We start from the raw sequence: 144,179 nt of genomic DNA on the forward strand, positions 1-144,179 counted from the left end.
ACAGAGCCATTATTACTCTGTGCTTTTATCTCTCTCAAGAACAGCTGAGTCGGAGTGTAGTGAGCCATTAGTAACACACACAGTGACAACAGTACATGCGTTTGTTATTGTCCACGGTGGTGACATGTTGAAAGGCTGAATATATGTGTGTGAGTGTATTCACCCACACTAACCGCAAAGGCCAAACGGTATCAATTACAGACACTGTGTGCATAACATCTATCTATCTATCCATCCATCCATCCATCTATCATAAATACTTTCAAATAAACTTTATTAGATTTCGTGAAAATGACGCCACAAATGTGCAACAGCTGTTTTACTTTAGAAACTGAAATTCACACAATAAATATAATTTTTTTATCTAAATGTAATCATTTATATTTTTTATGGATTTTTAAGATTAAAAGTATAGAAACATCTATACAAATAGGACATTTGAATGGTAAAAAAAAATATGAAGGCATTGTAAAAATGTTCAAGATAGTTTTAATGTGACGTTTATATAACAAACAGTTGTCAGTACAGTATTTACACAGTTTAAGGGGTCAGTAAGATTTATTTAATTAATTATTGAAAAATGAATAGCTTTTTTTCAGCAAGAATTCATTAAATTAATCAAAAGTGACATTAAAGACTAATTATTCATTTAATTGTCATGTACTTTTTAGAAATATGTATATTTAAAATGACACTATGCTTGTGCTCCAGCTTTTGACCGAGCTTGATGATAAATAAGCTCGATCGAATGATATATGCTTAATATTAAACTTTTACACTAAAATGAGCCAATTTAGTCACAAGTAGTATTGAAATGTACAGTACTAGTATACTTAAAAATATGCTTGAACTTTACTTAAGTACACTTAATAAAATTAACTTTAAGCATACTTATTTTTTGTAAGGGATTTCATATACACTGACACATTGTAATCCTTTCCTAAGTCAAATTAAACCAAATTCTGTTTTTAAATTATAGTTATTGTTTCTGTGCCTGTTTTCCATTTGTATTGCAAATGTTCTGTTAAACATTTTGGGAGAATCCCTTTGTTAAGCTGGCAGAGAAAGGCTGTAATTCAGAGAGACTTCAAAGTGCTGCACACACCCTTCAACACTAAAGACTCATTTAAAAGTTCTTAACTGACAGGTACACTGCCCCGTTTCTCTTTCTTTCTCTCTCTCTCTCTCTAATCTCTTTCTGACATTCCAAGGTATTTCTTTAACTGACATCCCCTCAGAATTATATTAATACATGAAATGTTTTTGAAGACAATACATGCACCTCGATGTGTGTGTGTGTGTGTTTGTATTTGTGCTGACAGCTTCAGAATAGAGGCTTCTCTTTGACTGAAGGCTGCGTATATTTGTGGACTGTCACTGTTACAGTTTTGACTGATACAGGCCTTCAAATTGATACAGTGAATAAGTGTCTTGTTGACTCAGAGGCTTTAGGGATTGGAGGATTTAACGCAAGTGACACTCTTTAAGATACATACTTCAGCATGCCGTGCAGAAGAAGATCTGCGTGTGTGCATAAGTGCTCCGCTGACCCATGTTAAAACCCACTCCCTAAGCACCTTTCACAGCTTTACTTTATTACGGTATATAACACCACTCACACGCCACTACAAAGACCCGATGACGGGTTTTGACACCCACAGCAGAATTACAGAGACACTTCATGGTTCACATGTGGGACAAAAGGCTTCAAAATGTTGCTCTATCAGCCACACGCAGACTAAAGTTACAGGCCTTCAGTCAAACCTGAATCCTCTAATTACTGGAGCTCATGAGGTGATAACATATGTGCTTGTGTGCGTGTTCGTGACGGCTTAAAGAAGGACAAATTGGGAAGTACTTGTCTTATTCTGTCAAGTGATGAAAGACAGCATTGGCACTCCCTGAGGAAGAGGGAATGGAGAAATGAAGGGATTAGAAAGAAATGAAAGAGTCCGCGAGCACTAAACACTTGATTGTGCGTGATGGCTGCGGGCCTCTGCCCATCATCAAAGCTCAGTAATGTGTGTATGTAATTACTGTGTGTTTAGTAAACAGGGATGCGGCTTTCCTTTGTAGCTGAAGGGGGCTTTGTGTGCCGATGTGTGTCAGTGTGTGATTTACTGATACCCACGCAGGTTACCAAAAGTTACATGCCAAAAATAAAATGATATGATGTACTGTATATCTATTTCTCCAAACCCTTTCTGAAAACACATCAGAAAAGGACACCCACAAAGTATAACTCATTTGTTTTTTTTGTTTTTTTTTCCCGTGACAACAATTGAACAATATCACACACGCAATATTGTTTGAATATCTAGCTGCATAATGGTATTCACAGCCGTATTGATATTACTTATATTGGTTACTCATATAAGTTCATATTGAGCAATTTACATTAATTTAGACGCATTAATATTGAAAATTTATCGTGACGAATTCAAGCTGGAAACATAACATGTAAGTAGCCTTAAAAAAAAAATATATATATATATATATATATAGAGTGAACAATAAACCCAAACAACTATACATCTAAATTTAAAATGATAAAAATATTATTTTATATCATTTATAAATGGTATCAAAGATAAAAGTTTATAACAAAGCAAATCGTGAAAATTGACTGATTCATTTTACAGAATTCTCTACGGACTTTCTGCTCACCGATCTATAGCCCATATATACATTATAGATATTATTTTTATCATGGGTCAGTGTTTTCACCATTTTTTTAATTGATCCGCCTCTTCCAATGTCACAATTTGGCAACTTTTATATACGATTTCGCTAGTTCGCTAGGGCACATAATAAACAGACAAGCAGAATGATACACACAGTGAAAAGTTGCATTGCTCTTAGCTGTTGGAACACCACAATCAAATTAAAGGGGCATTCAAAAATGCAAGAAGCAGAGCAGTGAAATAAAAAACTCAAAAAACAAAGGTTCTTGAGGTGCGTTTTAAGCTCTAAGGCGTTACAACGCAGCACTCATGAGAAAGACACTGTAAAAGATGAGAAAAATGGTCAAAACTGTCTTTCTAGCACGTTTACAAAGAAAAAAAAGTGAAACAGTAAAATGCAAAAATACGTTCTGTGTGTCTTGTAGCAGATATAACTTTTTGGTTCCATATCGAGGCCTTCAAAATCAAAGACAAAACTTGGACCGCCTGGTAGCCATTTTTTATATTCATTTATGTTTGTGTCCTCTCGTGTCTCTAGATTAACACACCCGTCAGAGTAATATGTAGAGTAGTATGCACAGGAAAGGGGCCATAGGTGGGATGCTAGTTAATGGCCGTTATTTATTTGCTGGGATGACAGGTTTACAGTGGAACTGCTCCTAAAGTCATTACGGTGCCATGGGGAGGCGTTTTGTACGGTTGGCTACTGTCCCCACCCACAGACGCATTACTCAGCAGCACTATATATATTGACTTTGTTAGTGAGTGCAAATAACATTTAGAGGTCCCTAAATAATAGGGGGAGGGCGATAAACAGAACAAAAAGAGGTTTTGTTATAGTCACCATAAAACATAAGAGATTATGAAAATATATGACATTATGATTTATCAATTTTAACCACAGTAATTGAATGTAGCCGTATCTGCAGCGAGGCATTTTCCTTATATTGGTCAGACCTACAGTACTTTGAAAATCTAGTTCTAACCTAAAGGCAAACTTTTGGACTCATAAAACCCAACACATTTGCATGAAAATTTCTGCCAAGCAGCATGTGTTTTGTCTTGTACTGATAAATATTTCACAGTCTACTGAAAAACCGAAAAAACTGTACTGTGGATTATTAATCAGTTGGTTCTAGAGTTATGGTTTGGGGTCGCTCATTTTATTCACGTTACTTGTTCAGCTAAATGCATTTGCTGCAGTAATGAAAAGAGGAATTAACAAATAATTTTGACATTTGCAATTACAGTCGATTTGAATCAATTACGAAGATGATTTAAAACAAGAAATAACACACAAGCTGATGTATGAACATTTACTACACCCGTCTACATACAACAATTATACAAAACATGCTCTATATACATAAAATTATTCCTTAAAAATATCAACAATAAATAGGGTCTATGCATTAGAAGAAACAAAACACAAAGGATAGCAAGTGTTCTCATGCGCAGCAAAGCACCTGCTTTTAAATCAGTGATAAGCCTTTGAACAAAGCAAATACACACTGAATTCTTGTCAGTTTAACTCAAGTACATATCAACCCCTAGTACTGGTCTGTAGTCTTTTTTTTATAATAATCATGGCTCGAATTTGAATAGGGATTTTTTTTTGTGTGTGTGATTGAAATTACAGCAGGCCTGAATTTATACTATTTGTAAAAAATATAGCCTATGTATGAACAAAAAGTGATGAAAATGTTGATCCGCATAAAACAAACAATGAATAATGTAACTGACAACATGCAAAATGCATGAACAAAGCCTTCAGGCTGATATGACAATATACTGTCCTAAAGTATCAAGAGATAAAGGTGAATGCCAGTGTGTAATCTGAATGCTGATGAGACTTTTCAGATATTCACTGCATATGCGACATTATAGGCAATGTTTCGTGAGCATCAAATAACTGAAATGTTTCAGAAGAGGACACATTTTACACATTCCCCTCCATCCATACATGTGAAACCAATTTCCTAATGTGAGAGATTGAATTTGAAAGAGGTGATGATGTGATTCCTAACGCAAACACACACACACACGCATACATAAGCCTGACTCATATAATAGGCTGAGAATGCTTTTATAAACCAAGTCATCGTTCATCTACTGAACGAAAGGGTCAGTATTTTTGTGTCCTGATGTAAGCTGACATGGACAGTTGGAGAAAACTACACTGTGCAGCAATGTGGGAGGGGACTTTAGTATGTGTGACTAAACGCGTGCAGAAACTGCCTAACCTGATTCAGTCATTGCAGGCTCCAGGCTATAAAGCAAAACACAGCCACTCGACAAGCCCCATCTCACACACGGACCAAAGTAAGTGCTATGAAGTCTGGAGAATGTCACAGAAGGCCAAAAGTGTGCTACGATGAATGAAAGAATAAAAAAAAACCTACACAAATAAAGAGTGGGATCATATCCTGATCCAAATATCAAATTGCAAATCCAAGTCCAAATGTTTTGTTTCAAAACCAACTAAAGCTTGTTTGTTCATTTCAGAGATACACAATGTTCTCCTCTCCATCAGTATCTCTGTTCTCTGTCTCCATGGTAACAAAGGGCTGGTTGACAAGCAGGACGTCGGCTTGAGGAAGCCCCATCCCTGTTCCTTCGGCTGACCAAGATTCTTGGAGATGGCTGAGCTGACCCACATCTGTGAAGACAAATCGGATGTTATTAGTCATTACGTCATCAATAGTCACCTGAAGCACACTAAATCATACCTGTCAAGCAATTGTCAGTGACCTCATAAAATAGCGTTTTTGTTCAGTGTAAACTCTATAAATAGACCAATCCAAAATGAATGTTTAAGAGCAAACAGGTTGAAGATAAGACGATGGGTTGATGATTTATTAAATGAGCAAAAGCAAAAGATGACCCTTTGATGAGGGTTGTCCCTATTCTTTTAATGAGTAATGGGTGTGTTTTGGGCGTAACGTGCAATTAACCAATCAGAGTCTCATCTCCCATTCCCTTTAAAAGCCAGTTGCGCTCGCGCCATGGCGGATTACCTATTTACGTGGCGGAATTTGCAAGCGGAAAAACTGAACGCTTCTCTAGAGAGGAAACGGATCTGTTTGTGGGCAAAGTTAAAGCGCGCGAGCAGACCATCTACGGGACAAAGTGTATGCGCGTTGTGGTCCCACCTTTAGGCGCACATTACTAACGCGCCCTTTAAATAAAAAAAAATACTGCGCCATTGACACCAAATTTCAGTTGGTCAATGGCGCAGTCTGTTTCAGCTGCCTCAAAATAGCAACGCGCCAACAATGCGCCTGAACACACCTCTTTTTCAGACCAGCATGCCCAAGGTTGGACAAATGGGCGCAAATGCATTTGCTATTTAAACAACGTGGTGCAGGACGTGAAAATGATAACTGCGTCAGGCTGAAACTAGCAAAAAACACTTGCGCCGGGTGTATGATAAAGCCCTAAGACTTTTTCACAGTACTGTATTTCCTCACAAAAGCGGAATATGAAGCGTAGTGAAGCCTAGCCTCTATTGACATCTATTAAAAAAACGGCCTCTTGTTTCCTTCTCTGCGTACCGCTGTGTTACGCTTTTTTCTGGCTAAGGTTGCAGGCTTGCCTTCAAGTGGCTTTACTTGGTTGAATCAGTTGAATCAGGTGCGTTTGATAAAGGGGACATGCAAAATGTGAAGTTTTGGTACTCCAGAAACATGGTTGGGAACCACTGCTATATAGCAAGTCTTATACTAGCTTCGTGTGAGGAACAGATTGAAATTTAAGACTGCATTCATTGATGGTCTTCCTATGTGTAAGGTACAGACCAAATTTTGAGGCCATCTATTTTCATTGTACTGTATGGAGCACAGAAGCTTCTTTTGTGTTTCACCAAAGAAAATAATAAGGTGTTGGAACATTTTTGAGCAAACTATTACCTTCATATTCATGTTGCTGCATTAAAAAAATCTAACCCACACAAGGGGTACCTCAAGTGCTATCACATGTCATTCACATTCATGTGATGTTGTGAATGAAACTGATGAATCCTTCTAACATTTAATTACCAGCTTCTCAACAGGGACTATGACCCAGTTTCATTACCTTCATTCAGACTGTAGGATGTGTGTGTATGTGAGGTAATGTTGTTAGCTGAGCACTGTTTGAACAGTGAAGGTCAAACAGTGACTATTGTAAGGCTGTGGTCTTGACCTCTGAATAAACAGTTAAACAAAGCAGTGTTATAGTCATGTTGATTTAACAAGCACTTCAATCAAGGCTTTCATATATAGAGAGATAATGGATAATGTGAAGGACAGGTAACAAATGTTCAATTTTGAAGGTAGACTATAAGGAGATCTTGTTTTTCAGTTTAAGCCTGTGCATGCGTCATCAACATAATCTTTTGTGACCCTAGATGTTTATGATGTAATTCACTTGAGGTGTCATATCAACAGGGGCAAACTGCATTTTCAATTGCTTCAGAGCTTTAGTGGATTCTTTTTTGTTGTTGTCTGTCTTTGTTTGGTTGCCCCAACAAAACCTCCAGATAAAGTGGTCCAGTACAGGTATTTTTAATGTTTGAAAGTCTCTTATGTGAAATATTATTACAATTCAAAATAAAAAAATATATATATTTTAAGATGTGATTTTTGCTTGTTACAGCAAAGCTGAATTTTTAGCATCATTACTCCAGTCTTCAGTCACATGATCCTTCAGAAATCATTCTGATTTGCTGATTTGACGCTGAAGAAACATTTCTTATTATTATCAATGTTGAAAACAGTTGTGCTGCTTAATACGTTGATATGTTTTTTTCAGGATTAAACATTTCTTTCAAAAATAAAATAAAAAATTATATATATATATATATACACACACACACACACTCACCTAAAGGATTATTAGGAACACCATACTAATACAGTGTTTGACCCCCTTTCGCCTTCAGAACTGCCTTAATTCTATGTGGCATTGATTCAACAAGGTGCTGAAAGCATTCTTTAGAAATGTTGGCCCATATTGATAGGATAGCATCTTGCAGTTGATGGAGATTTGTGGGATGCACATCCAGGGCACGAAACTCCCGTTCCACTACATCCCAAAGATGCTCTATTGGGTTGAGATCTGTGACTGTGGGGGCCATTTTAGTACAGTGAACTCATTGTCATGTTCAAGAAACCAATTTGAAATGATTTGAGCTTTGTGACATGGTGCATTATCCTGCTGGAAGTAGCCATCAGAGGATGGGTACATGGTGGCCATAAAGGAATGGACATGGTCAGTAACAATGCTCAGGTAGGCCGTGGCATTTAAACGATGCCCAATTGGCACTAAGGGGCCTAAAGTTCCCTCTTTTTCCTATTTGTAGTGGAGATGAGTGGTACCCGGTGGGGTCTTCTGCTGTTGTAGCCCATCCGCCTCAAGGTTGTGCGTGTTGTGGCTTCACAAATGCTTTGCTGCATACCTCGGTTGTAACGAGTGGTTATTTCAGTCAAAGTTGCTCTTCTATCAGCTTGAATCAGTCGGCCCATTCTCCTCTGACCTCTAGCATCAACAAGGCATTTTCGCCATTCTGACATTCAGTTTGGAGTTCAGGAGATTGTCTTGACCAGGACCACACCCCTAAATGCATTGAAGCAACTGCCATGTGATTGGTTGATTAGATAATTGCATTAATGAGAAATTGAACTGGTGTTCCTAATAATCCTTTAGGTGAGTGTATATGTTGCTTGTGAAAATCTGTATTTTGCCTGAATAAATGCCCATCAATGGAGAAAAATGCTACTACCAGCACAGGCTAACTGAGCCATGTCAACCAGCCAAACTGACCTGAGTGCAACACTCATCAGATGGTGTCAAGACTGACATACGCTGCATCCGAAATCGGATACTTTCCAACGATATAGTATGCGAAAAACAGTAGGCCAATAGAATACAAAGTATTCGAAAAACAGTAGGTGAAAAGACCCTGGACGACCTACTACTTCCAACGCGATTCTGAAGTGCGCATTTGCTGGACACTTTACTATCCCATGAGGCCACGGGAGAGGATTTGTGAATAGTAGTGAAGTGGCGCGACAGTTTTTAATGAATTTCATTCATACTACCCATATTCATACTATATAGGACATTCTTTTTTAATTAGGAATGCACCGAAATGAAAATTCTTGGCCGAAACCGAAAAAGAGGAAACCAAGGCCGAAAACCGAAAACCAAAACACCGAAAGAAATTATGCCAATTATTAGTACCATTGCATTTATGGCTATGACTGTGTACTAACTTTACTTAAATCGAGGCATTACAATTGCATAAATTAATATTGAAGTTTCAAAGAATAAATCAATTACAAATTATGCAAATATTTATTTAGCACATTGCAACAATGCACAGTATAAAATAAAATTCAAACTAAAATGTTTAACTTGCCCATTCTACTTCTTGAGGTAAAGTGGCAGGTTTTTCTTGATGAAGAGTAGCTTCTCTACTTTATTAATTATATAAAAATGTTAAACTTGGGCGTCAGACGCGAATTTGCGTCAAACGCGTGAATGCACCAAATAAAATCATTCGCGCGAATGAGGCGAATTCGCGCCTATCACGCCGCGCAAAATGCTTCGTTTGCGACGCAGGACCTCTAGACGCGCGTAAACGCGTCTTTACATTGACTACGGCTGCGGATCCACTTGTCCGTGCGTCACTTGTCGTGCCGCCATCCGCTTTATTCCTATGGGTGACGCCACGCGACTTTAACGCGCCCGCAAAGCATCCCGGGAAGGCGGCACTTCATTTGGAAAAATGCTGCGTGTCAAAAAGCTGGCCGATGCCCATCTTTATACAAATTAATTCCGTTGAACGCGACGCGACTATCCAATAGAAGTAGAGCATATGGAGACGGGGGAAGTCTCTCGCAGGTCCTCTGTTCTAGACTGGCCGCTGGCTCAAAACCACGCCCATAGCGGTAAACTAAGGCACACCCATCAACATACAAATGTGGGGAGGCGTCGCGACGCCACGCGACTGTCGTGTCACAAAAGTGGATTTCTACCGTCAGGGTGCGGATCCACTTGTCCGTGCGATACTTCTGTCGCGCCGCGCTCCGCTTTATTCCTATGGGTGACGTCACGTGACTTTAACACGCCCGCAAAGCATCCCGGGAAGGCGGCACTTCATTTGGAAAAATGCTGCGTGTCAAAAAGCTGGCCGATGCCCATCTTTATGCGACGCGACTATCCAATAGAAGTAGAGCATATGGAGACGGGGGAAGTCTCTCGCAGGTCCTCTGTTCTAGACTGGCCGCTGGCTCAAAACCACACCCATAGCGGTAAACTTGAGGAACGCCCGTCAAAGTACAAATGTGGGGAGGTGTCGCGACACCATGCGACAGTCGTGTCGCAACAGTGGATCTCTACCGTAACGGGTTTACCTTAGTTTACCGCTATGGGCGTGGTTTTGAGCCAGCAGCCAGTCTAGTACAGAGGACCTGCGAGAGACTTCCTCCCGTCTCCATATGCTCTACTTCTATTGGATAGACGCGTCGCGTTCAACGGAATTCATTTGCATAAAAATGGGCATCGGCCAGCTTTTTGACGCGCAGCATTTTTCCAAATGATCGCCGCTTTGCGGGCGCGTTAAAGTCGCGTGACGTCACCCATAGGAATAAAGCGAAGCACGGCGCGACAGAAGTGGCCGCAGCAGCCTCACCATTGAAATCATTCGTGCCAGACGCTCTATTCGCGTTTGGTGTGAATGCACCATCAGATATACTGAAAATACGTCCACACCGTAGACATGTTGCTTCATTGTTTTTGTCGTCACAACATTTCGGCCCTATTGTTTCGGTGATAAAATGCACTTTTGGGCCATTTTCGGCCGAAGATTTTCGGTGGCTGAATATTCGGTGCATTCCTATTTTTAATGGTTGTGATGTAAGTTCAAATTCAAATGTAGTAGCCTACCTGCTTAGACAGTATGCAATTACACGCACATTGGGTAAACATATGTGGTAAATATACACTATGGATATTTATGTTGAAAAAGACTCTATAGATGATAAATCTAGGAAGTGGGACCCTAATCTAGCTAAACATGCACCCTTGTGCACACTCTGTCAATAATGAGAGAGGGTTAATGAGGCAATCAATACACACAGGATACAACCTTTAAAGCAAGTAAATAAGATGTGTTATTTACTGTAGTATACAAGTGTTAAAATGTTCAACAAGTACCTTTAGACATTACAGAGATGAAGTGTATGTGTTTGTGTGTGTGAGAGGGACGATTCATAATGTTAAACAGACAACTCGAACAGCTCATGAGTAAATATCAGATGAATAAGTTTGACCCTCGCCCCTCCTCGCTCTTGTAAGATGACAGGTCACTCGGTAATGAGTTTGGTAAAGATTTTTTAGATCAATGTTCCAATCAGTCTCCGTAGCTGGCGGCCCTTGATTCACACGACACTGTCATCCCGACAGTCAATAGACAGAGGTGCAATTGATCGCTGAGACAGATGTGTATCTGTGCGTGTTTGTACCTGGGTGTGATAGAGTGAGGATGAATCTTTGTTATTAAACACAGATTAACAACACAAAGAAAGCGAATCGACCTAAGCTGCTGCAACACCAGTTTTAATAATGATTCGCAAGTAGATGTGATGAAATCAGTTCTTTCTTTTGCATCTGCGTCTTAGTTAAACGACAAATATAAAATAAAAAAAAGAAATGGCAGAAAATAAAGCCAAACTTGTTTTGTTTTTATTTTATGTTGTCAACTAGCAGAATTGGGCTGGTATATAATGGTAGAAATATGTCAATCATTAGATATTCTGCAATACCATTTAAATTTCAGCATATCCATGACACGGTTTTAAATCAGAAAACTAGCACATACTCTAAAGTGAGTCGCAGATGGGTGTTTCCTGTGTGGAGAGTTTAACGTGTCACACCAAATGTATGGTGCAGGCATGATGTAATTGTAGGTTATTTACGGTTGGCCAAGTAATGTTGCAACAGGTATTTTACAGGGATGCATTATTAATAATTGGATGAATAACATTTAAAGTCTTGTTTTTAACTCAAGTGTTACATAATGTGAAGCTTTTTTTACATTGAGCCAGATTTGATCAGTTTTGGGTCATTAAGATTTTCTTTTTAAAGAACTATTACTTTTATTCAGCAAATGTATTAAATTTAATGAAACCAGTAAATACATTTATGATGTTACAAAAGATTTATATTTCAAATAAATGCTGTTCTTTCTATTCATCAAAGAATCCTGAAAAAAAAATACTACGCATCATAACTGTGTTCAATATTGATAATAAGAAATGTTTCTAATGATTTCTGAAGGATCATGTGACACTGAAGACTGGAGTAATGATGCTGAAAATCCAGCTTTGCCATCACAGGAATAAATTACATTTTAAAATATTTTACAACTGAAAACAGTTATATCAAATTGCAATAATATTTCATAATATTACTATTTTTTACTTTTTAATACCAAGAAATGCAGATATTTGTATATGGGGCTGGAGAATGTTCAGCAAAAATAACTTACAAAATACTCATACTGAGACATAAGACTTGACATATTGTCCACCCATTACTGTCAACACAACTAAGTAACAAGTGATTGCAGTAAAAACATTACCATTATTTGGGCTCTCTGTTAGACTTCTCAGAGGGGTCGAGTACATTGTTCCTCCAGTCCAACTCTCATGCCCTGCAGGAGCATCAGACACTCCAGCAGAGCTCTGTCTGTGGTTGGATCGTGCCAGGAGTGAATTGAGACTGTTCTGAGCACTGGGAGAATCCGAGAATCCTATAGATCCCGAGTGCAGGTGGACAGTCTGATGATGGTGGTGTGGATGATGTTGAAGGTGGATGTGCCGGTTGTTTAGAGAGGGAGACATAAATGCTGCCTCGTTCACAAAAATGGATCCATGCTCGTCCTGATGGTGACCAGCGTCCTGCACGACAAAGATGCACATCACTCACATATCATATCACTACATCATCTACACAATACAACTCAATTATAGTATATACTCCTGCACCTCACTTTCTGTGAAATTTTGCAGGATCGGATCACATGTTAATAACACACAACTTCACACATTTTAAAGTCATGATGACTTAGAACATATAGAAGTAAGCATACTTAAGCTGTTTAATTCTAAGAGTGAGATTGTGGAAAACAATATAAGATAAATAATTAAAGAGAAAAGAAATCTTGTCTAACATAAGTGGACTTTACAGAATATGGTGTATTTTTTTATTTTTTTATTAAATTAGTGTAATCAGGGAACATTAAAGAAGAAAACATTTAGAGGTTAGCCATGATATTAAATTTATTAGCATAAATTATATAAATTTGTATTACCTCCTCCACATTACATCATCAGTCATCCAAAGGCCTTTTCTTTTTTTCCATAGTTTTCTTTTGTGTACTTCATTTGATCACATTTATAAATGACCGTTTTAATTCAGAAAACTGACAACAGAGCCAACAGTATGATGATGTTTTTGCCATCAGACATCATATCCACCTCTTCACCACTCTTCCTGAGCTTTTCCTCATTCATTCAGTTGGTTACATATGTGTATTACATATGCATTTAAGGCCAGACTGAATCATTGACCCACAAGCTCAAAATCACTGTTTTATGCTAATCGGCCCCCACAAATAATACCACAAATAACTTGGACCTGAAGTGGATCTATTGTGTGTATAGTTCATGTGTGTAGGAGAGCCTTACAGAAATATATTCCCCAAAAGGTCAAAGCTAAGATGGTGGAAGATACACACTCACAAGCTATTTAAGTCAATATTTCATTCTGAGGAGGAATCCACGTAACAGCAAAAACAGGATGTGATTTTACCTCATATTCTGGCTGTATTCATAAGACTTCTAAAAGCTGGAGTTTTTTTTTTCTTTTCTTTTACAACTGGACTACAAAAAGCATGTTTATCTGGTAATGTGAAGTTTAATTGCAAATTAAAGCATCATTAGCCTATACAAATGGTTACATAATATTGCGACATACATAATATTCAAAAGTTTGGGGTAAGATTTTTTGGTTTCACTTTATTTTGATGATCCCTTTAACACATTCTCTTGACAATAAGTAATGTTGCCCCTTACAGGTAAATGGTAAATGGACTGCATTTATACAGACCCAATGGCCACCAAAGCGCTTTACAATTTGCCTCACATTCACCCATTCACTCACTCATTCATACACCGACGGGTGACGGCAGCCATGCAAGGCGCCATCCAGCTCGTTGGGAGCAGCTGGGGTTAGGTGTCTTGCTCATGGACACCTCGACACTTGGTCAGGTGGAACCGAGGATTGAACCACCAACCTTCCGGTTTGTAGACAACCCACATGAACCACTGAGCCACTGCCGCCAGGTCTACTAACTCTCATTAGAGTGTTAGTAGAGCATTAGTAGACTGGTGGGTTTATGGTTAGAATAAGTTGACATGTAGTTGCAAAGTTTCTTATAGTCAATAGAATGTCTGTATCCTCACAATAAAGAGTTAGCAGATATTAAGCAGACAGTTAACTAATACTCTAATGAGAGTTAGTTGACACGCAGTTGTAAAATAACTTAGTCAACTGAATGTTCAAAAGGGACCATCAAAATAAAGTGTTACCGATTGTGGCGAGCAGGATGAGGCCGAGGGCCGTGAGAGAACGGGGCTCATCATTGATGATGAGCGACACCTGCGCGACGCACCGGTCTCGTCTCTCTCACAGAGGAGCGGAAGCATAAAAGGAGGAGCGACGACCGTGAAGGACGAGAGAGGACAGGCCTGGACTATTTTTGTTTTGTTTCTGTTTGATTATATTTGGCAGCAGTTACTTTCTGCTGCCTTTACTTTAGTTTTGTATTTGTTTATTTATTTATTAAAAGTCTTTAAATGTTTGCCGGTTCCCGTCTCCTCCTTCCCACAACGAATGGTGTTACATAGATTTTTTTTTAAGCTTTTGATAGAAGTGTGTTATTTGATCAAAAATACAGTAAAATAATGTTTTAATATAAAAAAAACGGTTTTCTATTTTATGTAATTTATTCATGTGATGGCAAAGTTGAATTTCTAGCATTATTACTCCAGTCTTCAGTGTCACATTCTCCTTCGGAAATCATTCTAATATGCTGATTTGGTTCAAAATGGTTGTGCTGCTTAATATTTTTGTGGGAACCTTGTTTATTATGTGATTCTGTGAAAGTTTAAAAGTTTGAATTTGAATGCATCCTTACTGAATAAAAGTATGAATTTCTTTTCTTTTTTTTAAAAAGCTTACTGAAAAAAAAAAAAAAATTCTAACAAGATTTATTCTATGGCCGTCTTACAGTAAATACAACTAATAAAACAAAGTATAAGTAAAACTAGGAAACGGCATAATTTATAATGTATTCGGTATAAGTGAGTCAAACACTGTGTCAGTGATGAATAAACCAAATATATTGTTTTGTAGACCAGTAGAAAGGGGTCACTTGCGCTTCAGCCTAGTTAGTGCTCACGGAACAGGACACAGAAATCTAAGGAAAAGGACCCAAGGTCTAGATAGGACCCAAGGTCTAGATAGGACCAAGGAGCAGGACCGGAGCACAGAACATTTAATTATTTTTATTAGTACAGAATGACTAACGTTTCGACGCCCATGCGTCTTCTTCAGAGTCAATACCTATTATTAAAATGTTCTGTGCTCCGGTCCTGCTCCTTGGTCCTAGCTAGACCTTGGGTCCTTTTCCTTAAATTGTTTTGTAGACTTCATCAGACTTTATCAGTTGTGCAACAATATTACGGCCAAGTTGTATTTTGTAGCACGACACTGCTACTTGTTGAAAAAGTAACTTATTACTGTAAAAACTACAGTGTTTTGAAAACAGCTGAACTACTATCACATACTGAACAATGTAGTCAAGTAGTTTTATTTACTCCCCAACACTGTGTGTCTGTATTTAGTGAAAACTCTACAGAGAAGTTAGCCATCAGATGGATATCATTGTCCTACATCTCGCCCTTGCACTTTCCGATAATTTACAAACCACACCAAAATGAAACATCACTTCCCTGACCTGCAGAATGAAGTACAGAGTTATTTTAATTATTTTGCCTTGGTACGGGCTTTTCAATTATAATTAATCATTAGCTTGTTTATTAGCGCACAGTCAAGAGGTTGAAGCTTAGACCACCTCACACGGCCTAAGACTGATGAGCCATGAATTGCTCTCATTTTCGCAGGTAATGAATCAGAGGCTTAGCTGTGTGTGAGAAACAGGCGTTTGACCACAACTGAATCCTCCCTGTGTACAAGAGGTCGAGGAATGAAATGTTTTCCTCCTTAGTGGACTGCCACACCTGATTTGACTCTGCCTGAAAAGGCAACATTGGCTTTAGACCTTATAAAATTCGTAGTGTTTGGGTGTCTTATTTATTTGTCAAGGCGTGTTTGGGAGGTCTGGTCAGTTGGTTTAATCCAATCATCCAAAAATACTGTTTATCTCAAAAACAGAAAGAGAAAGAGAGAGAAAAACACCACACATAAGGGGCTTTCGCACCAGTTCTAGGAACTAGCCATCAGGGCGGTCCCCCTAGAACTAAATGTTCCCATTTGCACTGCCAGTAGGAACTCGAAGTGGCAAAAGTCATACGTCAGCGACGTCGTTTAGGCGCAGCATTCAACAACGTCAGTAACTCCGTAGCGTAAAGGTTAAGTGCCTGGATTTTGGCGTTGGTCCATCTATCACTGTTTTCCGTGTTCGTGGAGTAAGTACATGCAAACTGTGTGTTTACACGGCTTGTTTCGTATGGCATGCATTCGGCCAATCAACATACTCTTACCTCACTGGTAGTTCCTATTGTGCTGGGTTAGACCCTCCTATGAAGTAGGAGCTAATTTAGTCCTCACAAAAGGCATTCCTAAAACTAAAATTGTTCCCAGTTCCTGCGGTGCGAACATGCCAAAAAGCAGGTACTTCCACCAATAGTTACACGAACTACAAAAATGCTCCTTCAGTGTGAAAGCCAAATATTGTGCGATTTTTGCAGTCGTCCGAGCTCGCAGGCGATTTTTTTCTCTCGGAAGAAATCGTGTGGAAATTGTTGATGCTCGTATAGTCGCGGCTCACATTTTGTGCGAGAGGAATTACGAGCCGAGCCGGGCACACTATGAGCACCTCCCGACCTACCGATAATTTTTAAACACGTTTTAAAAAGGTTCAGGGAGTCTGTCCGATTTTGACCAGTGTATAGGCTGTCGCCTATTGCCAAATCATGCACAACCATGTCATATAGGCTAGATCTATGAATATTTTTATAGCCCAGTGGCTGCAACCCTACAGCATGTGCATACACTGACACACACACACACACACACACACACACTCTAGTAGTTTTTGTTGAAAAGAATGGAAAGAACGGTTACTGAATGTTGTTCTGTGCTTTTCACCAAATCATTTACACACTCGTCTTTTTTTTTTTTTCTATCCAAAGCTATAGCAGGAACATTGAAAGCTCCAGTATGTGTGTTCAGCGAGGAAGCTCGTGCTATTGCCACCAGCTCGCTGTGCAGTACAGTCATGCCGTGTACCAGCAGCTTTGACGCGATCAGGTGACTCGTAACGCATGCAATGACTCAGGACCTCCCGAGTCTCCGAACGCGCAAAGTGTACGCCCGCCTTAAATATAACACTTTATAAAACAGTAATTAGTAGGTATAGGTAATTTTATTTTTTGTAAAATTTAGGAAACATATACACATACACTACAGTTCAAAAGTTTGGGGTCAGTACAATATTTTATTCAGTAAGGATGCATTAAATTGATCAAAAGTGACAGTAAAAACATTTATAATGTTCATAACGTGTCAGAGATTCATGAAAAAAATGTGTACTGTATCATGGTTTCCACAAAAATATTAAGCAGCACAGTATTTTAAACATTGATAATAAGGAGAAATGTTTCTTGCACCAAATCACCATATAAGAATGATTTCTGAAGACTGGATTTCTGATCATGTGACACTGAAGACTGGCGTAAAAGCTGATGAAAATTCAGCTTTTCCATCAGAGGGATAAATTACATTTTAAAATACCCTGAAATAGAAAACAATGATTTTAAAGCTGCAGTCCGGCGTGTTTCCTCTTTGTCGCCATCTCTGTTCGAAATCTGCAATTGCAGTCATTCGCGGAATTATCAACTTTACGTGAGTTGTAGTTCAACACCCTCGACACGGCACAGCGCGGATTAACACAATGTTTGAGGAGAGTGTGAGGCTGTCAGTCACCGCGCCGGTGTGGATACTGTCATTCAGAATCACAGATTATTCTTTTTGGAAGTAAGAATAACACAAGAATTTTCACCGGAAAATGTCATCTGAACTAGTAAGAAACATCCACTTTTGTTCTGGTTCTGACATTGCAGTAAATCGTGCTGATTAAATATAACAATCGCTTATAAGTTATCACACAAAGCCGTGCAAATTATACTTTGTTCTCAAATTGTTAATGTTAACAATGTAAGCAAGCATTGCGTGACTACATCTTCCGATATATATCCTTGTTTTCGCATGGGTCCGGTTGCAGTCTCTTTTTTTCTGTAGCCACTCCGAAGTCGTTTGAACCTTTCTGGATCCGCCATCGAATTGATAAGTTTAATTATATCAAGTGCTGTGAGAAAAGGCTATAAATCTCCACCTCCAACATCCTCACACACAATATAGCCTACTAGCCGAGACTCCTTTATGTGTATAGGTGTGACGTAATGACGCAAAGACAAGCTCAAATCTCCCGCGGAAATCCACCAGTACCACTGGAATTAAAAACATTATTACAAACTTACCGCTTTAAATCGAGCTAAGGCAAGCAGATAGTTTTGAACAGTGGCTGGTTATGTATTTTCTCAAATATGTATTTTGGATAATTTTTAACCCAAAAAAAGCTACGGACTGCAGCTTTTATTTCACAATATTACTGTTTTTACTGTATTTTGATGAAATAAATATAGCTGTGGTCAGCATACGAGACTTCTTTCAAAAACCGTTAAAAAAAATCTTACTGACCCCAAACTTTTCAATGGTACAGAGAGAGAAAGAAGAATGCAAAAACAGCTGAAAAATGTAAGGAACAGAAAGAAAGAAAGAAAGAAAGAAAGAAAGAAAGAAAGAAAGAAAGAAAGAAAGAAAGAAAGAAAGAAAGAAAGAAAGAAAGAAAGAAAGAAAGAAAGAAAGAAAGAAAGAAAGAAAGAAAAAAAGAAAGAAAGAAAGAAAGAAAGAAAGAAAGAAAGAAAGAAAGAAAGAAAGAGAAGGAGAGAACGAGACAGAAGGGAATTACATGACCAAAAAAGAAAGCAAATGGGGTCAAGAAAAACAGAAAATATAGTTTATCTGCCTTGAATTCATAACTGACAGTTTTGTTCCATCTTCAAAGTCAGATGAGAGAGGATTTGGGAGTGCTATCCTCTGACATCACTACCTGGGTGTTTTGGCAACAGAGTAAAGGAGGAAAGAGCAGAGGAGCAAAGAAATATGCCAGCGTTTAGAAGGCAGCTGTGTCTCCAGACTCACGCTGTGCACAAAGGCTTTTATGACATTCCCACAGCTCACAACTACAGCTTTTAGGAATATTTCAAACACACACAAACAGATACGAAGAACATGCATATACAGTATAGACGCATATGAACAAACAGGCAGAAACTACAATGACCCTAAAGCGAAGCTGCCTTAGTGGCACTGTTGGCAGTTCATCACAGGAAGCAAGAGAGCTGCAGCCTCCTCACAAATTATTCTAAATTAAACTACTTTCAATTAATGTGCATAACACAAATGTATAAAGGTGTTTTAAAGTAGATTCTCCTATGTGGTATTCTAAGCAAATTCAAATCATTGGCACTTTGTCAGATTTCTCTGGCTTTTGTACAAGTCTTCTCTGATGTGCAAATTGACCAACCAGAATATGAATGACAACAAGTTTCTTTCAAAAACATGGCTAAAAGGCAAAAGATGATTTAAAATTTGCAATCATAATCAAGTGCAATAATTAGAGGCAGTTTCTCAAACCTATAGATGTCAAAAAATGATCATACATTTTTGTTAAATTTTTTACTTAGTTTTGAACACAGATTATTTTATTTTTTTGTCCTGGCTGAATAATAGTATTTTGTTTCCAAGTTCTTGTCCAACCCCGAAGTCACTGTGGCCTACAAAATTGACTGATATTCAGAGCTGTCAGGTTCAATTTAATGGGAAATCTCAAGTTTCTGTCATTCCACCTTGCATTTTTACAGGTAAACAGGGGTAAACGCAAATCATCAGATTCATTTACTGACGTAAAAATGTTCATCAGCAAGTAGCAGGTTTGAGCAATATTAAAATCAGCATGAAATGGAAATTGCAATCATCCTGTCTTCCCTACTGTGACGATTTTGTCACATGGGAATTGATTGGATCATTGTCATTTGAGCGGCCTCTAGAGGCGAAATAAAAACCATCACTGACGCCTCGTGGTGTTTGTTTTGACACGTGAGACTGCGCGCTGCACAGAGCGGGACACTTCAGATGCGGATTTAAAACAGACAATGAAACGGTATGTATAGAGTACACTACTGTGCGTGTTTTCATGTCACTATAAAGTAATTAATTTGTTGACTAGATGCAGCATTAATGGAGAACAGCAGCATGTTTGCAGTCAAGGCTGAGGATGCTAACATTAGTACCTCAAGCAGTTAAAAAAATGTGACAAAACCGCATGCAAGCCCAACCCAAATATTTAATGTCACGATTGTTACCATCTATTTGCATTAGTTTATATCCAGCTGGTTGCTTTTTTTGCATTCGATATGCAGGGAAGTTGCATATGTAAATTTAGAGACATGAGAAAGCAAACTGATATGTTCATGCAGCCAGAAACATATAAAAATCAGAAAAGCATTCGCTTTCAGTTCTTTTTTTATCGCCACTGTAACACATATTTAGCTATTTTGATTAGACAATAAAGTGTTCTAAAATAGAAGCAAATAAAGTATACGATTAAACATACAATATACATATGTGTCTAATTTCAATGCTCTGGCCTTTGTGTAGATATTTAAAGCTGGTCATCATTCAGCATGACTGGATTTATATGAAATGGTAACACTACAATAAGATTCCATTTGTAACATTAACTAAGGGTTAGTATTGTTCATTGTAAATATATATTAGTAAATGTTGAAATGAACATGTTAAAGCTGTAACTCTTAACATAAGTTAACGCACAATGAACTAACAGGTTTAATTAATATATTGTTTATATTTAAAAAGTACAGTACATTTTCGTGGTTCAGTACTGTTTTTAAATTTTTTTAATAAAGTTTAGCACTATTTTATGTTTTGTTTTCATTCAGTATCCATTTTTACAAACTATCGGTTGATTAATCGGTTACTGGCCAGGGTGGGTAACAATTTAAGAATTTTCTTAAAGGGTAAGAATTTCATGGTGACTTTAATTTACACATCACACAAACCACCACTGAGTCCGACACATTCCCATCCACTCACTGATCCTACCTGTGTCTGCTGTCCATCTAGTGGTATGACCATGGCGGGCAGGTTCTGCTGGCAGCCATGCTTCAAACTCTCCAGCAGTCTCCGCTGAGTGTCCAGCTTCTCTTTGTCCTTTTCTACACTCCTCTGACCTTCTCGCAGCCTCTCCAGGCTTTGCTGGTACTCCTGCAGCTGCTCATGGAGTTCCTGTCGTTCGCTCTGCAGCCTCCGCTCCTCTAGGTGGCACAACAGCTCCCTCTGCTCCAATGACGTCTCCAGCTCCGACTGCTGAATCTGCCGCACCTGGCACTCTCGGTCCCACTGCTGCCGCTCTCGTACCAGGGTGCCCCGTAGACGGGCCACGTCCGCCAGCTCCTCCCGACGCCGCTCCGCCTCCCGCTGGCGCTCCTGCTCCTGCAGGGCCTGGCTGCTGCGAGCGATGGGCAGTGGGCGGGAGTGTGGGTGAGAGGAGGTGTTTGATAACAGGAGGAGGAGGAGCCTCTGGACTTCATAGCAACTGTCTTGGATGGTGACTGCGGCCTATTCACAAAAAGCGAGAGTATTAATGTAAAGGAGATCAACGGTGAGATACCTTTTATCACTGCTAACAATGGCTCTTATTCTCTAGAATTAGCTAACACCAGTGTGTAGTGTCCAGGCTAAACCATCACTAGGTAGGTAACAACCCTCAATTCATCTGACCTGTATCATCAAAAGGTAAAGTGTGTCTTTTTGGCTCTTTAAGCTACAAGTGCACTACCATTCAAAAGTTTGGGTTCCGTAAGATGTTTTTAAGGAAAATAATATTATCAAATAGAATTATTAATAGAATAAAAATTATCCCTGTTTCCCAAACATATTAAGCGGAACAACTATTTTCAACATTGGTAATAATAAGAAATGTTTCTTAAATCACCACATCAGTATATCAGAATGATTTCTGAAGGATCGTGTGACATTGAAGACGTTGCCACAAGAGGAATAAATTACACTTTAAAATATATTAAAATAGAAAACAGTTATTTAAAATTGTAGTAATATGTCAATATTACTGTTTTTACTGTATTTTTGGTCAAATAAGTTCAGCCTTGGTGAGCATTAGACACTTATTTTAAAAACATAAAAAAAATTATACATTGCCCAAACTTTTGAATGGTGGTGTTGTATATAAATCAACTTACACAAGCCCCATCCACAAATTGCATTTGAGATATGTGTTTTTAAACTCTTCTCTCATGTTGTCTCTAGTGACTTGTTAAATAGAGCTGTTTTTAGTCTTTAACCTGAGGAAAATTGTCGTTTTTAGACACTGGTTCCCTCTGGTATATCTAATGGGTTTTTAGCACAGCAGTTTTCGATTTATGAGTAAAATAAAGTCTGTGGTTTACAATACTTGAAGACATTGAAGAATTACTTCCACGTTTTGTTCTACAACACAAATTACACTTTTAGCAACATGCATTTGAGTTATGATAGTAAGTCTATGCTCAGGTTCAGATTCATGATCAGAGAAAACTGACTTTGAAAACTGTTACATTTTCAATCAAGCTAAACTTTTTTCTCTCTCTCGTGGTTTTAAGTGTTGACAGTTAACCGTTTGGCCTTTATAGAGAAGAACGGTTGGCTGATTTATCAATCATGTAAACATATTGTAATATTTGGGTCAAAAGTATCTTATGCTCAGCAAGGCTGCATTTATTTAATCAAAAAGACAGTAAAAGCAGTAATATTATGAAAGATTATTAAAATTTAACTGTTTCCAATTTTAAAATGTAATCTATTCCTGTGATGGCAAAGCTGATTGCTGCTTAATATTTTTGTAGAATTATTAATACATCTTTTTCAGGATTCTTTGATAAATAGAAAGTTTAAAAGAACAGCATTTGCTGTATATATTTTTGGAACATTATAATGTCTTTACTGTCACATTTGCTGAATAAAAGTATTAATAAAAAAAAACACTGACCCCTAACATTTGAAAAGTAGTAGCTGCAGTCCTTGTGTAGCAATTTGCACATCAACTGTTTTTAAAGCACACAAATTCACATTTGAGGTCTGACTATGTGTGTACATTATGCTGTAGAACTAAAATGTCAAAGTTTTATTTCACTCATGAATCAAACACAGTTATTCTAAAAACCCATTCGGTATTCCAGAGGGAACCCATTGTGAATTAGCCTTCCAGGTTAACCTACAAAATGACATGACTGAGCAGCTCTATTAGGTCTTCCTACTCACAAACAATAAAAATGCATCCAAATCTATGCCTTCGCCATTTCCTAGCTATTTTAGATATCATTGTCAATGTTTTGTAAAAAGAAGGCCAATCTCTTTTAAGAGCCTTTCGCAGGTGGGTCACTTATGTCTACATCCAGCATCACCTGCATTACAACACATCCTATTATACATCCAAACCACAGCGAGTTATATAAGAGATAAAACCACATAGTTGGTCAAACATGTTCAGGCGATGAAACTTAAGGCTTAGACAGAGCTATTACAACTGAGTCATGTCGCGTGTTTATGTGTGTCTGACGTAAGGCCTGTCCACTATAATTATTCTTTCAGTTGGTATGTGGTTGTGTGACATGAGCTCACCTGTAGACTGTACAGCAGCTGAGTCAAGCTCTGCACACTCTGACTCACCTGCATTAAGACAACAAACAATGAGCAAGAAAAAGTGAAGAACTCTAAACCAAAACTAAGACTTTTTTTAATCTGACACATGGAGTCTACTACTCCAACTAATTTCATTTCATCCTGGAAAGATAACAGCATAGATGTGTGCAGTATAGCAATATGTTCCATTCTATTGCAAACAACAGTGCAATACATTTCATTTATATTTTTTTTGGCAGACATCTGCTTCCTGTAGCACATTTTTACGAACGTTGTGATTTACTTCAGCGGGTTTCTAAGGATGATTAAAAAAACTTCAGCATCTGTTGACTCAAACACCATTTGGTTCTTTATCTACAAAGTCAACAGACGGCACAGGAAACACACGGCGATGACCTGAGTTAAAGAAAACAGCCTCCCAGCCAAGTAGGTTTATAAATGAGCGAGGCAAAGCGTTCACTCAAGGATGTATGAGTAATGTGGGGGGAAACATTATGGCATCGGTACTGATTACCACCCAAAAAGTGAGAGGATGATTCCTTAAGAGTTAAAACGGTTGTTATGCCTAGATGTTAGTTTCCTAGATTCATTAAACATTGGGCTAAAATCTTTTCTTCTTTTTTTTTGCGAGTGAGAATTAATATTATGTGTGCACTTTGCACAATCTGCACATCTGGATGTTAGTGGACTGTAATGTGGAAATATAAATGGGAAGATAGAGTTGCAATAAGCACACTCTTTTGTGTTGAAATCAACACAAACAAGTCTGCCCTCTTAAGGCAAGATTTATGCCCTGTCTATGTCAATATCAAGTTTATAGCACCACCTGGTGGACACAAAACTATGTTTTTGTTTGCTGCTTTTCTAGGAATTGCTTATGTGCAACAGGACAGATTTGGCCAAAATCTATGATAACTGAACTGAATACAAATATAAGTAAATATGAATGCCAATCTAAATCTTAAAACCCAAATCAACCCAGTTTCACAGACAAGGCTTAAGCCTAGTCCCAGACTAAAATACATGTTTGAGTTGTTGCTTTTTTTTTTACTGAAAGCAACTTAAAATGTCACTTCCATTATTTTGTCTCAAGATGCACACCAGTAATTTTTAAAGGCACATTTATAAAAGATACTTACATGTCCTTATTGAACTAAGGCCTAATCTAAGCCCTGTCTATAAAAACCAGGCCTGAATGTCCAAAATAAATGATAAAAAAAAGATTGAAAATCCAGTGAAACAAGAATCCCTTGCTTTTTTAACAATAAAAGGTAAATACCTTTTAAATGTTTAAATATCTCCTTTCATGAGCTTGTGCCCATGTCAGCAGCACAAAAAAACCTTATCAGCATGACATACTGTGCAGCGCACCGTAAGACAGCAACGACAGCAGAAAATAGATCCAAGAAAATGAAAGCCTAATTCTTCGCTTTTATTTTTAATGAAACGGGACCCTGGAGGCAGTAAAATGGACTCCTCTTATTCCAAGCTCATTAATACTTAGTAACATAAAGATTGAGATGTGATAGTGGAAGAAGAATGTGAATTATTTATGCAGGGTGACTGTACCTCTTATGCTGCACAATTTAAATCATGAATACTGGAAAATATTAAATTCCTTAGCCATATTAGTATATTTCTATTAGTAATCAATCATGCTGTGACATAATACTACCACAATTCATTTTCTAGTAGTAATCCCTTGTGCAAATAATGGCCATTTAAATGTGTTTAAGTGCTGTTTACGAGCAGGATCCAGTTCACATTTACCTTTAGGTGTACGTTGTGATCAGCATCCGCGCTGTGATTAAAGGCCTGTATTTTTAAGCCTTCCTCTCCTCTCCACTCCTCTTCACTGTGGTGGGTGTCCTTCAGTGGGCTCTGGTTCTCAGGAGGCAGAGGCGAGGAGGGAGCGCAGGGCTCAGATTGAGTCTGTTCTTCTGGACCAGACAGGATGGCAGCAGAAGCATAGTGAGAGGAGAGAGCTGCTCTCAGGTTCTCCGCTAATAAACAGAGAGTGCGACAGCGCGATATTAATAACTGCTGGCAAGATTACTATGCATGCAGTTGTGTGTATTGTGGTTCAATAACATGAAAAAAAAACTTGTAGTATTGTTAAAAAGTATTGAAAAAGCGAAGCATATTGTGTCTATAAATCTAAGGGTGTGAGAATGTGCATGTGCACAAACACTAAATTTAACTGTTTTGACTTCACAACGTTTGAATGGTATTGTATGTATTGATGTGTGTCTCTCAGCAGACTCCCACCCTCTTTAAGAGCAGCGCCGAGCAGTACTCCAGCCTGGGGGATGTCTTCCATGCTGGGCCGTACCAGCAGCCTTGGGTCTGGACCTGGCTCGCGTTGTCCTGCCATGACTGACAGCTCGGCGTAGATGTGGAGCTTCTCCTCCAGATTGGCACAGATGAGATGATCGTGGCCGCACAGAGACTCTGTGAAAGAAAATGTTCGGTGGTCATGTTAAAAAAAAAAGTTCTTTAGCTGAGGCAAATGACACTACACCACTCATTGACTGCTATTCGAAAGAAACTGTATTCTGGTGAAATAAGTGTTTCTTTGCAAGCAGCATGCAAAAATCAGATGTATTTCATTTTATTATTAGATGTTTTACCAGTAACAGATTATTTTTGGAGAGCTCTCAAAGCATGAAATAAACTTATAATAATGCACTTTATTTAATGGCGCCTTTCAGAACACCCAAGGTCACCTCACAAGCAAAATACAGATCACTACACAAGACAAAACACACAACGAACACTCCGCATATACAGATAAAGTGCAGTTAAGAATCAATAAAACATATTATAAAAAAGCCTGTATAAAAAGATATGTCTTAAAACTCGTTTTAAAAGTCAACAAGCAATCGCTATTGCAATTGCTTAGGTCAGTAAGGGTTTAGGATTATGTGCATTCTTAAAGTGCCATAAGCATTTGTCAGAACGTAAGTTTCCTGCAATTCCATGATAATGTAAGATAAATTAAGATGAATGGCAATGCTAATGGATAGATATATCTAGGTATTATAAATTAAACATTTCAGCTATTATAAACCCTCTTTGGATTCATCAGCATAGCTGGTTGCTTGTATCACCTTGAAGCCTGTGAATCTTTTGGACCTTTGCTTCGGTAACTCTCTTTTCCTCTTCTGATTCACTCGTAGTCTCATCCTCCTCTTCAGGGCAACTTAGCAAAACAAATACAATTTAAAATGAGTAAAATCCCACACTACAAAAAAAGTTGAAGAGAGATTTTTTTTCCTCTCAGCTGTCCTTGTAGAGAAGAATCAATATACACAAGTATGACATGTTTCATCTTATGGTGTTATGGTGATGGGAACAGCACTCCTCATCACTACACACCTCTCCACAGCCTCTCTGATGAGTCTCATCCAGGCATTGCGTTCATCTTTAGAAGTAGCGTGCACTTCATACATCTCAGGCCCAGCTGAAGATGCGCTGATCAGAAACATGCCTCTCTCCTCATTGGCCACCTCCCGCACGATCAGCTTCTGCAGAGAGATCACTGGAGGCTTCTGGTCCTGAGAAACAGTGCAAAGAAAACATATCTAACTTTACACAGTTACATCAAAGATTAAAGATACATCATCAGATTTACACAAAAACAAACTGGCATTCAATGCACACTTAATAGAAGTGTGATATAGAATATGATCAAATATATTCCCTAAATACAAATAGTTACACTACTGCTCAAAAGTTTGGGGTCATTAAGATCTTTTTTTTTAAAGAAATTAATACTTTTATTCAACAAAGATGCATTAAATAGATCAAAAGTAAGAGTAAAGAAAAACATGTACAATGTTACAAAATATTTCTATTTCAAATAAATGGGTCTTTAGAACTTTCTATTTATCAAATAATCCTAAAAAAAGAAAACGTACCATGGTTTTCACAAAAAAATTGTGAAATTTTTGTGAAATCAGCACAAATGTTTGCAACAATTTAGACACCAAATCAGCATATTAGAATTATTTCTGAAGGATCATGTGACATTAAAGACTGGAGTAAAGGCAGCTGAAAATTCAGAAATAACAATTTAAAATTAATTAAAATAGAAAACAGTTATTTTAAATTTCATTAATACTTTGCAATACTACGCATTTCAAAAACATGAAAAAAATGTTTTTACCAAACCCAAACTCCTGAACAGTAGTGTTTGCTTTATAGAGATGAAAACACATAGTAATCTCAGAAACCAACCACAGCGGCAAAGATGTATTTCTGATCTTTCTCTTGAAGGAACACCAATGAATCAGACAGCAAAAACGCCAAAACATCTGTTGATGATCAAATAATGTAATCAGATATTTCATCTACTTAGCCAGAATTAAGTACAAATGGCTGTTCATATGTCTTTCATATTGACTACTGCATGATGTGTTGTGACCGTTTCATTTGACAATCACCTTTCAGTCTTCCTGTGGCCGTCTTCCAGAGCAGCGGGCCCTGGTGCCGCAGAGCCCTGCCACTGGTGATGTCCTGCTTGCGGAAGGTGTAACCACTCTTCAGTTTGGTAGTACACTTGTTCTCCATGCGGCCCAGGACCTCACTCAGCTTCTGGTTCTGCTCGAACTGACTCACGTGCTGGTCCACAGCAGAGATCAGCTCTCGGATCAGGACTAGCGCACGAGACAGGTCAGCATGCTCTTCTGTGTGCTCTGAAACAAAGAACAAAAGAAACTGAGTCTAAACAAATGTTTGGTTGTGATTTTGTTTGGTTGTGATTTTGTTTGGTTGTGATTTTGTGTGTGTGTGTGTGTGTGTGTGTGTGTGTGTGTGTGTGTGTGTGTGTGTGTGTGTGTGTGTGTGAGGAATAATACCCTCTGTGTACTGCAGTATTCTCTCCAGGAGGACAGGGTATTTCGTTATTCGCTGCGTCACTAACAAAATGCATTCTGGGATTTCTCGCCTCTTTACCAATGAGTTGCTACTCTGTTGCTGTGGAACCAAAAAGATTAAGTGTGTGTTAACTGAGTGATTAACTTAAATTCAGTGCAGCTGAAAGCATCCATAATACATCAATATGCGACTGATTTAGTCATTGTGTGATTTGAATCTCACTTTGATGAAGAGCTGAAATCTCTTGTTCTGCTGCTGAAGCTCTTTGAAGTAGCTGACCGCTTCTGTGTGATGACTGCAAAACTCACCATACACCTGCTTCATCTTCTCTGCATTCTCCTGGGAGAACTATGATGAAAACAAACACACACCTTACACCTATGATGTTTCCCATGATGTAGTACTTCTTATGTATTGAATACAATTTTATATATATATATTATATATATATATATATATATATATATATGTATATGTGCAATCCATATCTGTCATTCAATATAAATACCAAGTTCTGGCATGAAACTCTAGATGGTGTAGGGTGATAGGGTCCTTAACTCATTTGGTAGCATTCGCATCGTCATCTACATCTACGTAGCGCAGCTGATTGGTTGCTGTTGGATCAGCAGCCAATGAGCTGCAGCTCAACAGTCAACATTCAAATACTGGTAGTTTGCTGTTAGCAGTCTGTAGTGTGCTTTCAGAAAGCATCTGAAATCAACATCTAAGATAACGGCACACTCTTTTACTCCATATAATTGTGCACTTTTAAAGGGGTTACCATGTTTAGCTGCATAACTCTAATGACGCGTTCATTTATTTGTCTTTATCGTCTCTACAGCTTTTTCACTTATCAATAGAGTATAAGGATTATGTCAATGATACATCAAATGATTAATTATGATACAGGTGGTTTCGGGAAACAGTCGTGACTAGCTAGTTAGTTTCTCCAACAATGTTTTGTATTCTGGTAGTTAAGCAGCAAGTTATGTCATAGGTCACAAAACAGGTCTGGAGTGTGCTTGTAGTACAATCTCAACTGAAAATATTTGACTCAAAAGAAGGATGTGTTCATTGCTGCTTCTCTCATGAACGTGCCAAGGAGGCTTAACTCCGCCCATAATAGGCAAACCGCTTGGTCACGGTTCAGCCATAATATCTGATTAAATGGTATACTTTTCAATGAGGCTCAATTTGTTAACTACATTGGTTATCATTAACTATCAATAAAAAATAAAAAAAATCTAAAGCATTTATTAGTCTTAAATAATATTAATTTTAACATTTATTAATACATTATTCAATTCAAAAGTTGTATCTGTTCATTTCATTTAAAGGGACACTATGCAGCTTTTTTAGTTTAACTGAACAGCTTCAGAGTTATTGAAATGGTTATATAACTTCTTTCGGGTTGAATAGTGGGCGTCTCGACCCCCCCCTGGTGCCTGTGAGCGGAAAAATCTCACTTGCAACTTCGGTGCGGCGGGCCGCCGTGCTCAGTGTCAGGAAGTATCGCGTGATATCAGCTCTCGTGATGTAACATATTCCTTTACGGCAACTGCACACATACACACAGTAACAAGGTATAGAGGGATGCAGTTTGTCACACTATCGTCATGGCTGAGCCGGCATATAAGATGCAGAAAGCTAGGAAAGCATTGTCGGAGGAACAGAGAAAGAGGAAACGGCAGACTGACCGAGCGAGGAGTCGGACACGAGCATAGGCATAATTTGCGGGTGTGTTATGTCCCCATTGAAACCTCTCGCGGCACGGATGTACCATTACAAACAAATAAAACATCTCCAGGTAACTCTAGTAGAGCATTCATTTCGTTCGTTTGTTAAATAAGAGTCGATCTGAAATGTGTTATTTTTGAAATCAAGTGACCAAAGTGCTCGTTGCCTCTGCGATCAGTGGTGCAGATAAGTTACAGTGTTCTGTTGTGACGCGCGCCTGAATCCGTTGCGGGTTATATTTTGTTATGGTGAAATCACAAAACCTAATGCACAAAAAACATGTCCCTGCTTGAAATACAACCACTAATAAACAATCGGTTTTGATGAGGAAAATAAACTATACTACTAGTACCGATTAGAACCCAGAACCTCTGACACACTTGGAAAAAGTTCTGCCTCTGGACCATTAAAGTTCATGGGGATAATTGTCGGATCTATGTATTTAATCACGTGAAAATTCTCACCACTAACAACATACACTCACCGGCCACTTTATTAGGTACCCCATGCTAGTAACGGGTTGGACCCCCTTTTGCCTTCAGAACTGCCTCAATTCTTCGTGGCATAGATTCAACAAGGTGCTGGAAGCATTCCTCAGGGAGTTTGGTCCATATTGACATGATGGCATCACACAGTTGCCGCAGATTTGTCGGCTGCACATCCATGATGCGAATCTCCCGTTCCACCACATCCCAAAGATGCTCTATTGGGTTGAGATCTGGTGACTGTGGAGGCCATTTTAGTACAGTGAACTCATTGTCATGTTCAAGAAACCAATTTGAAATGATTAGAGCTTTGTGACATGGTGGAAGTAGCCATCAGAGGATGGTGGCCATAAAGGGATGGACATGGTCAGAAACAATGCTCAGGTAGGCCGTGGCATTTAAACGATGCCCAATTGGCACTAAGGGGCCTAAAGTGTGCCAGGAAAACATCCCCCACACCATTACACCACCACCACCACCAGCCTGCACAGTGGTAACAAGGCATGATGGTTCCATGTTCTCATTCTGTTTACGCCAAATTCTGACTCTAACATCTGAATGTCACAACAGAAATCGAGACTCATCAGACCAGGCAACATTTTTCCAGTCTTCAACTGTTCAATTTTGGTGAGCTCTTGCAAATTGTAGCCTCTTTTTCCTATTTGTAGTGGAGATGAGTGGTACCCGGTGGAGTCTTCTGCTGTTGTAGCCCATCCGCCTCAAGGTTGTGCGTGTTGTGGCTTCACAAATGCTTTGCTGCATACCTCGGTTGTAACGAGTGGTTATTTCAGTCACTGTTGCCCTTCTATCAGCTCGAACCAGTCTGGCCATTCTCCTCTGACCTCTGGCATCAACAAGGCATTTCCGCCCACAGAACTGCCGCTCACTGGATGTTTTTTCTTTTTCGGACCATTCTCTGTAAACCCTAGAGATGGTTGTGCGTGAAAATCCCAGTAGATTAGCAGTTTCTGAAATACTCAGACCAGCCCTTCTGGCACCAACAATCATGCCACGTTCAAAGTCACTCAAATCAACTTTCTTCCCCATACTGATGCTCGGTTTGAACTGCAGGAGATTGTCTTGACCATGTCTACATGCCTAAATGCACTGAGTTGCCGCCATGTGATTGGCTGCTTAGAAATTAAGTGTTAACGAGCAGTTGGACAGGTGTACCTAATAAAGTGGCCGGTGAGTGTATATTATATCTCATTAAACGACAAATTAAACACAATGTACTATTGTTTACTATGTAATAGGCCATGTCACGCTCTGAGTGAGTGGTATTTACGACAGTAACGTTAAATTCAAGTACTCCACAGTAACTCTAGGGGTCGCTGTTTGACAAAAACGGGATTCCTGCATAATGCCCCTTTAATGGAGTCCAGAGCTAACGTGAACTAACGATGAACAATTATATTTTTATTGACTAATGTTAATAAAAATGAATAAATACAGTAAAAAATGTATTGGCTCATTGTTAGTAAATGCTATTTAATGCGTTAACTAACATTACCTAATGGGACCTAATTGTAGAGTGTTACCGATAAAACTTTCAACTTGAATTGTGTACTCACACAAAAACATTGAAGACAATTTATATACCTGTTGCAGAAAAATGTCACCCACATGGTGGATGAGGTAGTTCTTGTTGCTGTTTGGCTGGACACAGCTTTGCCGTAGTTCCCTCATCGCTGACAGAAAGTCACGGTGGAGGAGAAGCAGTTCATCTAAGCAAGGGAAAATCCGACCAATGGTGTCCGTATCCAGCCCGACTTCCTCCCGCATTCCCCTCCTGAAGACCTCCGCCATTACCATGAGCGTCTGGACGTGATGGAGCTCGGTTTGCATGAACTCTGAGTAAGACCAAGAGCACAAAAACACTTACAAATGATGAGCAGCTATGAACAGAACACACCTGCACAAAATGACTGTTTCAGCTGACCGTAAATGACATCCTGTCTCTTGACGATGCGTTTTTCCTGCATCTTACAGAACTGGGGTTCCACCGCTAGGCTCCATGACTCCGCCTCTAAATCCATAGCATTCATCACCAGCTCATTCTGTAGGGGGGCATCTACAGTGTCTGAGGAATTAATTTCTTTATTGGATTTTTCAATACGGAATATCAATGGCTGCTGAAAATTCAGCTTTGCCATTACAGTAATACATTACATTTTAAAAATTATTAAAAACAGTTCTTTTAAATTGTAATAATATTTCACAATATTACTGTTTTACTGTATTTTTTTATCAAATAAATGCAGCCTTAGTGTGCAAAAGATTCTACTTTCAAAAAAATAAATAAAAAAAACGAATTATTCCAAACTTCTGATCGGTAGAGTGAATAAAAAAAGAAAAATGAAGGGGTCAATAGGAGGTTTTTGAGGGTCTCTTAACACTCTGTTGAGCTTGGAGTAGTAACATATTTCACCAGTTACTTCATCAAATGTCCAGCTGTTTTACCTTCAATGAGAGACGAATCAGTGGATGTTGAGGACTCCATTGTTTGGAGGAGCTCCTCTGATTGGATGTAGTTCCGCCACGGGGAGGAGTCACTATCTGCTTCTGGGCTCTCACTAAGCCTGATAGAAAATTTCATAAATTACTATAAGGAGCCTTAAACACTCTCACTTATTTCAACAAATACAAACTTTGGGCACTTATGATGTCTTGGCTCATACAGACATTGAATATTTAAGGAAATGGAATGATAAAAGTAAAATTAGTCGATTCACTTCAATATTATGTCTGAAATTAGAATGTTGCAGGTATATTTGGACAAAACTTTTTTAATAATATTTTAAAATTGTAATATTTAAGACTGAACACATCACAGCATATGGGTAATTTCCTTCACGATTCATTTATCTAGCTAGTTTTTGGTTGAATATTACTACACAGTAAGAGTGTGGGACCTTTCTGTGACTGCAGGCACACTTCTGGACAGAGGGCAAGGAAGAGGAGTAGAGTCTCGTGATGTCATCACAGGAAGAGAGGCAGAGGTGGGTATCTGAGAGGACGAGGAACTTTCACGCACTATAAAATCTAAATGTGACAGAAAGAAAAGGTGAGAGCAAAACCAAGACAGAAGTGTAAATGCATGAAAAACAACTTTGGCGTTAAATAAGTTGGTAGTGGGGGTGATATTATAAGCTTTCGCTTTATAAAGCTGGTAAAACTCACTTTGAGGGAGGGAGGCTGTCCTGCTTTTTACTGTCATCACAGAATATTTGTCTTGAGGCTTCTGTAAACGAGAGTTAATACACGTTTATTAATTAATAATATACTTTTTTTTAAACTTCACATTTCCTCTTATGTTACACTGATAGCCAGTATTCTGTATTGTAATAATGGGGCTCATTACAGATTCTCTGCACTTTGTGTTTGACCAACATGGTTTAAATATTAAACTTAGGCAATCTATCAGACTTGCATGTAGTTCAAGAGAAAAAAAGCACAGTCCACCTTCAGGCATGGCGTCGATGAGTCCTTACAGCCCTTATGGACACTCACTGCACAGTCTAGGATGAAAGAGCAAATTAACAAACAATATTTTTAAAAAAAACATCTACTGAATCAACTGGCAGATTTCCAAGAAATTTTCCAAAACACAAAAACAGATAGAATGATTCAATACAAACCTCCATGTTGCCAGAAACCCAATACAACATATTTTAAGATGAATAAAAATGGCAGTTTGATTATTTAAAATATTAGTTTCTACTTAAATGAACTCACATGCGCAGTGGAAGACCTCTTTCCCAGAAGCTGGCTTGCTGCAGATCTCACAAAGTGTCGACCCCAGGACAGATCCTGCTGTGAACTGGTGTCCATTGACCTGTTTGTCTTTGGTTTCTCTCTCTTTTCCTTTCCCCTTAAAAAACCAAGGGAAAGCCATCACTGCACATTAAACTCATCTCTACACTATTTCTGCTTGTGAAGTTAGTTTAAGTGTGACATGCTTGTGTGGCAAAAAAGGCCATGGGAGAGTTTGCCGCTGGTAAAACAGTTACAGCCAAACGAAAGTTTAATGATTAAAAGGGACTCCTATGGTTGTTTTTGGGCTTAACAATCAGTCTTTACCCCCTTCTCTTTTCATCCTTCCTTAATGTCTAGTAAAGGAACATTGTGTGCAAAAACCAGGCTGAAATAGTTCAGTTTACAAACAAAAACGACATTGTATGAAGTAATATTGTTGAAAAAAGTTCAAGATTTGAACATAGATGGTAATGGTTTAAAAAAAAGTATCATAATATTGATTGATGATTAATATTTATATTTCTCTGTGACCTTTAAATATTGATTGATGATTAATATGTATATTTCTCTGTGACCTTTACCATTATAGGTCAAGATATGTTTTTAGATGACTAATGCTTACACATAAATTGTTATATATTATAAATTGTACATATTGTAATATGTAAATATATACAATGAAAATATGCAAGATATTAAAAACTTACTGTTCTTGTTTTTTTTAAATACAGTAAAACAGTAATATTGTGAAATATTATTAGAATTTAAAATAACTGTTCTATTTTAATATTTTAAGAAATATTTCTTATCAATGTAGAAAACAGTTGTGTTGCTTAATATTTTTGTGGAAACTATAATGCTTGTTTTTTTTAAATATCTTTGATAAATCGAAAGTTCAAAATAAGAGCATTTATTTTATTTTTTATATCTTTCCTGTCACTTTTGATCACTTTAATGCATCCTTGCTGATTAAACGTATTAATTTCTTATTCAAATCTTACTGACAACATACTTTTGAATCGAAGGTACATGCATGTATGTTTACCTTGCTCTTGTTGCGGGTACTATACATTCGGCTCTTTATGAAGCTGAAAGTGCGGCTGACTTTGTATTTTTCTGACTCTGATTTGGAAGGGATGATATATTTGTCCCATTCCTCCTCCTCAATCCTGGAACACACATTATTCACATGGAGCGCATTAAAATCACAGACACATGCCTGTACAGTGGGGCGTTTTAATGTCAACACAGATTTTACTTTTCAGACCATGATGTAGCTGTAGTTTCATTAACGCATTTCTTTCAGGCTCATTCAGTCATTCATTATTTTCCAGGCTACAGGAAAATTAATAATTAGTCATCACCCTCTGTGCCAAAAAGAAGACATACCACCTGAGCAGTGCGGACATTCTATGCATTTCACACATTCCTGATTAGAAATCTTTTGCTCGGTGGGAGGTGAGTTGTGAGACGAGGACAACAGTTAGGTTCACAAACAAGGAGTGTTATTACATATTGCAGTGTCGACACAGTGAAGTGACAGCATCATTTGGAGTCATCTCACAAACGTTAAGAAGCATTAGACGTGATTTCATGCCAGTAGGTGATTGTGCATTCTGGTTAGGTTATTAAAAGGATCATGCCAAGAGTGCACTTGGTGTTTAGTAGCTAGAGGTCTCTGTATTGACATACTCTTTGAGGAATTCGGAGAGCGTGAGGTGTTGGAGGGAGTCGGCCAACTCTGCACTGGTCTCATCATCAGCTGACTGAGCGCGCCTACGAAACATTAACTCCCTATAGAGGTACAGTACAGCACTCTGAGTCTTTATACACAGCAGATACATGCATTTCCATTTTAATGTATGCACAGACACATCCTGCCCCTGGAGGGCACTATTGTGCTTTGCTGTAAAAAAAGAATAGTGAGAAAGACATAGGGAATTTAAAATGCCACATGGAAATAAGCTAACAGATATGGATGATCATTGTATATAAGATCCAACACCACAGACAAGGGGCTCTTAATGCAGAAAGTGTACCTCACTCACCAACTACATACATCTTTTTGTACTTATTTAAATAAAAAACAACTCTAAAAGGTTTACACCTGAAACAGGCGCAACAACCTTCAAATCAACAGGAAGCACTCTGTCTCCTGGCAACCTTGTAGTCAGGGACACTGGAGAGCTCTGCTCAACCGTTTTATTCTCTAATTAGTGATTAATACCTAATAGAGGAATCAGGGCAGATGACAGGTGGTTAGAGGTGGTCTGCGTTACCTTTTCTCTTGAGGCTGATCTGATGTGCTGCAGGCACGATGTTCTGTGGAAAAGAAAATATGGATGTAAATATACTGGTTCTATCTTTAAGAACTCTCCTCCTCTCCTCTGATTCTATAAACACATTCATCTGAACTGAAGATTGATGACATCATCCTTCCTTTCCAGCAACATCCTATCAAATAATGATGAAACCCCTTGAGGGTGAAGGCAGACAGATGCACTGCCATTAGGCTCCCACAACCAGCGAGCAAAGCCAATAAAGCCGTGGAAAGCTCACGCATACAGTGTTATTATTGTTAACTAAAACTATTAACTATAATTTTCAGTATCTGAAATAAAGCTGAAATAAAATAAAATGTAAATATTAGATAAAAAAAATTTTTTTAACTAAAATACGTTTTTGTTTGAGTATAAAATGAGGCACTAATTTTCCTAAAACAAAAAATGAAAGTTAAATAGAAATATATATTTTTAAACTAATACTAATACAAAAAAACAAATAAAATTACTAAAACTAAAATGAAAACTGAAAAAAAATTGAAAGACACATACACACTTTTTTTTCAGTTGTTCACTTTCTCCCACACAAAGACACAGAGCGCTTTCAGCAGCAGAAGTGTTGTGCTATGTTAGTAGTGGCGTGTGGCGAGCAGGCGTAACTGGAAGGCGAGCAGGCGAGGCTGTACTTACTAACAGGGTTGAGCAGAGACAGAGATTTAGACAGAGACAGGGCGTGTAGGAGAGACCTGCTGCCACTGCTACTGGGGAGGGCACCATCTAGAGGACACAGCGGACATGACACTCACTACAGCCCGCCACTACTCTACACATACATAGTGTGCTGGTTTTGAATGGAAGGGTTATGAAATGTTATGGCTGAAACGGCCAAAAACTGTTGATTTCATCCTCTGCTCATGGTAATATCAAATAGCAGCACATTTTTGCTGTGTCTCAAAGCCAATCGTTCAAACATGCCTATCCCTGCTTGAAAATCCAACTTAAAGGGATAGTTCACCCAAAAATGAAAATTTGCTGTTAATTTACTTACCCTCAGGCCATCCAAGATGTAGGTGAATTTTTTTCTTTAGTAGAACAGTAAAGAAGATTTTTAGCTGAAACCGTGGTCCTTTGTGATTCATATAATGGAAGTCGATGGGTGCCGTCACTTTGAGATTCAAAAAAACATATGCAGACAAAGCAAAATTAATACCAGTGGCTCCTGACGATACACTGAGGCATCAGCTCACGTGTGAGGTCACTCCCGTGCATATGTCATTATGCGACAGGAAGCTATAGCGCTCAGGACCGTTTGCCAAGGCTGATAGAGGTAAAAATGTTGTAAATAATGTTCAGTTTCTTGCATAGACAGATCGTATTGCTTCTTAAGACCTCAATGCGGATATTAATTTAGCTTTGCCTGCATATGTTTTTTTGAATCTCAAAGTAACGGCACCCATTGACTTCCATTATATGAATCACCGAGGACCACGGTTTCAGCTAAAAATCTTCTTTACTGTTCTACTGAAGAAAAGAGTCAACTACATCTTGGATGGCCTGAGCTTGAGTAAATTACCAGCAAAACATTTATTGGGGTGAACAATCCCTTTAAGCTGGCAGCTAAATGTTTCGGAACATGGTAAGTGGTTTCTAGCGGGTCTAAGCTGAACGTTAGCGGTTCCAAGCTCATCATTGGTTGGACGACCAACCACAATGTTCCAAAAACCAACCTGACCATCTGAAGCTGGTAGTAGATGGATTTCTGATCCAAGATGGTTTACCAGCTTATGAACCGTTTATACCAGCTACCATGTTCTACAAAAAAAATGTACAATCTTAAATCATTTTTTTCCAGCAGGGATGATGTTCAAAAAAATCTGTATGGCCAGCTAACTTGGTTTTGAGTATATTTGTTAGTAGTGTGTGTCTGTTCACTACAGTTTTGTTAGTGACTACCAAACATGCTTCTAGCTAGTGTAAATGCTATTACAGTACATTCAGCTATTATTTTGGTGTCCCTAAATCATTTTTTTACAGATTTTATAACGAGAAAGGCATATTCAGAAAGGAAAAATCAGAAATTTCCTATAAACATTAATAATCTACTAAATTGGCTTAGATTAATGGAAAACAACAGGCTCAATGATGCTATCAAATGACATTCAGAGGCATTAACTTCTACAGAAGCTGGTAATTGCTGGGAGAATCTCTGACTCAGTGGATGTTAATGAATGCAGATCATCTGTGGGTATTAGACACAAGCTGTATTTTGTAGTTACTCCCTTTTAAAGAGATAAAACAATTGATCCAAGGAGATCAAAACTAAATGCTGTATATGAAACACATTAAGAAAGTAGGCCTGTTTCACACTGCATATGGAAGCAGAGCACAATCGAAGCAGAAGCGTGACTGAAATAGCATTGTGTTTTGCTCTTTTTTTTTTAACACTGGCAGCGCTTTTGTAGCATAACAGAGCTGTGGTTCTTTAAAGAAAATAAAAGCAATACTCAATGCAGCAATCCAGAAATGACTTTAACTAAATTTTAAAATGGTTATCAGGAGTGTGTGCAATTCCGAAAAATGACCAACTTGATCATCATGAAATATAATTTACTTTGAAGGCATTTACATCCAAACGGTAATTAATCTACACATAACAGAACACAAACCCTGAAGTGTAGCTATAAACCACTTAAACCAGCTGGATTTGGATTTACTCCACAATGCACAGTGTGAATGCTTTAATCTGTGGTGCTGAGATAAATATGCACTGCTTACACTTGCAGGATCAAACAAGTCCTATATAAAGAAGTCTTCCAATCTTGCTATAAAAAATAAAAACCAAGAAAATAATATTTTAAATGAGTTACAAATCCCATCATCCCTTAAAAGCTCATCATACTTAAAACAGACTAGACAGGAAATACAAGAGATGTAATGACAGTCATTTCCAGCAAAGAGAAGAAACAAAAGATGCTTTCATGACTTCAAATTTGATATGTGATAGAAATATCTCAGTATAACCAAATCTATAAAATCTACCCATGCATCTTGATTTTTCTTTTCATATTTGACTCGACTTCCTGTCATTTGTCCCTAAGAAAGGCTAACCCTGGAAAAAAAACATGCATGTCATGTGGGAACTAATATGTGAGAGGTGGAAGGTGAGATGTTAGAGGATCTGACCCTGGTTGAGGTTGGTGGTTGGAGGGTGGGCATCCCTACTGAATCGTGGAGGCAGCAGGCTGATTTTAGGGGAGGTGTAGGAATATGAACGCAGACGGATGCCCTGCTCAATATCCTGAGAAAAGAAATAATATTATTTTCACTCAGTTTGCACACAGCTGATCTCAGTGCTCAAAAATGTAATGATCGTCATGTATTGTCTGTCTGTCTCACTGTGTGTAAGGGAAAATAGCTATGGTACCTTTGCAGGAGTGGGGTTACAGGCAGAGGAGGCAGAGTGAGAACGCGTGCAGGTAAGAACAGAGGCGGGACTAAACACAATCTGCCCATCTGCGCTGTTTTTGAGCTCAGGCTGTGGCTGGGGGAGGGGCTTCTTCATTAAAATGTCATCATCATCATCCTCCTCGCTGTCCATTTCCAAGGCCACCAGACTCGGGCTTAGAGAGAGGATTGGGCTTCTAAAAATTCTCAACAACCACTATGAGTAAGACTAGCATCACTTGCACATTGTGAGTAATTCATACATTTTGTGTTTGGCACAACACAACAACAACTCTTATATCTCACGGCAAGCCCAAAGTTTTCGAACAATGGAAACATTTTTCAAATTGATTCTGGACTTAAAAACTACATTCCTGCTTTATTGGGCAATTGCAAACAGGGCCAGGTAACTTCTCAGTTTGCCATAGAGCTGGGCGATATGGCCCCAAAACTATCACAATAAAATGTTTCATATCAGTTGATATCAATCATTTTCACAATAAATGTAAAAAATATTTAATTCAAGTTTAAAAGCAGTTTAAGTTGTGAAAATTTTAGAAACCAGGCAGTGAATTGTTGTTTTAAACTACCCAGAACATGACAAACACTTGTCAAACAGGTTCACAAATCTGAGGTAGAACATTCATTTTTAATTTTTTCCTTAAAATCTTAATAGAAATATTAGTTTCTTAGTTTCTGCATGTTCTAAAGGGTGATATTGTTGCAAATCATGACACAGGTTTGTGTTGCCTGACTTTGATGGCATGTATCTTTAGCAGAGTTTGCAGTGCAGACCGCAATATTAATAATATTACAGTTTTGTCTCTTAGAAATGCACATTTGACAGTATCAGTAGCTTGAGTTGGGATGATTTATGTTTATTAACAAAAACCGTAACATCTATTAAAATTGTAATAAACCAAATGGGGTAAAATTAAGATTTACCGGTAGATCAGAGTTAGGACTTAACCATTGGTCATCCATAGTATCATACATTTAGATCATGATAACCACAGGTAAAACCACGCATATAGCACCTCACAGTCACTACCATGGTAAACTTTTTTTTTTTAAACCTTGGTTTCTATGGTATTTGTATTAAAACCAGTAGCCTAAATACATTAAATATAAATGCTGTAGCTTAATGACAAAAATATTGTAATTATATTCCATTATTCCATTAATACATGTCTACATTAATAATATAATAAAATTTGATATCCCACATTTCTGCCACAATACCATGGTGCAGTTAGTGTTACTACAGTGAATCTATGGTAAATTATGGTGATTTGTAGATTAAAAAGCCTTCTAACTGGTTAATGGCACAATGTTTATCAATGCTGTTGAGAATGTCAGTGCTCTTTAAACTAGTTTAAATCACAGAGACATTTGTGTTTTTCACTGAATTCAAGTGCTTCTCACTGGATCTCACAGCGCTGTTTAGTGGACGCGTGATCGAGACCGATCAGCGAGTAAACACATCTGCTATAGGTTTGCACTGCTGTTTGAGCCGAACAGATACATTGTTTGTGGCGTGGTTCAAATGAGTAGTGCCGTTTCGTTCCTCTTTTGCCGCATAAACATTTTATCGAACATTTATCAAACTTTTGTTATCCTTTTATCGAGAAAAATTATATTGTGATAATTATCGTTTTATCGCCCAGCCCTAGTTTTGCCCTGGGTTTGTTTTTTGTTTGCCTGTATGGTTTCACAGACCTTCTACTGCAGAAGTTATCAGCAGGTTTTGCTCCAGAAAGCAAGTGGTGACCCAATACAGTAAAATGTATGTTATTGTACACACAAGTTAACAAAATGTCCTTAAAATGTTTTCCAAACATTGAAATCTATCAGATCTATCAGGTTCATGCTCTTAGCAGCCAAGAATTCCTTGACCAAAACACACATGGTCAGCACAAATCATGTTAATTCTTGCTGTAAGTGAACATGCATTTAAAGTAGTCTGTGTTGTTGTCTTATGTTACCCAACCTGTCCATTCTGGCATGTGTCTGATTTGGCTACTTCAAGCCACTAAGAAGTATGAAGTGAGGATGTAAACAACCCTTTATAAGTTTGGGGTTGGTACGATCGTTTTTTTTTTTTTAAAGGGATTAAATTCAAATTTAAATAAATTGTATTCAGCAAGGATGCATTGAATTCATCAAAAGTGAAAGTAAAAACATTTGTAATGTTACAAAAGACTGTTTTTACTGTATTATTGATCAAATAAATGCAGTCTTGGTAAACATTGAAGTCTTCTTTCAAAAACATAAAAAAAATCTTACCAACACCAGAATTTTAAAGGATAGTGTATAGAGTAAAGCGTCACATTTTTAAACACCTCCTGAATTAATTGATGGACACACCAAAACATCAATGTTAGTATGCTTACCTTAGGTCACATGACTCTGTCGGTGAGCTTGAACTGTTATAGGTCAGTTCAGCAGGTCGTGTGGCACGCATGAGTCTATCCAGCATTAGTCCCGCTGGAGAGGTGGGAGAGAAAGAACGCGAGCCGGGATGCCGTCCTCTCTGCCCGTCATCATCTTTAATAGCTGGAGGCATATCTATTGTCCCTGGTGATAAGACCCCTGTATCTGACATTCGCCACACGCCACTATCTGTCCCAGAACTGTCCTCTGTGACACCTGTAACATTGTACTTCATATTGAGGTCATTGTCCTACATTAGAAGAGAAAACAAATATATTTTAATGAAACAGGACAATGGCTATATAGTAATTTAGAAGGGTAGTTCAAACTAAAATAAAAAATTCTGTCATAATTTACTCACCCTCACGTTGTTAAAAAAAAACCTGTACAACTTACTTTCTTTTTTCCCATACAGTGAAAGTCAAAAAGATTCCAAACCATCACGACTTTCATTGTATTTTTTAGAAATATCTTCTTTTGTGTTGAACAGAAGAAATAAAATCATACAGGTAAGCAAATGATGACAGAATTTTCATTTTTGGGTGAACTATCCCTTTAATATAGTCTAACTAAACATAAAGTCATGGTTCTTTTATCACTGGATCTAAGAATTTAAATGCAAAGCCTGATGTCTCATAAATCAAATCAATAGACTGTTGTGGAAGTAAAAGAGTTGTGTCTACAGTTCTGGCTACAATATGCAAGATCAAATAAAGACTTTAACCAAGACTTTCACAGAGATTAATCAAAAGATAAAGGCACTAAATGAAAGGAGGAGATGGGATTTGGAGTGTCTGTAGATCTGGCGTACTGAACGATCTGATCTGTAGGAGCAGCGATATGTGTGGCGTCTGACCTTAGTGGAGCCTCTGAGCATGGCTGTGAGCCTGACGGAAGCAGCGCCTGAGGAGTGAAGGGGAAACGGAGGGCAGGAACCAGGAGACGAACACAACTTCTCTGTCAAAAAACAAAACAAAAAATACCACACTGTCAAACTGAAGCATGTGTGTCAATACAACTGGATGGAAATAGAAATGCAGTGTCAATGATATTTAAAAGTTAGCTAATAACAACAATAACAGCTGTCACTTCACATGCTTCTGCTTATGTTCTGTTCTCTGGAAAATTGTGTGTGCACATGTGTTTTGACAATATTGAAATGCCAAGATGGCAGAAGAAACCAGTAAAATAGAAAATAGCACAACAGCACGGTCTCTTTACAGCAGTTAAAATTTATGTTTCGTTTTTTTAAGGAGGCATTTACTTTCCTTTCGCACAGTTAACTCTATATTTCCCTGTGCATTTCAATTTTTTAAATTTCTCATTACAGTCCTACACTACCGTTCAGAAGTTTGGGGTCTTGATTTTTTTTAAAAGTATTTAGTACTTTTATTCAGCAAGGATGCATCGAATTGATCACAAGTGACAGTAAAGACATTTAAATATTGCAAAAGATTTCTATTTCACATACATGCTGTTCTTTTGCACTTTTAATTCAAATCAAATAATCCTGAAATAATAATAATAATGAAAATATTATGTAGCTCAATTATTTTCAACACTGACAATAATAAGAAATGTTTCTTGACCAGCAAATCAGATCATGTGACATTGGAGTAATAATGCTGAAAATTCAGCTTTGCCATAACACATTACATTACATTTTAAAATATATTAAAATAGACCATTGTAAAATGTTTATAGTATTTAACAAAACTATTGTTTTTAATGTATTTTTGATCAAATAAATGCAGCCTTGGTGAGCATTAGAGATTTCTTTCCAGAAACATAAAAAAATCTTATTGACCAGAAAGTTTTGAATGGTACTGTTGTATATCATTTATCAAACCGCCTGATCTAGATTTACATTTATTCATTTAGCTTGCACTTTTATTCAAACACACACAAAAGAGCCATTACTTAAGAAAATCTGCTATTTGCTTAAATAAATAATAACTTTCCATTAAAATATCCTAAATCTGAATAATAAATAATTTTCTGGGCACACACACAGAATTTGTAGTCCCAATGCAGACAAAGTGGTGCAGTGTGTGAAGAAAATAGAAGAAACAGACATTCAGTCTTTTTTCACGCACATTCGTAATGATCTTTACAGGTATGTGCAGAAACACAAACTTACACAAGTATATACACACAAAATCTTCCACCGACATTGTCAAACAAACACACCAAGATTACATTTCAAGGGAAAGATGTGTATATGTTGGCATGTAATCAACTGTGTGTACAATATGTTTAAGCAAAAGTGAGATTCCAATAACTTGCAGGGGCACCCTGTCATGACGGATACATGTGAAGGGACTCCAACAACAACGGAAAAACCAGATACTGACGTCAACTCAGTTTCATTCCTCTCCATACACGCGCGCGCACACACACACACCTCATCTAGATTACTTGGTGAATCACACATTTGCAGGAAACACAGTAACAGTTCTCATGTGTGCTGAATCCCCATCAACTCAAAAACAGATGTACTGCTACTGCATTTTTAAAATTAAAGTTTTCCAAAAGCTGAATGAAGCAGTTTTGCTTTCAAATGATGAATGCTGACGACTCACTTAATTTGTCATATGACTGGCAGTGAAGTTTTGCCTTTACCCTTTTCAGATAATACCTTTGACTACACAGGATGATGACCATACATATTTTTGAGGGGAGAAAGGAAAGACCAACACAACTGTAATGCCCTATCAAAAACATCTCACTGGCTCGAAGCTGTACCAGCTATTTGAGCTCTGACTCATGGCTGAATTAAGCCTGTAACGCTGCCCTGCACCATAGACCAAAAACAATTGAATCACTTAGACAAAAACACACAAACTCAAAGTCATGAGAGACAAACAAAGACTTTTAGGTTGTGTATGTGTGCTTTCTTCATGCATTGTATATGTGTGTCTTTGTTCCACACATCATTCGTACAGACCGGTTTTCTCTCTCTCTCCCCCTTACTCTCTCTAGTTACCTGCTTTTGATGTCCGTCTCCGGATTCTCATCTTTGGGAAGGATGGCCATGAGTAGTTAAATGGAGAGTCTGAGTCAGAGTCCATGTTTTTAATTTTCCTCAACTGCCCCGCTTTGCGAAACACATAACAGTAAAATCACCAACAGTTACCCAGGAGTTTGAGAACACCTTTCCAAAAAATGCAGATTCCACAGATAAGCCTTGAGGAGATGAGTCTGTGTGTGTTTGTGTGCGTGTCGGAGAAGGTGGGCTTAGTCTCGACACTCTATACTCCCACTTTTTTTGTTACAGGCAGAGTCAGGACTCAAACTGGACCTGGGAGAGCACGACAGAGGGATTTTCAAACTAAGGTGTCTGTAGGAATCTGGAAGGTCAGCCAAGGTTTAGGAATCATTAACCAAACACGCTAATAAAACCCCATGAGGTCCCGGTCCTCCCCTCAGTCTTTATAAACAAATAATATAGCAAACTGCAATTACACTGTGAAATAAAAATCACCATAATTATTTTTCATAAATTCATGATACAAAACAACCTTTTTTAATACAACTTACAGGCAGGAATGAGTCATGTATCGCCTCAAAAACAGTACAAGGATGGGCCAAACTGAGTTTTCAATAACAATCCCAGAGTAGTGGCCCACAATCTAATCCAGACCAGGTTCTTAAATGTATTAATAGCTGTACAAATAAATTGACTTAATCAATTCTGGGAGCTTGTCAGAATTTTTCATCTGAAAATTTTGCCTGGAAATCTGTGCTGTAACATCAGCTCTCTTTATCTCTGTCCCTGGAAAAATCAACACTCCTAATGCTGAGTTGATTGCTACCGAAAACTAAAGTTATTAAAACAAAAATAGACTTATAATTGTAAATAATAAAAATAATAATTTATATAATATAACATTGAAATTAAACCGATCCACAGCAAAATAAAACTTGATCCTACAAAACTAAACCCACACAGACCAAATCAACCTCAAATCCCACAAACTCAATCCTCCAAATCCCAAGTATACAAACATATCGCATCTAATTTCGCAGCACAAACTCAACCCGACAAACTCAACCCGACAGACTCAATTCAACTCACAAAATCAACCCTACTAAAATACTCAACACCACATATGAAAGCCAATATCTACTAGTTAAAATACCATGTCACCACCAGCCAGGAACTTTTAAAATGCAGTATTACAGCCAGGAGTGTGTGAGCCTGAGTCCAGACTCGAGATGTATTTCTCTCTGCATGTGGTGGACATTCAGTCTCTGCTAGAGAACCACTCAGTGTCTGTATGCGTCCGTCCCTCAGCGGGAACATGTGTTCCAGTAATCCAAACAGCAGACTCATTCAACCCACCAAACGTCTTAAAAGCCAACAAAGTTCATTTCACAAGTTCGGATTTCTACAAGATACAATGAGTGCGCAGCAACTCAATAATTATGTATGTCTGTGTGCAGCTCTTTAGAAAAGATCTCCAGACAGGTAAAGGTGAGTAAATATAAAATGTCAGACTTAATTCCCTTTTTCTTATATCCTTTCGTCCGTGTTCTTATTCCTTCATTTCTATGACAGCAGCATTGTCCATTCAGTTTAAACAGAGCCCTCCAAAACAGTTTGCTTCCAGTCGGCCTTCTATTTTCTGTGGAGAGTGACTGTTTTAGTCTCTCATGAAATCTGGGCTCCAACCCCAACTCTCTCCTCCCTCTGCCTCCAGAGTTTTTAGTGGCTAACCGTCTGTGTGAGACACTGAGTTTGTGTTTAAAACAAGAAATGGAGGAATAATAGTTCAGTAAAAAGATTATGAAAATAGGTTGCATATGTGCGTGTGACTTCATGTTATGATTGAATAAATTAATAAATATTCCTAGATCCATTATCATGAGTAAGACCCTATACTACTTAAAAAAAAAAAAGGTTTATACAAAATTATACTACAATTACAACTTGATGTTGATCAACCAAAAGTCATTTAGCATAGACATCTGCATATTTTGTGTGGTGCAATTTAATGATTGTAATTTTGTAATTAATTTTAAATAACTTTATCACCTAATCTCAGCAATTATGAAATATCATCCACAGGTCATACTGTGAACTTTCTTCCTCAAAAACTGACAAGGCGCACACACACAGTTTTCTTTCCTTAAAAAGAAAAAAAGTCTTTTTTTTCTCTAGGCTTAACCAAACAAAATCCAAATCTGTCCAAAGACTCCTATAACCTACTAAAGTAACCCCTGAGGTACACACAGGCCTGTTTGGGAATCATTTTGCTACATGAAGGTAACCGGGAGAAATCAGTGAGAGCATCTGTATCAGGATGAGGAACGCGTTCTGTGGGATGGGCTGAATTTTAAAGGATCATTTTAAATGTCAGCTTTTGTGCAAGTTTAAAAATCGAAGCTTGTTAACATTCCTTCCTCCACTTTACAGTTGAAACTGTGAATGTGCATGTGTGTGTGAGAGGGTGGTTTGGATGAAGGGGCCAATGCTGTTTCAAAAGAAAAGAGCCCCATCCTCTGTCCTCCTTGCTGAGCTATAAATCTCCCTTTGTTCCTCTAAAAGACAAAAAAAAATAGATTGCAATTTTAAACCAAGGACAGCAGATCCATAAGAGCAAAAGCAGCGCCTGAAATCCAGAAGGCACTTTTTCCCCATGAGCAACAACGACAAACTAATCAATGAACACTGAACAGAAGGCCTGCCCTATTTCATTTAGATGGAAAATGAGTATGTTCAGTTGCCAGTGCCTGCTACTTTGTAATTGTACTTGTAATACAATGAGAGTATGATTAAAAACACAAGACGTCTGTTTTGAATGAACATGATATTGCTCTAACCTCAAAGAATCCTCTTAAATTAAAAACTTTCTACTTCTTTAGCCAAACAGATGGTGCCAAATAAACTTTAGCCAAACAAAACACTGATGTGAATTAGGTTCAAATCAATTCAATAAGAAAATTCATGACTTCTACGTATTTAATAATCCTCCTCGTCCTCATGCATGCACGTACACAAAATAAAGCAAAGACAGTCGACAACATCACAGTTCCTTGTTGATATTGACACATGCATCCACCTTTCCCCATATTAGAACACTTAAATTTCTTAAATACTCTGTTCAAAACCTAGTGAGCTCCTTACAGATCCGAGATACAGCAGAAGGCTGTTCCAAACATTCAGCAACTTAATTATGTTGCCAGCTATACTGTAGTAACTTCTTTTGGCCAACGTCTAAGGCAGCATTCTAATGCATCATAACACATTGCAACAAGCTCAGTGAGAAATTAAACCCAAGATGGCACTATGAGATGAGGAAAATGTTGATTATAAATAGACATTAAAATCAGCTATTGTACCCAATATTTGTGTTTGCTATATGTTTTTATGTTTATTAGAGTATAACACTGTTAGCTTAATTGTAACACCAATTGTAACTAACCTTCGGAGTGAAACACTATTTGAGTTGCAGCTACTGTGGAGTGTTCTCTTATGAGATTCCATGCCCACAAATGGTTATGAAATACTAAATAATACTGTTTTCAGTGCAACAAAACACTGACTTTACAAGTTTCAAGTGGCAAGTTTGGGGTTGGTACAATTTTTAATGTTTTTGAAAAAGTCTCTTATGCTCACCAATGCTGCATTTATGTAATCAAACATGCATTAAAGGGGTCATATAATGGTACATGCACTTTTACAAGTTGATTGTACTGAAATGTGTGTTGGCAGTGCCTGTACACAACCACTATAAAATGATAAAAATCCATCCAGTGTTTTTGTTTTAATCTCCTTATATGTTTTCCCCTGCCTCAAATTGAGCCGTTCGATTTTGTGACGTCACACAGTCAGAAGCCCCTCCCACGATTGTTGATTGACAGCATCGTTTGAACACAGACCCGCCCTCGCTTGTGAGCGAGCTGTCAATCATAGTCTGCGCGGACCGGCGCGGTCATTGTTGATATGCTGGAGCACTGTCTATGAGCAGAATGGCGTCTAAGCGATTGTGGTGTTCTGTAATAACGCAGTCATTTTAATGTTCCTGAATCCGAACCGCTGAAGACGCAGTGGCTGAGTTTTGTTTTCGAAGGGAATATTCCCCACGAGCAACGTCAATGCTTTCATGTTTGCGCGAATCATTTCTCACCAGACTGCTTTATAAACGAGGGTCAGTATAAAGCTGGTTTTGCTAAGAAGCTGCTCCTGAATAAAGGATCGGTACCAACTATTCGTGTTCCTGCTGAACCTCCAGAAGAACTGAAGTGAGTGTAACGTTTTATTAACCTTTATATTAATATTTATATTAATCTTTGCAAATCGCTAGCTGCACGCTTCACAATGAATGCGTCTAAGGTTTACACTCAGGGTACATTACGGCATGTTTTCTATGTATGATGTTCTCAATATAATTCATAATCCCACGTTTATACTGAACAACGCATTATGGTTATTGTGTTACAAACAATGTACGCACAGAACAGAGAGGCGGGGTGAGCGAAGCTCATTATCATTTAAAGTCATATGCACTGAAACGGCGTGCTGAAAACAGAGCTGTTTTTGACCAGGTAAAATAAGTGTTTTCTTACAATACTAATGAGAATTTTTAATTAAAGTATATTACAAACTTTTAATTTAGACCCTAAAGAATCATACTAGCTTGTACAAAAATGGCATTATATGACCCCTTTAAAACATAGACAACTATTATTAGTTATATATTTTTCAGAAATCAATCTAATATGCTGATTTGCTGCTCAAAAAAACATTTCTTATTATCACTGTTGAAAAATATACTGTTTAATATTTGTGTAGAAACCATGATGCATGATTTTTCTGAATTCTTTGCTGAATAGAAAGATCAAAATAACAGCATTTATTTGTAATAAAACACATGAAATGAATGGATGCATATGTGTACCCGAGTTTAGATCTTCGTCCTCTTCATCTAGGCAGAGAACAAGCTGTTCTTCAAAGACCTGAAAAACACGATAACAAAAACAAACTCGCACACCACAATTCAACTGTTTTTAAGAACGAAAACAGAAAACAGAAAACCCCCACAAGAGCACATATGGCAGGTCTAAAGAAGACTAAGTGATCCATTATTGTGGTTCTGATTCCAGGAATTGAACTCCACTCACACTATCCACCAGGCTTTGGTCCTCAATTCTCAGCTGACTGTTCAGATCTGAGGAGCAGAAACAACAAATACAACATAAAAATGTATTTTCATCATGGTGACACCCATCACCATGCTGAGCAGTGACAGGAAATGTCTTCACATTAAGGTCAAAGGGTCACAGAGACTAAACCTGATGAGGCTCCTGCTGTCAACACAAGCTGGCAATCTCTATATGCATCTCTTTATAGCATTGCCATTTACATCATGCAATTTCTTCTTAATTAGTCCAACTGTAGGCAGATTATTTCTCTCGTTTTGTCCTGTCTTACCCCTCCCAAACATATAGTGTCTCTGTCTCTCAGCCCACCCAGGAGGAATGTGTCTCCTCATACTGGACATGTTTGGGAAACCAGCCGGAGGTCCCTCACAAAGACTGCTCTGTGTGTGTGTGTGTGTGTGTGTGTGTGTGTGTGTGTGTGTGTGTGTGTGTGTGTGTGTGTGTGTGTGTGTGTGTGTGTGTGTGTGTGTGTGTGTATTAGTGTATGTGTGCTCCTCATCCCACATTCTACCACAATGTCCTCCTGACTGAGCCAAATTCACCCAATGTACTCCAACAACCCTGCCAGACCTAACTCACAGTGACAGACAGTAAGCGAGAGAGAGAGAGAGCGAGAGCGAGAGAGAGAGAGAGAGAGAGAGAGAGAGAGACGGGTGTGGAGAGAACTGGGGTCAAGAAGAGGGAAAGGAACAAGAGACAAACAGAAAAAGAAAAAGTGGAATAACAGAAGGAGGATTGAGGGTGGGTGAGAGCCAGAAGAGAGGAAAATTTATCACATCAGCAGGATGAAACGTGATAAGACCTTGGCGAGAGCAAAATATAGAAACTAGTCATAAAATAAACCCAAGACAGGAGGAGTAAAATAAAGTGAAAAATAATAATATGAACATTATGGCCAGCTGTGATCCTGTGGAGTTTGAATTCTCACCACACGGCTTATATCTCATTTCCAGAAACCCACAAATATCAGTTGAAATCTTAAACTGTAACATTTTAGCTTAATAGTTGGATTGAGTTCATTTTTGCTAACAAGGGCAAAAATGTTGACAGACAGACAGTCTGTGAATTGGGGTAAAAATACATTGAAATGAGCTCTGGCTTACCTGCATCACATACATCAGAGGTGTGCACACTCCCCTCAGACGAGTCGCTCAGTCGCACCACCTGGAACACGCGTGTCAGGGTTGATACAGTATCACATTTGTGTTTGACATCAGTAGAATGAAGGTTTGGATCAAGAAGAAACTGTAGATTTCTGATTAAAATGCACTGTTAATAATTCACATAATGGAAAAGAAATCGCTGTAACACTTCAGGTCTGACCATAAATTCACATTTTGTTATGGGTTGATACACGTATGAAATTACGATCTGAACTTGTTTTAGATGGAAATCCAAAAAAAGCAAAAAAGCAATTTAAACATCTCGTTCTGACTGGATGTACACTATCATTTAAAAGTTTGGGGTCAGTAAGATATTTTTTTAAAGAAATTAATACTTTTATTCAGAAGGATGCATTAAATTGATCAAAAGTGACAGTAAAGACATTTATAATGTTACAATAGCATAGTGTTTCTAATTTAAATCAATTAAAACGTATCACAGTTTCCACAGAGAATATTAAGCAGCACAACTATTTTCAACATTGATAATAAGAAGGAATGTTTCTTGAGCATTAAATCAGTATATTAGAATGATTTTCTGAAGGATCATGTGACACTGAAGACTGGAGTAATGATGCTGAAAATTCTGCTTTGCATCAAAGGAATAAATTACCTTTTTAAATGTATTATAATAGAAAAAAGTTATTTTATTTAAAAAATGTTACTCTATTTTTAATCAAATAAATGCAGCCTCTTCTTTCAAAAACAAAAAACCTTTTAAACGGTACTGTACATTTACTTTTTAAACAATGTACAATTACACATAGTTGAGAGAAACATCACAGGCACGTGATTTACAGCACTTGTAATCTCTCTGGTGATCTTGCTCTGCCTGCCTGCAGTTGTTATATGAGAAATACCAGTCTGCTGCTCAAAGCACCTGTAAATGATACTGTAAACTGTAATAAAAGTTTCCAAAGTTATGACTTGAGTCCTTTATATGCTCATAAAACTCTTTCACACATCATTCTCCTGTAACCTGCCCTTAGCAGTTTATTTCTCGACGGCCGATGAAAAATGGAGGGTAGAGAGAGGGGTGACAGCTGAGAGGTGTATTTCTAACAGGGGATTATTTTACCTGCAGTGCAATTAAAATAAGGGCCTTTTGCACCAAAGTGTATGTTTTCATATTTCCTATAACTATTGGACGATGTACCAGTTTTTTGGCATGTTCGCACCACAGGAACATGCTACAGGAACTGGGAACAATTTTAGTTTTAGGATCGCCTTTTGTGAGGACTACTTCAAAGGAGGGTCTAACCCAGCACAATAGGAACTACCAGTGAGGTAAGAGTACGTTGATTGGCCAAATGCACACCGGCACCCGCCATTTTTAAAAAGACATGTTAGCTGGCACATACAGAAAACTGTTCTTATACTATAAAACATTTATTTATTCAGAATAGACAGCTAATTTGGAATTCTTTGGAATAACGGGCAATACACTGATTTCACGCAGCCGCCATTTTGAAATCGAAAGCGAGGCTCCGGTGGGAAGAACCCCGGAAGTAAAGATAAACAACAATGCCTTGGACTACCAACCTGAAGCTGCTGCTGCAATTTACACTATTGGATGTTAATATCCAATATAGGATATGTATATAGTTTGTTCCTGCTTCTTTTTTTACTTTCTGAATTAAATATAAAAAAATTATTTTATTTATAAATGAATTTCACTGTATATAGTCTAGTATGAAAGAAACTCATTTCTACATTAAACACAACAATACGCCATCGCATTCACGACTCTCCTGTGATTAAAGGCGGCACTTCCAGTTTTCTTCCCACCGGAGCCTCGCTTTCGATTTCAAAATAATGGCTGCGTGAAATCAGCGTATAGAGAAAGATGATTTTCGGGTCCAGATGGTGTAGTTACAACATCTACCAGCAGGGGCTAATAAGTCAGCTGACCCTTGGCCCCTTGATCAGAATGACTGGCAGATTGGGGGAGTGCTTGTGAAACCTGTTCAAAAACAGTCATCATTGTTGCACTTTTTTTTTAATAATCAGAAATGCTTACTGTTAAACTTAGTGAAAACCAGTTTTCTGTCTCTTTACACTCTCCTTTATTGGGAAGATATAAAACATGACCAAGGATTTTAGAGATCACAATTAACAGTGAAAATCAAACTGAAACCAGACTGTTTAGGTTTATCCTAGCATTTTTCATAACCTGAAAATAATCCCCAAATATAAGTTAAAATAGTCATCTGTTCCTGTCTGTTGTTTGTGCGTTTATCTAAATCCTTCCTTTTACAAACATTAACCATGAGCTTTCCACATTCTTTAGATAGCTCCACAAGAAAAGACAGGAAGCAATAAAAGAGATTTTCCTTGAAATAGGTGTACAAATGGAAATGCAGACTCACCCGTGCGAGTGTATCCGGCTCTCTGCTCTTCTCTCTGAACAGCTGGATGCTGCTTTGTGCATCTATCGGTGTGCCGTGTTTGACAGTCAGGCTGATAGATTTGGTGACGGGACAGATACGGAGCTGGTGAGAGCCGTCAGTCCATATCTGACACATCCACACTGGCCTCCATGCACTGCTACTCGAGGGACTGATCATAACACAGTCACAGGACACATGAAACTCAGCCCACACTGTACACTTGATCAATGACTGAGGTGACACATCAGTGATTAATGGATCTTTTTAAGATGTAATCTAATTATAGTATATTGTGTCAGGCTGGAAGGGGTGACTCACTCTGTTAGAGCACTGATGAGCACTGGGTCTCCATGCTTCTGAGCCAGTGTGAGGGGACTCTGCCCTTCGTCGTCGGCTATGGAAACCATCCTCTGACCTTCAGACTCCTGGAGGAGGAAGTGACTGAGGTGCGGGAACCCCAAACGTATGGCCACATGTAGAGGTGTTTCCCTGGGAAGGAGATCTGAAAGAGACCGAGAACGATAAGTGATCAGACTTGGAAATCATGTAGGTGTACAAGCATTAAAGGAGTTGTAGTATGTGTGTGCATGATACTGCAATTTGTAAGAGCGCATTTCATGCTTTTCAGTGATGCCGACCAAATTCTCTTTCATTCTACACTCAGATTTAGTCCATTGTATAGTATCATTTCTTTTTCACTACACTAGTTTGACTGCATCCCAAAACCCTGTACAGTTGAGGTTCTTAACCTTTTTGACTTGATGTCCCCCACAACTGAAATTACCCCCCCCCCCCCTCCTCCCCTCAATAAATATTGTTTTTAATTGAAGAATACACAGTATATTAAATCACAGACAAATTTCAATTATTTGTATGCATGACACTAATTTTTAGTTACTACATGCTAAACCTAGACCTAAAATAAATCCTTTTGCATTTCTAGAATAAAAAAATAAAAACATTACTTTACCTATGAATTCCTGGCATCTCTAGATACTCCCATGTGGAGGTTTTGTCAAATGTAGCCTAATTTTGGGGACAATTTTGTACCAATTATTATAAATTAGCAACCCAGTTGGCAGATTAGTGTTAAAGTTCTGAAATACTGTATTTGAATTAGCACTCAGATACACACAAGATGTTGTTTTGCTATTTGTGAGCATATCTGTGCTTGGTGCTCGGTGTAAATAAGCAGTAGTCTGATAACAGGTTTAATCCCGTCTTAGTGCTTCTTAAACTATTTGACAATATTCGAAGGTCCCCCCTCCACATTCACTATGATAGATCTGCCAGTTCTGCAGTGATTATGACAAAGCAGCTTGTTTCAAAGCATCTTTTTTATTGAACAAATATAATTGTATTAAAAATGTTAATTTAACATAAAATTATTAACCACAATTAATTGTGTGATTTCATAAATTATGTTCTGTATTGCAGAATGATATGTTCTTCAATAAAAATAATTTGAGGAAAAATAAAAATGTATATGATTTTCAGTTTGAAGTTCTTAATTTTGTTTATTTTTAGCATTTTAATTTAGATTAAAGTTAGAATATGTTAATAAATGAATAATAATTTATTAATTGAAATACTTTAATGTCATCCTGAGGTCCCCTAGTGGGCTCCGAACCCCTGGTCTAAGAAATAATAGACCATAATACCCTGGTGGACTCTCACATCGCTTGAAGTTCAAACGGACAGCTAATCTCTGTGCGGTCCACATCTGGTCATAAACATGTGGTATGGCAAGTACTTTGCACATGGTTTCTGCAATATATAAGGAAGACGACATGGCCCAAGGGCTAAACACGATACATGGAGGAGTCCAATCAGCCTGTTGGATGATTTGAAGAGTAAAATACACAAATTCACTTATTTAATGCAAACTGGCCCTGAAACTACAGCATGTGTGTGTGCGACAAATATTTAAGTGTAAGATGTGAAGATCTGAGTCAAAACCTGCTCATCAGGTTATCACAACAAACACAAACTCAGAATGATTTCCACCATGGACTCACAATAAGCAATCTTCATTTAAATGAAAATCAGGAGGTTCACGATACAAAGAATCAAGTGCATAAAGGTGTGGGATTATTTTCTTTGTTCTTGTTCAGTGGAACGGAGGACAAGTTACTGGGTGTTGACATACAAACTAAAGAGGAGACTGTAAACCGGACTGGTGTGTTTGTAAAACATAGCACACGCACACACACAGTAATTGATTCAACAGATGTCTATGATTCTTTGCTCATATTGACGGGAGTAGTTGAACCACTGTTCAAAGAGAAGTGTGATGAAGCAACATGTCCATAGCAAAAATCACACTGCTCTTGGTTTACAATTTCAGCAAGTACATCACTTATATATTTTGCAAGAAGTTGCAGAAACCGGACCAGTTATTTGTTAGAGATAAAGGACTGCTGTTGTTTGATTTGCTTTGTTGGTGAAATGTACAAAGTGAATCTTTCTAAAACTGTTTATCTCAGCAAACTTCCAACAACAATCCCAGGGGAATGCGATCCAATCAATTTAAAGGATTAGATAAACATTCATATCCAATATGAAAATGTCCAGGTTGTTTCAATACATTCAAAATGGAATAATGCTTGTGAGATATATTGCTGTTACTTTACTTTCCCTGAGAGGAGCAAGAATGTTGCTAAAGAGTGCTGTCTTTAATTGAAGCTGACACGCCATAGCAATGAAATGAACGCTAATTCAGCTGTGCAGTTTACCGCAAACAATCACTAGTGTTATGTAAGGGGCCCCATGTGCACTACAGACATTCTTTAAATCTTTATCCCTTCTCACTGTTCAAGAAATGAGTTAATGTTCCATGATGGAATGGGCATATTATCCATTCTCACTCCAACAGAGCTCCAAAACTTGATGTATTTATTTATATACAAACAGTGGTGGCCAAAATTATTAGAACAGTAAGATTTTTTAATGTTTTAAAAAAGAAGTCTCTTCTGCTCACCAAGGCTTTATTTATTTGATCCAAAATACAGCAAAAACAGTAATATTGTGAAATATTTTTACAATTTAAAATAATTGTTTTCTATTTGAATATATTTTAAAATGCAATTTATTTATGTGTTGGTAAAGCTTTCTATTTCAGATAAATGCTGTTCTTTCGAACTTTCCATTCATCAAAGAATCCTGAAAAGAAATTGTACACAACTGATTTCAACATTGATAACAATTTCTTGAGCAGCAAATCAGCATATTACAATGATTTCTGAAGGATCATGTGACACTGAAGACTGGAGTAATGGTGCTGAAAATTCTGCTTTAAAAAATTACATTTTAAAATATATTCAAATAGAAAACAGTTCTTTTAAATTGTAAAAATATTTCACAATATTTCTGTTTTTGCTGTATTTTGGATCAAATAAATGAAGCCTTGGTGAGCAGAAGAGTCTTCTTTTAAAATATTTTAAAAATCTTACCGTTCTAATAATTTTGGCCACCACTGTATATATATAAATGGGTTTTTTTGTTTGTTTGTCAATAAGAATTATTTCATCTTATTTACAGGGAGTTTTAAGTTTCTAACACAGATGAATTATCCTACTGTTATTAAAGCAAAGTACAAATTAAAGCTCAACAGAAAGTAAATACACGAAGAAAGTGAATACACAAAAAGATTAATGAAAAATGTAACACCTACTAATTTTATGTTTAATGAAATGTATATGAAATAAATCATTCCAACAAAAATGGCTTTCCTGTAACTGCTCTGAAATGTGGCCAGTAAGATTAGTCAGATTATTGTTCACTATTTAAGTTTATATCACTTTTATATTTTGTTTGTTTATCTTGGCTGTCTGTCACATGAGAAGCATGCTCCTAACACTCATCCTCCTGATAAACTCCTCTGACGCAATAGAGTTTCCTCAAACTGGAAATCCCCAATGCACAAAAAAATATATGAGTTTAATCATTAAACATGCTGATGATAAGATCATTGATATTATATTGTATTTGTATTGTATTATATTATATTACATTACATAATGCAGAGATTCGTGGTAGTGAACATTGGCTCAGGAACTTAAACACACTCATCTTGATGAGTCTAGCTTCTAAGTGAATACAAAACACTATTAGTTAGAGTTACTCAGTTGTAACTAAAGGGCTGTTGAATTTAACCCTATGTTCCACTAACGAACCATAACAAACACTGTGCAGAGCTATATATATATATATAAACCTGTTAGTTACAAATGGATAATGCAACCCATTCAAGCATTATCTTAAATGGCAATATGGCACATCTGTAAAGATCACAAGAGGCTCTAAACATTTCAGAAAGGTGATTATGTTTCCAAAACACAAATCACATGAATATAATCACAGTCTGGATTATGGTGCTTTAAGGGTGCTCTTTTGTTCTGAAAGCTAATTTGTTTGAAGACTTTGCTAAATCTATTTGTACAAACTGTAATGGTCAGAATCGAATGTAGTCAGAAATAAAACAAAGGTTAGCAGTTCTTAAAGTGATAAGAATGACACAGTGACTGACCTTGCTTCTCCTGTCCAGCTTGGCTGTCCCATGCCAGAAAGTGCAAGTTAGCCAAGGCCTGTGTGATTTTTTCATCAGCAGAACTGTGTACTGTGTGTCTGTGCTCTGGATCACACTCTGGTGTTCCTGAAGCTTTGCTCTGGCTGAAAATCTGCTGCTCACAAACATTGTGCCCTTGTTCTGTCTCTGCTAGGCTTTCCAATGGAAATAATTCCTGTAGATCACAAATCCAATTTGTCCCAAGCTGGTCAATCTGTTCTAAATGATTCATCTCAGATGAAATCCTTTTCTCTGGGCAGAATTTCCTTAGGATATCCTGATGGGTGCTGGATGTCAAGGGTTCAAAGTTTATCAGCTGCTTCGCCACCTCTTGTGCCTCATCCTGTATGTATTCCAGAGAGAGCTCTCCTGAATGGCTGATGGGACTTCCGCTGTTCCTCGTGAAGCAGTAGACCTCCACAGATACTTTCTCTGGAACATTGTGACCTTGATGGAGAAAAGGTGAGACAGGTTAGGTGAGACAACTCATACACTACACTACACGTTTATCTGGAGATGCATTATAGTAAATAGTAAAGGCTACTGGAAAAAGGAAAGTCCTTTCTGGGGACTTTTAAAGCCTTTAAAAACTAAAAGGCTAAACATTTACACATCACAGTATTGTCTTGTGTTACTGTCTTGATTCAGGTCACATCGCAAAACACAAAAAGAAGATGCTATCAACACTGGAACTATATATTATAGGGAGAAATCAGCCACTGGCTTTTTACTTTCACTGACACTTAAAACCATCAGGTAACTTAAGTTTTGTTTCCATAGAAACAAATGTATTCCATAGAAAACAAATTCTTAACACCTCGGCATATACAAACAAGCACGCCAGTGATATCCTGGTTTCCATGTCAACAGGAAATCCCCTTACAGGCTTTCACCCCAAGGACATCAACTATAACAATAACTATAAAGTTTTAATAATCATTCTAACTATGTGAAAATAGGCAAGTCCACACAGCAACGTTAACGACAGAGAGGAATGAGATCACTTTCAGAATATTTTGTCCCAGCTGATGAAGAATAAAATCAGAATCCACCAGACTTTAAAGAATGTGAGCATTAGAAATCGGCAGGTGACAAAACTGCAGCACAAGCGTAGATTAAACAGAATGTTATTGTGTGTTGGTGTTGACTAATATAGTTACCGTTATAGTTATCGCTGTTGGTGTGAATAGGTCTTTACACATTCAACGAAAAAGTTTATGTATGACACCCTGTGATTTATTTCGTGTCTCACCAGGCACAGTGAATCTAAGTAAGCCGTGATCCTCGGCCCTGTGAGCTGTAGTTACATGGTGAAGGGACGAGCCCACAACGACCACATAGTAGTCCGCTTCCTCCTGAACACACGGAGACACCTGCAGCTTCACAAAGACCTCCACCTGACCCTGAGAGAGAGAGGCACAATTACATCCACACATTATATTTTCTGTTACACACAGCATGTCATAATGGATTTGTTAAAAAATTTGTTTAAAAGGCCAAATCTCTGGAAATGGAGTGTATTTTTCATGCCAGTAAAATTCAATGAAATGTCATGTTAGCCAAAATGAAGATGAAACTAAAAGATTGAGAGAGAAGATCACTCGGTGAGCAAGAGAGAGATTCTTGTTGGGTTTTTTATTAGCTTGTTAATGTAATGTCTGCTGCTGCAGTGGTGGAGCACACTGTAGATTGATACCATATGAGGGCAATCTGCACTTCCAATATATTTGATTTTGCAGCATTAGGGGAAAAAGGAGGATATGAAATGTTCTCCATTATCTCCAGCCTTTTTCGTTTGCTCACTGAACATTAAGCTCCTCCTGAAAGTTGTTTGCATAGAAATTTGGTTATACCACAGCAAAGGACATAGCTAAATCATGATGTAAATTTAAAGCAAAAAAAAAAAAAAACATGTCTTAAAACCAGTTCCCAAGTGCTCAATCCTAAGCAAAAAAAAAAAAAAAAAAAAAAAACACACTCCTTTTTGGCCATTTTACAGAAGCGTTATGTCCTAAACCCTCAAACGTGTGTAGATAGTGAACTGTGAAAGCAAAAAAATTTAATTGAACATGTTTGTAAAACAACAACAACAAAACAACACTATACTACTGTAACCAAAATTATTCAACCCCCATTGCAAATCAGGCTTATTGACTAAATCAGTTTCAGCTGTTTGCAATTTTAAAAAAATCAAACAAAAGTAATTTAAATAGTGAAAAAAGTGGTTTTCCCATATTCAACTGAAAATGCTAATTGTAATGGGTTCTGCAGTCTCAAAACAAAATGTATAACCAGACACCAGCTTCTGGCAGAGTTTCTGAGGAATCTTAGCCCATTCATCATGAGAAATGGCCTCCAGTTCAGTAATATTCTTAGGATTGCATGCTTTTTTCAAAAACCCACCAGAGATTTTCTATGGGGTTCAAGTCAGGAGACTGATGGTCACTGTAGAATCTTCCAGGACTTCTTCTGCAACCAAGCCTTGGTGGAATTTGAGGTATGCTTGTGATTATTGTCCTGTTTGGAAAGATCCGATGACACCCAAGCTTCAGCTTCCTCACTAAGGCCCCATCCACACTACTGCGTTTTAGTTTAGAAACGGATAATTAAAACGAATACGATCTCCGTCCACACCAGCGTTAGAATTGATCTCCGTCCACATTAAAACGACTGAAAACGCGGATCACGTGACCATTCACCAACACTGGGCATGCGCGTGCCGGTGTAAACACAACTTCATTGATAAAATGATCCCACCATGCTCTGGGTTAACCCCAAACCGACGCTCCATGTACGGTCAACGCCGCCGCTGCACACGGGAATTGTCACAGATCGCTCGAATAATAGCTTGACTCCGGCGCATGTAGGCAGTTATAGTGTTGTAAAATGCAGAATTTACTTGTACAACAGCTGCTAGCAAAGATATACGCCATGACTGATGACACCCAATCATAGAGCCGAGCGTGAGCCTCTACGACATCGTTTCTAAAGTTCTCCGTTTTGACCCGTCTACACTAAAACGCCCTCCGGAGATTCAAAACGAAAAACGGATCGGCAGCGTTTCTAAACTTCTCCGTTTTGGGTCTCCGTTTTTGCCGTTTTAGTGTGGACGGGAGGTGCAAACGTAGCAAAAGGTCTCCATTTTTAAACGAAAACGCAGTAGTGTGGATGGGGCCTAAGAGCATAACATTTTCTCCTAGGATTTCCTGATAAAAATGAATCCATCTTGCCTTCCACACGCTGCAGGTTTCCAGTGCCAGTGGATGCAAAGCAGTCCGAGCATCACTGAGCCCCACCATGCTTAACTATAAACAGAGTGTTCTTTTCAGTATATGCTTCACTCCTCTTCCTCCAGACATACCGCTGATCCATAGGGCCGAAAAGAATCCTAAAACTTCTGTGGCTTATTTATATGATTTTGAGCAAATTGAATCCGACTTTTCTTGTGCTTTTGGGTCAGTCAGTGGTGTACGTCTTGGAGTTCTAGTATGCGTTTAGTACGCACCTTACTGTGCAAGCTGAAACCTCAGTGCCTGTTGCCACCAAGTCTTGCTACAGGTCTTTTGCAGTCACTCAAGGGGTTTTCTGAACCTGCCTTCTCAAAAATCTGGTTGCAGCCGTTGATAGCCTCCCTTTTCTGCCCGTCCAGGAAGTGCAACCACTATTCTATTAACTTTGAACTTGCGAATTATGCTTCAACAGTGTCTCTAGGAACATTTAGTGCCTTCACTATCTTTTTGTATCATGTTCCTTGTTTGTGAAGGGATATGATATCTTCTCTTAACTTTTTGGACCATTCTTTTTACTTTGCCACATTTCTAACGTAGTCAAACATTACACTCAACAAACCTAGCCAGTTCAGATATTTCATGTGTTGTGGCTCAAGCACACCTGGTGCAACTAATGAAGCCCTTGATTAGTTGCATCAGGTGTGCTTGAGACAACACCTGTTTTGCAAATGTGTGCTGTTGTGAGGAATTCTATTCAGGGGGTTGAATAATTTTGAGACAGCAGAAGTCATTAAAACTTTAAAAGTTAAATTTTCAGTTGAATTTGGGGAAACCACTTGAAACATTTGTTATGTTGAGCTATTTCAATTACTTTTGTTTGATTTGTTCACTGCAAACAGCTGAAAGTCTGTAGATTTTGCCTATAAACCTGATTTGCTACAACTATAAATATATTCCTGGTTCCTGGTAAGACCCTATGTTATGGGGACAAAATGTCCCAACAAAGATGGCAATATCTGAAATCCTTTTTGGTTCCCATGAGGAAAACAGCTTATAAATCATACTAAGTGATCTTCTTTGAAAATATAAAAATATGTTAATATAATGTAAAGTAATATTTAACCAGGAAAATGTGACAACATTAAGCATAATGCATAAGCATGGTGGTGGTTGAGGAGAGTTCCCCTGATATGATTGTTAAGTGCTTTGGGTGTGCAGTAGTACATATGAAAGTGCTATATAAATACCTCATTCATTCATTCATAACTGGGACAACAGATTTAAAAAAAAAAAAAAAAACTGTGACACCACTGCACACCATTGGTTTGTGCAGTATAAAAATCATTGTCTATTGAAAGTCTCAGTAAAACATGAAAACGCACGTGTGTGTGTGTGTGTGTAGTAATTATTCATTTAAAGTGTATCTGAAATCTACACAGAGGCTGAATGTTTATGTAAATTCTTCTTTTTTGTCTCCAATGCAGCTGTTGCAGATCAACAGTACCGTCAGACTGGGTCTATGAGAGACAAATGACAAACTGTCTGTGCTGGTATTGAGCCTGGTTATGAAACACATTTGCTTTTTCACTTTTGCATTTCCTAAAATTCTTTAGGAAGTGTGTACAAAGTCTAATTGGTGGAATAAACTGGTATTGGTTTTTAGAATAAAGTTCAAATATGGGAATCATGAGGCTTTGAATAAAAAGATTTTTGTTAATTTCATATTGTGGGTCATAACTGATGACAAGGTAATTATGGTGATTAATCAGAAGCCGGTCTCATTATCAAAAGCATGAGGTCATACATCTTGATTAGTACAGAGCTCGGCTCTGTTGTTTCAGTGAATATCAACTATGAATAGTTTAATTTTCCTCCTCCAATCAAAATATACAACCCCATATTTTGACTGATCTCATGGAGGAGAAATTGTATTAAAATGTATTCAAGTTAACAAATATTAAATAGGCTTAATGTTTAACAGCTCAATGGTTCATGTGTGACTAAATATGTTTGAAAATACTGTATATGAATACAACATTCATGATCTATTCGAATGTACATGACATAATGCATAATATTTGTAATTGCTATTAAATGGACACTTTATGTTCATATGCAATACTGTCTACTTACATGTATACAGAATGGTATCAACATTACAATAAACAAAGAACAAGTGTGCTAAATACATGAGAAATGAAGAGTCACAACCAGAAGCATGGAAAGTTATCCTGAAAGAAAACAGAGCAATGGTGTATATCAACACAAGCACACGAAAAATAACATCCAAAAGCACAATCATCCATCATCAATGCAGGCATTCACATGCACTTACCAACACACACAAGGCCCACAGACATTTACCCATAATTCCACGCTTCAATTTCATTGAACAGACCCTGGATCAAAGAAACACCCAGTAAAAGAGGGAGGTTAGGTCGCTGTGGGCATGTGTGTGACAAGGCACTTTTCTCTTTCTCCCTCCATTCAACATAAAGCCCCCGTTTGATTGTTTGCCCTCCTTCGCCAGACGTCTCTCTCACTTCCTGTCATTTAAGGGGCCCTGCAGAAATAGTGATGGAGGGAGAGAGGAAGGATACACAGCAGGTTTGGTGTGGGAATGAGGGAAAGTTAAGGTCTTTCCTCTTTTCTCAGGCACTGCACTTCATATGGGGATGAATGATGAGTATGGGATTCTCTCCCTCCATCTTTTCTTTCCTCACTCGGTCTCGCAACCGCACAGATTCAAAGCGTTCCTCTCTCCCCCCACACAATCCTGCTGTCTTTTTATAGCAGTAAAACTCTTAAATACTTAATCTAACAGACCCATGTTTTACTTGGAAATATTATGGCTAAAATCTTATAAATTCAAATGATTTCTATTTTAATAATTCCCATTTTTGGAAAATCCAGTAAATTAAATACTAAAAACAGAAAGGCACTTGATTATTTTATCGTTTTATTTGGAAACTAAAGAAGTCAAATAAAGAGATAAGATTATTGATAAGAAATGAATAAGTACCGGTAGTCTGGCATCAGTGCAAAAACAGCTGCTTCGCATTGCAACACTTGAGTTAAAAAATGCTAAAATAAATCACTCACACATCTCACAAATTTTGCTTCAAGAAAATGCTCGTTTTAAGGATGTTTAGATATTTTTACTGGCAAGACAAAAGACTGATTTAGAAATTGATGCTCGATTTAGAAAATCATGGACATCAACAATATTTACTCAACCTCATGACTATATTTCAAATATTGTATACAACAGATGGAACAGAGCAGTTTGCCAGTGCGCACATTTTGTCCTATGTTTAGTCTTGTTGTCATGCTGGCTTATTAATGAGGAAAAGAGTAGAAGCTGAATTACTGCAGTCACTCCTTGGATCGATGAGAGGATGTTATTGTCTCTAGCACCTGTTTACAGACTAGCTCCTGGAAGAAAAACACCTCACTAATACACTGCTGGTCTCTATGGACGGCAGGTGTTTGTTCCCTTACCAATGACATAACCACTGCCATCTGAGAAGGGTGTGTATGGGTTCTCATGTTCAAACAGGATTCATGTTCAAATGCATGTTTAGGTGAGCATTGCTATTCAGTGTTGATTCTTTTCAGATGTCATTGCATTTCATATATTACAATATCTAATCTGATAAACCACATTTATAACTATAACAAATTAAATTCATTTTTTTATGTGTCAAAGCTTTGAAACTAACATGGTCACTTATTTACTGAAGGTTCGGTCAATTGGTTTCTTTTAATATGAAATAACTCCTTATAATTCCTTCCCTGTTTTGTTCGGACAGGAACACCATGAATCATGATCAAAGAAAATCCCATAGGGGATCATCTCTAATAAAGAGGACATTTCTAGAAATACTATTTGAGCTCCCTAAGAAGATTATGCTTTCCACAGAATGCATATTTCACAGCTAGTCAGTAAAGCTGACATTAAATAATGACAAATATAAAAGTGACATTTAATGAGTAAACCATATTATAATTGTATTTATTATAATTGTACATACAATAAATGTATATATTATAATTGTATTGATCCAGAATGCTGCAGCTAGAGTGGTCTTTAATGAGCAGAAGAGAGCACACTTCACTCCTCTCCTCACAAAATTGCACGGGCTGCCAGTTGCCGCTCGCATTAAATTCAAGTCACTGACGTTTGGCTACAGAACAACCACTTGCTTTACATGCTTTAATCAAACTCATTAATGTCACATTTATACTTGTCATTATTTAAAGTGAAATAACCATCATGCTTTGACCTCTGAACTCTTGTATGTGGGGTGCAGTGTTGGGGAGTAGTTAAAGGGATACTCCACTTTTTTTGGAAATAGGCTCATTTTACAACTCCCCCAGAGTTAAACTGTTGAGTTTTACCGTTTTTGAATCCATTCAAAAATGAATCATCCAGGTGTAATGATATGACGCAGCGCCTGAAAATAGTTCCGTTGTGTTGACGGAAGGTGGCCTATTTTCAGGCGCTGCGTCATATCATTACGCCTGCTACACTCATGGTACGGCAGTAAAGTTTCTTGATTACTACGCAGGAATGAGAGTATAGTTCCTAGCCATATCAGCCTAGAAAATCGCAACTTTACATTTTCCGTCGGTCTTAGTGCACGATGTAACTACAGAAGAGTCAAGTTTTAAATAGGAAAAATATCGAAACTCTTTGGTGATTTTTGTTTGAGAACTGCTAATGGTCTCGTCCACTTCAATGATGTATGCTAAGCTATGCTAAAAGTGGTACCGTCAGAACCGGAGATCGGCTGAATGGATTCAAAAACGGTAAAACTCAACAGTTTAACTCTGAGGGAGTTGTAAAATGAGCCTATTTCCAAAAAAAGTGGAGTATCCCTTTAACTACAAGTAGCGACGCTACTAACTTAACTACTTTTTTCAGTAGCTTGGCAGTAGCTCAGTTGCTTTTTAAACAGTGTAGCTTTTCCAGTAGCTAACTACTTTTTGCACCAAGTAGCGGTGTAGCGCGAGCAAAAGCTACATTGCGTTTTGTCGAGCCTGCGCGAATCAGCGCGATGCAAGGATATTCTTCTTCTTGTTAGATTACAAACTAATTTTTTGCCATTACCGCCACCTGTTGTTTAATCACGCATCTTGCGGCTAACGGTTCACGTACAGAAGTGGGTTGACACAGCCCATGATGGAGCAAGACGTGGCGGTAGATTTGGAGGATGGAGAAACAACTAACGTTAATTACCCATGGCCTTATTTGTCCAAGTTCATGTCTCTCAAAGAAACGACAAGTAAAGGTTACACTTTTGTATGCAATCTTTGCAAACCAAAGTTTAAAACGCTGTCTACGTCGAAGACCTCAAGCACAAATTTAAGGACGCACATACAGTAATGGCCATTTTAAATGTATTAATTATCCTGCTTTATTGCTCTCTATGTTACATCAAATTTCTATTTCTGATTTAATTACCATGACCCGCCATGATCTGTCTGCCAGTTTCGTAATGAACATAAAAGACCACTAACTTTTGCGCCATCGTATTTATCAGTTGAACAAAAAATGTAATCTTAGTTTGTTTATCGGACGACAAAGGCTTTGATCTAATTAAATTGCTGTATAGATTTGTTGTGACTGGTTTCAGAGCGAATTGTTTTGAAAACTACATATTTTACTTAAAACATTCCTCAGACACTTATTCAGTTATTTATAATATACGTTGTTCAAAAAAGCAAAAGTAGTTTCAATGTAGCTAGCTACTTTTTGATAGTAACTTGTAGTGTAGCGAACTACTTTTCCAAAAGTGTAGCTTGACTGTAGTTTAACTACTTTAACTTGCGAGTAGCTTGTAGCTTGTCAAACTACAGTTTCAGAGTAGCTTCCCCAACACTGGTGGGGTGTCTACTGGGTGAATGCTGTTTGTGACTGACCGCTTGTGTGTCTCAGCATTTTTCTGTGTGTTAAGATTTGCAGATAGGGAAATAGTTCCTCTCCTACTCTACTATTTGCTAACACAGTTTGTTTGATAGATTGTGATATGGATACATTTTATGTTTAACCCTATTTTTTACAGTCTATGTGTTTAACACTCAGGATCGATGTTCTGTAGGGATTGTTCCTCTCAATCAATCAACATACTAGGGGTGGGCGATCTGATGATTTTATAATTTTATATCGTAATCAATCTTGAAATGTCCACAATCTACTTTAAGCAAATCATAGATATTGCGATCTTTTATGTTCTCGTAATAATGTCAAAATACAGCAACGACTGCCAACTAGATGGCTGTGCTGACTGACCAAATTATATCATGTGTCTTTCATGCGTGGTGACACACCTGAATAAGGGTGTCACGATTTCGATTTTCTCGAACTTCGAATTAAAAAAATGGAATCGTCGATGCTGCCACGTCCGGTCGGCGTGCCAAGCGGAAAAAAACACGCGTGTTGAAGTGCTGCGAGTCTATGGTCAACATCCTCTAACTTAGCTACAGCCAGTCAAAAGATAGCATGGCAACTGCAGATGCAGGAGACCCATCGACAGAACTTGAACCCCCTCCTCTTTCATTGAAGTCGCAGGTGTGGAAGTTTTTTGGATTTCCAGTGAGTTATGTTGACAACGTTCGCGCTTCAAAAAAGCCACAGTTTGCAGACATCCCAAGTCTCGCGGAAGTTCCGGGAGTCTCCCGCATATTGATAGCGGCTCCCTGATGCACGCAAATTAGTTAAAATCTCCCGCAATTTAGAGTGGGCGAGCAAGAGCGCACATGCGAGACAGAAAAAACTGTGCTCCAAAGTTCAAACCGTATTGCGCGCACGGCAGAGAGGGAGAGAGCGAGAGACCTTGCGTGTGTGCCTCATGAAGCGCATGTAAGACAGAGAGCATCCTGATTGGCCGGTTTCAGCTTTAAAAAAAATAAATGTAAAAATCGAGAATCGAATCGAACCATGACCTTAGAATCAAAAATGTAATCGAATCGAGGATTTGGAGAATCGTGACACCACTACACCTGAAGAACAATTCAACAGCAGTAGGGCTGTGCGATGAAGCAAATGTTAGTTTCGGTTTCGATTTTGGCTTCCAACGATTATGTAAACATGATAATCCAAATAAAATGGTCATTGTGCCGCATGCCATTCTTTTCCTTTAAAGCGGTGTCCTTTTGCCCCTCCAAAACATCTAAATCAGTCAAAACATGTCACATGACATGACTGTTGTAAAATGCAGTCTACTGCGGGAGTAAGAGTTATTAAAAGCACATTAAACTGAGAAAGAGACTGATCCCCTCGCACTTTTTGTATGCGCGCTGCGAAACCGAGTGGAACACGGACGAGCAAAGTATACTCTGCGTTCAGGCGCACACCCAAACGGTCAAATATATGTGTCAAAATGTCCATCTTGGTGAGTATTTACATAAAGACTGTCAGTTTTGTCTTAAGTGAATAAACAGTTGGGAAAGAAATTGGATGCGTGTCATATTAGATTCATGCATTCGGTCTTAAACAAAAGAAAAGACAAAATCACAACTTTAGTAGTTTTAATAAGAATCAATCTATATTTAATTCATACAGTGAAGACTAACCACTGTTTTAAAGTTTAACTCAGGGTTTGCTGACTATTTTGACAACTGATTGTTTAATGCAATACTGTGTTTTTTTAACTTGTGCAAACATAAATCCATAGGCTTGTTCCAGTCTGGATATTCTCGATAATACATCTCAAATTTGGGAAGACCGCGATTCAGATCGTGGATTGTGATTGTTTGTTATAAGATCGTGATATGAAATTTTGGGAAGATCACACACCCCTAATCAGTACTGACAGAAACAATATTTTAACATCACATTTTTTGTTGTAATTTGACGCTAGAATACATCCTGCATTAAAGGGGTGGTATAATGCCCTTTTCACAAGATGTAAAATAAATCTCTGATGTCCCCAGAGTGTGTATGTGAAGTTTTAGCTCAAAATACCCCACAGATATTTTTATATAGCATGTTAAAGTTGTCACTTTTTGAGGTTTAGCAAAAACGCACCGTTTTGTGTCTGGCCCTTTAAATGCAAATGAGCTGCAGCTCCCGACACAGTGGGCGGAGCTTCAAGAGTGTGTGTGTTAGCAGCTCCGATTACCTCACGCAGACACAAGCTAAAATGTCAGAAACTGTTCTGCCTTTTATGTTTAAACCGGAGTCAGACAAATATGGAGAGACTAAGAAGAAGTGACAACATGTAGAATGCAACAGGACATCTCTGAATGGTTAGTTGATGAATTTATGTTGCTGATGTGGAGTTAACTATCTTCAATTAGCATATTCTGTCAGGATAATCTATAAATCGCTCGTATAAGAACTGTTGTGAGATGCATACAGAGTGACTACAACAGCTCTTCCTCTTCTCAACATGGACTGCGTGTTCCCAGGGGCGGGGTTTATGTAAATTTTAGGGTTAGTGATGTCACTAACCCGGGAGGAAGCTCGTGTAGTTCCTACCAGCCGTTTGTTGTAGTCCTTAAAAAACTATTTCTTTAAAAGCAAATATCTCCCTTTGCTTTGAACTTTGAGCGTTGTAACTTTGCAGATGTTGTTTATGCTCAAATAGCAACATTACACACTAACCCCTTTAAGTTAAACTGACAAATCAACACTATTTTGCCTTTACATGTTAACCATAAATATTTAGTCAAATACAGATGCCATTGACATCATCAACCATCCAATACGGAGTGTCTATTTACACTAAGTGCAAATAGCCCGCCTTGCTGGCAGAGGCTATTTACACCAAGTCCTCCCACTGACGTCTGGTTGGGCCAGACAAAATTACTGAAGGATTACGCTGGATTGCCAACAGTAGCAATAGTGTAGGGGTAAGGCGCATGGCAGAAAATGTTGATGCAATTCAAACAGATTTCGAATCCTTTTACCAAACTCACTCTACTCCTTTTTCCCCATCACATATCAGATTGGAAAGACACTTTCAATGAAAATCAAGAAAATGTTTGAAAAGTGGAAATAAAGTGTCTAACGTGTGTTTAATAATAAAGTGTTTATCACTTAGGGTTAGGTGGGAGGGCTTTATTGTCCCAATAAGGCGGCATCCATTTAATAAATATAATCATTTACACTATCTAATTGCATACCGTTTAATGTACAACAACACTGAGGTGCAAATAGTATTTGCCATTAAGTATAAATAGCATCCAACTACTATTTACACTTGTTGCAAAGAAAATACGGCTATTTTTACAGCATATCGCTAAGAAAATATGCTATTTTCACTTATAGTGCAAATAGCCGCTGCCATATATATAAATATATATATACTATATATATATATATATATATATATATATATGTGATGTAGCTGACTTTCAAAAACACAAGCCACCTGACAAAATAGCTCAAGCTTTACTGACTAGCTATGAAATATGCAGTCTGTGCAAAGCATAATCTTCTTAGGGAGCTGAAAAAGTATTTCTAGAAATGTCCTCTTTATTAGAGTTAATCACCTGTTGGATTTTCTTTGATCATGTTGTTCCTGTCTGAACACAACAGGGAAGGAATCTCAAAGAATGTGATATCTTAGAATATCTTTGTGGGATCCAAAGGAGGATAAAAATAGGATGAAGGATTTCACAAATTTAATATGAAATTACATCATCTGATAAGGCTAACCAAATGCCAGAATAATATTTTTGATATTATAAAGAGATAAATAGGATAAAATCTCAGGTGTTCAATTGAACATTTCTGGATAAACAAGTTAGTGGACTTAGTGGCCATCACATTGGAAAAATATTGTCAAATACAAGTCAATTAAAGCCTGCCACTAGGCTAGCGCAGTCAGCGGTGATCGATAAATATCATTTGGTCAGCTAGCAACTGTTTGATATTGATGACATTAGGATTAAGATTAACATCTCAGCACCCAGTCGTGGGGAGTATAAATTCCTATTATGTCTGCTTACATATGGTTTATACAAAAGTGGGCAGGGTTATTTAGGTCGACATCAGCAAAAAATCATTATGCTTTTATCTGAGCTGTTCTGCTCAATGCATCTCCATGATGTTGGCTATTTCATTATTTAACCAGAACAGAGTATCGTGTGTTCATTGAGGAAATGCCTTCCATGCGATTCCAACTGATATCCAAAGCAGTACACCGGAATAGGAAGAACACAGTGCACAGGAATCTTTCCAAGCTCATAGTGCCATGAGAGGATTGTCCAAATAGTCCCCCAAGGCCTCCAAATGACTCTCAAGATTGCAGTTTTCCAAAGACTTCCAAGAATGAAGCGTTGCAGTTCTATATGCTTTATGACAAAACTGAGGGAGTCATACCAGCAGCCAAATGACCCACATGACTTAACACTTCACCTGATGTAAAAGGCTGAACATCTACCATCTGCTGGCATCTGCTATCAGTATTGTCCAGTGCACATAATGTAGTACTTGTTTTCACACCATGCAAAAATTGGGGGTTTATATAGTATGATTTTTTTAAATGTTTTTTGAAAAAGTCTCATGCTCACCAGGTCACATTTATTTGATTATAAACACAGTAAAAACAGTAATATTGTGAAATATGTATAATGTATTTTAAAATTGAATTTATTGTTCTGTTGGTAAAGCTTTATTTTTTCAGCATCCTTACTCTAGTCTTCAGTGTCAGATGATCCTTCAGAATCATTCTAACAGCTGGGTTTCAGTCACGTGATTATGATGACGCGCGAAATTCAGATGGAGGACAGGGAGTGAAGAGCGCAATGGAGGAAAGTCCGTATTGTACTGCTTTACACGCTATTACAAGAGAAAGATATAAACAAAAAAAATCAAACATATGTTGAACGTGATCCTTACGTTATGAAGAGGAGCGATTTTCAACTGAATTGAAAGATTTTCCTGCCATCGAGGCGGTAGATATCAGCGACTACCTCGTCTTACAGACATACTTTGACTTTACAAAGTTCGGAAACGTTACACGTTACACAAACATAGCCACTTAAGTTGTATTAACTCACCTTTGACGAAGTGATCACTGCACACATGGGCATTTTCCCATTCGGCTCCTCCCGACCGCAGACGTAGGTTTGCAAGCCGTTTTTTGGTCAATTTCTTGCATTTCCCTCCCTTATGAACAACAACCATTTTTTCTACACGATAAAAACTCCTCGTGGTTTGATCGATTTAAGTAACCATAAATGACGCAAAACATAGGCATTTTGAGTTTGTTATAGTGCTTTCTAAATACAGCAAATCACTTCCTGCCCTCCATTTGCATTTGAATACGTCATATGAAAACAAGCTATAGGGCTGTCACTTGATTAAATTCACTCGATTAAATGTCACTTGATTAAATTCAAGTACTTGATTTAAAAAATCCTAGATTGCAAATTCCCTGCGTCTAGTAACCGGCAAAATACCATAAGTGGCGCATTCCACTGAAAAGAATCCATGAACCGCATCATTAGACAGTTTTCTAAAGTTGCAAGATGTATAACATACTATAGTGCTATTGTGAATTCACACAGGCTGCTATTCAATCAAATAAATATATTCTCTGCGGGTTTAATATATATGCACTTTAATTATTTAAATGAGTGTAGGTATACGTGTGTCTCAGAGTGGCTTCAGAGTCTTCACAGTAAATTGCTGCTCCACACGAACTGTTATCGTGGAGCGTGTCTCAAACTGTTGGCTTATAACGTTCATCTGTGAACGTAATGTGCGCCATTCCATCAGATTTGTAAGGTAGATCATTTACAAACCTACGCTAACACAGGAGAATACATCAATATGTTCATGCAAACTGATCATCGCGATCTCAATATAAAAGTTTGCATGTTTTGATGTCCACATATTCTTGTTCAAGAAATTACAGTGGCTGTAACAATCTATTGTAAAGAAGTGGACAAATATTAAAGATTAAGTGAACATTTGAATTAAATGTTGGTTGGCCAATATTAAACAAGGATTTGATTAAACAAGTTTGAAATGCCCAGCAATAAATATGGTTAACCTAAACTCCCTCTATGTGATCATATACTATCAGCACTCTGTGGTTCCCTAGCTGCAGTTTATTCAGTGTTATCAGGCAAAATACTGACAGATAAACAGAGGCATTTTCCTCAATTCTGTTTGTTCCAGTCAAACATCAACAGAGCTCTCCTCACTTCACAGAAGAAACTGCACACAGAGCCAGACTTTACTATCTCTGTAATGATGTTTGGGAAACAAAACATGTCCCCATATCTCTGCTGTGCGCAGCATGAGTACTTCTTATCATTCATAACTAGTCAAGAAGGCACGTTTATATAACCCCTGCATTCTAACAGTTTAGACAACCCAACAAAGTTTTCTAGTAGGATGGGATATGATATTCATAGTTTAGACAAGAAAAGATTAAATGCTTTTCTTTTAAATGAAACTTATGTAATTTAGCTGTAAGCACTTTTTAGAAGTTATATTTTATATAAAATATTTTAATCAAAATCAAAAATGAAAACATGCTAACTTAAGTGTCAAAGTAGGTCTAAAAATAAACCATGGACATTATAGATCTACTGTAGTGATGTAATTTAAACAAAGTATCGATGAAAAGTTACTATGGCTCTAATACAGTAGGGAAAAACATTCTGGGTTTACCATATTTGATGTGCTCGATGTATGTGTGCTTATCAGCGTTAGGTGAATAAAAGTCTCAATTAAATATGTTCATCATAAAGCAATTATATCTCTCCAAAAGACCTGGATTAAACCGCTTGATTAATTTGGATTTAATTTACAATGTCTTTATGAACTTTTTGAAGCTACAAATTTTTGGATGAATGGACTTTGGAGGAACAGAAATCTCTTAGGTTTTATTACAAATATCATTTGAGGGTGAGTAAATCATGAATTCTAAAAAATAAATAGAAAAGTGGATGTCACAGATCTAGTAACGTCATTTAAACTCAATGAAAGTTTAAATGAAAAGTTGCTGGAAAAACACTCTGGGTTGTTTTCTTTACCAGGTGATTTGAAACGTGCTCTCCTCGTTAAACATTCCTCTCATGTCTCCAGCTCTCCACACACCAGGTGAGACTCGGGTCGGGCCGACAATATCCAGACACACAGGGCCATGCTAGCGCGCACTCACACACACACGTTAATGATGACTGTATTTAATAGTCCACACCCACTCGCTTCATGGCAACAGAGAAGTTAAACCATATAGACTACAATGTTTGTCAGTTTCCTCAAGAGTAAACTCACACCCTTGACGTAATGTTAACCAACTTATTCTAAAAACCAGTTGCTCATGCCATGAATCCATGGCTTGAAAATCCTAATTTTCTTCCAGGTTTTAGGATGACAGACTTTGACTACAAAGTCAAAAATTGACACGAAAAACAATTATTGTATGCAATATGCAATGTATATAGTCAGAAAGTGGATGCCCCTTTTCACTCCTAAAAGGTTTATTTACTTTTAAAAAATTGAACGGTGAAAAATGTTTTTTTAAGTAAAGTATATACACAAGCGTTTCCGTGGAGAGATGTGAAAAAATTGAGTTGGTAAGATTTTTATTATCAAAAGTGACCGTAAAAACATTTAATGTTACAAAAGATTGCCCTTTCAATAAATGTTGTTCTTCATCAAAGAATCCTGAAAAATTAGCCTGGGAAAACCCAGACAACTTCCGGCAAATTTAGAGTTACAACTGAGAATGGTCTGGTTTTAACCAGGCTACTGAAAAATATGACTGTTTCCACAAAAATATAAAGCAGCAGAACATTTTTCAACTGTGATAATAAGAAATGTTTCTTGAGCAGCAAATCATCATATTAAAATAATTTCTGAAGGATCATGTGACACTGAAGAATGGAGTAATGGCTGCTGATAATTCAGCTTTCCATTACAAGAATAAATTACATTTAAAAATATATTTAAAATATATATATTTTAATATAATAACATTTTACAATATTACTGTTTTTACTGACTTTATGATCAATTAAGGGGAACCTTAGTGAGTGGGAAACACATTTTCAAAATCTTACTGACCCCAAACTTTTGAACAGTAGTGCACTTGATTCAAAATTCAACATTAGACAAATTTTGCTGTTAAAAATACGTTTGTGTTGTTTAGTTGCATGCATCTTTATGTGAACAAGAATTTATACTGTCTATGGCCAGTCCTACATGACATGAGTGACTTTGTAACTGATCTGTTAATAAAAACTCAACAGCAGCAATTCAACTACTAAAGTTTTGCTTTCAGTTCAAACATCAAATAAAACTGGGTGTTGAAAATATCACATCACTCCATATCTGTTTGGTTGACCTCTGACTGAAGCAATCTGCGAATACATTGAGCAACTACAGGACACTGCTCCTCACAGTCAAATCAGTTCTTCTGATACGTATATAACCCCATTGCTCGGTATGACCATCTTATCAAGGAGCACATTTTTTAAAGTAAAAAAAACACACTCTCTCAAACACACTAGGTACCACTTAGCTACAGGGGGCCAGAAACACCTGAAAGCATTTAACACACACACACACATTCACTAATTGCTTTTAGCTCCGAGTGAATGAGACTGTTTGTGTGCAGTGTCGTACTGGGATTTGAGAGTTGACACTATGCAAGTCTGCTATAACTCTCAAAATATCCCCTTACAATAACACATTATCCCCATTGCAGTCACACACACACCTTAAAAAGCTTACACAACTAACGCATAGTGCCCCTCTTTCATAATGAGGTCACAGAGAATGATTGTGAAACACTCTCTTGCACCCCACACACTGTGATTATACAGCTGAGCCAGCAAATGATGAAGCTTCAGAATTCACAACAGCTTTCCTGTAGTCTAAGGTAATGATTTGGGCTGGTAATAAAAAGGTTAGAGGTTTAAACCTTGCAAGAAGTGATCCAGGTTTTTACTTTTTACAGCAGCATTGCTCCTGTCAGTTTGGATAAATGTGTCAGCTAAAACAATTCGGTTAAGTAGTATAGAAAAAAGACATGTAGATAAGAAAGATTATGGTTTCATGGGCCAAAGTCATGGGTTTGATTCCCAAACATGCACATACCGATAAAATGCATAGCTTGTTTGCACTATAAGTGGCTTTGAATAGTTGCCAAATGCATAAATGTAAATGTCATTGAAACACCTTTACTGGAAATTCAGGCTGAGGGAGCTGTAAATAATTAGTGGAAAAAGACTGTTACAGTAGTGTAATGTTTTCTTAGGAATAATCTAAGAAAGTTAATGAAGGGAATAAACCTTAAAGGCCCACTGAAGTGCCTTGAATCGTGCAGCATTGTTCAATGCGTTGAAGTAATTTCCACTGAAACAGGAAGACAGGGCGGGACATATCAAAGAGCTCCTCCCCCTTTAAAAAAAGCCAATAGTGTTTAGTTTATCGCAGCTCGGCCAGAGCCGTTGAGCTTGATAAAGCCAGTTTCCTTCTAACCTCTAACTGTTTCTTCTCCTGAAATACAGCATTCTGTGCAGAATTCAAATGGGTCCGATTTGTTTGGAGGTCTGCGCCGACTCGCGCATTTGACCCGCTCTGTGCTATCATGTCTCTGGACTGGAGCAGACTATGTGTGCGCTTTGGCGGTTCACGTGACACTAACGTGAAACCAGACTTCATTCGCCCCAATGGAAAGCAGAATTATACTGTCTGAATTGTTCCCCATCTCCTAAATAGTATATTATGCACCATGTAGAAAATAGTAAATGTGTGAACAAGTGACCAATTTTAGCCACAGCTTCAGTATCCTTTTTTAATGTAGGGGGCGGGACGCTTTCGATTCTAGAAAGCATTTGATTTGATCTGATGAGAAGCTAAAGTGCAACATGATGTCATCAAAATCATTGATCCATATTGGCGGAAGTGAGAGACTAAGTTTTGAATTCTTATATCTTCTACAAATTTTGTCGTTGTTTTGGACACGCTGGCTTATAAATAGCAGTAAGGCTAACATATTCATACTAAAAGACAAAAAACGTCCATTTTGATATCATGGCGACTTGGGGGGGGGGGGGGGGGGTGCCTCTGTCAGAGATTAGAAATAAAGAACAGCCACGAGAGCTACTAGAGGACACCCAGAGCTTTTAGGGTGTTTAAAAGGATAGTTCACCCAAAAATGAACATTCTGGCATAATTTACTAAAGGGGTAAGGGTGAGTAAATGATGGAATATCAAAATTGTGTTTTGTTGTTTTTAATCGATATAATGAAAATCATCATTGATGACAGAATGTTAATTTTTGGGTGAACCATCCCTTTAAGACATGACAGCTGTACCTATTTTCAGACAGAAAGGCACATTCACAAGACTAAGGTAATGAACAACTGAAAACATAAACTCTACCATATCATTTGTTAAACTTTCATTCCTGTTCTCTCTGATGTTTTAAACACAATGCAAACACGGTTATGAGTGACACTGTCCATACAATGACCAGAATAGTTTCTCTCTCGTGGACATTCATACGCACAGGTAAAGTCTTTAGTAAAATGAGTCATTTGGCACCCAGACTAAGAAAGGGACAGATCCTGAAAGAACAAGGAATCAAGGAATGAAAGGGTAAAATTAATGTTTAAAGAGTTAAGTTAAAAAAGAAAGAAACAGGACATATAAACAGAAAAAAACAGAGAATAAGAGGGTGAGAGAAAGATTTATGGAATAAAATGAAAATTGTTCTGTCAGACTCACATAAAGTGGCACCTCTCCCCTGCTGAGCTCCATTATAGCAGCAGCACCTGAAAGGAGAAAGAACATGTATAATACACAGCAAAGACACACACACACACACATACACATACACACACACAAACGCCACCTTAAATCAAACACAGCTGTAGAAATAAGCACATATGAGCAGAACAGCCCCTCACATGTGAGTGCTGCACAAGAGACCAGTTCATCTATTCATCACAAAAACAAAACATGACATTTAACTGAACACTGGCACAGAGAAAGAGAATAAAGTACACAAGGAACAAAAAGGCCAAGAGAAGAGTATTTGAAATCACTTGCACTGTCCATTATGGCGAGTCATACACAATCCAGCAAATATGAAAAAGAAGGCCAATCACAATGATTTTATTTCGCTGACTCATTGAGTCACCTGACTTCTCTTTTAATTAGGCCAAATCCTCAGAGAAGGATGGGAACAAATACCTTGCCTTTTAATTGGGACATGTTCACATGGCTGTGCAGACAACAGAGGGCTTAATCTTTTGATCCTCCAAATGTCAGAACACCGCTTCAATCAAAACGCAGCCCTCTCTCTGTCTAGCTCGCTCTCAGCCCGAGCACTGCTGCCATGTTCTCGCTTGCAGTCAACAGGTTGGAGAGCTGAGCCTGATAGGCGATACGTCAACGTGCTTTAACTAAAATTGGTGAAATTGTTCTTTTATCCATTGAGTAACCTGTGAACATGTTAAAATCTTTACTTTAATTTTTTATATTTTAAAAATCTCTTTAGAGCATTTTTAGCGCTGCAGTGATGATGCAATTCATGAGCCAAGCTAAAGGCTTTAAATGGCTATAAATATAGGCTATAAATGAACTACACCATGGTCACATGACTTCAAATATTAGTTTCATTCAATCTTGATTTAAAAATCTGAGTTAGAATAATTTGCAAAGTTTGAGTTTCATGATACCGATAATATCACAATACAGTAATTCTGCGATAATCAATATATTGCTAGACAATCATTTAATGATACATCATGATATCTGTCTAACTATGAAAAAAAAATGCCCGTGAAAGGGTTAAGAAGTGCAGGTTCAAGTCTAAACTGTTAGAAAACAGCACAAAAAGTTTCAGTCTGTAAATTAAATTGAACATTTTCAATGAGATCAGGGTGATGCCGTTGCAAGTGGCTTTGCATGTTTGTGGTATAACCTGTGCGCTTTACATTTACCAGGCAGTTCTTGTGAATCGCGTACTCTTTGTCGATTTTGTTTGTCCCATCAATGGTATAAAAGCCGAAGTGGGTCCAGACTTTGGACTTCTTTCTTAGGCTAGTTAACTTATGTTCACGTTTCCCTCATTCAGGTGTTGAGTGCCACCTCGAGGAGCCACGGAAACGCTAGGAGCAGGGAAATCTATTTAGAGCACCTTGTTGTATTAATTAAAATATCAATATTTGGCACCAGCGCATCGATTCTTGTATCACACAGAGAAGTACAACGATATATTGCCCTATCGATATTTTGTCCCACCCAGAGCTAACAACAGACCTTATTTCAAGCATTTAAAAACTCGCTCAAAAATCCCAGTGACTTTGTAAAGATGGAACTGGAAGTTCAAAAATACCCTTTTCCAGGTTTTAGGACTCATGTGTTTCTATGCACAGATGTAGTTCTAAAGAACTACTAAATAAAAAACAAAACAAAAAGATTGTTAATGACAATGTTCCTCTAATAGCATCAGGCTACCAAGTTTCTACCAGTTAATGGTAGGGTTTTTGTTTGGTCAAGGTCACAATGTTGTGTTTCAGACATTAGTTCTTTCTACATCACATAATTTGGTGCGAATCACAAAGGAAAGTGTATGTGTGAGACATTTAAAAACAAGATTCCTGTTTGTTGTTGTCACACAAACACTGGCGTAGTGGGTGACTTTTCATGGGACGATGGCGTCACATGTAACTCAATACAGCCTACAGATCCAATAACGCATACACACAAACACACTGCGAGACAGAAACCATGCATACTGCATAGTTAGACAGAGACCAACATCCCTGGTGAACGTATCCCAAATGTATGTTGTATATTTGTTCAATAATGAATGAGTACTTAAGGAAATCATAAGGCCAAGAGAGAAACAGAGATGGTTGTCCAATGGTTTTGCCTGAAGCTCAGAGACTCATCGACTCTGATCAACCTTTAGATAGAGACTGAGCTTCTGTTACACAATCCCAACCAGTCAGGCCTTAAACACTGTGAATGAATATCTTTTCTGTGTCTAAACAGCAATAATCCAACAGGTGCAAGTCCACTTTATGAAATTATACTTTATGAGGTCTTTGAGGCTTACCAGTTACTCACATGTGTTTTTCTTCCTTTTATTAGGAAAAACAATGATACCGTATTATCATGATATCTCTCTCTATAGCATGCACAGGCAGATTCAGTTTACCTGGAAGGCATTAAAGGTGTTTGGAGTGTTATCAGGGCTTTTATGGTATAATAGCCACAACCTAAGTATGATTTAAAGATCGACTTCACAGTACTAGCTAAACAGACCGTTTTAAAGCAAACACAGACACACACACAATAAATAGATTTCACGAAACTATCTACCTCTAAAAAATAAGAGACAAACCGAATGAACAAGACAGAGCAAAAGACAGCAGAGACAAAACACAAACAGAGCGAGAGAGAGAGAGAGCGAGAGAAAGAGAGAGAGGTGCCCTGAGTGACCCTTGTCTGCTTCAGTTTCTCTGGGTGAAATCAAGCTGACTTCACCCAGACGTGCTACTGCTCAGATTCCACCTGCAGTTTCCTGACACATGCCAGATGTCTTCTGTATCACTCTGTGTAACATTGAATCCATCACAATTACAACCTTTATCAGGTCAAAATGGTGGCAAAGAAAAATATGAGGTTTTCGAAATTTAAAGCTGCAGTCCGTAGCTTTTTTTGGGTTAAAAATTATCCAAAATACATATTTGAGAAAATACATAACCAGCCAATGTTCAAAACTATCTGCTTGCCTTAGCTCGATTCAAAGCGGTAAGCTTGTAATAATGTTTTTAATTCCAGTGGTACTGGTGGATTTCTGCGGGAGATTCGTGCTTGTCTTTGCGTCATTACGTCACATCTGTACACATAAAGAAGGAGTCTCGGCTAGTAGGCTATATTGCGTGAGGATGTTGCGTGAGGATGCAAAAGACTTCGTTTGGACTTCGGAGTGGCTACAGAAAAAAAGAGACTGCAACCGGACCCATGCGAAAACAAGGATAAATATCGGAAAGACATTACATGTAGTCACGCAATGCTTGCTTACGTTGTTAACATTAACAGTTTGTAGTATAATTTGCACAGTTTTGCATGATATGATAACGTATAAGCGATTGATAGATTTAATCAGCGCGATTTACTGCAATGTCAGAACCAGAACAAAAGTGGATGTTTCTTACTTGTTCAGATGACATTTTCCGGTGAAAATTCTTATGTTGGTTATACTTCCAAAAAGAATAATCTGTGATTCTGAATGACAGTATCGACACCGGCGCGGTGACTGACAGCCTCACAGTCTCCTCAAACATTGTGTTCATCCGTGTTGTACCGTGCCGAGGGTGTTGAAGTACAACTCACATAAAGTTGATAATTCCGCGAATGACTGCAATTGCAGATTTCAAACAGAGATAACGACAAAGAGGAAAAACGCCAGACTGCAGCTTTAACTAAAGTGGTGACGGAGTGAAAAGTTCGCAGAAACTTTTAAAAGTTTGGTTCCCAGTGCCAATGAATGTATCAGTGAGTGCATTTTAGATCTGACTTTTCAAGTTCAGAACAGTGTTGTTATCTTTAACTAAAAATGTTTGTTTTTTCAACTAAAATAAAGCTATATAGAAATACTTTTTTTAAAACTAATAAAAATGACAAAATCACATAAAAAAATGACTAAAACTTAGACTAAAATTAAACTGAAAATATAAAAAAGCTATTTCAAAGTATCAATAAGTTTTAAGAATATTTACCTCGGTTTCACAGACGAGGCTTTAGTCAAGTCCTAGACTAAAATGCATGTTTGAGCTGTTTTAACTGAATGCATCTTGCAAAGACATATTTTAAAATACGTATGTGCCATTGTTTTGTCTCAAGATGCACACTAGTAATGTTTTTTTTCCAAGGCACGTTTATAAAAGCTACTTAACTGCCCTAATTGTACTAAGGCCAAATCCTGGCTTAATCTAAGCCCTGTCTGTGAAACCGGGCCTTAATGTAAGTGCTTTTACAAAACTGCAAATTTAACATTTATGCTTTTAAATCCTTCCCAAAATCCCAAGATGTCCAATTCACTTTCATTGTAAGTTCCGCACCATAACCTCGATTTATATGAAAATTCCAGGTGAAATTATTTATGGTAATCAACATTATGCCACACAAACACTATTTGATTGAACTTAACTTGTCTTCAACTGGAAAATTCATGTAAAATTAGATTTTCTGTTAAACAGCCTAAAATGTGACTAGACTAACATTAGTCTTGTGGGATATTCGCTAGCTACCCTGTAGGCCCGTGAAGCATTCTTTTGTTGCCCCTGTTTGCTCAGTATTCAACAGAGCAAAGAAGAGTTGACAAAGACTGATCAGCTCATCAGACAAAGACTGATGAGGAGCGCACTTCAAAGTGCCTTTCATGCCAGACCCTCCTATTTCTCTTTCTCTGGCCTGAAAGTGAGGGCTGGGACTCTCTCAGGCCATGCCATTCATGCAGGATACAACAGGGGAAGGAGGAAGTCAAAATCACTCCTCCTGATTACCAGGACACAATGCCCTTGTCCCCTTTTCTCTCTACGTCCACCAATTTGGCTCTGATACATCCACTAGCCTCAAGGAGATTTCTGTAAACATAATAATGGCTGCAACCCCAACATTGTACAATCAAGTGCTTAAAGCACTTTTGTCACAGCTCTGCTTGCTACACGGCCACAACACTCGGGGTCACAATTTATGTTAGTATATTCCACCTACTAATTCACATTTAACGCTGCCAAAGGTTAGGGCAAGAGATACAAGTAGGGTTTGGGTTAGAGCACTGCAGGGCTCCAAATAAAAACAGGATATGAATATTGCATGTAAATCTCACAAGATGTTTCGCAGAACAAGGGTTACCATCTAGTTAGTTACCCACTGCCTCCCTTGATCTCCCAATAGTTTCCACGGTTATGAGATTGCATTTTTTTTTAGTAAAATGTTACTTAAAAAACTACTGAGACTCCTTGGTTAAAAAAAGTGTTAGCTCAACCTTTCACAAACATCTTTGTGTGGACACGAACAGATAAATTTGTCTCTAATTATGGTGGATATTTGATTATTTACATGAAATTAATACATGATACAGACATATACCAGTTGTCTAATTAATATTTCTAAATCAGTATATTGGCAGTCTATCAGATAATTTACATGACGTTTCAATAATCATAATATAACACCAGAACATTTTGTGCATGTAAACAGTCATTGCTACTGCTATTGTCATTAATTGTAGTATGAATAGCAAACACACAGTGTTGCCTAAAAATGTTCATAAAAAAAAACTACACTATAAAACAAGTACAATTGAAAACTTAAAGTTACAACCTGTGGTGAAAAATTCATAGCACCTTTTCCCACCACTTTAAATAAACTAGAGTAGAAATAGCAGAAATTGTTGTGACAGGTTAAATGGATGTTTACAAGATGTTAACTTATAATGCTGAAAACATTTTACAGTGCGCTCTAGTTCCCAGTCAACTGACTACAAACAATGACAGCTTTCACTGGCGCTTCTTTTTTCGGACAAAACTTCACACCAAAACGTTTAGCCTACATCAATATTCGAAGGCAAAAAAGAAGATCCGTTTTTAAAGCCGCGGGAAAACGACTTCCATGCACTTTAATGTAAACGCGTCCGCACCTGTAACTTACTACAACACATGCGAGAAGTCTTACCTCACTCCATACGTGTGTATTCTCTTCAACTGCACAAGGTAACGCTTTCAACCTGCTTCTACAAAATATCGTGACTGACTCACGGCCGGTACATCCGTGTGCGTGACTTGCACTTGTACACTGCCGAATGTTTTGAATGGACACAGGGGTTGTGGATGCGCCACCGGTGCTCACTCTCTTCAACACCCGCCGTGTGTGATGATGGCCCTGCCCACCAAATAGCACATTAACTAATCCTACTACGACGAGGAGTTGGCTCATGAATATTAAGTAGAACACTGACTGGACCCTGCTGAAATGTAACCAAGCAACGTCAGTATAAAGAGATAACCCTTCATCATAGTAGGACTCTTACATTCAAATAGGAACGCGAGAAAATTGCAGGACACTCACATGTTTAGGGACCATACATTGTCTCAGGCTGGTTTACCTAAGCTTGTTTTATCCAATCCTTACTTGTAATTATCATATTTAGGCATGTTACAATCACATTTTGTATAATTATAGTAGGCTACAAACTAAATTTATGTATTAAGCTTTGTATGTCATTATTATTCATGAATAAACATGTATAAATGTGCTAATAGTATAAATAATAATGTTTTTAAAAGTATGCTCCTTGTCCTTATGTTTTGGCAATTACATGGCATATGATATATGTATTTGTAATGCCTTTTAAAACACAAAATATAAAAATTGGTGAAGCAAAAAGGTGTCACACATCAGATAGTAGGTAAAGAACATTTAGATTATTATTGTTTCCTTCTATTACATGCTGTTTTTAGGACCAAGCCATGTGATGGAGACCACAGCTGAAAGTAACCTCTTTGTTTTTAGCCAGATATGATCCATGTTAAATAACAAAAATCCTGTTAACACACTTGTGAAATAGGATATACAACCATATCACACGTAAATCCTAAATCATCTAACACCTACTCTGCCTGGTTGGTATAGATTTTTTTTTTTTTTAAAGACACGTCAAGAAGCATCACTCCTAAAGTCAGAGGATTGGTTTACCTAAAGTGCCCCTGGCAATTGAACAGGAAATGGAGAGTAAGTCAATCAGTGTGCCCACCCTTCCTGTCTGTTCTTCAACAGGCTGGACTGAGTCCAAGGATCACAGACAGAATTTTACCGAAAACCCCAGCGGAGGTTAAGAGTCTGTGCAACTATTTACAAGTAGACTACCACCTAGTGGTCGATCAGTGACAAGCTGGAAGAAGATGTTAAATGATCCTGCAAATAGAAGCAATATAGTGAGATACAGTAACACTTTACAATAAGGTCTCATTTGTTAACATTAGTTAATGTAGACCTATTAAAGGTACAATATGTAAGAATTGTGTATCAAAATATCCAAAAACCACTTGCACAGTGTTATATATTTATTTCAATTGTGTACTTACATTATCCTAAATGTTTCCAAGAATTTGTAAATTCAGAGAAATTCACAATTTTAAATAGTGCCCTTGTCACTTGATGACCTGTCAATTATGTAATCTCCGCGTTATACCTTGTTTCCGCTTGTACTGCCATAGTAACCATGGCGACAGACGTGGACAACTGCGTTACATCTAGCGGCACGCTGTTGTTTCGTTCAAACATTATGGACCATGGCAAGCTCCGCATTCGCGACAAACTTCGACTTGACAGAGCTCTTACATGTACTTTATTAGACAGGTTAGCACATGTACATAAAACTAATCAATGTAATATAGCTCAACGTTGATAGCTCAACGATAGCAACGTAATATAGCTCATCTAATGTTGATCTAGCTTACTGCTAGTCTCATACAGACAAACTAACACTTAGAATAACATTATAACTTTCAACTCACTCAAATGCAGTTTAGTATGATATAGACCAAGTGAAACAGCGCTGCGTTACCTCACAATTTTAATTTGTTACATAAACTGACCAGTTTCAGTATTATTTCAGCACTTGGGGGTAGTTTGGTAGAATGAAATGTCCTCATTCCTTTATATCCGCGGGACTCGAATATGTCTCATTAGGAATCGCGACCTGCTTCATACCACAGTCATGTTAAAAAACATGAATGTATTCACTCATCCATAAACATTATATCCCATTTACATTATTAGATTCATCGGCATGACAACAAGTTCCATGATTCCGCTTATTCACTGCATCATCAATCTACGCCTTTGTTATTGTAAGAGATTAGCGACCCCTATAGCGGTGAAAAAAATTACATATTGTAGCTTTAAGTAAAAATTGGTCTTTACAACTTTTACTTGTAACGGAGTAATATTTGACCATAAATAAGTAAAAAAACAGGTGGACACTGCGGTGCTCCCTAATGTTTATTAAAAAGCCTTCAAATGTGTATGCTTTAAATAAATAAGTAAAAGGAGGACAATTGTGTCTGTCCGAAGCGTTCATTTTTCTGCTTCTCTGTGAACCACTGGTTGATTTCTGTGACAATAACAATTGTTAGGCTATTTGATTCTCATTCAATGCCGTGATTTTTTCAAGGCAAACAAAAAGACAGAATAAAATAACAAAAAAGTAATTTGTCATAGAAAATGTCAGCCTATTTGTTGTAGGCCTACTGAAAATTGTTTTGATTTATTTTAAAAACAGATTGCTCCAGTTATTAAAGTCCCCCTGCGGTGAAAATCAAGCTATAATGTTGTTTATGTCTATGTGGTGTTTTTAATATGCTTTCAGACATGTCAAAACCATTGCTAAGTATTTCTCCTTAAAACTGCAGTGAACAAAAGACAGTCTCAAAAACACGGTTTGAAATCGCTGGTGTTTCTGACGTCACAAACTACATTGTAACCAATCATGTCAACATGTGATCCTCAACGAGTGGATCTCGCCGGTTTCAGACTGCACGCGTTAGCAGAGCGGAGGCAGCGCAGAAGCAGTGCGTATGGTGAGCGGGAGCAACAAACGCCCTTTTGCTTTCACACTGGCGGCGTTTGTCGCACGCAGCTGAACCGCGGCTTGTGTACAGGCTTTTGAGGTTGTGATCAGCCTACTTTGACAGATTTTGTATATTTTTTGAATAAATAAATATTGATAGGTAATTGATACCTGAATTATATTTATTATTATCTGCATATTTATTACCTAGCCTACATATTAGCACATATCTCCATGAAAAGCGTTCTGCAAAAGACTTTACGAAATCGTTTAGATTGTTGAAATATCTGATACATATAATTTACATATCTAATTTACAGTTTACAAACATTACTTATCATAAACATCTTAAAGATAATTCATCTAAATCAAGGAGCATCTCGATAGTTAAAGGAAAGGTAGTAGATAAAACATTCTTCATTAATGGTGAGGCAATACCAACAGTTTCTGAGAAGCCAGTGAAGAGTCTTGGGAGATGGTACGATGGGGATCTAAAGGACACAGTTCGGGTGGGAGAAGTTAGACGACAAGCAGTGGAAGGGTTGAAGAGCATAAACAGCTGTGCTCTACCTGGCAAACTAAAATTCTGGTGCTTTCAGTTTGGTCTACTGCCGAGGTTGCTGTGGCCACTGACCGTGTACGACGTTTCTTTGACAACAGTGGTTCATACATCAGGAAATGGTTGGGAGTTCCACGCTGCCTCAGCAGAGTGGGACTTTATAGTAAAGGAATATTGCAGCTGCCAGTCTCTGCTTTAACCGAGGAGTTTAAGTGTGCCAAGGTCAGACTGGAAATGACCTTAGTAGAGTCACGCGACAAATGTGTAAGGGAGGCAGCCCCTGTGTTAAAAACTGGTAGAAAGTGGTCAGCAAAGAAATCTGTAGTAGAGGCAAAGGCTGCCCTTCAAATTGGGGATATCGTGGGACAGGTACAGCATGGAAGAGGGGGTTTTGGGCTCAGTTTAGCTCCTCCTAAATGGCACAAGGCAGGCCCAGCTCAAAGGAGGAAGCTGGTAGTCAACGAGGTGCGAAAGCAGGAGGAGAGGATGAGGTGTATAAAGGCCATTTCCCAGGCCAAGCAGGGAGAGTGAATGAGATGGGAGAGTGTGGAACAACGTAAGATGGGCTGGCAAGACCTTTGGTCAATGGAAGAGAGTAGGATCAGTTTCCTTATTAGGTCAACATATGATGTTCTCCCATCACCGCAGAACCTAAACCTCTGGGTAGGAGAGGATCCCTCTTGTCCTTTGTGTTCATCACCTGCCACATTAAGGCACATTTTGACAGGATGTAAGGTGGCTCTTAGCCAAGGTCGGTTTACTTGGCGCCATGACCAAGTACTGCGATGTTTGGCTTTAGCATTAGAAGGCAAGTGTAACATGGCCAATAAGTTGCCACCTGTTCTAGCAAGACATTACACGCAGAAGACAATATTCCTCCGCCCAGGCGAGCAACCACCAAGAAAAGGTGTTAACACCAATTCTCGCCCAGGACAACTGGAAGCTGCTAGGGACTGGAAGATGCTGGCTGATCTTGATCAACGGCTTATTTTTCCACCTGAGATTGCCACCACTAACCTACGACCAGATATTGTTTTGTGGTCTGGATCAGCACGCATTGTTCAACTGATAGAGTTAACAGTGCCATGGGAGGATGCGGTAGATGAGGCATATGAGAGGAAGAAACTGCGGTATGCTCATCTGGCCACTGAAGCAGAAAAGCGAGGATGGAGAGTCCAGGTTTATCCAGTGGAAGTGGGTTGCCGAGGTTTTGTGGCACACTCTACAACCCGGTTCCTCAGAGACATCGGATTCAGCGGCCAAGAGTTGCGTCGCACAGTAAAGAACTTATCTGAAGCAGCAGAAAGGAGCAGCAACTGGCTGTGGTTGAGACGGAAAGATTCTAGCTGGCTGTGTGCAGGCCGCCACGCTAGGGTTTTGTAGAATTCTTGAAAACTTGAAGAGTATGTTGGTTTATTTGTATACGTTCCTGTGGATATTGCGTGAATGATGGGTGGTTGGGCAGATATTGTGTTTTGCGGTAGGTGGTAAGCCATACGGAACCGTTGTCCACTGAAACTGCATATTAACGCACCAGTGGGGCTCGACAGCCTTAGTCAAACGGGTTGGCGCGTATGGTCGGGTTGCGGAGAGATTGTGAGATTGTGGTTAGGTCTCAGCAGCAGGAGGGATGTAGAGGTCAGTAAGCTGGACTGAGTTGAGTGGGGGACGGAGGGGGGTGACTCTGGGACGCCAGAGTCACTGTCGAATCACTTGAATCACTGTCGAATCAGAGTCACTTGAAGTGTCGTGGGCTAGTCGACGAAACACTGAGGACGGAAGGTGCCCACTTGAAGACCCTAGAGATGTCCCCTACTCGGCTCAATCCAGACGGTTGTCGTGCTGGTCCTGTAGTTGCAGCCGTCGCGTGCGCTGACGCGCCAAGTACACTGCAGCCGTTAATGCCGGACAGAAGGGGAGTTACACCACCTTATGGAAAGAAGCGTAAATGGATGGAGAAGCATAGTTTACTGTAAAGCTACGTCTTAGTTTTGCTTATCTTGGCGAAATCCGAGTACAAATCAGCATGAAGTTTTAACATCTTCTCTCGTGTAATGGAAATCAAATCATAAATGTCTGTAACAACAAACAGCAAAGTTCTTGATCGAGACGTAGCCTATTGTAAATTAGCAAATTCTCGGGGAAAAAGTAAAAAAAAAATCAACAAAATCATGCACATCATAACGTTAGTCTATACTGTATGTGTGCTATATTAATCTCTCTATTATATTTACCTTTCTATATTGAGTTGAGTTGTTCGCTCGTGCGTGGGCCAGGGAAAGGTTGTCAAAAACACTTTTAAATGACCTACCATCAGCACCGAGAGCCGCTGCAACTTCATCCCATGCTTTTTCCTTTACCTGCATGTCTTTATAAAGCACATTATGTGGATCATAAATAACTTTATGCTTCTCAACTTCCACGATGAGAGTGTCGTCCATTAGGCTATTGTTGTCTTTTCAGGTGCACTCTGAAGACCACCGCCTGTGACACCAGGTGCTTTTGTTTATGATTGTCAGCATGACATCTGTTCTTATGCCAATATAGTAATGTATATATACATACATAATTAAATTAATCTGTAATTTAAGCTAAACTGGCAGTATAAATTGTTTAAATTTGTTTTTGTAGTTCGGGCAAAAAGTTTGTTTTTGGACATTTGTTTTCTTTTTAAATTGCTGCAGGTCATTTGATTGACCGTTTAAAACACAATAGATAGCCAATAATCAATGCGCTTTTTGGGTAAAACTGCTGTGTATTTTGGCCATGATCAATGCATTGTCACTTTAATTCAGCGTGAGCGGCTGGCAAAAATAGACTCGGCGCCGAAACGATCGCGACACTGCTATGGCGTTCCGAGCGGCTCTTTAATTTGACTGCTATGCCGCTCGAAATGGTTTATTCGGCGACGAGACGAGACAAGCACGACAGATAACACGCGTGTAGACAGTAAAAGAAATGGACACAGTGACCCCATAGACTTCAACGGAGAAAAGTGAAGTCAATTAGAAGCACTAACTTCCTGATTCCCAAGCGTACTGCACACCCAAACTGAGCTTGAGACGTAGTTGTGACGTGAGCAACCTGTCTGACAGTTGTTGTACGTCTTCTAGTAGCTGTGCCAAGAGGAATCTGAATCATTTCCTTCCGAATCTTGCAGAGCCGGAGATCGTGAGTATTAGCTGTCCATGAGCTAGCAGCAGGAGCAACTTTACAACTCTCTATGGGCTGTCACGTGTAGCTGTTGATCTATGCTATGGCGTGTAGGCCTACTCCGTGCCAAAATCAAACATCCATAGGTAAGGGTTCAAACTGGCGCAGAGTTTCCGCTAGAAAAAAATGGTGCCGGTCAAAGTGACCGGCAGAGGTTTCGTTTAACGGACATTTTGATGATATGCCGGTCAAATATCGCCTCTTGTCAAGTTGAGGAAAACTGGAGGCAGGCTATGTAACTTAAAAAATGACATAATCAGGCCGTATAGAATGCAACATGTTATATTAGCCTAACTTTCAAATAGACGGAAAAAAAACATGAACGTCTGATTGGCGTCAATTAACACCAATTGTTTTTTACTATGGTTTCACACACATTCACTTTTTGAAACATTGAGGCACGGATGTACCTAATACAAATAAATAACTAGCTAACTAGTTAACATCTCCAGTTAACTAGCAGATCATTCATTTAGTTCGCTATTAAATAAGAGATCTAGCGCTAAAATCAGTTGTTTTTTTAAATCAAGCTGAGCGCTCGTGTCCGCTGCTATCAGTTGCATGGACGACGCGCTGCGCGAGTTGCGCAATCTTCACTCGGACGCGCGTTTCAATCTATCGCCGTTGCGGAGACTCTGCACAGGCGAAGCACTGCTACTTGGGCGCAGAGATTTCACACAACACCTGAAATAAAGCTTGCCACGAAGAACCGGCGAAAGTAATGATTATGCATGAAACATTTAAATTGTTGAAAAATCGATAAAGTTGACGATGCAGACTCGCCATCTTCGCAGTAGTGAACGCGCCTAGAGAGAGAAATGCACACTTCATATGAATAAATTCTTATTTTTTAATACAGGCAAATTTGTTGATGAAACATTGATTAAAATGAAGATACAATTTATACAAAACGAAATAAACTTTAAAGAAAGGCTTTCTACAAAACAAAACTAAATAAGTGGTCAAAATCATGTCTGACCAATTCCAAATGTTTTCCGATATATAGGCCTATTGGTCATCTTATGATCCTATCTTACTCATATCATGCGGTTCCCTTTTCATATAGGCTAATCAACATAGATGAAATAAATAAAATAAATAACATTATATTATTTATAAAAATGAAAAGTATATTTACGTTTTTTAACTTATAATAAGCGTCACACCGCTCCGCTTTGCTCACATGCTCTGGTGTGTAGTCTAATGCATGTGTGCGTGCATGTGGTGGAGGGGTGCGATTTTCGAATAATAATCAACCCAGCGATCTTCGAATATTATTTTTGCTTGAAAATTTCGTTTTGTATAAATTGTATATTCATTTTAATCAATGTTTCATCAACAAATTTGCCTGGATTATTCAATAAGAAGCTAATATAGTGGACAATATAGGCTAATCAGGACACGGAGGCGTCGGCGCATGCACACTTCTCTCAGGCGCGTTCACTACTGCGAAGATGGCGAGTCTGCATTTTCAACTTTATCAATTTATCAACTTTATCAATAATATCAATGGACCTGGCCATATTTGAAACGTCTCACTCAATCGTTCGTTGTTTAGGTCTATATTACAGCCGTTCTAGGCGTGCGCTTTATTTGAAATGCAGCATGCGATGTTGTTTAATGACTTTCAAACGGTAGAGCCGGTTCCTTATAACATAGCCAAATGTCGGTGTATTTTTGCTTTATACATTTTAGGCTTTTTCTCAAATTCATATTGTGTTAGGGGGGCGGGATTATTACGCAATTTTAATCGGACAATTTGACCGGAGAGATTTAATTTTGTCGGACATTTCATTTTTTTCCTGGCCAATGTCCGGTAATTACCGGACAACGGAAACCCTGAACTGGCGTGAGCTGGTGTGAGTGAGTGGACGCGGGGCTAATTTGTATATTCATAGAACCGCATATACTAAGGCAAGGGTGTAGAGTAACATTAAAGCATTTTAAGACATGAAGAATTTTTTTCAAGGAAAAAAACTTTTAAATATGGAATTTTGGTGATCAAAGATGAGTTTTAAAGGGGTGGTTGATAATGATTTCACTTTTCTAACTTTAGTGTGTAATGCTGTTTTTTGCATAAACAACATCTGCAAAATTACAACCCTCAAAGTTCAAAGCAAAGGGAGATTTGCTTTTACAGAAATCGTTTTTTAAGGACTACAACAAACGGCTGGTAGGAACTACACGAGCTTCCTCCCGGGTTAGTGACATCACTAACCCTAAAATGTACATAAACCCCGCCCCTGGGAACACGCAGTCCATGTTGAGAAGAGGAAGAGCTGTTGTAGTCAAGCACATTTGTGAGTCAGCTCAAACTGTAGCATCCGTCTTTTCACATGCAATAGGAAGTCACTCTGTGTGCATCTCACAACAGTTCCTGAGCGATTTATAGATTATCCTGACAGAATATGCTAATTGAAGTTAGTTAACTCCACATCAGCAACATAAATTCATCAACTAACCATTCAGAGATGTCCTGTTGCATTCTACATGTTGTCACTTCTTCTTAGTCTCTCCATCTTTGTCTGACTCCGGTTTAAACATATAAGGCAGAACAGTTTCTGACATTTTAGCGTGTCTGCGTGAGGAAATCGGAGCTGCAAACACACACACTCTTGAAGCTCCGCCCACTGTGTCGGGAGCTGCAGCTTATTTGTATTTAAAGGGCCAGACACAAAACGGTGCGTTTTTGCTAACCCTCAAAAAGTGACAACTTTAACATGCTATATAAAAATATCTGTGGGGTATTTTGAGCTAAAACTTCACATACACACTCTGGGGACATCAGAGATTTATTTTACATCTTGTGAAAAGGGCATTATACCACCCCTTTAAGGGATACAATTATTGACTACAGGAAGGGGGGCTTTAAACCTCCTGTTAAGATTTCAGGCACTGAATAGAATGTGAGTTTACATCGCCACCTTCTGGACATCACTACACAATGCATCCGTGGCACTGAGTGGAACCATTTGAGACAAGAGAAGACATATGCTGCGTCCCAATTCGCCTACTTATAATACGCCCTAAAAGTATGTACTCTTTTTGTGAAGAAAAAGTACATACTTTTGAGTGTGTAGCAAAAGAGTAGGCAAGCTTTGGGACATACTACTTCGTCATCTTTAACGGACAGATCTATCGCGTGCATCCTATCACTGTAAACTGCCCTGTCAATCATCTCGACGTCACAGTTAAAATCCTCCATTCAATCTAATATAACTTCTTACCATTTCGGAGAGAATTGTTGTCGCACGTTCATCTGCCAGTCATGGGTCTTTCATGCGGAGACTCTCCTCATGTGTTTGAAATTTGAATATAATAATGCATTTAAAAGTTAATGGCTAAACGTATCTTTGCAAAAGTTCACAATGCTGCTGCAGATGCAATATAATGTGGACAACATTGAATAAATACATTTTCGTCAGGTTAGATACTGATAATTAATCACTCAAACTTTGATACCTCTCTACATAACCGTCGGACTCGCGCGTCCTCCATGTCTGTAGTTTTTAAACACTTTTCATTCGTGTTTGTAGTTCTAACCGAATAGGCGCTGTCGCTACTCGATCCGTACCGGAAACACGATCTGTACTGCGCATGTGCGAGAACGCGTCTCCTTCCGGTCTGATGTCGAAACCATTTACGGCAGTTGTTGTTCGACACTACACGATCGTAACTGAAGCCCCTTAACTGACTTTTATTACTTTTATTTATCCGTTGTCATTTTATTTTTTGTTTATTTATTTTGTTTTCTTCTCCCTAAAGTTGTGTTATTCTACGTGCTCCGTTTCCTGTTAACACTCATATTTTTGTCAATTCTGTATAAGCCAGTTATTGTTGTAAATTTTACATACAGATGTGTATTAAGTGTGGGCAGTATGATGGTTGTAGTGTGCGATCAGCCTCCTCTACAGAAGTAATATTTACAATATTACTAATATTTCATGTAATATTTCATTTAGTAAAGGTTTGTTCTACTTATTTCAGCATACAAATGTCTACACTCAAGAAAACACAGAAACACACCGGATAACATTATTTATTTATTTATTAATACATGAATTCATCCATACCTACCTCCATCCATCCATCTATCATCCATTCCTCCATCTATCCATCTACCTATCCATCACTCCATCTATCTATCTATCTATCTATCCATCCATCTATCCCTACATCTATATCCATCCCTCCCTCCCTCCTTCCTTCCTTCCTTCTATATCCAACCATCCATCCCTTCCTCCCCCCATCCATCCCTCCTCCACCCCCCATCCGCCTGAGAACGAGGCTTTTATGCGAACGAAGCCTGAGAACGAGGCTCCCTTTGGAAATTGTAACCAAATAACATGCCTGGAACAAGGCTAGTTTATTAATTATCTTTTGTCTCAACCTAAATATGGTTCTGTAAGTGTCATCTCCAAAACCATCAGGACGAAGAGAATCAAGGAAAAGTATCTCCCTTTTAGCTACCAACATAACCTGCAATGGGTATTTTGTTAATATCCATGAAAATAGAACGCACTTAACCCTACCTTTTGAATTTAAAATGTTAAAGGGAAAAAAAACTCAACACAGAGCAGATAATGATCTGCTTCCTCCGGCTGGCTGCTCCAAGCTGGAAATAGTATGAGATCCTTGGACCTCACGTTTTCCTAATAGTATTGGAACATAATATTATTCAATAATCATATACTTCTGTACCTGTTCCCAAAAGAGTTTCTTGGTTGATGAGTATATGATAGTAAAAAACACTTGCAGGCAAACAAAGCACTGGGTCCACATTTTTGTCTTTCCAGGTGGGCACCACATAGAGGTCCACAATGTGAACGTCTTTTCCCTTATGGAAAGAACATTATAAGTTACTGAACACGCATACATTAAAATAAATACTTTTTAAAAGAAGATATAATAGTATGAGGTACATGTCTTTGTGCAGCTTCTTCCACAATCTTGAGGCAAGCATTTCCGATCTGGAATTAATTGAAAAAAAGATTACATCCCAGTGAAAGCTGCCTTGTGGAACATTATGCATTATCTGGGAATTTCGTTTTTTTGTGCTGTAAACTAAGATTAAACATACGCACATTAGATTCCATGCACTGGCTTAAACCCAGGCTCCAGAAGTCTTCTCGGGTGAGGCAAAATTTGCCTTGCTTTACGATCAGTTCTCCTGACGGACGATTTTTGTCTAGTACATACTTTAACTAAAAACAAAGAGCATTTGACATGATTAAGTAATGGCTATTTAAATATGCAAAGTTTTACTAAATAGACAGAATGCTTACCAGTTCATCTTGAATAGGGCCCAAGTCCTTCTCCCACTTTGCTCCTGAACAAGCATATGGATGCTCTATCTGCCACTCAAATGTTGAGTAACAGTGGTCCTGGAGAATCATCCTCTCAGTTGGTCCATCTGATGATCCACAAATACGTGACAATTAGTAACAAAATACATTTTGTGGAATTTTGTACAAAGATTATCGAACACTATTACTTTTCAATCTGTAGTATGTCCTCAGTCTTGACACATTGACCCTCTGGCAAGTTGACCCTTTCGCAATAGTAGCCACCCCTTTGGAAGTGATGCTGGCCACAGTAAATGGTCCTTTGTGTTGACTCGTAAACGTGTCTCCTGTCCGTCGTTTTTTGGGGTCCCCCGAGAGCAGAACATCATCACCAGCCTGAACAGAACATACTCGCACAAACTTCCGCTTGCGATTTTGAAATGCATTTTGTTGCATTCCCTGTGCGTGCTCTATGTTGTGAAGAACCTACAAAAAAATTAATTACATTCTCCACATCTCTATAGTGTCACAGTGACATTAGTTACAAATAAAGCAGAATCATAGCAAAGAAAATACAGATCAGCCTCTGCCTAGGTCTAATTCTGAGAAATTCACCACTTCATTAACCTTTATTACTCAAAAACAAACCGTTTCATTGAGAAGTTTCATCTTATTGACTCTAGTGTCGATGTCATCTTCTAGGTCAGTAACTTCAAAATCATCTCCCATGGGACAGGCGTTCATGACCTCTGGCAGACGTGGGTGTCGATGGAAGAGTAGAAAGTATGGACTGTGTCTAGTGGAGTACTGATCACATAGGAAGCTTCCTATTCATCAATTCAGTTTTCCCGTCGACATCTAACAGTAGATATAAGAAATATAATAAGTAAACGTGTTAAGACCTGCTTTGCAGTGTTGATACCGTACACCACAGCAGGAAGGTGGAGGTCCCAGTCATTGTGGTTGTCATTAACATACTTTCTGAGAGCACGCTTGATGTTCTGATTGGTTCTTTCATCCTGTACATATCAATGCATTTATAAAGTTGATAAATAACCAGCCCAGGCTCATATGGACCATATGGAGCTGGTTAAGTGATGCAAACTTCAGAATTTATTAGTTTAAAAATCATGCACTATGGTAAAAAGGGTTTTGAGGTCATAACATAATATTGTACAAGGAGCCACGTGAAAACAAGTCATTTGATCCATAATCTGCCCTTGTATTCATAATTGTGTATAAACATGATTAAAAGTGCTTGCTATTTTACTGCCTCTAGTGTTAATTTCTTTTGGAAACTGCAGTGACATGTATAAATATTGCCACAGAAACGTTTTTCTAATGAGCCTGTGTTGTGAATAACCGTAAGACAACAATAGTTCTTCCAGGACAGATATCCTGTATAAGAGTTACCTGTCCGTTGGTCTGGGGATGGTAAGCACTGGAGACAGCATGTTTAATGTTCAGCGTACTGAAAATGCTGCTGTTGAGCTGCAGAGGGATCATCAGTTAAATTTGCAAGACTAGAGTAATTGCAGACAACAACATATATGTTGAGAGTGACTAGAGTAAGGGGAAAACAATTGAACCTTTACAAAACTTCACCTTGTTGACAAACTCCTTCCCTTGGTCGGTAATTATTTTTCTCACCGTGCCAAACAAGTACAACTTTTTGATTATTTTTGCAGACACCTCAGCTGCTGTCTTAGATTGCAAGGGCGCTGCAATGACCCACTTAGTGTACAGGTCTGTCATGGTAAGGACATACTTCTTGTTGCGTGCCGTTTCTGGCAGTGGTCCAATCAGATCCAAACCAAGCACCTCCCAAGCTTCTTTTACCTGCATGCCACAAAATTAGTATTAGTCAAATGCTGGTAAAACTGTACACAAGCTTGAGACTAGCTTGTTAGTTTCATCAGTATGCTAAAACATTGTAAGCAGTACCGTAATGGAATGCAAGACTGGCACAATAGTCTTGATTGGGTCATTCAACTGGCAGCGGTGACAAGATCTTACCTAAAAAGCAACACATTTTTTTAACAAATTGTCTAGAAAAATAGCCAGTTGATGAGAGGCGTTATTAACATTAAGTGACATGGCATCTGTAGCTTTAATATGTTAAGTCCATATGCTACTGCAGTTGATACAAGTTTGTGATAATACAGTAGTCAACATTTGAAGTGGATAAAGACCTTTCATTAAAGTTATATATGACTTTTGAACAATACCCGTTCTTGTCTTAGGACAACTTTGATTAACTTTTTTGATCCACTTAAAATATAACTTTTAAATCAAGGAGGTATCTAACAATCAAAGGTGGCAAAAGTAGACACATTCTTAAGTATAGATATAAGATATCCATTAAGTATGTAAAATTACCCATTCTTTCACATCCTTGATAATTGTAGACCAATAGTAGCCAGCAATAACCCGGTTTTGAGTGCCTCTGACACCACTATGATTGCCAGTCCCAGGGTTATTGTGGCACTCCATGAGAACAGACCTCTTCTTTTCCTCTGACAGGACAACTAGCCGCATATACTGCATACTGGGGCCGATGTAGCAGAGTCTGTCGTCTGTTTTAAAAGGAAAAAAAAAAACGTCTGAAAGAGTTGAAGTTCAAAGTAAATAGAAAAATATCATATTACTATCTGATATCTGACAGGTTTAACTACATTAAAGTCACTTATTAATACCCAGATATGAGAGCTGAACAAGTAGTTAAAATAACTTGATATTTTAAACAAATTTGTCTATTTAGCACATGAGGTTGTTGATTGAGATTCGATACATATCATGATACTGAACTCACGATACGATATTATTGTGATACTCCCAAGAAATATTATAAAAGGTTAACACAAAATGCACTGTTAATTAAAATGCTAACTTTGATATTACATTGTGGGTTTAAATGAATAGGCTTGGACTTGGTGCTTGTAACCCAAGGACAATGGTGCCACCAGAATAAAAATATTCATGATTCTGAAGCTGAAAATACTGAATTATTTTAGTCACCTTTATTTATATAGCGCTTACTACAATACAGATTGTATCAAAGCGCTTCACAGTGATTTAGACGAATATGCTTTTAGACGAATATGCTTTACATAAGACGTTTGGCATTATAAGGACCCACAAACATTCCCCCATTGCATTATTATACATTATAATCAACATTATATAGTAGTTTAATGTAGTACTTAAACAAAAACTCTGAAAACATCAATTTTTTCCCTCACACAGTAATTTTTATTTTGAGTGAACTATCCACGATACATATTGTCACTATCCACGATACGTATTGGTGCATTTGTGTAACGTTACGATATGTTGTGGCACGATATATTGTTACACAACACAATTGAACTGAGGCCTAACTTAATTCTGGATTAGTCTAAGCCTTGTCATAGTTACTTTTGATGATAAAATTCGCAGACGACCGTTTCACTTTGCGACGCTCTTCGTGATTGTCAGGCATTTCTCCTTTTAAGAGAAATTCTTGAACTTTCACATAAAAGGCAAAAGAATCCATGTTTTTTCGCACATGTAGGACAGTACAGTACAAATCGTGACAGTACAGTATGTATACAGATCGAGTAGTGACAGTGACGTTGTCGTAAAAACATTGACGATGACAGGAAGTGGCAGAAAAACTTCGTTCTCGCACATGCGCAGTACAGATCGTGTTTCCGGTACGGATCGAGTAGCGACAGGCAAATCATATACATTATATAATATTACATTATATATTAGTAAATAATTCTCACATTTTTAAATATATGAAAATGGCTTGTTTCTTTGCAAAAAGTGACTTGACATGTTTCATTCAATATATTGTAATATATTAACACCATATATTATTCTGTATGTTTTCAAATATACCGTACTGTTAAACCATTTCATATATTGATAATTCATATATAGGGAATATTTTCTTTTCATAAGGGGACCCCAGACAGTTAAATATTATTTTGTAAGATGATTTTTTTTTTAAAAACATGTAATATCAATCACTTCATTCATGTTTTTAGTCTAACTATTTTTGTAATTTCATTATTAGACAGCAACGTGAGGTCAAATTCACTGTAAAGATGTACAATTCTTAGTTTCATTCATGGTAACATGAAAAAGGAGCCATAATCTAGTGGAAGATTACTGCAATCTCCTGGACTAACACTTAATAACATGATTTTTTTTAACAAAAAGCCAATAGATTTCACTCATAGCCTACAATCAGACATCATTTCAATTTATTTATTTATTGTTTTTCGATATATTAACGTTAAACGTGAGCTTAGTCATCAAGTGTCATGCCATTTAAATGAATGGAACTTTTTTTTATGTGAGCACTAAGCAAACGTCAAGAATTTGTCCAATTTCGATCTTTTCCCAACTCCCTGAAAACTATCAACAAAACGGACAACATCTGATATTCTTACTTTTGTCAGATAACGTTATATGAATGACTGAGAGAGAAAACAAGCTGTTCAAATTCCATTTTGAAAATGAATGGTGATCGTAGCGGGCGGCAGCGCGACCAGAAGTCTTTTTGCCGTCTGTGTCTGGCGTGATTTAACCTTTCCCCAGTTGTTCCATGAAAACACGGAAAGCTGTGAAGTGATAAATAGGGTTGTTTCTTCTTTGGGTTGACATAAACACCATAAAAAGGTAAGCAACAGGACTAAACCGCTTACAGTTTCCGCATTTGTCCTCCGACTGTAACTGCTTGCGCTTTCACCGGAAAAGAGTTTACCCTACTTCCGGTCTCGGGGGCCATTTTGTGAAATAGGCCTATTGTCTTATCGATTCCTAACCGAATCCTCATCCAACGCGCGATGGGTTGTGGGCAAAATCAGCCGTTAGAGTATGGTTAGAGTGCGCATCGATCTGCACTTCGGATTCTGACCGGATATAGTAGACCATCCGAGTCTCTTTGGGACACTCATTTCAACATACTACGATTTGGGACGTACTAATTCTATTTTCGAATACTATTTAGGACGGATAGTATGCGAATTGGGACGCAGCAATAGTAACCTGTTTTAGCTCATAACAAGTATCAGCATAACGATGAATAATTCCTGTGGACTGATGAAGAAGCAACACAATTTGTGTGAAATATATACAAAGTAGTAAATATAAACGCATGCAGCAAGGGGGAAATTTTATTCTACAAATCATGTCTTGATGACACATTCTTGCATTTATTTACTCAAACAACTTTGTTTGACATAACTATAGGGCTACTACTAATACAGACAAAGATCTCACAAATCTCAGTTAATTAAGCCTATAATTAACAGTAGTCAGACATTACTTGGAATTATCTGTAGCTGCAGAGAGATGTTTGTTAAAAATCACTGTTGACATAGGCTATAATGTGACCTTTAAAGTGGCCATGGATAAAAAGCAAGTGAATTTAGTGAGAATTTTTGGGTTGACTACCTGTCAAAAATTTGGAAAAATTAAAATTTCTTAATGTTTGAAAGAAGTCACTTATTTTTGTGGAAATGGTGATACTTTTTTCAGGATTCTTTGATGAATAAAAATTTAAACAAAAAGCATTTATTCACATTTATTACATTTATTTATTAAACTTAATAAAACATTTATTAAATAGAAATCTTTTTAACATTATGTCTTAACTGTCACTTTTGATTTAATGCATCTTTAATTCACTAATTGATTAATTTCTCTCTCTTTTTTAATCTTACCACTAATGTTTGAATGGTATTGTTTCCACAAAAATACTAAGCAGCAATTGATAAAAATTGATTAAGAAAAAACGTATTGGGCATCAAATCATCATAATGATTTTTGAAGGATCATGTGACACTAAAGACTGGAGTAATGATGCTGAAAATTCTGCTTTGCATCATATAAAAAATTACATTTTAAAATGAATTAAAATAAAAAAAATTACATTTCAAATTGTAATAATCTTTCATAATATTACTGTTTTTACTGTATTTTTGATTTAATAAATGCAGCCTTGATAAGCTTAAGAGACTTCTTTCAAAAACGTACAAAAGAAATTGTTTCCAAACTTTTGACAAGAACCGAATCTAAGCCATGCTCTGATTTGCGATACGATTTTGGGCTCACATGAAAATTAATAGTCAACATTAATGTAACCGGACAGTCACTGCATGAGGTGGAACGGAGGAAATCTCCCACAGAGCTAACCACCATCCTTCCTGTGGACTGAAGCTGGGCCGTGACCCAAAAAGTGCCTTTAACCCTCTGATCTCTCTCATTAGCAAATGCACAAACAACACCAACAAACAAACAAACAAACAAACAAAAACATCAACAACCCTTGCCCCCCTCGATCACAATGTCTTTCTGTTTGACTCCCTCACTCTATGAGAGAGGTGAGATTACGTCATGGTCCACATCCTTGCTGTGAAGAACAGCAGGGGACCCGAGAAAAGATTGGCCACAAAAGCTTCAGCACGAATTCTGAATAAAGGAGAAATCCTATTGACCGGAAGAACATGCAAGGGTGTCCAGTAGGGTCTCACGTTATCAGCATTCATCAGGCAACTCTCCCACTGCTGCCCCCTTTGGCTCCGAGTTTAGTCACACCATCATGAATGACAGATCCCCTGTAAAAAAAAAAAAAAAAAAAATGTGCTGCCTTCAATTTTTAAGTACAATCAACTTGGATGTTTAAGTCATTCCAACTTAAATTGTGTTAAACTGACTTTATATGAGTTGAATCTTGTATAATTTAAAAAAGTCGAAAATTGCATAGCTTATTTTGATGAATTAAAGGAATGTAGAAACATATGTTGTCATAACTTATTGATCATATAATTTTTTACAGTGTAACACGCTCTCACATCCCAGAATACACCGAGACGAAGGGAACTGGCCAACAGTGTGTGAGTCAATCAGTTCTTAAACAGCACTATCATCTAATTATTTACAAATGACAATTTACTATGGTAAAAAACAAAACAAAATAATGATAATATTCAGGCCAATCTGGCAAGAGCACAGCCAGACCTTTTTCTTAATATTATATTGTATATGCTAAAATAAAATTTTGGGTGTTGTTTACTATATGTGTGTCTGAAAGTTTTCTGTGTTTCCAAATTTGACCCAAGTGTCCATCAAAGCAAAAACAGCATGTCTGGGAGCACAAGATCCCTCTCATTCCATGTAACCAAAACTGCACTCCCGGTGGCCCAGTCAGGTAACGATCTCTGGCTCTCTGGCCTGAGCCCTCCATTGGCACAGCAGGGAGCACATTTACAAAGCTACACTTCACCAAAAAACCTTGAAACTTTTCAACTACCCAACTCCATCTGAAGTCACTGGAGAATTGCAAAAAGAAGAAATGCCTGGATCAATGATAATAGTAGATCATTTTCTATTATTTTGACACATGAAATGTCATTTGACGAAATCACTTTTGCTTTTTGAACACTTTCACATATCAAACATTTGCCAACATTATTTTTTGTATTATTATTTGATTCATTTATACAGTCATTTTAGTATATGATGCCATTTTGTTGTACCAAATGTAAAAACAACAACTAAAACAATTTAAAGAAATAGGGCCAATATTTCTGTGTAATCCTTCTGATCATTTTATGACTTGCGTTTCCACAGAGAAACCCATTCCGTCTTTAACCGTTTCACAATTACGTCACGCTCAGCAAAATTTTATCTCATACTTTTGACTCATGTCATAATTTCAACAATTTATCTCGTAATAATTATTTTATTAATGTCATAATTTAAGCTTTTACACCATAATTATGATTGTTTTTTATGACCCAACTTGTCTTATGTGGGTAATCATTATTAAGTTAAAAACTCATATAAATAAAATATAAAACCAAATTTTAATTTTTGAGACGCATAAAAAAATAAATCAAAATTTGCTCACATGCAGTGCATGGTGTTACTGTCAAGATGTAATTTTTGTCGTAAAGCCTTTTCCATGCTGATATTTAATGATTTATACATTGAAACAAAAGATGACAAGATGAAAAAATATAGGCAAGACACCAGAAACATATGGCAAGCCGTTTTAACTTTTATTCATTTCCAGGATATGAATTGTTGATATCAACAATTACATTTTTGATATCAACAATTACATTTTTTGATATCAACAATTACATTTTTGATATCAACAATTAAATTGTTGATATCAACAATTGAATTCTTGATATCAACAATTCAATTCTTGATATCAACAATTGAATTATTGATATCAAAAATGTAATTCTTGATATCAACAATTGTATTTTCACTAGCGAAATGTCACCATAGACTGCCATTCAAAATCAATTGTTGATATCAAGAATTGATTTCTTACTAGTAGAAATATAATTTTTGATATCAATAATTACATTGTTACTAGTAAAAATGCGAATTCCTGATATCAATAATTAAATTATCACTAGACTAAATGTCTATTCTTGATATCAACAACTGAATTGCTACTAGTAAAAATTTTCATTTTTGATATCTGAAAATGTTTTTCTGATATCAATATTATTTCAGATATCTAAAATGGCTTTCTTACTAGTAACAATCACATTCATGATATCAGAAATTAACATTGTCACTAGTGAAAATTGAATTATTGATATCAAAAATGAACATTGTTACTAGTAGCAATTCAATTGTTGATATCAAGAATAGACATTTTAACTAGTGACAATTGAATTCTTGATATCAGAAATAAAGGTTTTTACTAGTAAGAACTGTATTTCTGATATGTGAAATTGGAATTTCAACTAGTAAGAAATAAATTCTTGATATCAAGAATTGATTTTGAATGGCAGCCTATGGTGACATTTCACTAGTGAAAATACAATTACAGATATCAAGAATTATAGTTTTTACTAGTTGCAATTCAATTGTTGATATCAAGAATTATCATTTTAACTAGTGAAAATGTAAATGTTGATGTCAAGAATTAGCATTGTTACTAGTGAAAATGTAATTCCTGATATCAAAATTGCCATTGTTACTAGTAGAAATATTATTCCTGATATCAATAATTATAATTTTAACTAGTGAAAATTGAATTGTTGATATCAAGTATTCATATCCTGGAAATGAATGAAAGTTAAAACGGCTTGCCATAGAAACATCAAAAGCTGACTATGTCACAGCCAGGATATTCATAATGAAGTGGCTTACATTTTTTTGAGTATGCTTTTTGTTCCTGGTCATGACACTTAATGGTCTATCCTAAGCAGCTCACCTGCAAAGTCTTTGCATATTTTCAAACCACCCTCCATTTATTTTGTCAGTGCCTATATAGCCAAACCTTTTAGCTATTAATCTCCTCAAAAGTTCAGGAAAAGTTTACAAGAAATACTGCATTATGTGTGTTTGTGTTGGAACAGATTATAAAAGGTTTTTTTTTTTTTTTTTTTTTTTTTACTTGGATTAATCCATTTCTTCAAATCACTTCTAATTCTACCTAGCACACAAAACAGAGTTTTGATTATTCTGTTAAGTACTGTAACTCAAACAATGCAACTTCACCCTTTCGTATTTGTCCAAGGTCATTAATACCAAAGAATGTGTAATCCATTGGCTCAATCAGCATTATTATTTTGTTCTTGGTAATTACAGAAACAGGTCAAATGCGTATAATTATGCTCTGGAATGCTTTTTTCCAAGAAAGTATATAATGCCTTGGCATTTTCATGGGGCAAGTGCATCTTCTCTGCACTTGCCCTCGTCTTTTTCAAGGTGGTAAAACAACAAAGTATGCAAGAGTGTGGTTCAGTAACTGAAAAGGGCCTATGATTATCATTTGTAACATTAAAATTATGATTCAGTATAAGAATTGGGATGAAACTTAGTTTTGACTGAAGCAGGCCTTCTAGTGCCAGAAAAAAAAAAAAAAAAAAGATTAGTGGAGCATAAGCTGGCTAAGTCCTAAACAAGAGCTTAAAATGCTGCCTCATCCCGAAAAGTCCCTAATCAAGGAGTTAGGAAATCTCCACTTTGGAGCTTTGGAGGCATGTGTGTGAATTAGTCTCATAGTCAACTCAAAACAAACAGAGTTAAAGCCATGAAACACGAGGGGTCAAAGTCAAGCAAGAACCGCAAGCTGCTGAATTAAGATCCCTCAGATCAGTGATTCCAGAAAAGCTCTCTGCACAGAGTTCAAGCAGATCCCGTGAAATTGTTACATAAGAAAGTTCATTACAATGTAAAAGAATTTTTTTTTTTTTTTAAAACAATCGGCCTAGCAACAACAGGAACACTTCCACAGTTTTTACAGATATGTTTAATGGTATCTGGGTGAGCATAATATAGCTACACTACCAAAGAGGGGCGCTGCTCTCTCAAATGTGACCCAAAGTTGTCTGCCATGGTTTACAATTCAGTTCTCCAGTTATGCACAGAAACATTAAACATTACATCTAGGATGATAAAAGACAGAAAAATAGAGAGCATTTTATTCAATAAAAAAAAAATCATTTACTTTCTACAACTTTGACGAAGAACATGTGATTATTAGACTTAAAAAGCATATTAAGTTGCCGTGTATAGCTAAAGATTTAGGGTTAGCCATAGAGGGGTCTATCTGTACAAACAGAGCAAGTGAGAACACAAAAGGGTAATGGGGCCTGCTGCTAAAGCAGAACTTTGACAGGTTATGTAGAAATATTGAGTATATCCCATCTAATCTGTTTAGCATTATGCAACCAGACGGAAAAACTACAGCCTTGTAAATGCACGATTGCAGAGAATAGGAAATCATGAAAAACTTCAAAAGCACTGTATAGTGAGGATAAAACAACCGAGTTCATTTGTTTTCTTGATGCAGGACTCAAATAAATAATAATCTGAATAATAATAAAAACACTGCAAAAGCATTTCTGAAAAATAAAACATGCATCTCACAAAAAAATAAACGTTTTCCAATCACAACTTCCATCAAGCAGTGACATCCCTTATACTACAGGGAGAAATACAGCTGCCTGTTCAAATTGCACTGAACATTTCAACAGTACCCAAGCAGAGAATGGAAATGTTATTATGAATATTCAGTGGTTTGCAGTGGGCCAGACTCTAGTCTACTTTGTTTCCTTTTCACTCAGTTGTTTGGACCAGATTTTACATAAATATTTAGGCATTGCTCCACTCGGTTCTGAGAATGGCTTTGATAGAGGATTACATATCCAGTGACCACTAATTCCAAAATTACACAAATAGTTTGTAATAAACAAATGACAAGAGCTCATGAGGACACATACTCAAAAACATCACCGAAGATGTCATGCAAGCTTTGCTTGACTCCAAACAAACACATTATATGTTAGCACTCATGTAATTCAAACAAACAAATAAATAAAATATCTGTATAAACAGAAAATAAGTAAATTATAGAACCTATTCTTGTCATAACAGTGAATACGCTTTATGTTTTGGAAGTAGGACAATTTTGTTACAGTAACTGCAGTAGGTGTTTCCTAAACTTTCTTATATGAAGGTCACATTGGAAACGTTGACATTTTTTCATACTACTTTTCAAATGTATTTTACCTATAGATTATATTATAACAGCTACTTAGGGTTAAGCAAGTCAAATAAACATGTAGGTTAATTTACAATACAATGATTGCTAGGTAAAACGTATCTTGATTTTTGGTTGGTAAAGTGCATGTTGTTCACGTACAGTCACATGCAACTTCTGTGAGCTCAGAAAGGTAGGAGTGTATTATATTAATGACATCACAGCTCTTTTCTGACTTGTCAAACTGACAGTGTTAGTATTAGGTATACTATTATTAGGTAGTCCTCCTAGGTCCCACTATTAGGCTAAGATGTCAACTATTAGTTATATTAGGGGGTGAAATTAAAAATAAAACAATATATTTATTTTGTGAAATCTTGTAAATCTATAGTCGAGGAAACTTAGTGACAAATATGGTTACCATGGGTAAGGATGTACAATGTAATTAAAATGTATTATTCATTCTCTGCTTTTCAACATCCACGTCGACACTGGCTGAATCCGAAATCGCCTCCTATAGGCTACCCTCAAATAGGGCGTTATTTTGCAGGGGACAGCCGATTGTAGTGGTGTCCGAAACCATAGGACTAGTGCACTCATTAAACATTGCAAACTGCAATAACAAGTGTACAACCTTCTAGTGAACATTATTAGTGGACTAGTGAATGAGGGTTTAGGGGGCGATTTTGGATTCAGCCTGACTCCACCCTCTCGTTTTTTGAAAAAAACTTTATTTACAATCAACCTCAAGAACAACCCGTCATTTCGAAACACACAATATTAATAAACTCGGTAGGTATTTATGATTACATTATCTAATATAAACTAAGGTTTAATTTTGCGATAAAATGTTCCATAAACGTGTACAGTCGTTGTATGTAGCAGTAATGCTGAAATAATACGACAGTAGCCTTAGCCTAATCCTGCATTAGAAGCTATGCTGCACAACTAACCCGGTGTGCTCTCTCGTATTCCGTCTGTATTTTAACTGATAAAATGCACACTCTGGAATTAAGAGGTATTTGTACAATAAAGGTTTCACTTCCTCTTTACTGGTTAACAGAGTATAATATGTAAAGGTAGTTAAAGTTAGCTGGTTGGCTAACCTTGTTTTGTTAACACTGACATTCAGCACGCTCATTTGTCGGGCATGTATTATGTATTTTGTCCAGGATCAAACGTGCATGGCTAAAATTCCAAATTGAAATCTGTTATTATAAAACCATCATAATAACCTTGATGATTCATCAGTTGTGGGTTTAGAGTATTGCTGTTATAGACTCGAACTGTGGCACAAATGTCCCCAACACGGTAGCCTTTGAAGTTACGTTTACAATGTAGCCATACGACTTACAGTTGATCGTTCACATATTTCCATTAATGTAAATATCTCTATCTAAATATCCCAGGTACAAAAGCTTTATTCTGTATGGGAGGCAGACATCATCCCCAACCATAAGGGTTTGATTATATTTATGGAACAAGCTCAAGATCACTTGTAGCTTCTGTGGAATATAACAGGTCCTGTGTGGACAATGGCATCGGAGGAGATGGAAGGTTTGTGCCCATTACCAGAGGTGACTGGCATCAAGGTCGAGCCATCAGTCAGCATTGGTTCAGTGGAGGATGCCAACTCACAGAACGCCATGGGGATAAAGTTTATATTACCCAATCGCTTTGACATGAACGTATGCTCACGCTTTGTGAAGTCGCTGAACGAGGAAGACAGTAAAAACATCCAGGACCAGGTGAACTCTGATCTGGAGGTGGCCTCTGTGTTATTTAAAGGTAAATCAAATGAATGGAGGTAAAACAAATTGATGGAGGAAAATGACCACCTTTTTGGTGAATATCATTGTATGGGAAGTCTTCTGTTTCTCTCTCTACAGCGGAGTGTAATATCCAAACATCTCCCTCACCTGGTATTCAGGTTAGGCATGTGTACACGCCATCGACCACCAAACACTTCTCTCCCATTAAGCAGTCCACCACACTCACCAACAAACACCGTGGGAACGAGGTCTCATCCACACCGTTGCTTGTTCACTGTAAGTCTTCTCATTTCTCATTTCATTTGCCAAAACTATCCACTGATATTTGTCAATCTACTCCGGTGTTGTCCAATCCTGGTTCGGGAATGCCACTGTGCCGCAGAGATTAGCTCCAACCCCAATAAACACCCCTAAACCGAGGCAATCAAGGTCTTCAGGGTTACTAAAACCTTCCAGGCAGGTATATTGGGACAAGATGGAGTTAAACTCTGCAGGACGTTGGCCCTCCAGGACTAGGATTGGACACCCCCGATCTACTCTTTAAAACTAAAACCATGACTATAACTTCATGTTCACCTTTTTTCCCTCTTTTCTAGCACTGTCTATACATCAGTTGGCGGCACAAGGAGAGATGGTGTTCCTTGCAAGTCGAATAGAACAAGGCAAGTTTTTAAAATCGATGTGAAGCAAAAGTGCAGTTTGGTCTTAAATACTGTTCAAAAGTTTGTAAATGCTTTTGAAAGTTTATTATGCTCACCAAGACAGTGTTTATTTGATCAAAAATAAACTAAAGCAGTAATATTGTGCAATATTATTACATTTAAAATAATTGTTTATATTTTTATATATTTTAACATGTAATGTTAATGATGATGGCAAAGCTGAATTTTCAGCATCATTACTCCAGTCTTCAGTGTCACATGATCCTTATAATAATACGAACATTGCTTATTATTAATGTTGAAAAAAGTTGTGCTGCTTAATATTTTTGTAGAAACTGTGATATTTATTTTCAGGATTCTTGTGATGAACAGCTTTTGCAACATTATAAATGTCTTTACTGTCATTACTTATTTAATTCAATGTGTCCTTGCTGAATAAAGGTATTAATTAATTCATATAAATATATACTGACCCCTAACTTGAAAAGTGGTGTAATTATTATCTCTTAGGTCAATTATGTCAAACACTTACCTTCCTTTTGCTCTTTAAATTAGAGTCTGTGATAAACCTGCAGGATGAGGAAGGATTCACCCCACTGATGTGGGCAGCAGCTCATGGACAGATTGCTGTGGTGGAGTTCCTGTTACAGAGTGTGAGTGCAAAATACGGTACACTTTCACTACATCAGTTCTTCAAAGTTATCTTTAACTGATCACTGAGATCAAATAGTCCAAATATACCTGCACAAAGCAATCAGTTAGCATTCCTATTCATGTCCGTGGCAAATGTTCGGCTGGTGCATGCTGCCATCTTTGTTTGTGGGGGTCACTTTTCCGGAAGCTTTGTTATTCTTTATACTTTCACACTTCTGTCATTCTTTTAAAATTTTAGCTCAAAGCTCTCAGCTCAAAGCTTTTCTCAGTAGGTCGGAGCCACCTGGGACACAAAGCAGAAGTCAAATTTAATGGCTGAATCTTTAGATACTCAGAATCCTTTGCTTTCAGGGTGCAGATCCTCATCTCTTGGCCAAAGGGAGAGAGAGTGCCCTGTCATTGGCCTGCAGTAAAGGGTACACAGATATTGTCAGAATGCTTATCGACTGTGGAGTTGACGTCAATGAGTACGATTGGGTAAGTGGTCACATTGTTCGTTGATTTCTGAAGACAGCTAAATAACAGAAGATCTGTAAATGAAAATCATGTGTCGGTGACTGTAGTGCAGTATATTACTTTGCTAAATATGCTGGTAGTTAAATGGATTTGACAGGTTTGTTGGGTGGGGGTTAAATAGTAAGAGATAAATAGTCAAATAGTTTTTCCTAGTATTGTTATATGGTGTGAATATACTTCTTGGTATGAGGTGTAGAAGTCAGAATCAATGTTTAAGCAAAAAAATTATTTGCACTTAAAGCAGTGCTTATGCATTTTCAGAATGGTGGTGCTCCGTTACTCTACGCAGTGCATGGTAATCATGTTCGCTGTGTGGAAATCCTCTTAGGTAAAAGGCTTACTTTGAATTCAGTTCATTTCACTCCAATGCATTCCAGTGTTTAGTTTTTTTCACTGTCGTGTAATGAATATGACTTCTGATCACTGAACAGAGAGTGGAGCTGACCCAACCATGGAGTCAGACTCTGGGTTCAACGCTATGGACATGGCTGTGGCGATGGGCCATAGAAATGGTAACACTAACAAAGCTTAGCTTTCTTAAAATATGAATATTTGATGAAGCTGAGATCATTAACCTTGTACATGCTTTGTGTTGGTCTTACTGTCTCAACATGCATGTCATTCTTTATGTTTCCCAGTCCAACAGGTCTTGGAGGCTCATCTTCTGAAGCTTCTGCAAGGTATCAAAGAATAACCATGGCATGTACATGACAAATTGGGAGTGAATATTTGAGTGTTAAATATCTGCTAACTCACTGATGAAGTGAATTGTCATTTTTGAATCCACCATTGAATGAACATACAAATGTACTGACCCATAAACACATGACAATTGCTGACATCAGAAATTGATTTTTGAATTTAATATATTATACAGTATATATGTGTGTGTGTGTGTTTGTGTTTAGTCGATGTGATGTGTGTTTTAGGTCATTGATCTTTGCCAATTTGCAATGTGTACTTGAAAAGCCATTTAAATTTGGCATTTAATGCAAAACGAAGCAGTTTCACATTAAACTTGACTGGTATTAAGAATGGTTCATAAAATAAAGAATCTAAATCAGGTACTTTAGAATCAATGGAGTGCAAAGGAACATGGTGCAAAAAAGATTTACAGCAACAGTTTTCAGTGAGAGATGTACTAATTCAACTATCACTTTTTACTGTTGCACCCAGAAAGATTGTGTTCAGGTTTACTCTTTGGATTACCCTCTTTTTATGGCAAATTTTGTTCTACAACTGTAAATAAACTTTTACTTGTACTAAAGGATGTATCTGATTGATATCTGAAAAACTATTATTTAAAAAGTACACTGCATTTCTAACATGAGTTTTTGTAATGTTTTTTTGTACTAATCCCTAAAGAATCATAATTGTTTGTTAACAATCCTCAATTAAACGCAACAACAGTGTTTAATAATCTTTTTGTCAATAGCAAATGTTTATTTCCAGATGTTGATTCAGACAAGCTCCAAATGAGTGAGCCTCAGTAACAGGGAAGGTGGAGGCAAAGATGCCTCTTGGACCGCACAAGCAAACACACATACCAGTAAAACTGTGCATGAACTTGTGTGGTTCAATCAATCTCACACTCTCAGCATGGACACATGAGGGCCACAGCAGTGCACGAAAAAGATATAATAGATTCAGGGATGCAATACATTTATAAAAGAATAGGGGAAAAAAGTCCCACAAGTCTCCGCTGAGACCTGAGATCTCAAACGCCTTTCCTTGCCATGATGTTAATTTGCCTCATTCTTTGAAGCCTCATCGAAATTCTCCACAAGATCTGCAAAGAGAGAAAATGTGGATTCAGTAAAACAATATAATGTCTACATGGGGTTACAAAGACTTAAAAGGGTAAGTTCACCCAAAAATAAATTATTTTCAACGCTCCCGTGTGTATCTGTGCAAGCGCTCGGTGAAGAGCGCCATTTTTGTATATTTACAACATGTTTTTGAAGCGCTGATCATTATAGCCAATCACAGACATATTTGATAAGCGCATGAGCAATCAGAGGTGTTTATGATTCCACTCAAAGAGTCATATTTTTTAAATTTCGGTACCTACGTCGGTACTTTTTGACAACACTACTATGGAGGGACAGAAAGCTCGCCAACAACTGGCCTGGAATGCATTATACAGCGATTTTAAACTTTTTTTTTTTCGAAAAAATGCAAAGGAAAAACGTTTCTACTTTTAGTACATCGTTGTCATGTAAACGTACCCTAAAATCTCATCTTTATGAAACGCTGTCCGAGTGTTTATAGACACGATCTGAAAGAGCGATTTCTGTGCTTTTCTTTCACTTGAGTGAGCCCACGTGTGCAAGTGATTTCCATAGAGAACATAAACGAGCACTGGGAGACTGAAAAGTCCACAGCTGTAAAAATGAAACCGCAGAGGATCAAAGCAGGTTGCCTTTTAGGAGATGAAATCTGATAAATGGAATATCAACTTTTCTGCTCCGGGGCATCAGAGAGGGAATCACTAACAGAAGGCTGGACTTTGATTGTTTTCAGAGGGGACAGAAAAGGTTGAATCTCAGTAATGGGCACAATGGCACAAGCTGTTAACCCCTTTTGTCATCGCACGGGTGAGCTAATTTTGCAGTGTCGGAGTTGTAATCATACTGTACATGTGTAAGACTTGAGTTACTAACTGGAGTTTGCTCAGGAAGGAGAACTGGGGAATTGTAATGGCAACCGTATGTGTTTGCCCCCCTCTCTTTAAAAAGAAAAGCAAACCGAGCTTTCAGTGCTCATAAACAATAGAGGAGATTTTAAACACTTGTATATGTTGACAATGTAACAGCCTAGACAACCTGCTGAAACCCTCCTTTTTTGGACATTTCAACAACACAAGCAACTATGCTGCCCTAACGTAAGCAAGCGTGCTATGCTTACATTACCACATGCATAGAAACCCATATGGTAATGATTGTGAAGCTCAAGCTAGGAGGCATTTAAAATACACAAGGAATAATAAAAAATGTACAAAAGCCCCCCCAAAAAATCTTATGGTTAATGCGCGTTGCAACTTAAGATATGGTTAAAGTGGATTAGGGAGGGGGGAAGTTTCAGAGCAACATACTGACCTGGAACTTCATCATCATCTTCCTCTCCACCAGCTACCGGTGCCTTTCCATCACCAGCTGAAAGAAATTGGGAGAAAAATTAAAAATGTTCAAACATTCACCATTTTAAACAATACACTGTTAGTTGGAGATTAGAGCATTTACAGTCATCGTTTACAATACTATCAAAAGAGATCTTTCCATAATAGCATAGCTAAACATGCATCTGATATGGGATGCTTCAGCTCAGATTAACCATAAGCCCTGACAAGATATGTTAGTTCTAATAATGAACAGAATTAAAAGCATTCAGACATACATTAGCCCAAACTTAGTAGAGAGAGAGCTTTATAAAAAATAAAAAAAAAATGTATTTTAGTCTTCCGGTTTTCCAAACTGGGGTTTGAGAGTTCATTAAAAATATTTAAATTAAAATACAAAAAAAAAAAAAATCCTGCAAGAGATTTGACCATTAAATGGATAGTTCACCCAAAAATAAATTCTGACATCACTTGCCCTCATGTCGTTCCCAACTCGTAAGACTTTTGTTCATCTTCGAAGCACAGATGAAGATATTTTTATGAAATCTGAGAGATTTCTTTCTCTCCATTGACAGCTACGCAACTACCACTTAGAGGCTTCAAATTGCTTTATGTGATGAACAGATTGAATTTAGGCTTTTATTCACATATAAATGTTCTTCAATGCACACATACGTTAAGGTAAACGGAAGCTCAAGCATGCTTAATTCTAGGTTTGTTCTCGCACGTCAAGCAAGTACTGTTGAGCTTCTGTTTATGTTCACTGATCAATGTTTAGGAGAATAAAAGGCCTAAATTCAATCTATGCACCATATAAAGCGATCGAGTCTCTTCAGAAAATTTAGACAAAACCACTCAATTCATAAGGATTAGTTTTACAATCTCTGTATGAACTTTTTGAAGCATCAAATTTGTAGTTGCATGAACTGTCAATGGAGGGGAAAAAATCTGTCAGATTGCCCTAAAATGTCTTCATTTGTTGCGAAGATGAACGAAAGTCTTACGGATTTGGAATGATATGAGGGCGAGTAAATGACGACCACTTACATTAGGTTAACTATCCCTTTAACCATCAAAGAACTGATATAATGTGTGACCTTGTTAAATTGAAATGTTAGCTCAAAATCTTTAGGGGTACTTCAAAGAAATGTTTAGGTCAAATGGGTTCAGCTGACAAAAGTTTGGGTATTCCTGCTTGAGATGTACTCACTCAGTCTATGCATAAATAACCAACTAAAAGTCTATTCTAAAGTATACTCTCTAGGAACAGACCAGCAGCAATGACACACCCCTACCCCAAAAATACGCAAACACCTGTTTGCAACACACTATTTTGTGGGTTTAGTTAGTAGTTCACTATGCTGCACTCTGCATAAAATGAAAGAAACAAAAGAAATGTGACACACTGCTTCTGTCTGACTCATGCGATCTGACCCATTTTGAGAACAGAACACACCTTGTTTGGGCAGGGCCTCTGCAAGTCTGCGCAGACTGGTCAGGCTGTCAGCGCCCAACTGGTTGAGGATAGAGGGCAGCATCTCTGTCAGCTGCTTGGTCTCGGCGTGGCCTGTGATGGTGAAAGTATTGGCTGCAAGTGAGGCCTGCACTTTGGGATTGTTGAAGTGGATCACCGTGCCCTGGTTTGTAAACATGTTCACCTGCAAAGCAACAGCATGACAATTGAAAGACCAAAGCATTTGTGTACATAGAAAAATTGCATATTTCATTCATAAATGTAGACTTCTGTTTAGCTGAGCCAATCCTTACCTCCTCAATGCCAGAAATGTTATTTACTCCCAATTTCTTCAGGGAGAACTGGAGCTTTTTGTCATCGGCAGTAGCCGTTCTGTGGACCACCTTCTTCTTTCTGCGAGCGGTGCCCTATCAAAACGAAACGGCATCAATATGTAAGGAACTACTCTTATTTGGCCTGATATATATGAAGTACATATACATTACCAAGGTTTTAATGTTTGTTTTGTTATCAGTCCTTACCTTACCACCGATGCGGACTTGTGCCTGCAACTTGGCTAATTTCTCCTGGTTCATTATCGTTTCTTTCATCTGTAAGACAGAAGGATGTCAATGATAGTGTGGAGAACGGAATTAAGTTACGACACAAATGTGTTTCGGGGTGCGGTCTGAATGACAAATTCAGCGGACAAACTTATCTTTAGCCTGCAAAACTTCAACACAGACACATGCACAGCAATTCATAAAACTACCAAATTAAGTCTATGCTCATTTTCAAACACACTTAAATCAGAAAACGACTGTTTTATATTAGGAGCAGCGGCCAGTAAAGAGCAAAAGATCGGAGCTTGCTGTCAGGCCTGTTAAGAAAGAGCGACCGCTTAACTAAAGCAGCAAAAGTCAGGTGGTTGTTACACCGCAAAATAACACTTCCAGACCGACACTGCTATGCAACTCTTCAAAGTTTTCAACTCAAAACTCTGATTAAACAGATGTTATTAGTCCACAAAGGAAAACGTTAGCCAATTTATTAAACGAAAACGATGAAGGAAAAGTCGTAAATAAAAACGCTATTAGCATTCTGTCTGTAAATATAAATGTAAAACGCATTAGATCAATCTGTCGCGTGCGCTATAGCAGCAGTGCTATTTTCACGCGCTCTCGGGCCTGGGTCTCTCCCGGCAGGGCCGAGTCTCACCCGCACCAATTCAGCCATCTTTCCGCGGGTGATTCTTATAAAACAGCAGCCGCTTTTGGTAAATAAGGTACTTATTATTTACCTTGAGCCTCGGAACCAGGAGTGATTGTGCAGGAAATAGAGTATTTTAGAGCTCCTCACTGACCTGCACGCTAGCAGCAAACACACGCGGAGAGCAAGATGGAAGCGAGAGAGGAAGACGGAAGTGACGACAGGGCTGAAATGCTACCCAGTGGGCTGGATCCAGAAACCAGCCTGCCTGCCCTGCGCACAACTCTGGACCAAAAATAGAATCGCTCTTGAGCATTGTCGGGTCTCTTTTGTGCGATATTGGTGTTATGTTATAAGATAAAAGTGAGTTTAAATTACACAATATCAACCAGAAATTATGTCGTCCCAATCTGTTCTAAACACTTGTTATTGAAGTCCCGCCCTCAAGTGGTGGGCTGCATGTTTAATAACTTTGTTGAGTTATATATGATGACTTTGTCTCAGATCCATACAATCTCAAATCAATATGCATTTTTATAACCATTAATAACATCTGTTAGTAGTAGGCTAGTATAGCCTATTTAAAATGGTAAGGCTACTGCTAGGAAACTGTATATTAAAGTGTATTTACAGCTATGAAACCATATTTAGCCTACACAATTTGTAGGCCTAGAACAATTGTGTATTCTGCTGCATTTAACAAACAATGCTAAAAATATATATAGCCTATATATGAAAAAGAGTTGAATAAAGAAATGTATCCTATGGAAATGTGAATTTATATCAGAATAAATAATCACATTGCATGAAATTATGAAGTCAGGATTTGCCCATGTCAGAAATCCTCAGAGAATAAATTACGAGTGTTAGGTTATACAAGCTAGAATCGCTGAGCTGTTAGCTTTCTGAGCTGGCAGACCAGCCAGAAACCTAACTAAATGCAAAAACAAGCTAAAAAAAATTGGAACATTTCATCCGATGTCCCCTTTAAGCTTTTTTAGCTCTCGCACCATTTTTGATATCCTGCCAATGTATAATCGACATAAATTTCCAGAAAATATTTTCTTTTTTCCCCAGAAAATAATAAACTGTAAAAGTAACTAAGCGTTCCAGTGCAGCGGAATAGCCTATTTCAAAATAAATGATTTTCCACTTTTAGGCGACTCGAAATATTAGACCACGCAACAGGAAAAAGATTGCATGTGATTGGTATAACCGGCTGTCATTTAGAACTCCTTGCAGCTGAATTTTTCAAGCACTTCTGAAACGCACACACGTTATAAAATTAAACATGTTTTATGCCGTGCATGTGAAATTAATTGTAGAGCACATGCGAATCTCTGCAGATGTTTTAGTTACAATTCTGATTACCGGTGTATTCATGGGACTTGTCACCAGAGCAGCCGTGGCAGGGAAGTACTTTCATGGCAGCCTACCCTGTGGCACGGAAAGCGTCACCCCTGCGGGACTTTAGAAACACTTTAGATGTGGTTTAACCACACACACAAGCCCTGACCCGTCTCACGGCGCCCCGGTTCTCAAAACTCGATTTCATTCACTCGCACGCGCAGAATAATTAAGCCACAGCCAATAGGAACATCACTTCCAGTTATTGTGACGGTGATCTAGATTGTGCGTAGCCTATACGCTAACTTACCGTCTTCCCAAATAAATAGGTCTATATAGCAATAGCCTACTATCCAACCATCCAACCAACCAACCAGTAAGTGTTCATTTTTAAATAACGTAGGCTAGGCTACATATTTAAAGAACTAGCCTAGATTTATTTTTCAAACCAAGTTAATTTAAACAATTTATTCTTTACCAGTGTTCATATTGGCCTATAGTTTTGGGATTAATAGGCTATATGTCCTGCTGAAAGTTTATTTTGCCGCACAGCACGCTTTCTGACCAATCTTCATAATTTAAAGTGTGCTTCTTTTAAATCGTCCCGAAAATATGCCGCAACGATGAAGCAGCTATGGTTTGTAGAATGTAGCCTGCAACTGCCAAAATTGTTCCTGATCAGTTTCTGATGTAAACAAACAGCATATCAGAGTTAAAAGTCACTTTCGTTTGGGTTTCACTAAATAGTTTAAGCAGCTTGATTGCATTTTGACTTGACGATTTTCTATAGGCTAACAGCTTAATTCCTCCTCATTTTGCAGCACGAATAACGTTTAGCTAACTGTGTGAATTAAATATATTAGCTATAGCTACAACCATGATTATGCTATACCCTACTACTTTTTTCCACAAGTCAAATAGCAAAAAATACAAAGTAAAAAATGGACCAGCGCTATTATTTAAAGACTGATTTAAAAAGACTTAATTAGCCAAAAGATTAAGTTGAATTAATTAACGACTAAATTGATTATGAAAATGTTTTTTAATATTGAATATATATTTAAATATAAATATACAAATATTACTGAGTTATGAAACGAATTAACCTTAAATTAATTTCAATTGATTCCATCAATTCATAGGTTAGCCTATACTTGCTTGCAAAATAACAGAAATTTTGAAAGTTTTTGTAAAATAATAATCCCGTGGAACCAAAACTTGGTTTAGCTAAAATTGAGATAAACCTGGAAAACGGACAGAAGGGTTAATGGCGTCTGAACTGCCGCGAGATGGCACTCTCACAGCCCTTAATTCTGCTGGCTGAAGTAAATATATGTTAATACACAAGCCTGACCACATGAGTTACCATAAAACGGCCATCAAACCGGACCAGATGTTTTTGCAATCATACAAAAATACCCCTTATACCCACTGCATCCTCCAGAACCAACATCAAACTGTAATAAAGAAGGAAAAGATAATTCATTTTGAGGAGTTTGAAAAGACCTTTTTTTTATGTCGGGGACACGAGTTTCTATGGGTCAGCGGTGTGTGTCTTTTGGACAAGTGTTTTCATCACTCCTAACCACAAGTTGTTTTAGTAGCCAACTTTATATAAAATTTTCTATGTTTTTCTTTCTTTCTTTTCCTTTTTTTTCTTTTAAAAATTTAAAGCGAGCTTCTTGACTGTGTATTTTTTTTTTTTTTTAGTTTAGGCCTACTAAATTATTAGTAAACTAATTTATTACTAAAACATTTTATGATTGTTATTAGGCCTAAAATTATTTCGTTATTACAGTAATAATAATAATAATATTAATATTAACAATAATAATAACAATGAAGTTAAGATATTATGACGTGAATATAGGCCTACGTTTATTATATTTGATAGGCTAATTGTTTATTCAAACAAACAAATAAAAATGAATGAAAACATTACGCCTTTAAATATTTTAATGCAGTGTTTGTAAATATTTTGTTAACCACAACAAACACTTATTGTTAGTCCTTATTTAATATTCAGCTGGTAGCTAACATTCGGCTTTATGCTCACTGTGTAAAAACAAGAAAACAAAAAGACAGACACTCCCCTTTAAAGGGAAAATAACACACACTGTACAGCTGAATTCTTTTTTAAAATAAAATAAAATCATTTTTTTAATAATTGAGTTTTAATCCTGGTTATGTTTAGGCTAATTATGAGCCGTGAATGATAGGCTAGCCTACTTTTGGTTTTGTATTTTCAAGCAGCATTAACATTTTCATGGACTTTTTAATGCTTTAATTATTGTCATGTAGCCAACTGAACTCTTATTTCGATTAAGGCCTGTTTTCCCGTTGGACGCATATTATTATGGAATATTATGATATAATAGCCTACTATAATATAATATTTCTTAATGGGCAAAATCGCGACAGAAGCGTCCAATATTCCAGTAGCCTTTACTCACAAATATCCTACTTCTTTAACATTTTAAAAATGACTCTTGCCAGACCAATTGCTAAAATTAATTATGAATTTGACAATGTTGGCCTCCCGGGATAGGGCGCATGTGGCCTGCTTTTTCGCGAGCTAGAATGCTCTTTCGTGATCCGCGTGACTGATGCGAGTTAACAGCTGACTTTTTTCCATTACCAGTGGCTCGCGGATGATCTAGTGCACTCCCGTGTCACGCAAACTGCGATGCGTAGTGAGGCAGACATAGTGAAGCATTTCTGAAAATCATCTATCCATTATGTCCACATTAAACGTCATGCACAGCACCCGAACAGACATAGTAGGCCTAAACACGTTTATTATTATGGTTTCATCCTATAGGCTATTATGAGAAATATAACAATAGCAGGGAGGGTCCTACCATAACGATGTGCTTAGTTCGCTGAGCTTCTTACATCTTCGAGTCATTATAGGCTATAAAAGAAGACCCAGGAATATCCCACCAAACCAGTGGATTAAGCGGCGGCGATGACCGCCAAAGATAGAACCTCGCCGTTCTTTAGTTTATTTTCAAAGACTGATTTTTTTTTTTTTTTTTATCTCTTCAATAGCAGTGGTGACGCTTTGTTGTCATGTGATCAGCGAGCTGGTATAAAGCGCAAGGGAAGGTCCGCCCTCTTTGGAATTCTGGTCTGGCCTTTAGGAGGGTCTCCCCAGACAGAATAAACGTGTGGATGTGGGGATCTGGGCAACCTCTTGATTCCGTGCCGACAGTAATCCATTAAAAGCATATGGCACTGGTGACACACTGGCACGTCCTCTCTGCATCTGCTCGGCGCGTCTTATGAGTTCCCTCGATTGGAGAGCGCAGGTAACACGCAGGCTCAGCTCGCCCAGCGCTCTTCCGCCGTAGCCCATCAGGGACCCGAGAGAGCCATGACTTTGAGCTCCGAGATGTCGGATGCGTCTGTGCTCTCGGAGGAGACCGACATCGACGTGGTTGGGGAGGGAGATGATGGTGACGGCCATACGCGCTCCTACGTGGACGAGGTAGCTCAGATGCACGACGAGATCCTGCTCAGCGGCTCGCCGTCTTGTGTGGATGGCTCCGCCGCACGGGACCCCTACAAGCCAGCAAGTAAAAACACCCTGGTGAAGCCCCCATACTCCTACATCGCACTCATCACCATGGCAATCCTCCAGAGTCCCAAGAAGCGCCTGACGCTCAGCGAGATCTGTGACTTCATCAGTAACAGATTTCCCTACTACCGGGAAAAGTTCCCAGCTTGGCAGAACTCTATCCGGCACAACCTGTCCCTAAACGACTGCTTCGTCAAGATACCACGTGAGCCCGGGAACCCCGGTAAAGGCAACTACTGGACACTGGACCCAGAGTCCGCCGACATGTTTGATAACGGGAGCTTTCTACGCCGCCGGAAACGCTTTAAGCGCCAGCAGGCACCTGAACTTCTCCGCGAACACGGAGGCTTTCTCCCAGCGGCCGCTGCCTACGGCTACGGGCCTTACGGTTGTGGATACGGTCTGCAGCTTCAGTCTTATCATGCACATTCCGCGCTCCTCGCCTTCCAGCAGCATCAGCCGCCTCCGTCCCGGCATCCTCACACCGGAACTCTCATCCCCGCGCCTTCCCTCATGCCAACCACAACGGAGCTCACCCGTTCCCGCTTCTATCCTCCTCTTAGTCCTGGGCTTTCTTCCCCCTTACAGACAGCGGCTAAGTCCCCGGTTCACCGCTCACCCTTTTCCATAGACAGCATTATCGGGAACTCTTTAAGCCCTACGCTCTCGCATTGTGCCTCACGGACTTCCACGGTGGTCCCGGTGCTGCCGCCGACCCTCGCGTCTCAGCACTCCCCAAACCAACTACCGGGAGTCTTGCACGGACCGACGTCTTTACACGAAAGCTACGCAAATCGGATTGTGAGTGGCACTAGCGGCTGTTAATTTTTTTTTAAACTAAACGTCACATTTTTAAAGCGATACACTCCTTAAGGTAGGATTATTTTTGTACTGTTTTGTTTCGCACAGCTGAATGGTGAACATTTACACGTTCGTGCCTATATTCAAGCTGTGAAATATAAAATATATATTTATGTTAACATTTTAGTTCAATCTAATTTTCGCCCCCACGAACTTTTCGTTGTCAGTGTGATTGTGGTAATCACTGCAGGGCGTCTCAGGACAACATTTTTAACAGGCTATAAAATAAATTGTCAGATGTCTACAATGATATATTTTGTGTGAAAACACAGATGTTTTCTAGTTTGACAAATTGATTTTATTATTTTTACTTTGCAATGAAAATTCACAAGGGTGAAAACCGAGCATTTTTATACAACGTGTACTTCTCAGTAGCCTAATAAACAATGTACATTATTTGGTACTGTATATTCGGAGTGTGCTATTTTTTACACGGTGTTTTTCATTAATAATAAATATTGTTTTGCAAAATAAGTTGGAGTGGAAACTCATTGATAATAGCTTTAATTGTGCTTTAATAGGATATCACTCTTACATCATGAAAGGTGTTCATATTGTCTTGATCCTTTTAAGTATGCTATCCTGAAAACAAATACAAGCATGATTAAAATAAAAAAGGAAATTCTAACAATTAATTATCAACTAACCACTGCAACTTTTACTTTCCAAATCCATTTATTTAAGAAATATAGCCAAAACAAAAAAGGTCAATGACGACTAAATTAACTGCATAATAAAAATTATATTTATGTAATATGATTGTTACTACTACTAATAATAACATTTTTATTTATAAAGAAGGGGCTGTTTTTACTATTCATGAAGGTGATTGAAGATTTTTGCTGGTGCAGCATTTGATGGCGTCATGCATTGCTTGAAAAAAAAACGACTGTGTCTATAAGCGAAACATAGGCTACACACACAAGAGAGAGAGAGAGAGAGAGAGAGAGAGAGAGAGAGAGAGAGAGAGAGAGAGAGGGCGAGATAGTGGAGGACCAGTTGAACCATAATGTAAAGGTTATATTAGGAGCAGTTTTGAAATGACAAGCAGCATCATGAGTATTTTGTATCAGTCATATGACGAGATAAACATGGTCAGTAGAAGACTTTTACTCCAGGATTACTGTTCCACGATGCATTTTGGAAAAAGATGTAGCCTGGCTGTCCAGTTCAACTGAGGCCTCTGACAGAATGTTTGTGGTCATCTTTTTCCCCCTTCAGAATACAAACTAAAAGGTTTCAGTGCTCCAACACTCGTGCATTTTTGTTGCTAATTTTCGATGAAATTGCAATGTTCATGTTGCCTATCTAAACACTGTAAATTTGACATGTGCTTTGAAGGTCGAGAGTGATGTGCCTGATTAAAAGATGATAAGTTATTTTCCTAATCTAGAGCACACAGTAATTTTGAATTCATGTTTTGAGGAGAGATAGCCTATATAGGTTAAATTATGAATCAACCAAGATAGGCTCATATATAGGCAGCTAAAATGTAGACTTAAAACACAAAATATTAGCAGTCAGAATAAATATTTCTGCCTGTTATAAAACGAAATGACATTACAGGGTTGTACGTTTTTTTCTTTCAGACTACAATTGAGGTGATGTTCTTTTGAATATTCGTATTAAACTGTACCCTATCAACCGAATTTACTCGATAAATGCGATACATTAAGAAGGCTAAGGGCCTAATTTTAAGATGATAGCCTAATATGATTTTTCTCGTATTTCCAACATTCTTGTTAGCCCTATATTCACTTCTCATAACTGATAACAGAAGCGGCGATGTCGGTTCCTCATCATGATATCGCTATACGCTGTTTCCCACATTTATCTGCGTAATTGCTACTCAGAGACAGCACAGTGTCACTGGGGTGAGAAACGTGGTGTTTCCCTGCCCTTAGGTCGATGATAATCGGCGTGATCTGATCCAGCTGGCCCTGTCCATGGGAGTACACTGCTCTAACACTTTTTCTTTTTGTCATCTGGTGTCATTTGTAAGGACCAGTATTCAAATTTACACAGTGGGTCAGAGATAATAAAAGAAATCGGTCAGTTTCACAGAGTGCGTGCGTGTGTGTGTGTGTGTGATGTCGAGGCTAGTTCGCTGAACTTCAGCAAATGCCATAGCCATCATAATGAACTGCTGTTGGGATGCTTACGGGATAATGGTCTATAATTATAGATAAACTTCTTCAAAGGGACGACAATTAAGACCACAATAGAAAATGTTTCAGACCAACCCAGCTGAAAAATATTTTAGGCAATCAAAGTGCACCACGGACGCGGTTTAAAATGAGCCACGATCATAAATAAAATAAAACCAAATGACTTATTTCTAAACTGTATTCAATGCAACACAGTGTGTGTTTGGTGATAATGGAAATCTGGATTAGCCTAGTGTACGAGGAAACAGAGACATAGTTCAGTAGGCCAATGGAGCATCAAACGCGCGCACGCTTACATGCACACAAATACTGTAGTGCCACTATGATGTAACCATGCTACTAGGCTATTGGCTGGGGATAAACGTGATAAAGTTAAATACGCTCTTTTCTCTCTTTTTTTTAACCTAAATCTTTATTTATTTGTTTCATGAATTTTACAAGCAGACAACTTGTGTCATAGATAAAATACTTGAAAAAGCACATTCTAAAACAATATAATTGTCTATTTTGGGAGAAATATTCCACAGTAAAATTATGAGATAAAGCAAATGTACACGCATTAACAGATGCAGTTTTATTAAACGAACACTTATGTAGCATCAATTATAATTACCCCATTGTATTTTTGGGCTGCCTATATATTGCGCATCAGACATCTTTTAGCTCGTGCAAAGTCAAGGACTGTTCGCGTGCTAAACTCTACAATAGTGTTCTAACCTTGCCAGGTTCATAAATTATAGATGGTTACCAGCGTCCTTGTGTTGGGTGTGTGGGCAGAATGTTAGCGGACAAGCTAAGGGATGCTATCCCGAGTAGAACTCACCCGACCAAAATACAATCCTGGCTTCAAGACACCCTTTCAAATAAGCTAATTAATTCCAAGAGTTAGTAGCTGTTGTATGATATATATATATATATATATATATATATATATATATATATATATATATATATATATATATATATATATATATATATATATATATATATATATATATTAATATATTTAAATAATAGGCTACTTCACCTTTAATGCGCGCACACACACACACATCACTATGAGCGTTGGAGGGAGAGAAATTGGGAGAGGCATATCATCTCTTAATTCTACTGTCCTCATTTTTCCTCGACGATAAAGAGATTCAGTAATTACACATGCATGCGCGTAACGCACAGACTAAGTTCACTTTTTATTTATTTTATTTAGGCTATAAAGGACGGTTTATACGTGATTGGCCACAGTAACCGAACACAGCAAAACATGTAGATAAGGCTATACCCGTAATTGTCTACATTCTACCGTGGCTGTAGGCCTACATAATATATATATAGCCATATAACTAGCTTTGAAATCAGACCTTTCAGTATGTAAATAAATAATTATGTAAAGAATTTATTTAAATCGCTGTTAACAATGATCATCACACAACAACTTTTCGTGCATAACAATGAGTGCTGTGCTCATATAGGCCCTAATAAAATTTTGATTTAGGCCTTTCACAACGATTTACAATAGGCCTATATAATGGTCCCTGTAGCTCATCTTTTGAAATGTTGTTTTCTACCAAAGACAAGTAGGCAATTGTTGTCGAAATCTAGGTAATAATTGCATTGATTTTACTTTAGGTATACGCCTCTGATAGACTGATCTTGACGAAAACCACTGCAATTATGTGCGATTTAAAAAAAAAAAATCAGTTTGGCATCAAACGCACGTGCTTTTAAAATAGGTAGCCTAATTTAAACAGGAGATCAATTCTGCAGCTTAAATAAATGGCTATAGCAAAATCAAATAACACAAATTACAGTAAAATAACAAATAGCCTCAACGACACTAGGTCTACTACTAAAGTAGTTATAATAATAATAATTCTTATTATTTTTTATTATTTCTATTATTATTATATTTAGCTGTTGTTTGCTTGCTCATGAAATTATGAAAATCAGCGTGTTTCGCCATATGTGCTCTAAACTAATTGCCTATAATAATTGCTTCAGAATGCTAACTTAAATTACGGATAACGGAAACGGCCCATACGGAGGGAAACAGCTCTTATAAACATGAAGACACAGTGTTTAAAGCGTCCAAATCTACCTCTATAAATTCATATAAGACCTTTAACACTGTTAACAAATTTTATTGTTCTTTCGACAAGCGACAAAGCATAACAAGGAAAAAGGAAGTTGAAGATTGAGTGGACTACACAGTGAGTGAATGTCTTTGTGGCCAGCATCAGACCAAAGAACAATACACAAACATTGGTGGTCATCATTTATGTTGTTACATCCACAATTCTAAACCAATTTAAATATAAAGAACAGAAAAGTGAGTGAGCAGGACCAGTAAACCACACCAAGAGACTGGAGTTTACAAAACAAACTGCAGTTCGCAAAACTGGAAACAATCAAAGTCCTGGAAATGTTCTTCTTTGTTTTCAAGTGTTTAGGGTCATGTGGCAATGCTGAGTTTGACCCAATATCCCAGTTAAGTTTATCAAGCATGGTTTAAGAGAACAGGGCTATAGAGCCGTAACAAAGGTAAAGCACCAAGAGCAATAAAACTGACACAACAGTTTATGCTAAAAATATCCAGTATAATAATATAGCCTACAGTATAAGTATATACAGTATAAATATATAGTATAAGTAAACTCCATTCAGATTTTGGTACAGTAACAGCACTTACAGACAATTTAATCATGCAATATCAAGGCCATGATGCAAATATAAACAAACCCAAAACTATAATTAATTTGGGTTTTACTGTATTTTTTTTCTTCCGTTTAGTAAAACTGTGGAGTTACCATAAGGAGATATATCTGATCTGACCCTCAACAACGACTGTTGGTGTAACAAAATTCTGTCAGTTGGACTGAGTCATATAAATTATATATTTAATTTAAATGTTACCAATGTTACCTGGCAAACATTTTTACAGTGTGATCTGTTTTAGTTATGAAGCAAACAATATAAACAATAACATGGTTAACTGTTAAAATCAAACACTGTAAAAAGTGATCAGTTGACTTAACTTAGGGGACATGTGAACTTGACAATTGCACAAAACACTCATTTTTTTATATTACGCATGAAGTTTATTTACTTAGTAAGGCAACAGGTTTCCTCACTTTTTTAAAGTTCAGCCAACTGATCACTTTTCACAGTGAAGGAAATTGATGCTTTGTTAAAATATGGCAAAATAAAATATAGAAAATAAGCTTTGCAAATAAGTTCCACAAGCTTGTTCCATTTCAAAAGCAACATCCAGCTGATAGTTGCACTCACACACACACTCCCCATGTCCCACTTTGATTACACCCTTTACTGTAACTTTTTTAGAATCCATTGTGTGTGTGTTTGTGTGTGTGTGTGTGTGTGTGTGTGTGTGTGAATAAGCAAGAGAGGTATTACGAGGAGGAGAGGTGTAATAAGGCAGTGAATGCCCTCCATGGGAGGTGTTGAATCCCTTTCTGATCCATTCACATTGTAGCCCAGCAACACTTATCCTCTGTATCTGTATAGAGACGAACAGTGTGTTTGTGTGTATGTGTGTGTGAGTTTTACGCTCCATTAGCAAGTTTGAGAACTAAAGGCAGGTCTGAATACAGCTCCAATTAGAGAGAGTGAGAGAGCCCACTAACACACTAGTCTCTCTGCCACCCAACTTCAGTCAATTACTTCTCTCTTCCTTTCATGCTTTCTCTTTTCCCCTTCTCTTTCTTTCTGTCTTTTGTCAATTCTGCTTTATCTCTTGGTCTCTTTTCTGCTTCTATTTCTGTTTCACCATTGTCTACTTTCTCTATTTTCTGTACTTACTTTATAACACTGCCCATTGCTATATTTGCACAATCCCATCTTCCTCTGCCTGTTGCATGTGTTGTCATTGCATTGAATGGATTCCTGTGGAGAGGTTATGAAAATAAATCCATTTGCTTTGCTCCAAAATTTTTTCAAATGATGATGCTTAAAAATATAATTGACAACATATCAAATCCTCACCTTAACAGACTCCACACAGTAGCCTTTCATTTGAAATAAGCATGTCTTATTTCAAGTGTTCACAAACTTCCACAGCTATTGTGACATGCACAACAGAGAAAACCTTTTGTCAGAGATGATGGGTTTAAAGCACCTGAAGAGAGTCAGCCACAGACATAATCAAGCTAACAATATTGCATAAGCACAGCTATTATTTCACCAGCTTTGATTTGGAACACCTAATTAGTCTTTATTTCCTTTAAATGAGTCAATTATTACTTATTGGCTATACTTTCTGAATGAGTATGAGTTTTTATATGTACACGCTACTGTTTTTGTTCTGTTCATATGAAACATCTCAGACACACTTCCCTACCTTTCATGTCTCCTAATGACTGACTCAATCGTATTTCCCCAAACAGCCTGATTGTGGACGCCAGTTACACGCAATAACGCCACTAGAGCATAAACATTTTAGCACGCTACGCCGGGCCATTCATCACTGTGACACCCATAGGTAATCTACACCGTGCACTGCACTGGACGTTAACCAGAGGCTCATGACTACTCTCTCTTTCTCTGTCTCTCTCTCTCTGGCTAAAGGCTTTACCCTTTAATAGCCTATGCTAAACATTGAGTCATAAAGTCCATTTCTGTGACTAAGTCACTGTAACTGAATATGGGCATCTGTTTGCTCAAGGAGCTAATTCTACGTGATCTGACTCTTAAAAGTGATTTTTGTTGATGTAATCTAATGTATTTTTTTTTACATCAAAATATACCACATATTTTTAGATTAACTGACAAAACATTTTTACAGTCTTTGTTGGCCAGGCTAAAGTTGTCCAATATCTGTTTCACATGCTATCAATCATTTTTATTATTTTAAGAAAGAAATTCAACAATCGTAGGCATTGTTGGTAAAATAAGCATTTTGAGGATGTCTGTCAAAAATGAGCATGTATGAGAGAAAGCGCACGTGCACGTGTGTGGCCAGTGAAAGCAGACATTTAGAGTTCCCGCTTGCTCTCTGAACTTCGCATTTGCATGACGCCCTTGTCAGTCATTCAACTAAACCAAAGACAACAGAGGGAACCACCCATGAAGACTTGCTCCTTCAGCCTGCCTCTCACTCTATTTCTCAATACGTTTCCTCCCTTCTCCTCTTCCCACTTCTGGAATGAGCATGATGTTGTAATTTCATCAGTCATTGACGGTTTTCTCCAGGCAGTGGTGAAAGTTTCACTGTAACACAAGGCTGAGAGGAGCACATGCAAACTCACACTATCACGATCTGACAACAGCAGCTCTTTCAGTGCCGCACTTTGTTCCATTCAGCTACTAAGAAGGGAAACCCCTCTGAACAGCACTGAAACAGCCCTACATGCCCTGAAACAGATTGGTGTTCAATAGGCCTTTGAAAGTGTGCAAGATAATGATCAAAAACTGAACAGTGAGTAAGAGCATTACGAGGTTCAAGGTAAAGGCCTGCCCCTCCGTGTCAGAGTGGCTTATGTACGATGGAGCATGAGATAGGGAAGAAGGTTATGTGGTCCACTGAAACATGTTCAGCATTAGCCAAACGCCAAAGCACACACTAAGTTACTGCTGTCCTTGACTGGAAGCTATTGTGTTCTATCATGACATGATTCTTTAAATCTGAAAATCATGAATTTTATTGAATTCTGGCTGCATTTTCTAGTGGCTAACAAATTCTCGGTTTGTGACTTTGTGGTCCCAAGTCTGCTGAAAGTATCTTTCTTCAGTTTTCAGTGTATTGTTCTGTTCATACATTGCTTTAAATGTAGTAAATGAAATGAAAAGATTAAAGATTTCTCTCACTTTTGTGCTCAATGTCAATCTCTTTCTCTCACTGTGGCTGCGGCCCTTTTGTGCTCAATGTCAATCTCTTTCTCTCACTGTGGCTGCGGCCTCTCTCTCTCTCTCTCTCCCTCAGGTAAAAAGTGAGCCTGTGCAATAACATTATGTTTCCCGATGTGGGCCAGATGAATGCAGGCTTTTGTTTTTGCTTATCCCCTCTTCGTCTGTGTAAAGCACCTCTGACCGGAGCGGAATCTCCTCCTAAAGTAGAAAAAGATGCCGTTTGATTTGATACTTCCTCCCAAGGCAGCACATGCTTCCTGTGTCCTGTCACAACATAGCTGGAACTGAGCCGGTCCTTGAGGTCTGCAAGACGACTGAAGGTTGACGCTTCGGGGTGGTCGGAGTGTGAGTGCATGTCTTTGGATGTGTTCTTGAGGAGTGTCAATTTTGAATGGATCGCAGGATGACGCTGGAGTGGAGCCTGTGTGTGTGTGTGTTATTCGGGGGGGGGGGGGGGGGGGGTGTGTATATGTGAGATGCTGAGTGGCTGAAGGCCTATAGATTTCCCTAGCTGTTGCTCTTTCTCAGTGTCCTGTAAATCTATTTTTCTTTCCAAACAAACCAGCTGCCAGATCTACAGTTCAACTCTTAAATTATATCTTGGCTATAGAAGACCCATATTCTCCCTCTCCTCCGCTCTCACTAACACATTGATTTAGTCATCAATCTACCATTTAATTTGCTTTTGTCACTCTATCAGACACTGAAACATTATTTATTTATTTTTAAACTATAAAAATACATTCGTACACACACACACACACACGTTGGGTTTCCATGTTTTATGAAGACTTTCCATACATGAATATGTAAACAAAATGTATATTTAATCCCCTAATCCTAAATCTACACCTAAACCTATAACCCATCACAGAAAAGTTTTTGCATTTTCACATTTTCAAAAAAATATTACTGATTATAAGCTGTTTTCCTCATGGATACCAAAAAATGTCCACACAAGGACATGTATTTCGGATATGGCCATATGTGGGGAGATTTTGTCCACATAATGTAGGGTTTACCAGGCCGGACACACACACACACACACACACACACACACACACACACACAGATAGGGTATACCTGAACCATACACACACATACGTATAGGACATACCTGAACAACACGTAGGTATACCTGAACCACACACACACACACACACACGGACGTAGGGTATACCTGAACCCACCACATATATATACCGTATATTTATTAGAAAATGTGATTGTTATTGTAATATTTAAAAATGTACTTTATTATTGTGATGGACAGGAATACATTCCATTTTAAAATAATACAATAAAACCTTTAAAAAACTATTTTAAATTTCAATAACATTTCAGTTTTCACAATTGTTGTTACTGTAAGTTTGCATAATTTTATTAACAATTTTATTAAATGAAATGGTAAACTAAGTTAACCAATAAACACACACACCTTTATTAACAAGTGTCTTGATTTTCAAAAGTGAGAACGAAGAACAAAAGGTAAAGCAACTGTCACTTCAATGTACAGACACACACACACATATAAGGACACAGAAACACACGGTTGTGATTTAGTCCACTCTCTGCAGCGTTTTGGCTGGAGGGCTCTATGGGTGGGTGGTGAGCATTCATTACACCGGCTGCCCAGTGTAATGCACTGCTCTTTAACCCGCAGCTCTCTTTGAAACCTCTACACTCACATTTTCATTCCATTTTTATTCCTCCCCTTTCTCTCCCGATCCCTGAAACATCCAGAAAAAGCTAACCAGAATCTATCCCATCTGTAAAATTATGTGTTAGGGCTGTGAAACGATTAATCGCGATTAATCACATCCAAAATAAAAGTTTGTGTAAACTAAATATATGTGCGTGTACTGTGTATAATTATTTTGTATATATAAATAAAAATATACACATCCATGTATTTAAGAATAATGTGCTATATATATATATATATATATATATATATATATATATATATAAATTATATCTATACAGTATTCATGCAAATATTTATTAAATATATACATGTGTGTGTATTTATATATACTCAACAATTATTTAGTGCACACACATTTTATTTTGGATGCAATTAATCGCGATTAATCGTTTCACAGCCAATGTTCTAATGACAAATATTTTATTTTGGTCACATTTTCATTCACGAATCACTTGGTTTCTGATCTCTGGATGTTTCTGAAATATATAGGGAGACTGAATTAAAACATGCTTTCTAAACTAAAAAACACACTGCAGAATTTTGAAGCCACAGCATGTTCTCTTGGAAATGGATAATAATAATAACATCATTATAAAGTACTGGAGGATGTTTTGTATTTTAACAAAAAATTACCTAATGTGGTTACATGATATAAAAGTTTAGAGTCACACCAGGAAGAAATACCCCCTTTCAAGTATGCTTTCACTTTTTACAGTGTGTGAAGAGAGACTATTATTAAAGACAGCACATACAAACACAATCTGTGCACACTTAACCTATACCTGGATTAACTTACCCCAATAAAATAAGTGTTTATTTATTATTTGGGCTGTAGACAAGGTTGTTAATTATTTGATTTTCATTCAAGCTATTTCATTTAACTTTAATAGCACAAGTTGTTTGTCACAAGTCTGTAATTATGAATAATGAAAGCAAAATATATAATAATAATGATAAATCATTTTGAACAGTTATAAATATCCTTATTAAATCCTTTTTCTTCATGTTTGTGTTTTTTTCTTGGCTACCGTATACAAATGTGTCTTTCTCTGAGCATGTTGTTCCTTTTCCGACAGATGTTTGCATGCAGATTATATCCACTATCCTGTGTTTGTTTTTGATAATTCATCTATAATTCTTTATTAGGAGGTTCGGACCTCTGTTATTTACCAGTGCACATGCCTCTATTCATCTTCGCATTGAAATAATATTTGCACAGCGTTTCTGACAGGTTCCACAAAACATATGCTTGTCCCTCACTAATAGTTCAGTACACCAGAGCCTAAGACAACATTCTCAGCTTTGTTTTACCAGAGTGTTTGTTGTTTTACCCAAGAACTCTTCTAGGCTGAGAAAGCGCAAGAAAATCCTTCACTATAGAGCTGTACACGCAGACACATCTATGCACAGTCAGTCCATACACATTTACATACAAACAAGCACACACTTAAATTCCTGTTGTGCCAAAGGAAACACAGTGAACACGCAGTTTTTGAAGTCATTAAATTGCACTTACATTTCTCTGTTACTGATGACGCATAAATGAACTATTTACACTGGATAAATGACCAAAAACAAAATGTGCACACAAGCACATAACATGAGCACAAAAGCATATCTAACACACACAGAGCAGCATCGGGTCAAACCTTTTTCAGTTCAATATTGCCTGTTTTTGGGAATTGTAAAAATTAATTCATATATATAGTTCATGGAAAGTTCATGTTACACCTATTTGCATACCGAGGAACACTGGACAGTTGTTAAAAGGATAGTTCAACCATTTTCTCACCTTCATGTTGCCCCAAACCTGTACTTTCTTTCTTCTGTGAAACACATAAAGTCACCATGCAATGAAAGTTAATGGGGTGCAAAAATAGTTTTTTAACTGTCCCTTTAAACTGTGTATATCTAGATGAAACATAAGTAAAATACTTTTAATTGCAGAAATTTGACTTACTGAAAGAGAATGAGCTCCAAATATTTTGTAAAAAATCCCACCCTATTACTTGCAAATGCAATCATGCAATTATGAGAGACGGTCAATGAAAAATCATGCAGCCTTATCTCATTCACACACCACAATGTAGCGGGTGCAATATGTGACTCACACTCCCACAATATGGTGATATCATTTGAATATCTTTCTATATGGCATCCTATCAAATTTTGATGTTATTTCAATAAAACCTGTTGTTTTCCTTTTTCACGTACTGAGACTTTTTCTAGCTGAACACCAAATAGTTTTCTATATTGTCTGTACTGATTTTATGATATATTGCCAATATGACCTCACACACACACACATTCCTGACCCAAATCAATGTGAGACATTCATACTTTGTTTTTCCAAGGCATTCTCTACTGGGACGAATTACATCCCACCACAGCTTTATGGACCTGCAGAAAGAAGGACGAGTGAGAGAAGGAGTGTGTTAGAGAGAGAGAGACCGTGTCTGCCTCATCTCCACAGTGGCAGATTACATGCACATTCTCCACAGTCATGAGCAGATCATTTGCTTTCTGTGACCCTCAAAGTCTTCCATCTTCTCCTCTGAAAGAAAAAGTACCGCGCCGGGTCGTGACCCGTTCACGCTCTCCCTCGCACACGGTCATAAAACTTTAGAGTGGACGTAGTGAAACCGAGTTCAGAGAGACTAACTCTGCGCAACCACAGTTTGTCCGAAAAGATTCAAAGTAAACGGCCACGTGTGTAATAAAGCTCACACTGTGAAACGGAGGGTTTCGCCAAAACAGAGAGCGAGGCTCTCGTTCCTGTTGCGCACACACACAATGTGTCAGTTTTTCCAAAGGTGCTGCTGTGCGTCCTGTGACATTTAACCTGTTGAGCCTGAAGGGTGTATGACTTCCTTAAATGTGCTCCAACTTCCATGTGCTCTGCTCCTTTGATATCCCCCCAAGGTCTTACACACACAGAAGGAGGAAGAAAAAAAGGCCAGCAGCTTTCACCTCACCCACAAATTTTCTGTAGCAAGACCCGGAAACAAGCAGAGACGGTTTGTGCAGTTGTTAATAAAATTCTGCGGGAGAAAGAGGTAAACAGTCTCTGCTAATAACTTTTTGCTCTACACAGATGTCGGTTTGAAGGTTTGCCTACAGCGAAGATCTTGCAAAGCTTGCACAATTCCCCCAAATACTGGGGTATGATGATTCACCAACTCAGAGCTCAGTCTACAGCAGACACTATCCTGAAGTCAAACAGGAAATTGGATTTCTAATACGACAAGAGCTTCAAATGTTGCATTTGCCGCACTGACTCTTGCAGACATGAATCAATTAAGTCCTAGTATTCTATAACTGAACTGGAGTGTTTTAATTAATGATGGATTATTGTGTGTGTGTGTCCTTTTCCACATCTGTTTAACCTAGTGGGAGGACAAGCAGCTCAATATCTGACTACCCCCCCCCCCCCCCCCCCCCCCACACACCCCCCATTAGTCAACTCTGAAAACTAGAAACTGAAGTGAGGTTTTTCTGCATATCATGAATATCACACACACATATCAAAACAATATAAAAATCTTGCATTTATTTTCAAATAAGATTACACTAAATAAATTTGCCAGGTTTTAAAATATGAAGCAATAGAAATCCTGTTCAAAATTAAGACAAAAAGCGAATTTTAGTATAATTTGTGTTCATTAAATGCAAATAAATTCAGATATTTTTAAATGTCACTTAAGTGTGCAAATATGTTTTAGGACCACTGCATATATTTGTCAAAAGAGAGAACACTCTGGAATATTTCATTTTTTAATGCATGCTTTACAAGAACTTATAATTACCCAAACTCAAACTGTAAAGCAATGAGTTTGCTTAGAATTTCTGACAGAATCAAGCACACAAGCATTGTGGTCGAATGTAGTACACACACACACACACACACACACACACACACGTGTCTATGTTTTATGGGGACTTTCCATGTACAATTATTGTTATACTTCACAAACTGTATCCCCTGACAATAAATCTACACTGAAAACGTTTTGCATTTTTACATTTTAAAAAAAATCCATCATTTAGTATGATTTATAATCTGTTTTCCTCATTTCCATCAAAAACAAAATCAATTAATTAAAATTAAAATTGGGGACCAAAAAACATTCTGTCCCCTCAATGTAGAGTTTACAAGGACTACACCCACACACAAATGAAATAGAAAGTGCAGACTGAAGTGCAAGAGCACACATAAATACACACATACACAGAGCTTGCGTGACAATAGCTGAGAGCCACGGCCACATTGAAAACACTGCTGTCTTGTGCAACCCTGCCATTCATAAGCATTAGATATTATTAGGCTGCGATCGCCAAATCAGTCAAGGCCAAACAGACAACTAGATAAGAATACTTATGAACAGACATAATGACAGGCTACAGGACACTTTCCAAATCTCTTAATTTCCCTCAAAAGAAAAGCACACACTCATAAGGACACACAATGTTCATGTGAGGGTTTACTGGAGCGAGAAGAATATCACCTCCTCCCTGTAGGATTTCCTTGACAAGAAAACTCCACGGGCAGTTTTAGAGGATCTGTCTTTCTCTCTCTCTCTCTCTCTCTCTCTCTCTCTCTCTCTCTCTCTCTCTCTCTCTCTCTCTCTCTCTCTCTCTCTCTCTCTCTCTCTCTCTCTCTCTCTCTCTCTCTCTCTCTCTCTCTCTCTCTCTCTCTCTCTCTTAATGATTGAACATGAAGGCAAATTTTAAAGCATTGTAAATCACTTAATCAGCACCAACCCTTTTGCAAAGCTATTGGCTACATGTTATAAGAATTTAAAGCATAATCAAGCAACACAATCATTCATTCAAAACATTTATGTTGTCCACAGAAAACTCCAATATGAAAAAGTCCAGAAGAAACATGACAGACATTTTGCATGCAATTTATCTATGTACACACTAAAAATAAATAAATAAAACAAATACAAAATAATAATAAAAATTACATTTATACACTGATGTAAGAATTATCATTTGAAATACTGTTTCCTGGTCAAAAAAATCTTAATGTAAACTATTAGAAATCCATTGATGATCGATATGCATATTAGATAATGACTGCAAGGCGAGCGAATGAATGAATGAATGAATGAATGAATGAATGAATGAATGAATGAATGAATGAATGAATGAATGAATGAATGAATGAATGAATGAATGAATGAATGAATGAATGAATGAATGAATGAATGAATGAATGAATGAATGAATGAATGAATGAATGAATGAATGAATGAATGAATGAAGTGTTTGAATCTGAAATTTGGGTTGTGGGTTAGAATATTGTAAATGATGTAAATTATCTTGTCTTCTTCCATTTATGAGTGTGTGTGTGTGTGTGTGTGTGTGTGTGTGTGTGTCTATCTATAAATGCATGAGAGCAATAAAAGAAAACAAAAATAAAAGAGAAAGAGAAAGAATTTGAGAAAGAAGTGCAGCCATTGTTTGGAACTATTTAATAAAATAAAGCTAAACAAAAGCATCATTTGCAAACACCCAACAAAACTTCAGTCACAACAGACAGCAGAAGGGCTGATGACAGACTCACTGTGAACTGTCTCTTTAATGATGGATTCACAAGGGAGGGTGAACACTCATTATATCAAAAAAGACTGAGTTGGGTGTTCTTTAATCTGATAATTGGCCAAATATAAAAGAGAGCCAGGGAGAGAGAGAGAATGCGGAGAGTATGTGATCGTGAGCGAGAGAGAGAGATGTGAGATGTGAGAGAAGCAGAAAAAAAGAGACCTCGACAGGCTGAGTAGATAGAAATGAAAATGAATAGGACACCATAGAGAGATCAGAGAGTGGGAAAGAGAGAGTGAGCTGCTGAAGTGATGGACTGAAAGAAAAGCCCTTGTGGGGATTGTGTGCTCCCCTTCTTTGAAAGTTTGCGTGAGGCAGTCCAGGGCCGTTTTTCCACTTGACCGCTTTCGGCCTGAACTGTAAAACCGAGACGACATTCCCTCATTAGTCCCGCCGCCCTGCCAACCACATGGCCATTTAGTGTACCCAGAATCCCATTGTTTGAATTGTAGAGGTTATGTCAAAGGTCGGCCAAAATATTGATGAACTTCTCCATGGAGCACTAAGACTGTGAGCGGCAGGGGTACAGGGTTGGGGCGACAACACAGCTGTATATGGGCAAACACTGGAGACCTTCTGTGCACACATCAGCTACAAATAACACATGTAAAATCACACATTCGCTCAAAGGCTTATTTCCCTTTTCATCACTCATAGTCTTTTCTCTCTCTCTCTGCCTTCAAACACACATAGACTCTGTCTGTTAAATTAAAGTGTAGGCCCAGGCGTTTGAAGTGAGATAGCCTTGTGGATGGTGATTGACTTGGACAGAGATCGCACTTAAAATGCGGACTTTCTTGCAAAAGATCTGCTCATGTGTGCACATTGAAGCTGGCATGAGTCACACAACATTATCAATACACATCTGACCCCCAGCCTCTTGGAGGACTCACAGCTCAGCACAGAAAGGTGAGCGGATGTTCTAATGCGAAAAGAAACAACACAAGAAAACCTAATGCTGCGTTCATTAACTAAATGGCTGGGTGTAAAGAACGGAACCCCCCTGGCAGAGTTAGCAGCTAACCTCAGGCAAATTGTTTCAATAGTGCGATGGCAGGGCGGCCCGGCACACGGTTATCCTAAATCTTAACAGCTGTTTTTTTTTTAGTTACAATTAAGCCCTAAGATCTATTCTTGGACTAAGAATCTGTTTCAAATCGATATTCATCATATGTTCACAACCTTAAAGCTAAACCTCGACAAGATAAACACAAAGGTCACGGAGGACCACGATAATGCTGCTTAGAGTACTTGTTCACATTTTAGGCATGTTTGTGTTCTTAATGATAGCAATTTACACCTTTTTACTACATTTCTGGATATTAGAACAACTATTTTTGCCATATAAATTTTCTCTTAGTGTATGGATTTGTATGCAATCTAGAAAAAGTAAAAATATGGAAAACATGCTGAAGACAGCATCGGATTACTGATAAATAAAACAGCTGTCCTGTTTTAAAATATTGAAATGACATAATCTGAGAGATTGTTTGTATATGATTAAAAAAATTTGAGAGGAATTATAGAATTATAGATTCTATATGACTATTTTTAAATATGAGACATTGAAGATGCCGCCGTTTTCTTGAACTTCTATTAACATGTCTGCCCTTGTGATACAAGTAGATTGTGATTGCATTGTTTTTCATACACTCTTAAAATGAATAGTTCTTTGCTGCACTCTCTCCTCGTGTCAATACTTATCTTGTTTGGGTTGTTTAAATGTTTTTTGGGGATTAAAAAAGTGATTGATACATTATAGGCTGATTAGATCAGTATTGGGGTTTTTTTTTTTTAAAGCACCAGTACATTAAAAAAAATCGACAATAAAAATCTCTTTGCAGCACCCACAAAAAATTATCCTATGACATCAGAATGAAACTCATACTTGTTCTAAATGGAACATTTATTTTTAAGAAGACAAAACAGGTTATGATAACAAACGTGTGTTTTGTGCGGGTGAAGAGTGGATAAATCTAACATATGATGTATTTGAACTGCTGTAAAGACAACAGCCTTTCATAAGACTTTACTGACAGCAAAAAGTGAAAATGATATTCTCAGGATTCACGCACATGCTGCAGTCGCTGGCCCTGAATAACTGAATTTCTCAAACGTTTTCTTTTCTTGTGCTAAACAGATGCACCACAGTTTCCTTAATGTCACTCTTTAAATTATTGCAATGAAGAATGAGAGAGATTGGATATTACTTCATTACCATTTTTGACGTCCCATCTGGTTAATCCTGCACTTTCTCACGGATTCACTCACAGCCAAGCAGCCAAGATGGGGCTACAAAAGTAGATAGATAAATGCACGTAAACAAACTTAAATAACAATTAAAGTCAAAACAAATAAAGCGTGACATGGCGTTAAATTGCCAGGAATGTCTCCAGATGTTCCAATATGTGTTTCAAATTGTGCACAAATCCACAAGTTCAAATTGCAGAGTAAAGAGCTGGAGATAAGGTCAAGGAACTGTCAGTTACCATTTGTGTTTGGGATCTCCATGAAATAAAAAGTATTTTCACATTTCATTACAAGGCTACTTTCATCAGGTGTCTTTGCTAAGTCTTGCTTTAAGGACCGTGTGATGCATAAAATCAGCACATTTCATTCCTCTACAGCTCATATTCAGACTTGTGAACCTGTTCAAAGCAAAGGCAGTGAAAACATATAACCATTCAAACCCTCTCTGTGCCTGTTTTATGGGAAACTAGAACTTGTGGGAGACGCTTACACTCACATTGCCCCGGGAACTTTTCTGTGACATTTTGCAGCGTGGAGAGCTATTTCCTCCACCATGCAAAACAAAATGCCCCTAATTGGTCTGGAAGTCTGCAGCAGTTTGGGAAAATGTTTGTGATATACCATGCGCACTTCTTCTATTGATGCTGCCGCCCTGGCTAGTCTAGTGTTTACAGTCCGGCAGGGAAAATTAGTTTATTTTTTGGCAGGATTTGCAACGTGACACCAAAGTATTCCCTTGAACTATTGCGCTCAATTGAAAAAGCTTTGTGCACTATAATGGGTATATTTATTATGGGTGTCACGATAATTTACACAGAAGCAAACATTTCACCAACGGGGACTTATCTGTAGGCAAAGCGTAAAGATACAACATTACTGACCTTCATCTGAAATCTGGACTGCCATCTGTGTTAGCCAAAGCAGCATAGCGACCTATTTTGACGATTACAATCTAGAGAATTTTTCCCTTTTGTATACGAAAGGACAATTACTGGGATACTCTCCCGATGGTATCCCAGAGGAACGGTCTGGAATTTCCTCTCAGTTTATCATGCCTTGCTGTGGGTTTGTCAAAGTACAGAAGAGGGAACTCCGTTTAAAGGCGCGCGCAGATGTTAGTTCCGGTGCTTTTTTTAAATTTCAATTTCAAAGCATCAGTAAAATAAAGTGACATAAAAGAGAGATAAAATTAGGCCACCACCAGTGGGTGAAATTAATATATATATATCAAAAAAATTGCGATAGATAGATAGATAGATAGATAGATAGATAGATAGATAGATAGATAGATAGATAGATAGATAGATAGATAGATAGAGTGGACGGTGTGTGAAAGAGAGCGCATGGGGTCACTGGAACGCAGCATCCGTTGGGAAGAGAACCTGGAGGGGCAAAGGAAGCGAGGGAGATTGTTCGCGCAAGGAGACGGTTAAAGGAGGCTAGCATGTGGCGCTCAGATGTTAGTGACAGGTACCCTGGGGAGATTGAGAGGGAGATCGAGGGATAGAGAGAGCTACGATATCACGGTAAACCATGGTAAAAGTTCCTGTAATTCAACCAGATAAATATGAATGTGTCAAGATGGGCCTGCCGCCTACCTACTCCCCCGAAGAAATGAGTAAATACACAATTATCCATCTCAGTCTGCATTAGGGCCGCTGAATGGCGGTAAATCAATTACTCGGTCTTCACATCTGGTCGCGATTAAGGGCATGGGGGTGCGCTGTATTTTTGGTTATCTTGAGCAGATGTATGCGTAAACTATGATTTGTATATTGTGTGTAATTTTTAACAAAGATATCTTAATTCGGAGCACTGTTATATGTTAGTCCGAATATAGCCTACGGCATATTTCCCCCCCACATTGGTAGGCTACTTCAGTGTGTAGCTACAATTTTCCACTGAGTTCCATTTTGCAATTTATTCTTAAAACTTGTTATTTGAATGGGAAGTAGTGCAGATTTACAGCTAAAAATAAAATATTACTGTAGTTGACATGAAAATAGGCTTTGGTTAAATTGCTTTATTTGCCATATAGGGCAAAAAAAATCTCAAAAAGTAGAGGCGAGCTATTTAACTGCATGGGGAGTTGTGGAAATTCTATTTTGCCTGCAGCACAAGGACATTATTTCTGCTTTCTCCCACCCTCTACGTTAAAGTGTGAATGAGATGCCTCTAGTTTTTGCCATTTCAGGATGACACCGCTCACGCGCTGTAGGCTGTCACAATCAGGATTACGCGCTCTAGATTTCCACAGCATGGAGTAGCCTACAGACCGACACAGCTGAACTTTTTAGAAACAAGTGGCGAGAAACAAATGACAATCACCAGTAGGACCGAGGGAGATTGTAGGATAAAGGATATGTTAACTGAAAATATTTATTTAGATCTATTGATCAGGTGACTAAATTATGCCTTTTTAAAGAAACTTTTATGTTTTATAAGATGCCGACTTCGCCATACCTGGTTAATATTTTACAATACATTTAATAATTAGGCATATAGGCCTATATCAGATCGTTTGGATATATTCTAGTTAGAAATGCGTAAAACTTCGATTGTCAATTTTTTTAATTTATATTTGAATATTCGTTTATCTTTCGTTGATCTGGTTAGGCCTATAAGTTAGGCTATTATACCGATTCAAGGAAATATGTAATGCGTTTTGTAACAAGTCTGCATGTCTGCACGGACCAATCAAGCGAGTAGGCTAGCCTTGTGACAAGACTTAAGATTATGGAGTCGTGACCACTAACCTAACCAGACGCTTGTGAAAAGGAGTAGCTATCGCTACCTTTAACTCCACAACGCTCTCACAGCCATACACGGGTCTCTGTTACTGACAGCCGCACACACGGACAACACAACACACACCATCATAACTTGTGCACATGTGTTCAGTGAGCTTTTCGAATC

General features: G+C 37.8%; 4 protein-coding genes across 8 annotated transcripts; 2 read left to right on the forward strand and 2 right to left on the reverse strand.

Annotated features, from left to right (window-relative positions):
- Nucleotides 1–4,388: 4,388 nt before the first annotated feature.
- Nucleotides 4,389–85,213, reverse strand: arhgef28a (Rho guanine nucleotide exchange factor (GEF) 28a). 4 transcript variants are annotated; one of them, XM_056241395.1, is made up of 36 exons: nt 85,029–85,213; nt 79,059–79,105; nt 60,373–60,523; nt 59,082–59,567; nt 54,872–55,055; nt 54,533–54,713; nt 52,104–52,164; nt 50,962–51,008; nt 50,739–50,796; nt 43,691–43,791; nt 42,795–43,084; nt 40,382–40,598; nt 40,141–40,255; nt 37,648–37,734; nt 36,955–36,997; nt 36,368–36,469; nt 35,721–35,844; nt 34,655–34,790; nt 34,382–34,437; nt 34,100–34,160; nt 33,832–33,961; nt 33,380–33,498; nt 32,859–32,999; nt 32,519–32,769; nt 28,917–29,042; nt 28,676–28,793; nt 28,262–28,513; nt 28,056–28,132; nt 27,195–27,373; nt 26,927–27,018; nt 26,085–26,267; nt 25,587–25,819; nt 23,796–23,843; nt 21,222–21,737; nt 12,310–12,628; nt 4,389–5,343 (listed from the first exon to the last, which is right to left on the reverse strand). In XM_056241395.1, the coding sequence occupies exons 2-36, from the start codon at nt 79,089–79,091 to the stop codon at nt 5,186–5,188; spliced, it is 5,475 nt and encodes a 1,824-aa protein (XP_056097370.1). In that variant the 5' UTR covers nt 79,092–79,105; nt 85,029–85,213; the 3' UTR covers nt 4,389–5,185. The 4 variants fall into 4 exon arrangements, with proteins under 4 accessions (XP_056097370.1, XP_056097366.1, XP_056097367.1 ...); XM_056241391.1 differs by lacking the exons at nt 37,648–37,734; nt 54,872–55,055; nt 59,082–59,567; ... (1 more) ...; nt 79,059–79,105; nt 85,029–85,213 and having other exon boundaries at nt 54,533–54,745; XM_056241392.1 differs by lacking the exons at nt 36,368–36,469; nt 54,872–55,055; nt 59,082–59,567; ... (1 more) ...; nt 79,059–79,105; nt 85,029–85,213 and having other exon boundaries at nt 54,533–54,745.
- Nucleotides 85,214–109,902: 24,689 nt separating this feature from the next.
- Nucleotides 109,903–112,945, forward strand: ankra2 (ankyrin repeat, family A (RFXANK-like), 2). Its single transcript, XM_056241389.1, has 8 exons — nt 109,903–110,281; nt 110,383–110,541; nt 110,862–110,927; nt 111,483–111,580; nt 111,933–112,058; nt 112,359–112,425; nt 112,529–112,609; nt 112,736–112,945. Exons 1-8 carry the CDS (start codon nt 110,029–110,031, stop codon nt 112,789–112,791), a joined length of 906 nt encoding a protein of 301 aa, XP_056097364.1. The 5' UTR covers nt 109,903–110,028; the 3' UTR covers nt 112,792–112,945.
- Nucleotides 112,946–113,517: 572 nt separating this feature from the next.
- btf3 (basic transcription factor 3) lies at nt 113,518–118,168 on the reverse strand. 2 transcript variants are annotated; one of them, XM_056241379.1, is made up of 6 exons: nt 118,032–118,168; nt 117,211–117,279; nt 116,983–117,096; nt 116,672–116,873; nt 115,196–115,252; nt 113,518–113,886 (listed from the first exon to the last, which is right to left on the reverse strand). In XM_056241379.1, the coding sequence occupies exons 2-6, from the start codon at nt 117,277–117,279 to the stop codon at nt 113,840–113,842; spliced, it is 489 nt and encodes a 162-aa protein (XP_056097354.1). In that variant the 5' UTR covers nt 118,032–118,168; the 3' UTR covers nt 113,518–113,839. The 2 variants fall into 2 exon arrangements, with proteins under 2 accessions (XP_056097354.1, XP_056097355.1); XM_056241380.1 differs by having other exon boundaries at nt 117,969–118,112.
- Nucleotides 118,169–122,344: 4,176 nt separating this feature from the next.
- foxd1 (forkhead box D1) lies at nt 122,345–124,139 on the forward strand. Its single transcript, XM_056241399.1, has one exon. The coding sequence runs from the start codon at nt 122,601–122,603 to the stop codon at nt 123,627–123,629; it is 1,029 nt and encodes a 342-aa protein (XP_056097374.1). The 5' UTR covers nt 122,345–122,600; the 3' UTR covers nt 123,630–124,139.
- The last annotated feature ends 20,040 nt before the right edge of the window (nt 124,140–144,179 follow it).

This window comes from Rhinichthys klamathensis, unplaced genomic scaffold, assembly GCF_029890125.1.
Source record: "Rhinichthys klamathensis goyatoka isolate OS25496 unplaced genomic scaffold, OSU_Roscu_1.1 h1tg000639l_1, whole genome shotgun sequence".
Lineage (NCBI taxonomy): Eukaryota > Metazoa > Chordata > Actinopteri > Cypriniformes > Leuciscidae > Rhinichthys > Rhinichthys klamathensis.

Coding starts and splice junctions, on each gene's coding strand:
- ankra2 (XM_056241389.1), top strand. CDS start 110,029: ATGGCATCGGAGGAGATGGAAGGTTTGTGCCCATTACCAGAGGTGACT. Junction 112,059..112,358: donor ACGTCAATGAGTACGATTGG/GTAAGTGGTCAC, acceptor ATGCATTTTCAG/AATGGTGGTGCTCCGTTACT. Junction 112,610..112,735: donor GGCGATGGGCCATAGAAATG/GTAACACTAACA, acceptor TATGTTTCCCAG/TCCAACAGGTCTTGGAGGCT.
- arhgef28a (XM_056241395.1), bottom strand. CDS start 79,091: ATGGAGCTCAGCAGGGGAGAGGTGCCACTTTAT. Junction 52,165..54,532: donor AGCCGGATACACTCGCACGG/GTGAGTCTGCAT, acceptor CGCGTGTTCCAG/GTGGTGCGACTGAGCGACTC. Junction 40,256..40,381: donor GTAACCCCACTCCTGCAAAG/GTACCATAGCTA, acceptor TTCTTTTCTCAG/GATATTGAGCAGGGCATCCG.
- foxd1 (XM_056241399.1), top strand. CDS start 122,601: ATGACTTTGAGCTCCGAGATGTCGGATGCGTCTGTGCTCTCGGAGGAG.
- btf3 (XM_056241379.1), bottom strand. CDS start 117,279: ATGAAAGAAACGATAATGAACCAGGAGAAATTAGCCAAGTTGCAGGCA. Junction 116,874..116,982: donor ACATTTCTGGCATTGAGGAG/GTAAGGATTGGC, acceptor GTTGCTTTGCAG/GTGAACATGTTTACAAACCA. Junction 115,253..116,671: donor AGAGGCCCTGCCCAAACAAG/GTGTGTTCTGTT, acceptor AATTTCTTTCAG/CTGGTGATGGAAAGGCACCG.